Source organism: Bos grunniens, chromosome 26 (genome assembly GCF_055505025.1).
Source record: "Bos grunniens cultivar Pamir isolate PY7600 chromosome 26, Bosgru_T2T1.0, whole genome shotgun sequence".
Taxonomy (NCBI): Eukaryota; Metazoa; Chordata; class Mammalia; order Artiodactyla; family Bovidae; genus Bos; species Bos grunniens.
The window spans coordinates 11021644-11165822 of NC_141190.1; the positions used below are offsets into that span (position 1 = coordinate 11021644).

Below are 144179 nucleotides of genomic sequence, written 5' to 3' on the forward strand. Positions count from 1 at the left end.
TACTGCTTCTATGTTTTCTAAATCTCCGAATATGTGGGTATTTTAAGGCTTCTGAAGAAGACTGCTGAATTTATAAAAAGAAAAACGATAAATCGGAGACAGAGAGGACCCCCACAGGTCAGCATCTGTGCTTCAGTGAGGTACTAGCCCCGTGGGTATTTTGTGCGTGCTTAGTTGCATCCAACTCCTGTGACCCCATGGACTGCAGCCCACCAGGCTCCTCTGTCCATGGGTTCTCCAGGCAAGAGTACTGGAGTGGGTTGCTGTTTCCTATTCCAAGGGATCTTCCTGACCCAGGGATCGAACCCTCATCTCCTGTGTCTCCTGCATTGCAGGCAGATTCTTTACCCACTGAGCCATCAGGGAAGCCTAGCTCCATGGAAGGGAAACCAACTGAAAAAAAGATAAATTTGTGATTCTTTTTTAAGGAAACGAAAAACACCGTAAGTGTTTTGTTTGTTCCAGAGTAGACATAACAAAGTTTTCCTGTTGGTTCTGGCTTCCCAAAGCTCTAAGGCAAGAATCTCAGGTGGAAAGGCAAGAAGAATATGGGAAGCAGCATGGAAAGGGCAAGAACAGAGCCTTGGGGAAATAAATCTTCGGGTTCTGGGCTCGCTTAAGTGGGGCCACACGTGCTTTTCACCTGAACTGTAAACTCCAAAGGGTAGGAAATTTTCTTCAATTGTGTTCACTGCTGCATCTCCAGGACACAAACCAGTGCCTATCACATAGTGGGCTCTGAATAAGTTTTCTAGAATAAAAGCAAGGAGAGAAAGTGGAAGATACTAAAGGGTTAAGGTAGTAAAAACCTGTCTTCTCTCCTTAGACTTGGGGAATGTAGCAGTATTAGTGTACATGTATAGTGTGTATGCAGAGAAGGCAATGGCACCCCACTCCAGTACTCTTGCCTGGAAAATCCATGGACGGAGGAGCCTGGCGGGCTGCAGTCCATGGGGTCGCTAAGAGTCGGACACGACTGAGCGACTTCACTTTCACTTTTCTCTTTCATGCATTGGAGAAGGGAATGGCAAACCACTCCAGTGTTCTTGCCTGGAGAATCCCAGGGAGGGGGGAGCCTGGTGGGCTGCCGTCTATGGGGTCGCACAGAGTCGGACATGACTGAAGCGACTTAGCAGCAGCAGCAGCAGCAGAGTGTGTATGTGGGCTCCCCAGGCGGCGCTAGTAGTGAAGACCCCTCCTGCCAGTGGAGGTTAGACATGAGAGCTGTGAGTTCAATCCCTGGGTCAGGAAGATCCCTTGAAGGAGGGCATGGCAACCCACTCCAATATTCTCGTCTGGAGAATCCCATTGACATAAAAGCCTGGCAGGTGATGGTCCATAGGGTCTCAAAGAGTAGGTCATGACTGACGCAACTTAGCACACACGCACACATATAATGTATATGTAGTAGTAGTCGTGTTCACGTGTAGTACTAATACATGTGAATACTATACAATAATACAAAGTATGTAGTACAATACTATAGTGTGATGCCAGAGCACTATACAGTTGTAATTCAGTGAATTTAATTTAAAACCAGTATTTGTGACATCATTTGATTCTTCTTTAAATTCTCAAATTAATTGCTGCCAAAATCTGAGATCCTTCTCAAGCTTGATTCTTGTGTCCTTTGTAGATTAGGACGCTATTATAGATCATTGATATTGTCATGGATTATTATTATTATTAATTTTATGATGTGGCTAGATGATATACAATTGATATATTAATTAACTATATTAATATGATCACAAAAGCCAGAGTAAAGATGATAGGAAAGTATATATTCTCAAAGAGGTTGATAGTGTTGACGACAATATACTGGTTTATTTTGATAGTCATGCAAAAGACAAGTACATTGATTACTTTCAAGTAACCTTTCCATTGTACTGATCTAATTAAAGATTTTGGTTCTGAAAGTCTGTAATTTTATAGTTAAAAAACACTTCCTCTCGGTGATTTGAAAATGACTAACTGTAACAAATGCTGAATTCATTACAATTCAGTGACATTGTATTCTTATTTTAAAATGTATGCTAAGTATTCTGACTGATTGTAATTTTAAATTAATACAATTGTGTTCTCTTGACACTTTAAAATGTATATCCATATTTAAATAATTATGTTAGGAAGAAAATGTTGAATAGAATTCTTTGAAAATGTTTCATTAAATAACACAAAACACATAAATGTTCAGGCACTTGGGTAGAGTTGAGGTTTGAAAATTAAATAATTATTTATTTTATCAAACATTATTAGACCCTCTTAAAGGCTTAAATCAATACCAATGTTTGTAAAAGATGTTGACATTGTTTGAGATGCTTGACTCTGGTTTACGGAGTTTTGCCTACGCCCCCGCCCCCTCCCCGTCCCGCCAGTTTCCTTTGAATAAACAGCAAAATATTTTATTCTAAATCCCAAAGGAGAAACTTATTCCTGGCCTCTCCAGCATTGAATGAATTAATATTTTGGAGGATTGAATTATTAAAAGGCTATAAGAAGTCTCTATCTCCATTTCACAGAAATAGGTGAAGCTGAGAAAACATAACTGTCAGTACACTTGTCAGAACTCTACAAATCTGCACGAGCCTGTCTTCTGTGTACACTGAGAGAGCTTCTGCAAACCTTCTCTGACCTGTCAGCAAGTGGAAGGAGAGGGAAAAGACTGTTCTACTGGAACCAACTGCAACGGAAGGAAGAAATGAATGCCGCCAGGCTTGTGCTGACAGCTGATCTAGTCATCAGTCCTTTCACACTAAAGCTCCAGCTCACCCTACTGCCAGGGAACCTAGAAGTCTCAAGGTGTTCGGGGACCACTCCGGGAAGGGACTTCTATTCAAGTGGATCTTCTCTCCCACTAGGGCGTGCTTGGTGTCTCAGTAAAGAATCTGCCTGCAATGCAGGAGACCAGGGCTTGATCTTTGGGTTGGGAAGATCCCCTGGAGGAGGAAATGGCAACCTACTCGAGTATTCTTGCCTGGAGAATTCCATGGACAGAGGAGCCTGGTGAGCTACAGTCCATGGGGTCACAAAGAGTCGGACATGACTGAGTGACTAACATTTTCACTTTTTCTCTCCCACTAACACATGGAGAATTGGGCCATCCCTCGCAGCAGCAGCTTCTCCGTAGTCTTCTATGGCCCCTGAAGCTAGAAGCAACCTTTCCTCCATTTGGATTTCTTGCCAATTTGACTTTCTTATACAAATAATAACACTATTAGGGAATAATAGTAGGAAATATTAGGAAATAATATTAGGAAATAATAACACTCATCAGGAAATGACTGTGTGTCAGATTCTGTGTAACACGCCCTTTCCCTGAATTACCTATACCTTCATAACAAGCATAGACGGTACGTTTTGTTGTTAACATCTTTTTACAGATCAAACTAAAAGTCCAGAGAAACTAAGCAACTGCTCCATGCCCACCTACTTAATGGTTGTGGAGCCACAGTTCAACTCCCAGAATCCATGCTATGACCCCATAGATTATACTGACTGCCTAGGTTCTCTAGCGGAGAAGGCAATGGCACCCCACTCCAGTACTCTTGCCTGGAAAATCCCATGGATGGAGGAGCCTGGTAGGCTGCAGTCCATGGGGCCGCTGAGAGTCGGACACGACTGAGCGACTTCACTTTCACTTTTCACTTTCATGCATTGGAGAAGGAAATGGCAACCCACTCCAGTGTTCTTGCCTGGAGAATCCCAGGGACGGGGGAGCCTGGTGGGCTGCCGTCTATGGGGTCACACAGAGTCGGACACGACTGAAGTGACTTAGCATAGCAGGTTCTCTAGGGGACAGGACGCATATGCTATATATCTCTACATCCTAAGTCTTCCTTTTCTCCCGCTGCTGCAAAGACAGAGACTTGCCCAAATGTCAATACATAGTTTTGGAATTAAAACCCAGAAGTGAATTGGTCTTTGGTTTTACTCTGGATGGGGGAACAGGCTGGCTTGTTATAACATCCTCATTGAGGGACATGAAAGGGTCATGTAGCAATGTGAACTAATTGAGAACAGAACTGAAGGTAAAAAGGTTTCCTCCCTATGCCTTCAGAATTATAAACCAAGTGAAAGTCAAGCCATGGTGGACTGTCAGGGTAACCTAGAAAGTTCCTCTTCTCCCTCATGCTGTTTAATAAACCAAATCTATTTTCACTCGGCCACCCCACTGAATACACCCAGAATCCTACCATCTTCCCTAAGACAACAGTAGAGAAATATCTTTAATACAAGTGAGCCTTTGAAAGTAGTTAGTATGGGGAAATGTGGTTTCTATGGACAAAAGGCTCAGTCCTGAGAACGTGATGGCACCTGACAGTCTCCCAGAACAGAACTGAGGATTTTCCCTGTCCTGATATACATCTACACTAATCCAGCTGTCCTTATGTCTCCTTGCTTAATGGAGAAAAAGCAGGATGACCAGAGGCAGAGTAAAGAGAAGAATAAAATGTGCATCCAAAAAATGGGCACTGGTGAGGGGAAAAAAAACATATTATTTTATGTTTAGGAACATGGTCCACTGTCTAAAACCCTGGAAAACAGAGAAAAACAAACATAATTCAAGTGATAGATTCTTTAGCTGTTATTAAGCCAGTTCTAATGGACTGCACTGGTGTGTGTGCAGGGGGAGGGGTGCAGAGAGAGGGAGATGAGAGCTGAGAATAAAGGGAAGAAAGAAAAAAAAAATGGGGTCAGTGAGTTTCCAGGCTCTGCAGCAGGGAGGTTTGGCAGCTCTGGTTCCTAGAGAAGCCAGGCCTTGTGATTCATCACAGACCAGATTCCTGCTGACTTCAAAGAGAGATGTTTAGGAGGAGAAGATGCCAGCATCCAGGAGGGAGGCAAGTCTGGCCAAGTAATTGTCATGACCCCTGAAAACGTATGCTACTCATCTAGAGGTGATACTAAACTCTGGTTTGCGTAGCAGTCATCACCCAGCAAAGAATGGGAAAGAGAACTTAATGGTCTCAGGCTGAGGCATCTCTCTCTTCCTCTCTGTCCCTCTGCTTTTCTTTTGTGGATGATGACATTATTGTTTATCTTAACATGTCTCAAAGCCCTGAACTTTGGGGAAGGACAGCATGGATATAATTCTTTCTATCATTTTATTAAAAATCAGGGCAAAATTAAAACCTCGTTCAATCAGAAAGGATTATAGGTGTTTGGCCTTATAATTTGCTAGCCATCTAGTCCTGACTCCACAATCAAGTGACAGGTGAGTCTGTATGCTGCTGATGCTGCTGCTAAGTCGCTTCAGTTGTGTCTGACTCTGTGCGACCCCATAGACGGCAGCCCACCAGGCTCCTCTGTCCATGGGATTCTCCAGGCAAGAACACTGGAGTGGATTGCCATTTCCTCCTCCAATGCATGAAAGTGAAAAGTCAAAGTGAAGTCGCTCAGTCATGTCTGACTCCTAGCGACCTCATAGACTGCAGCCTACCAGGCTCCTCCGTCCATGGGATTTTCCAGGCAAGAGTAATGGAGTGGGGTGCCATTGCCTTCTCCAGGTGAGTCTGTATAGAAACAGCTAAAGCCATTTCCAGTGTCTGCATCTTCACCACAAACCTCCTCAAACAGTAGAAAGTGCAATATGGAATAGTAAAAGTTACACTTCCTACTTTTAAGGAGCTTCCAATCTAATTACGGAAATTAACAGACAGAAGAAGCAAAACACAGCTGCAAAGTCTGTGGGTTCTGAGCATGGCCAGATGGGCCCAAAGACTAATCGTGGGCTTGTTTCCACTTGAAATTTGACTTTTTTATTTTGTTCACTGCTTTCAATTTCCTCACCCTTGTGGTCTGGATGAAAATCAAAGAGCTCAGTTTTAGACAAATGAACAGTTTGAGGTGATAAGTGGAAAATGAGAAGGAATTAAAACAGTGCAATGGGAAGGTAAACCTAAGTGGGAGAAAGAGGGAGAGATCTGAAAGTCATCTGGAAAGAGGGGATGGTCAAAGCTTTAGGGCATCTTTGAGAAAGTGAGGGGAAGAAATGCTGAGGAGAGTAGCAGGAGGTCAAGCATAACCAGGGTGAAGATGGCAGGGAAGGAGGAGCACCAGAAGAGAGGTGTCTGGTGAACCGAAGGAGGTAAGTGTTTCTTAGGCAAGGGGAGTCAAGGTTGAGAATTACAATCATTTTGTAAAATCTGTTAAGGCAGGGACCACACCTGTTCAACTCACTGCTGTTCCCAGGACTTAGTAGAGCCCATGCCACAAAGCAGATACGTATAGATATTCATCTAATTAAGGAGATTGTTGGGATCCAGACAGACTTAAGTTCAAAGCCTCCATTCAAAGACAGTAGTAAAGGATGCCCCTCTCTCAAGTAACTTGTTTTCTGATTTAGCAATGTATCTGGTGCTAAATAAAGTCAAGTCCATTTTTAAGGCAAAGGTGAATCAGGGTGGGGTAGTTCAGTTCCACGTTGATATAGATTTACCTGAAATGTGGTTTTGTTTTGTTTTTTAAAGATGATTTTCACAGATTCCAAATATGAAAGTCAATATCATTCACTCTTCAAAAGTGGTGAGAAAGTTCTATGTTCTGAAAGGTCACAATGGGTAAAGACAGTCAGAGAAGGCTAGAGTTTTAAATTCTGCCTTCTGTGAGAAGTGGGATTTGGAGGGTCAAAGTGGAGGAAGAGGGTCCTTCCAGATAGGCAGTTTGGATGAGAGGTTGGGGACAGGGCATGGGGAGGCTGACTGCCAGGAAGTCAGTGTTAGCAAAGGGCAAAGGCAATAATACATCATCAAAGAGGGAGTGGGGTTAGTTGATGAAGGGATACCTTAGGAGACCTGAGACCTGTGTTCTAACCTAGATCTACCCTATACTGGCATGTGTAACTCAGGCAAATAACCTAAATTCACCAAGCCAAAGGTTCTTAATTTGTAAAATGAGGACAATCTTACATAATGAGATTATGTTAGGATCACATGAGGTTGTGCAAAAAGCACTTCCTAGTGGGCTTCCCTGGTGGCTCAGCTGGTAAAGAATCCACCTGCAATGCGGGAGACCTGGGTTTGATCCCTGGGTTGGGAAGATCCCCTGGAGAAAAGAACGGCTACCCACTCCAGTATTCTGGACTGGAGAATCCCATGGACTGTGTAGTCCATGGGGTCGCCAAGAGTCGGACACGACTGAGCAACTTCCACTTTTACGTACAGTTAAACTCTTGGCTAAAGGTTAGTAATGTGTCAATCATTGGGCTGAGAGAGGAAATACTTTTTCTGAAGAAATTGGCCAATGCTTTACCCTTTGTCATTGTGGTTTGTGAACTTTCGCTATATTCACAACATGAAAAGTAGATAGGAAATTCTGTTTTGAATGAGGGCTAGAATAGTATCTAAAGAAAGAAAAATGAAGAGATACAATCCTAGGGCATGGGAAAGCCCCAAGGGAGGGTGAGGGAGGGACATTTTCCAATTCCCATCTAATGTCGCAATTGTTGGTAAGACCACAAAGGAGGAGACGGATGGGGGTGGCAGACATGAGGTCACAGGAAGAAAGGAAAGGTGAGGTGGGGAAAGGACTAAGGAAAAGTTAGGCCAGGTATTTCAGACCCTTCCAGAAAGCGCTCCAGAGCCAGAGAATATACATCCTAGTCTATGCTCTGGTATATGACCAGGTTTCAGATTGGTGCTATATCAAAAGAAAGCAAGAGATAAACTCTCATTCACTAAAAAAGGTAGGAAATATCAAGATATTGGGCAAAGACAGAGCACAGACTTTAGAGTCAGACAAACCTGAGTTCAGTGGACATGAACTTGAGCAAACTCCAGGAGATAGTGGAGGACAAGGAAGCTTAGCATGCTGCAATCCAAGGGATCACAGAGAGTCAGACATGATTTAGCAATTGAACAACAGACTTGAGTTCCTTATTTACCTGAGGAACTTGATCAAGGTACTTGTTTATGTGAATAAGAAAAGTTAGTCTTTCCTCATAGATGTGGGTAGGAGAATTAAATGAGATAATATATGTAGAAGGATCTAATGCATAGTGAATGCTCAATTAACTAATCTATACTGGTTCAGGAAGAAGGCAGTACATGGTTAAATGCAAGAAATAATTGTTTGGTTCACATCCCAGCCCTACAATTTACTTGTTGTGTGACTAGAGCAAGATTTTTAACCACTTGGGGCCTCACCTTATTGCATCTATATAATGGGTATAAGAAGATCTATCTCTCAGGATTTTTATGGGCATTAAATGATATGATATTTATAACCCTTAGCATAGTACCTGGCTCATATTAAGTGCTCTAAATAAATGTGTTAAAGATAATCAAAAGCTGTACATGCACTAAATGTAACATAAAAAAAAAATTTCTACACGAGAGATCCACTGTGGGTTATTTATTTATTTATTTATTTTGGAGAAGGGGAAAGACAGACATAAAAGGCAGAGTATGTGCACGGAACTGTAAGATACATGTCCCCACGACAGAAATAAAGAAGGCAGAGATTCACTGAGGGGGGAATTCATGGACATTTATGGTCACATTATTCTGATTGGCTGAGGGGATCAGCAGGCTTCTGGCCAGTTTTCTTTCCGTTCACGGAAATAAAAGTTCAGTGTGTTTGAAAATGAACTAAGTTTATTCCCCCTTATTTTTCTTGATAGGAAGGATTTATTTATGTAGTCAGAGAAGGCTTGTTTCTGCTAAGTGAAAATTTGGCCCAGGGAGTATAATAATAAGCTAAATGGGAACTGGATAAAAATATGTTTATTATGACATTATTTAATTTGTTGATATCCCTACATTCCCTACCTAATACCATGAAAGAGGTTCTCAAATAGCAGTACAGTTGGTCAAATTGTTAAAAGTGGGGTCAGCTTGTCTGTATCTGTATGAGCTGGATCAATGGCTAGTTTCTTTGAGCTGGTTACCTTGACAACCCAAGGCTCCTCTCCAGATGTGCCATCCACAGGAGTAAGCGTATGAGAAATGCAGAATCTCATGCTTCTCTTCAGACCTACTGCATCAAACCCTGAATTTTAATAAAATCACAAGGTGATTTATCTCTATATTACGATTTGGAAAGCACTGAGAATGTGGAGTTGTGGCCACATAATCTTAATCATTACAGTCATCACTTCAATCCAATTAACATGGACAAGAGCTATGATAATTAGGAGTGAGTGGATATAAACAGCAACATTTCATACTTGATAGATTTGCTTGGTGCAGTAAAGAGTTCCCTTAGCTCATGATATCTTAGGAAATAAACCTGAAACTTAAGAAAATAAAATGATGAAAGTATGACAGTAATCATCCAGAAACCAAGTGCTCAACAGAACCACAAAACAATCAGGTTCTGTACTTCCTTAGAGTAGATTCAGCCTGGACTTTAGAACTTCACCTCAGCCACTTTATAACCAGGTGACTTTGGGTAAGTTGCTGCAACAAATTTCTTATATCTGAAACGAGATGCTAACAGAACCTATTTCATGAACCTAAGGGATCTACTTTAAGTTACGAGGCTTATATGAATTAATATGAATGCAAAGAACACATAAATGTCTGTGCCAAGATTAGTTATTATTAAGCATTAGACATTTTAATATTATTAGATATTATTATGAATAATGCCTTAGGTTTGTTGGATTTCACAATTCCCTTCTCTTTAAACAATTCTTCCCAACATATTTCCATGGTTTAAATAAAAATAAATCTGAAGAAAAATCTTAAAAGAGTATTGATAAGCCCCTTGAATGACTTGGAATTTCCAAGACTTCACAGCCAGGTGAGTAGAAGATGCCTGCTTTGGGTCTTTGCTCAGTCCCAGCCTCTCCAAACCCCAGCAGACTCATAACCACTACAACATGGGAAAGAGTCTTCTAAAGAACCATCCTTCCCAGAGGGTGGTGTGTGTATAGGAGGACAGGATGCTTAGCAATTTAAAACTATTTTAAATAGTTTATCTATGACATTCTCCCTTTTGGGGCACGTCTCATTATGGGTTTGAACAACTTGATCATAATCACTGCGGCACACACAAAGCAAGTTACTAACATCTTTGTTTTTCGTCAATACCCATTTGATAGACTTGAACCAGCAAATGAACTATGGACATGGCATGAACTGGGCACATAATTTGTATTTGGTTCTTAATGAAACCTTTGGGCCAGCCTAAGTAGTCAAGTCACATATGAAGAGATCTGAGCAGAGCCAACAACAGATGATCATGGGATCAAAAACTCTGAGACAATGATTTCTTTTTAGTTCTTTTCCAGGAAGTTTAAAATATACTTTCCTTTGTGGAGAAGCCAAGATGAGGGGCTGCAGGCCATGTTTATTCTCTCCAACCTAGTGAAGAAGGAAAAGCACTGCAGGTAAGTAAAAGTTCACTGATAGTGACAACTTTGGGACCAGCCCGTGTATGTTGTCACCCATTAAAAGGTGCTAGCAATCCAAGAGGTTTTGAGAGGACATTTGCACACCGCAAAAAAAATAAAGTTGCAAAGTACAAGACCGGCTCCCAAGCAAAGCATTATGCTGAAAGTGCTTAGGTTTACCAGGTGAGAAAACTGAGACTGAAAGAGGTTAAATATTATGCAAAGCTTCCCACAGCTAGTGAAGGAACTGACCTAGGATTTAAATTCATGGGCCTGTCCTCCTCACTCTTCTGTATTAGCTGACGAAGGCCATCGTCTGCAGAAAACCATCTACGTCCTTCTCTTCGTGTGCTCTGTGCTCTAGATTAGCCTGCTGTTCCCCATCCTCTCTTTTCTAATACCTTACTCCGCATTCTCTCTCTAGCTTTACAAGATTCTCTGTAACCCTCCTTTACCTCTTATCTGTCATGTCCCTTGAGCTGCCACTTAGCCTGTTCTAATGGGAAAGGCTTGGGCCTTGGTACAGGGTTCCCCCCAATCTCATCCCTCCAGCACTAGGTGGGGCCTAAGAGGCAATGACTGCCCCTAACTCCATGCTGCTCTGACATCTCTTGATATTGATATTACCCAGGTTTCCTGGGCCTTTTTCTGGTGGTCATTTTGGAGGCAGAGAGGAAGGCTAAAACAGAAGATTTTCATGCCTTATGTCAACCTTTTCAGTACCCTTACCACTGGTGGTTTGGGAAACATTTTTAGTGGTAGGAAGGCAACTATTTCATTTCAGTGGTTATTTTTACAGATACCTTCTATCTTTGGTAATGAATGCTGATTTTCCATTTATGGTTACAATGTAATGCTTTTTTTTTTTTCTATTTCTATAACATCTTTTTAAATTTATCTTTTAATTGGAGTATAATTGCTTTACAATGTTGTGTTAGTTTCTGCTGTACAACATGAATCAGCTATATGTACACATAAATCCCCTCCTTCTTGAACATTCCTCCCACCCCACCCCCATCCCACCCCTCTTGGAGCACCCAGCTAAGCTCCCTGTGCTATACAGCAACCTCCCAGTAGCTGTCTGTTTTACACATGGTAGTATACATATGTCAATCCCGATCTCCTAATTCATCACACACACATACACACCCTCGCTGTGTCCAGAAGTCCATTCTCTACATCGTCTTTGTACAGAGAGAAGCAAGTCAGAAAGAGAAAAATGAATACCATGCATTGACACATATATATGGAAGGTAGAAAAACTGGTACTGATGAATCTACCTGCAGGGCAGGAATACAATGTAATATGTTATTGTAAAAATAAGTTACTTATGAAACAATGCAAGTTGACTTTATATTATATATATATCAGTTATATATAACTAAGTTATATATTATATATATATATAGTTATATATAACTAAGTTATATATTATATATACATATTAGTTATATATTATATATATGTATATTAGTTAAATGAAAGTACAAGTGGACCACAGAAATAGCAAAATGTTTAAGAAATATTGCCTCAAGATAAGACTTAAATTTCATCTGCCCCAGATTAGCTCTTCTTGAAAAGTGGCCCCTATCTTTTCATGTGTGGTACGGAACACCTTGGATGGGCCCACTTCTGGTGTGTGGATTCATAGAAAATCTGTGCTTTCAGGGCGCTCAGGGAAGGAGTGTCCAACTGGATTACAAAACCAGGACCTACAGAGGAACCGTTTTCTTCAACTACTTGCTGCTCAGAGTGCACTCTGCATCTTAACCACTATAGTCTTTAGGGACTTCCCTGTTGGCTCAGTGGTTAAGAATCCATCTGCCAACGCATGAGATGAGAGTTAAATCCCTGGGTCGGGAATATCCCCTGAAGAAAGAAATGGCATCCCACTCCAGTATTCTTGCCTAGGAAATCCCATGGACAGAGGAACCTGGTGGGCTATAGTCCATGGGGTCACAAAGAGTCAGACACAACTGAGCAACTGAGCATGCACACAGGGAATTAAGATCCTACACGCTTTAGGTTTACTGAGTCTGCATGCCGCAAGTGCTAAGCACTCTCTGGAGCCGCAACTGGAGAAGCCTGCACGCTGCAATAAAGATCCTGTGGGCTGCAACTGAAGACCTGACTCTATCAAATCAGTCAATAAATATTAAACAAATAAATGCTCTTTAATCCATTGTCTTTTTCAAGTTCTTGCTCAAGAGGTAGACTGATACATCAGGTTTCAAGGCAGAAGACATTGGGAGATGGAGGAACTTGTTCCACATCCCAGTGGCCAAGCTTTCCAGCCTCTGTCTGCCAGGCTCCAAGTATTTTCCTTGAGCTGTACCTTTAGGCCACAATCACACTCATACAGGAAGTAGCACAGAAAAGCGGTTGTAAGCTACTAAATTTGTCTTTCTTTCTACCTGAACTGTGACCCCAATTAGCAACCTGTCCTGTGAACACACCTCATTTAGGAGGAGCAATGATAAAGTAGTATTTATTGTATGTGCTAGGTGCTTTGTATACATCATGTCTTTAATCCTGGAAGAATGTTCTCATACAGATGAAAATGTCTAGATAATCAGTTCACAGATTCTCTCTCTTCTTTCTTCCATTTCCCAAGAATCCAAATATATTTTTATTCACGAATCAAAACCTTGTTCAAGTTGCTTCATCGTTTGGCTGATGTGGTATCTGGCACCCTCTAGTGACAGAAAGAGTCTTTGGTAGAAGTGATGTTCTAGATCTTCAGCCATCTCTATAGGCTTGTTTAAGACCATCATCCTTATTGAAACTGTAACAGTCTATTTGTAACAACTAATTTTGATAACAGAGAATTTCTTATGCCGATTATAAGCTCCGATGACCTACTTGTTAAGGCTCTTTTTAGCTGTAAGACTGTGGCTTAAGCAAACGTTGAGACTGTACTGAGCTGGGTAACTGTGGGTAGTCTAACTTTTGATTTCAGGATTAAGTCGATTCCGGACTCAGGCGACACTATCAGGCTTGGCCCTTCGGTGTGGTTTCTTTTCATCCTGGGTTGACTCTGCCTTCAGCTCTGGCAGGAGCAACCTCATCAGTTCTGTACCGCAAATATTTCCACTTCAAATACAGTGGAAAAAAAGAAAAAGAAGAGCTTGTGTCCCACTGTTTCCTGGAAAGCTCACGACAGAATGTGATGTGCTGGTTGCATTAACCACGTGGGGTTCCTTGTCCTCCTCTCCCCCGCTTTACACACACACACAGACTCTGGGATCGGTGTCACGACCGCTGTAGTGATTAACCTTACGTGTCACCTTGACCAGGCCACAGGATCCAAAGACTTGGTACTTTTCTAGGTGTTTCTTTTAGATGGTGTATTTTTTAGATGGGTGTATTTTTTAGATGGGATTGATATTTAAATCAGGAGACTTTGAGTAAAGCAGTTGCCCTCCATAGTATGGGCGGGCCTCGTCCTACCAGTTGAAGGCCCTGAGTAAAGGACTGACCTCTCTTGAAAGACAGGGAATTTTGCCAGCAGATGGCCTTTGCAATTCTTCCTTGGGTTGCCAGCCTGCTAGCCTACCTGGCACATTTTGGACTTGTCAGCCTACAAAATCACATAAAACAATCCCTTCCAACATCTTTGTCTCTCTCCCTGTTTATATATAGGTCTATGTAAAAATAGATAGATATAGCTATATAAATCTTGGTATCTATGGCTAGTCTGTATGTATCCTATTGGCTTTGTTTTTCTAGAGAACCCTGACTAACGCAACCATGTCAATAGCTAGGAAGACGGAAGAGGAACAAAGACAACTTGGAAGATGTTACCAGGAAGAAGGGGAGAAGATGGAGGATAAACAATCATGAATGTGCACTACAGATGGGGATTACTGAAATCAATTTGCTGCTATTTAGTAGGAGAAACTTTGTTGACAAAAATTTTCAAACATTAGGGGATAAGAAATAAAAAGTCTTGATGGTAAAAGGGTATTGGGGGTTTTCTTCCTCCCAGCTTTTTAAAATAAGTAGAAATATGTTTAAATGTTATTTAGAATGAAATGTTCAATGGCAAGGATTTCTTTAGAGTAGAAGCAGCAGGCTTTAACTTACATGGTGTGGTTTGAGTAAAATCAGGATGGTTGTCCGAAGTGTCTCCCACATCTGGTAGAGTGCCTGAAACTCTATTATTAAAATTGTATTTCTTTGCCCTTGAAGGCCTGTAAAAATGTGTTGTTAAAATTAACTGTTAAAGATGTCTGAACTGTTTCTTCCAGAACACCAGCATTCCTAAGGTGTTATTCAGTAGGTGTTCTTCAAAGAACTCCATAAAGACAAAGAAGACTAGGAAACAGTATAGATCACAGTTTATCTTAGTCAGAATGCATATTAGCATATTGAGGGCTCAGAGAACTCTTAGATTAGGAGACCTGTTTAAATTAACCCAGAATTTTCTAAAATCATTTGATCATGTAACACATTTCTTCCCACAAAGTACCTATTACTATTTCATTAAACTTAAGGGTTAGGTGTGTGTGTGGAGTGGGGGAGGTTTCAGGGGAGTTAGAAAGAGCAAGAATATCTAAGTTTAATTCCTGAATCTACTATTTACTAACTAATCAAACTGTCAGTGTTGCTTAAATTTTTTTGGCTACAATTCTTTATAAAGTAAATATAATAATTAGACACCTCACTGGGCTAAAATGGCAAATATTAGGTAAGGAAGAACCATTTGTGAAAGTTGTTGACTTATGATTCATTCTCAAGAGATGCTGATTTTGTCAGCTGTCTCGCTCTCCTCCCTCCCTTCCTCTCGCCTTTCTTATGATTTTTTTTTATTTCAATAAACTTCTAATTTCAGAATAGTTTTCGACTTACAGAAAAGTTGCAAAGATAATACAGAGTCTCCATATGCCAGCCCCTTTACACCCCTCTCCCCAACCTCCCACCATTCACTTCTTTTTGTGTCTGTTTTGGGTTGGGAACTGCAGGAGCAGGATCTTCTTCAAAGCACTAACAATCTGCTGGGCAGTGAAGCAGGGGGCAGGTAAATCCACACCTGTAAGACAGGGCCACGAGTGCAGAGCAGAAAACAGGGAGAGTGAAAGCATTTAGAAGCAAAGCATTAGAAGCAAAGCAAAGCTCCTAACCTTGAATTGGGAGACAGGAAGATCTCCCAGACGAAAATGTCTTGAAAATGTCTTCAGAGAGGGATCCAGATGGATGAGGAATGAGCCAGGCAAAGGGAGGGAAAGGAGAGTGTTCCTAATGGGATACAGCCAACAGGGAAGATGGACAACCGACTGCAGATGCAGAGCTTATGGAGGAGGCGGGCCCCAGCTTACCAACTACTTGCAGAATCACGCTCACGAAGGATGTCATTATACAAACCTTCTGTAAAACTGTTGCGAACTGGCTAACCAGACGAATCAACTTTTCCAAAACAGTAATGACTTCGAGCTGTTAACCAAAGCACTAAAGTATACTTTTTTTTTTTAATAAAGAAAATTGGCCAGGAAATGAGTAATCAAGGAGGGGAAGTAATTGAACGCTTTTAATCATATAGCTGGAGGTGTGTGATTTGTCTTAGGAGTTAGCTTTGTACTCCTCGTGAGAATAAAATATAGAGGGTCCTCCCTCTTCGGAATCCTCACAGCACTGGCCACTACAGACACTAGTCCGGGGTTCCTGTGAGCCTTTAACGTCGCCACCACGGCACACGGAGCTGAGCCAAGGCTGGGTCTGCTCTGGGAATCCCAGCAGTCAGCCGAGGCTCCTGCTCCGAGCAAGACGCGTGCGCTCTGCACTTCAGTCCTCCCCAGCCTCCCCAGATGAAACTGCAGAAGAGTTTAGAAAGGACATGGGGCCCGTTCTCAGGATCCTCACCTGAACCCGAGCATGCCAGTCGACTGCGGAAACGCTCCCAAAGGGGAATGCCCGCTTGTGCAACAACGCTGGCGCTTTCCCCGCTCCCCGTTCAATACCCCTTCCCCCACCCCACCCCCAACTCCAGGCGCAGGGTTGCAGAATCAAAGGCGCCCTCCCCTACTCGGGCGTTCCCCAGCTAAGCTTCCTCCTCCAACCCCCACCCCCTGGCTCCGGGGACATTTCTTTTGGTCTTTTCAAATGAGCTACCAACAGGTGTTCAGACACGCTGCTGGAGAAAGAGGAAAGCGTCCCGAGAGTAACTGTGCGTGAGCGCCCGGGGCGGGCCCGGGAGGGGAGCACTCTCCCAGGCCGGCTGGAGCGCGGGGAGGGGCCAGTCGGGGCTCACTACTCACCGGGTGCGTAACTCGCCCTGGTGCCAGTTGTAAGGCTCCTTCACTTCGGAGATTGTTCCACAGCCATGTCCGGGATCTGGGTTCACTTGTCCCTGGTGAGTCGTCTCTGCCCCGGCGAGGGCCTCTCCCAGCTCGGCCACTGGGCTGGCGCGGGACGCGCTCTGGGGGCGGCGGGGGAGATGCGCGCGTGGGCGGCGGACTTGGCCGGCCTTTGCCCCGCTAGCTCCGCATGACTGCTAGGACTTCTCTTGAGGGCGAGGTCTCAGGAAACCAGGCTACTCGTTTTTCTTGGGGCTGGATGCGAAGCTGCGAGCCCTCGAGGCAGGCGGAACATCTCTGGGTGCCCCCTGGGAACGCGGTTTGCGGCGCCGAGTGGGTGGGCGCGGGGGGCTGGCTGGCGCCGAGGATGTTTGGGGGTCGCTGCAGGGAGACCCCCGTCTGAGGCAGGAAAGGGTCTTCTGGATAAGTCCTTGCATGTCTCGCTAAGGCTGTGCTATGAACGTGTGCGCCCCGGGGCGGTGAGAACTTGCTCTCTCGAAATTGATAACACAAGTTTTTCCAACACTTCCCAACTTTGGGAATAAATCAGCCTCGAGGCAGTGGTTACACCACAGGCTTTGGAGCGCACCGTTTCTTTCTTGAAAACGTTATCTTGGGGCTGAACGCGCCTTAAAGAGACTTGTTTACCTTTTTGCCGCTACACAGAAAAAGAAACTGTTTTGTTTCCCTTCCGGGAATCCCTCTCCTTGAGAGTGTGAGTCACTGTCTCAGGTTTGCCCCCCGCCCCTTTTTTTCCCTCTCTATCTCTCTTCCGTTTTTTTTTTTTTTTTTAAATCTTTCATTGCTTGCCGGACTCGGAGGCGGGAGGTAACCCTGGCCCCATTGCTCAGGCGGTGGTACCTGCTGCCACCGCGCATGCGCTGAGCAGCCTGTACTTGGCCTAGAAGCCTAAGCCGCATCCACCTCTTTTGGAGAGTCCCTACCTCAGACATCCCGGCTTGGTGATGGCTGATCGAAGACTTTGGCCTCAAGGGGTTCATTTGAGTTCCGAACTCTCTGAAAACCAGTGGATTCTTATTTGCTGGGCCTCATCGACGTGCCAGGCAGTGTGATAGGAATGTTTATGAGTATGATCTCAGTCAGTTCTCACAGCGGCTGCGCAATATCTCCATCTTACAGATGGCAAAATGAGGTTCAGACAGCTTATGTAAGTCGAGTCCATAACAGTAAGAGGCAGGACTGAATTTAAATCCAATTTAGATCCCATTCCAAAGCCTGGGGGGTGGGGGTGGGGGTGTCGACCGCAACTATGTCCAGATGACACCAAGAGTTTTAAGAGAAAAAAAAAGATAAAAAAAGATGTCTGGAACCGTCTTATGGTTGGAAAAAAAATTCTCCCTGGTCCTTTTGGAAGTAATGTACGATATTTGGGCTCCTTTAGAAATTTTCTTTGAGAAAATTTGAGATTCAAAGTTGGGAAACCATTTATACAACCTCAAATCACATTCTTCCTTATCATGAATCACTGCCTTATTGCAGTCTTGGTTGCTTTGACAATCTCTTCGTTCTAGGAACAACAATTCCAACTAGTATAGCAAAATTATCAAAGCCCAGAGCTACACTTTACTTTTGCTATAGTGTCTCTACCAGGGGTGCCTGTTTAAAACACCAAGGAAACTGCTTTTCTGAAAGAATGCACACGTATTCATACACACATATGTGCAAATACAGATTTATTTACATTTATTTGTATATGCAGATTATAATAGCTATGATATATATTAAACATTTATTATTGTTGTATGATATAGAACCTCCGAAGTGAATGTTTATTGAATAAAATGTGTTAATACAGATGTGTAGAAAGAAAAAAATCTGATATAACTATCACCTAGATAGTGCTGTTTACATTTTGTAGTATATCTTCTATTTCCCTTTTCTAATATGGCTCTTCAGTTTAGTTACCCAGAATCCTGCCCTGCCCCCATCACGGGCCCAGCATCACACCTCTGTTCTTAGAGAAGTTTCCACACCATTATGTCACCTTGTGTGTCTCCAGAAAATGCTTGCTTTTATGACCTCGCATTTAGTGGGGCTTAATTACTAGTCGCAAATAAATTAAACCAGTTAAACTGGGACGTGAGTGCTAACTACGTGGAACACAGAAGCACATTTGGTTCAGTCATGTCAGTGGACTGGAAGTGGATGGGAGGGAGCGACCATGCTGTCTTTTTTCCTCTTTCTTTCTCTGGTCCGTTCATCTCGAGTGTGGTCTATCATCAGCAAATATCCCATCCTTTACCTCTTTCCTTCTTTCTTCCCTGTTGAAGTTAGTTTTCTCTCTCTTGGATTCTGGGTGTTGTTTGGATACAGAAGAAAAGGCATAGTTACTTTAGAAATTTGTGTGAGAAATAGCTGTGAGTACTGATGCTGCTACTTGTAATACCACATAGTTCTGATAGCTTTTGTTTTGTACTCTTTAGGTCTATGGTTAGGCAATTACTAGATAGCCATTTTCCTGTCCTTTATTTCTTGGAGTTTTCAAAATTATGGGCAAGGGAAAGGAGAGGGCAGCTGAAAAAGTGTATTTAAAATAACCATACAGGAGAGCTTTGAGGAGAAAGTAAAGGACAGTCATTTAATTTGTAATTTAATAATTTTTCCATAAACAAGGCTAAGAAGCAAGAAATAGGTTGTGGTGTGTTTCTATTTATTGTTGTTTTTCGCAGGTTTTCCTTATCTCATGGCGGACTTGAAAATTCTTTTGAATTAAATAATATTATGAAATGTAATTTAAAACATTAACAACCAGCATGTAAAAACACACATTGATAAAAGATGGCAAGATTGGGAGGCAAAAATGTAATTGATATGTGAAGATCCTCAGGGCCTTCACCGCTAGCTTCAATTAGCTGAATGAAAACTCTTCTATTGTCTATCTCCATAATACAATTACCACCCTTAGTGGCAAAACTGGAGTTTAATTTAGCAAAGCAGTTTTTATTCTTGCACTGAGTTTATAGAAGGAGAAAAGTGAGATAGAGGCAAAGAGGACTCAAGATTTTGATGTTGTCTCTAAGTAAGTTTCTTTGGAATACTAAACAAGTAATTTACCTCTAAATAGTTCCTAAGAGTGGAAGTGTCAGCATTTCAAAGGAACCTCTCTGAAGGCTACTAGCACTACACCACAGCTGCTAAGGAGTAATCACTTTCTAAGAGATGATCAAAAACCTGAATAAGGAAATCCCCCACTTGAAAACCCCTAATGAGTTAAGTACATTTTGGTAAATTATCTTGGGTTCCAAAAGTCCCTTAAATGAGCACATGTTTTGTAATAGGTACTAAAGATTTATTGACTTACGATGAAAAGTAATAACATAAAGGTAATAACATGTATAGCTTGCTACCAAAAAATTATTTGCAGAATCATTGTAAGTACCTTAATGGACAGTAGTGTATTCTTTTTGCTATGTGTGTGTATCTATTTACAAAAGTGGGAAAACAGCATTTAACTACTTAATAAGTCCTTTCATTTCCCAGAAGACCTTTGCTTTTAAATGAAATACATAAAATGAGTAAATAAATAAACAAAAGTGAAATAAAGTAGTGTATCTTTTGCTTTGTATGTAATTGGATCCCTAACACCAATTGAGTATCTTCCATTCAGTCTTAAATAGGAACAAATAATTCAAATGTACTTGCCTACTTTTATTTTCTTTGATGTGAGAGTATGAGTAGTAAGACTCGAATTAGAAAGTTGATCATTATAAGACTGTTAACTTCACCTTCCTCAGAAGGAAATGGGCTGGTTCTCCTCTTTGATCACAGTTCCCTTCTTGATTTGGAATGAGCTTTTGCGCAACTGAGCCATCCCCATCTGTGGGCCAGTTAGAAACAGCAGCTATTGCTCTACTGGACACCTGGCTAGAGACCCACTAAGTGAGGGGTGATAGTAACTTTTGTATGAAATTATGCATTTTGATTAAGGCTAGTCTTATAAATTAGCAGTCTGACTACAAACTCATTCAGCAGATGTACTCTGCCCAGCAAAGCAAGCAAACCTACTATATGTAGGTATTGTTAAGCTGTGAACTGGGATAAACTTGGGAAATTAGAATAAACTTTTTTTTGAAGTCATTAATGTCAGGCTGTCTTATAGTCGAGTGATGCTGCATTGTAGATTTAGTCACTTCTGTGTTCTGGGACACCATAAAAATATAACCTGTGAGAAACGTCAATACTTTTGATTTCTGACATCAAAGATCTTGGAAAAAAGAGAGAGAGATAGAGAGAGAGAAAATGAACTCAGAACATGTGGTATAATGTTCCCACCCCTCGCTGAGGTTTGAGCTTTGGTTTTTAGCCATCTTCACAAAAGGATCCTTGTACCTAATGGACTGTTTTTTCATATGAATGTCTGTCTTAGGCGTGATTTCAAAAATTGGGCTTACATTGCCCCAGACTATGTTCTTGTTTTTTAATATTTATTTATTTGGCTGCACTGGGTCTTAGCTGCAGCATGCAAGATCTTTATTTGGAGCATGTGGGATCTAGTTCCCTGACCAAGGATCGAACTGAGGATCCAACCCAGGCCCCTTGCATTGGGAGCATGTAGTCTTAGCCACTGGACCACAAGGAAATCCCCGCCCCAGACTGTGTTATGTCTCTGCTGCACTGCCTTGACACATGCAGAATGTATATAGGCAGGTATGTATTTTTAATATTAGTTGCCCCATTTAAACGTTGGAGGATTTTGGTTTCTCTTGAAAAATGAAAGGTCTGGACCCACATGCCACCTGGTCCCCACCCTCCTGGATTAGAAGGCTGCCCCTTGGGTCCAAGCGCACCTCTCCATTTTCACAGCCCTGCCTGAACTTTGTTGTCTGTTCCACCTGGATGCTTTACTCTTGTGACCCTTCTGGGCATTTGAGAATTCTTGGGCTCTAGTTTAGGACTTGGTAATCTTCCCATTTCCTCCACCAAAGATGACTTCTCTTCCGTTCAGGCTTAGTTTTAGAAGGGTCGTTATTTCTCCATGAAAAGTCAAATTCTAATTGGCAAGTGCAGAGCACAGAGGCTGTTGGTCTGTAATACTCTTCTCACATGTAAATGTACTCATCTGCTAACCTCAGATTTCGCTTCCTCCAGCCCTAAAGACCTTCCCAGGTCTTCAGCTGCGAGCAGCAGCAAAATAACCAGGGTTATTAGATATTAAAAAACAAGGTTGAGCATAATCATGAGGAGGCCCCATTCTCAGAGATCCTGATTCTGTAGGTCTGTGCTGGGACCGAAGCATTTCATATTTTTAATGTATCACTGTGTATGTGTGTGCTCAGTTTTGTCCAACTCTTTGTGACCCCATGGACTGTAGCCTACCAGGCTCCTCTGTCCTTGGGATTTCCCAGGCAAGAATACTGGAGTGGGTCTCCATATCCTTCTACAGGGGATCCTCCTGACCCACGGATCGAACCTGCATCTCTGTGTCTCCTGCATTTCAGGCGGATTCTTTACCTGCTGAGCCATTGGGAAAACCATCACTACATGATTCTAATGTTTTTCAGGGTTTTGAGGACAGTTTTTCTAACTCTAGCACAAAACCCCAAATCTAATCCCAAATGGAATTCTCTAGGTTTCATTTTATTTTATTTACGACTTGATTCAGTCAGGAGTCTAACCAATCACTTACTCTACTGACCTTGCTATTTTTCTCCTGGTCTTCCCAGAAACCAGCCTTAAGAAAGAATGAAGACCTTACTGGAATAAGATTACCTTGTGTGTTTTTATTTACACACAAAAAATAAGAGCGAAAGAAATCTTCACTTATCTCTTTAATACTGAAATGTTTCTATGTTTAGAAAATTTAGAATACTTGTTTTTATTTCAGTTTTTCAATAATGTACCTACTACAAAATACCATCACTATTAATATTATCTCACTTTCTATACAAATAGAGATGCATTGAACAGTCAGAAATGGTGGACTATTAATGGTTTGTTAGAAGTTCTTTTTCCTAAAGTGTTGATCAGTAACTAAAAGTCTGAAAAGGGAATGACCAGTACTCATGTGTTGCTACAGTTGTGCCCTGGACAGGAGGGGCCAGTGAGATTTCAACTTCCTAGTGGAGGTCTGTAAGACTGGGAAGTTCAGGTTCCTCCTGGCCCCTGAGGATTCCAGTTCTGAAGACCATTTTCAGTCTCTAGTCCGTTTAGCACAGTGATGGTTGAAGATGGGAAATCCTAATGCTCAGCTGCGAGGGATTCCCAAATGTGTGTGTACCACGGACCTCCCTCAAATCTAGACTCTGAGGGAATCAGAAGATGGTGGTGTGGGCCGATAGGTACTCATTTCCTGTGGCTGCTGTAACTGGGTGGCTTAAACAACAGAAATGTATTTTCTCTCAGTTCTGGAGCCTAGACGTCTGAGATCAAGATGTCGACAAGTTTGGCTCCTGAAAACCCCGAGGTAACGATCTGTTCCATGCTTCTCTCCTTGGCTCATGAATGCCCTTCTTCCTGTGTCCTCATATCCTCTTCCCCTTGTCTCTGTGCCCAAATTTCCTCCTCTGAGAGGGACACCAGTCATATTGGATTAGGGTGCACCCAATGACCTCATTTTGATTTCCTCTTTAAAGACCCTGTCTGTAAATGTGGTGACATTCTGGGTTACTGGGGTTAAGACTTCAACAGAAGAATTTGGAGGTGAGGGAGAGACAACTCAGCCTAAAGAGACTGACTCTCTTGATCCAGACCCGACCGCCAGTTTGGGGCATAGCTGCCTCTAACAGATGAAGGGCTTGGGTTCTAAAACTCTTCCCAGTGATTACTGGAGAGCTTGTAGTCAGTCTGAAGTATGTGGTCAGTATCAAAAATTCTCACTGACCATTCTAAGCATCTGTCTTCTTACTCTTGTCATTTGAAGGACTGCCATTTTTCACCTTCAGACACCTTTTTTTTTTTTTTTCTCCTCTGCTTTTACAAATTCTTTTCCTGTTGCTTTGAACTTCACTGAGAACAGAAAAAAAGGTGATTTTTTTTTTTTAAACTTCCTTTTCAAACCCTGGCTCATCTCTAAGGGCTACTGCCACACTGATTCTTTGAAGTAACCCTAATGGGATTCTCAGTTCCTTCCAGCAGTTTGTTTAATTCAGTCACTGTGAGGCTACTCTATTTGTGATTGCCATGTTAGATCTTGAATGTTTACAATTCCTGGGAAAGCATGGTGAGCTTGTCAAAGGGGAGTGATATGCCTCAAGGGTGGTTGTCGATTTCTGGATCTGGCCCTTCCTGCTTTGTTTCTTCTATGTAGTAACCCAGTTGGCTATGAAAAGTGATCCATCATATGATACAATTAATTAATATAAAGTCAACCGTCATCTGATACAAGAGACAGACTCTCATGTCAGCCTGTTTTTGAGACTTTCAAAGGGAGCAAATGCAAAGATCAATGATAGGCTAGGAGGACTCCTGGTTCCCAGCTATTCATTGCAAATCCCCGCACCCACAAGAGACTCACAGTGCCTTTGATGGCTGTGCTCAGAAACTCAGCACCCAGATGGGAGGAAGGGAAACCCAAACTCCCCTTCTTTTCAAGATGCAGATCAGGGCTAGGAAGTTTCCCCTTCCCTGCCAGCCAGAATCCCAGCCTGGATAGCCCTGCCACAGTTTTCCCAGACTAGAGGGCTTGGGACGGACTTCTGGTTTTCAGAAAGTTCCTGCTGACTTCCTCCACCCTCAACATGCATTTGCTTTGAAGGTTCATTGTAAAATTAACACTCAGCCATCTTGCCCACAATTGTCTGAAAACAGACTGCATTGTTTGCATGCATAAATGGAGAAAGCGATTAAGAAACTGATTTATAAACCAGAACCAGAGTCCAGATTTGCGCCAGAGGTGCCGAGTCTTCCCTTAGCCTGTCCTAACGGGGATTATCCAATGAGTCATTTCACATACTCTGTTCAGCTTCCTCAGCTATAAAATAAGAAAGTAATAATTCCTCATGTCTAGGTTTATTGTGGTGACCATGAGGTGATTTTTGGAAGGAATGATGCTAAAGCTGAAACTCCAGTGCTTTGGCCACCTCATGCAAAGAATTGACTCATTAGAAAAGACTCTGATGCTGGGAGGGATTGGGGGCAGGAGGAGAAAGGCATGACATAGGATGAGATGGCTGGATGGCATCACTGACTCGATGGATGTGAGTCTGAGTGAACTCCGGGAGTTGGTGATGGACAGGGAAGCCTGGTGTGCTGCAATTCATGGGGTCGCAAAGAGTTGGACACAACTGAGCTACTGAACTGAACTGAACTGAGGTGATGTATATGAATGAACTTCATAAAACGCCAGGCAAATGTCAAGGGAGAATAGGTAAATGACTCTGGGGTTTGGTTTCCTGACAACACTTTCATGAATGATTCGGGACTCTATCCATTCGACCGAATGACATTTTGGTCATAATATTCTCCTCACTTAGGATGCTAGATATGAGTTGCCACTTCATTAACAGAACTCTCAAGATTCTGAATTTAAGAGATTGTAATATTTTTACGTGCCATTTCTCAAAATGAATTTCACCAGGTTTTAGGCTTTATGCTGTTAAAGCATCTACTGGGCATGCTAAATAACAAACCTTACCTTTCTTCATCATTTCATAAGAAATTTTCTGATTTGCAGAAAACATTAAAATCTTGTAGATAAGGAAAGACTCAAGAAGATCCACTTTTTAAATCTGTGTGGAAGTGGAGCAGATGGTTACATGGTCCCCTTCTGCTCTGATGTTTCAGGATTCTACAAGATTGCAGCGTCTGTGGTTATGATTGGCTGTGTGATCCCATGCACTAAGTCTTCAATAGTCAACATGTTAATTACCTGTGTGGTTCAGGAGACATTGATCTTTATTTCTGTTAATAGCTAACTGGTAATAATATTTTTCTGAGGACCTCAGGTATGTCCCCATTTGGGCTAAGCCAAGTTGCTCTGGGTGTGACTTGCCTGGAAAGCCCTTTTCAGCTAATCATCTACTTGCAACAAGTCAGTTTTCTTATTCAGTGGCCTTCACAGACAACTTTAGCACTGCCTCACACCTCAAATTCTCCATGCCCCCTAAGCTTGCCTTATTCCTTTAAATAGTCCTCATTCCTCCTGGTTATGTTGCCTATTTCTTTGTTTCTTCATCATTTCCCTCCGTGTGATGCCTAATATTATTTGTCTACATGACTGGACCATGGCACCCAGATATTTGTTCAAACAGTACTCTGGATATTTCTGTGAAGGTTTTGTTTGTTTGCTTTGTATGAGTTGAACATTTAAAGTGCTAAACTTTGAGTAAATTAGATACCTTCTGTAATGTGTATGGGTCTCATTCAATCAGTTGAAGGCCTCAGTAGAACGAAGACTGAGACCCCCCCCCAAGGAAGAAAGAATTCTGCCAGACTACCTTTGAAGTTCAGCTGCTACTCTCCTCTGACTCTCCAACATACTGACCTACCCCACCAGCAGAATCTGGACTTGCCAAGCCTTTACAGTTGTGTGAGCCAATTCCTGAAAATCAATCAGTCTCTCTTTCTTCATACACACACACACACACACACACACACACACACTCAGTACTGAGCCTGTTTTTCTTGAGAAGCCTGACCAATAACTTCATTTACATATAAATGCTGTAAGAGCTGAGTCTTTATCTGTATACTGCTCTGTTCCCAGAGTCTGTCTGGCGCATAGCAGGCACTCAACTGGAGAAGGAAATGGCAGCCCACTCCAGTATTCTTGCCTGGGAAATCCCATGGACAGAGGATCCATGGGATCACGAACAACTGGATATGCTGAGTGACTAAACAGCAGCAAAGGTACTCAGCAAAGTATTTGCTCATTTAAATAATTGATTAATGTATCAGCTAAGATTATTCCCAGCAGAATCTAAAACTGAGGTCCTTTCGACTTTTTAATCTTTGTTATGATGGTTAGTTTTATTCCTTTTTTCCCCATTTGGTTATCATTTTCCTTAGTTTTTCTGCTTTTCAAATCTTGAACTAATTTTCTGGCCTTTTCAGCTTTTTTGAAAAACAATTTTTTAGCATTCTGATCATTTAGTTCTTTGTGGGTTTCCTGCCTTGTCGCAATTAAAAACACCCCAGTTTCTGCCAGGAAAGTTTGGGTTAAATCTTTGCATACTGCAAACTTGAGCTAATATAAAAACTTTAAAAAATGCAAGCTGTGTGGAAACTGTTTACATCGAATCATGTAACAGAATATGCTCTTTAGACACATCTTTTTTTTTTAATACTTGACATAATTCTTTGATGCTGAAGTAAGTAGGAAATGTTTCCAGAAATTGAACTCTCTGAAGCTGGTGTGATCAGATATGAAGTGAGTTTGGTGCCGGTGTCTGCTTCATGGCCAATGATATATATGTCTTTCACTGTTCTACTCCAAGATTCACATTTCTCAAATTCTGAATGTATTTTGGACAGTGACTTTTGATTTCCAGTCAAAAACTTCAACACTAAAACGAAATGTATTAGCAAGTACATTTCTTTCAGACAGTTCCAGAAAGTTGAGTATATGCACAGTGTTTTTAGAAATAACGCTAATATAACAATTCATACATATAAAATGTGCTGCTCCTCTGAGCACTCGATCATTTAAACCAGGAATTGTGGACCTGCTTATAATATTGTCACATGATTACTGAATGAAATTAGTATACCAAGGAAGATGGGCCCTATAGCTGTAGGGTACACACACACACACACACACTCTACTGTGTATCAATTTTGAACACCTTTAAATTGTCAGTTTTAACTAGTCCAATTTTGACTCAAATCTCTTTGAGTTTGAATGTGTGGCATTTTGTTCATTTTCTGGTGAGATGAGAAACCAGAATTGAAAGAAGAGAGCAAGTAGTATCTCACTGTTAACTCCCTCTTTCCAGGCCTTGAGGTGGCTGATAACAGAAAGAATTGCTCCTACGCAGTTTGGTTGCTTAGATTCAGTTTTCCATTATCTGTTTTAGAAGGGGCTTACTGATTTCTTCTAGCTACAGAAACTTGTTAATTTGTGCAAGAATTTTCATGTGCTGGCAATGTCTGGAATGTTATATGGTTAGTATATTTAATTCCTGACTGTCACATAGAGCAAAGTTTGTGATAGAATAAAGATCCTAAAACATGGGTGATTTTCATTTGAAAGCCCTTCCCATCTTAACAGTTAAAGCTTTGGTGTGATTTCAATCACATTATTTCCTAAAGTGTTCAATTCAGTTACTGTTCATTAGCTATGATTCTATGATTTAGAAGAGGGACTAATATTAAGAGGATGATCTTCTGTAGAGAAGGTAAGAATTGGTTGAGGAATTGTCATCTTGAAAAGAGAAATTGATACTGATAAATATCTTTAGTTCAGAGCTGCTTTAGACAAAGACCATAGATTCAAATGTGTTTTAAAAAGTAAAAGTCAGGCAAATATAATGTTAAGAAATTAAAAAATTCCCAAATGATTAATATATTACAAATAACACGCCCCTGTGCAAGTCTGCTTTTGGAAACTTAAAATTCATTTTTGATTATAAACAGTGTTACACATATAATTATAATTTATATATTATATATAATATAATTATAATTTCTATTATAATCAGTGTTACGCATCTCTGTATTCACAGAGTAGGTGCTAAAGAAATGTCTGTTGGGTTGTAAAGGCAGTGGTTTGATAGTGAAGCCAGCACACTGAGGCATAATTCCTCTGATCTGTTTACCAGTTCCAGTTATTCTTTAAATAGAATTGTTGACATAGAAAAAGTAAGCTACATTTTATGGTGAGTTGGGTGTAGCAGGAAAAACACTGTAATATGAGTAAGGTGACTTAGACAAGTCCTAGCTCTCTGCTTTTTTGCTCATGAGTGACCCTGGATAAGTCAGGTATTTTCTTGATATTTTGGTGTGATTTTTTTTCTCCTGGAGTCTGGATGTTAGTAATGGATTTTTGCTTTTTAATTTATTTTTAAAATATTTTTCTTCCTGTCTTTCTTTGCCTGGGCTGGGACTTAGTTGCAACATGTGAATCTTTGCTGCTGCACACAGACTCTCTCTAGTTATAGTATGTGGGCTCCAGAGCTTGTGGGCTTCAGTAATTGTGGCACATGGGCTTAGTTTCTCCATGGCATGTGGGATCTTAGTTTCTCCAACCAGGGATCGAATCCATGTCTTCTGCATTGCAAGGTGGATTCTTAAGCACTGGACTACCAGGAAGTCCCTGGAAATGCATTTTTAAATCAGCCATCCCAGAAGGAAAAGATGGCAACCACAGCTCCTTCATCCTTCCTTCCTTGGAGGTCCCATGGTATATTGTGACTTGGCAATGCAGGCTTTGGTGACAAAGGGGGAAAGGCTAAAAGGGAAGATTTGGGGACTCCTGTGACAGTGATTTATACACAAAGAATATTTAGTTCCCTTAACCCAGAACATGCCATGAAGTAGAAAAAATAATGTATGCCATGAAAAATGTGAAAAATGACCTTGAGGGAAAAAACCCTCAGAACTAGTAGTTTAAAAAATTGTGATGCTTGGCAATGAATTTACATATTCCACACAGAAGGAAAGATTATTTAAATTTGTGTTTAGAGAGACAAACAATAAATGTTTAGAAAACCTGAGAAAGGGATCAAACAGACATTAACCCTAAATGTTTCTATACATTTTAGGAGCTCATTTTTCTGAGGAACTCAAGCCTACAACTGACTAAGATAAATTTGACACAGTGTCCCTTATGGATTTTGTCTCCCAAACAAAGGAACCAATATTAAAAGAAGTTCATTTTTCCTGAATAAAAGTGAAAAAAATCCTGTTGGATTTATTGTGAAAGCCACCAGGCTCTTATGTCCGTGATTCTCCAGGCAAGAGTGCTGGAGTGGGTTGCCATTTCCTCCTCCAGCAGATCTTCCCCACCCGGGGATTGACCTTAAGTCTTCTGCACTGTTGGCAGATTATTTACTGAGTCACCTATTAGTGCTGGTTAACCAGGAAGGAGTTCATCAGCACTGACTATTCTGTCACTATATATAAAAAAGGAAGAAATAGAACATGCTGTACGCTAAGTACCAGGTTTGGGAGAAATTACCACTTTTTATCCTCAGCGCTTCGAGACAGAAACTGCTGTTGTCACTCACAGATCAGGACCTTGAGGATCCCTGAGGTTATCTAACTTGCCTAAAGTCAATGTCGACCGCAGAGCTAGGATTCAAGCCCAGTTGTTTTGAAATTTCATGTATTTTCCCAGTCTGCTACGTTGTCCCTTGAGCTACCATCTGTGATGCTGTTTCTCAGGTGGTTTGGAGAACCCGAGGTTTGGACTGTTATGCGGTTGACCTGCTCCTTTTTTGGAGATGGGTCAGTGGAAGGATGGAGCCTATGTCGATCTGTGTGCAGCAAATAAAATACAGCCGTTTGGGGTGAGTTAACACCTTTTTTACCACGTTGCTTAGATCAGAAGTCAGTAAAATTCTCTTCATGCTTTTCTTTTACAGATATTTATCTCTGTTTCTGGGCCATTGTCTAAAGGTGAAAATGCCCACGTGGCTGGTATCAACTCTGAGGGGCTGAAATTGAATATTACTGAAGCGAACTCCTGCCAAGAAGGCCTGTATCGTGAGCACCAGTTTTGTTGTCAGCCTTGTCCTCCTGGTATGTTATACACACGCAAACAAAAAAAAATCCAGTAATCAGGGTGAAAATCGGGGTGAGGACTAGCATGTGGTAATAATGAAGAGAGTGTTTTTACAGCATTTAGTTCTCCTGCATTATGGCATGACTGAAAAGAAAAAGAACTATGACATTATTTTCCCAAGACTGGCTTAATTTTTTAATTTATTTACTTTTTAATTGAAGGATAATTGCTTTACAGAATTTTGTTGTTTTCTGCCAAACATCAACACTAATCAGCCATGGGTGTACATATGTCCCCTCCCTCTTGAATCTCCTCCCCAACCCACCCCTCTAGGTTGTCACAGAGCCCCTGTTTTAGTTCCCTGAGATACACAGCAAATTCCTGTTGGCTGTCCATTTTATATGGTAATGTAAGTTTCCATGTTACTCTCTCCATACATCTCACCTTCTCCTCTCCTCTCCCCATGTCCGTAAATCTATTCTCTATGTCTGTTTCTCCATTGCTGTCTTGCTAATAAATTCATCAGTACCATCTTTCTAGATTCCATATATATGAATTAGTATATGATATTTATCTTTCCCTTTTTGACTTACTTCACTCTGTATAATAGGTTCTAGGTTCATCCACCTCATTAGAATTGACTCAAATGTGTTCCTTTTTATGACTGAGTAATATTTATTGTGTATATATACCACAACTTCTTCATTCATTCATCTGTCGATGGACATCTACCTTGCTTCCGTGTTCTAGCTATCGTAAATAGTGCTGCAATGAACGTTGCAATTTTGGTTTCCTCAGGGTATATGCCTAGGAGTGGGACTGCTGGGTCATACGGTGGTTTTATTCCTCCAAGACTAGCTTATTTTATCTTTATCACACTGATTTGATGTGAACATGAGTAAATATAATTTGTAAATGACATGTAACTCAGAAGTGAGAGGACTTATTTGTTTAGCTCCATTTTTCAATAGCCAAAAAAGACTAAGTTGTGGATATTAAAACTTACCACATCAGAACTGGTTAGAATGTATCATAATAATTGTGGAGCTCTAAATGCAAGAAACTTCTACCCTTAAGAGATATGTCTCAACACTTCCCTTCAATCAGAAAGTCTCTAAGAATGTTTGTCCTAGCACTGAAGCCTGAAAAATACATTTGCATTTTGCAACCGAATAACTAGATGAGCTACGAAAGCAAAGAATAAAAACCAACCATTTTTTTTTAAATCAGTATTTTTGAAATGAAAACCAATTTCAGATCGGAAATCCTCTGAACACTAGCAAATTAAAAGCAAAGCAAAAAGCAATTGTGCAGACTTTTATTTTCAACACGGAGTAGAGTTGACTGTTATGTTATACAGATAAGCATTTCCCAGCTGCATCATGAAGGAAGACAGGAAGATAAAGGAAAACAGCACATGGGCATATATAATAGATTAATAGAACCATAAAGGATGGTAGTTGGAGAAGGCAATGGCACCCCACTCCAGTACTCTTGCCTGGAAAATTCCATGGGCGGAGGAGCCTGGTAGGCTGCAGTCCATGGGGTCGCTAAGAGTCAGACACGACTGAGCGACTTCAGTTTCACTTTTCACTTTCATGCATTGGAGAAGGAAATGGCAACCCACTCCAGTGTCCTTGCCTGGAGAATCCCAGGGACCGGGAAGCCTGGTGGGCTGCTGTCTATGGGGTCGCACAGAGTCAGACACGACTGAAGCGACTTAGCAGCAGCAGCAGCAGCAGCAAAGGATGGTGGTAGGTTTCATGTTTGGCTTTCTGGGCCTCCAGTACTTAAGCTGATAAACAGATGTGGGCCCTGTTTATGAAAAGATTCTAACAGTCTTACTTGGCCTTCTCTCCAGGTTTTAACAATCCTTATGGAAAATCTGTCATAATCCAACTATATTTAAGCCTGTTTATATTTAGTCTCCTCCAAATGAGAATAAAGACTGGCTTCCTGGCTTTTTGTAATCTGCTGGTAAAGAATCCGCCTGCAATGTGGGATACCTGGGTTTGACCTCTGTGTTGGAAAGATCCCCTGGAGAGGAGAAGGAAATGGCAATCCACTCCAGAAACCTTGCCTGGAAAATCCCATGGACAGAGGAGCCTGGTAGGCTACAGTCCATGGGGTCGCAAAGAGTTGGACATGACTGAGCGACTTCATGCTCACTCACAAACACCATCTATTTGTCTTATGAATTGAGATCTTTACTCATATTTTTAAATGCTAAAATGCAAATTAAAATGAAGATAATATGCTTTGCATATCAAGCTGTTAAGGACTTTTGTTTGCTTCCTGTTTTTGTTTTGCTTTGTTTTATTTTCATTTTCGAAGTGATCTCAGTGAGTTTGCTTATGAGATAAGCAGACTCTCCTACATCACTCTTGGAATGTCAATTGTTAAAACATTTTAAGAAAGAAATTTGGATATGTGGGTCAAAAATTTGAAAATCTACTTATACTATAATAGATTTGTGGAAAAATGTCTTAAAAATAGTAAAAAATAAACATATGCATAACATTTCACTGTGATATCCAATGATGTGAGATTAAGTAAATTTCAAAGTATTCAAAGATTGGAATACTATGTATCAATCAAAATCATGTTTCTGATATATTTCTGATATAAACCTCAATGTATATAAATTTTCTTAAGAGATTTCTAACTGATCTGCTGGCTGGATTAACTGATTCTCTCTGCTCCATCTCTAAAACATCCTGGATGGTGTCCAATATGTACTAAAAATCTTCCCACTTCTATTCCTTTTTGAAAAGAAATTTAAGCTTATCAGTATCCAAATTGCTTCCAAAAATTTTTGCGATAGTAATATATAATTTAACATTACATAAATCAGTAAATAAATACACAGGAAAAACATTTAATTTCTATGAAAATTATTTTTAATGCTTTGGAGAATTTCAGTAAAGTCGAGTTACTAAAAAAAATTATTAATGAATTAGGTGGAGGCAAAATACATGGGGAAAATAATGAAACTATGAAATCCTTTTATACAGATTATTGAAGTCTTTAACTTTTCTTTCTGTCAAAAACAAAGGAAGAAGGAGAAAGAAAAAAGAAATTGTGAGTGATACATTTTGGATGTGACTTAAGTGAGAAAGAAGCTGGAATTCTAATAAGTTGTTTCTATATCACAAGAGTGGCAAATAATTATACAGTTATACTTTATAAACTGAATTATTTATAGTAATTTTTCTGTGATCCCCTATTTGAATTGACTTTTTTTAATCAAAAAATATATATGCAATGTATGCAGTGTACCATAGAATCCTTCTTATGGAATATGGTGATGTGATAAGGACTTTTTTGATTAAAAAAAAGTCAATTCACATAGGGGATCACATACATACCTATGTGTGTATATATATATATACACATACATATACACATAGGTGTGTATGCATACATACACTCACATGTATATATGTGTAGGAATGCACCAAAATAATATCTCAGAGTGGTTGATATATAGGTGCTTTTTACACTTTCCTAAAATTTATACAGTGAGCATATATAGTAGTATACTCAGAAACAAATATATTTTAAAATATTATTTTCAAGAAAACAACTCCTTTTTTAATATTTTGATAAATTTAGGTTTTATCCTTTGGAAGAAAGAAAGAACTTGTGATATTATATCTCTGTCATGCCATAGGCATTCTGCAAGGTAATTCATTAAAGAGGTCAGCCCATTTAGAAAGCAGTATTATTCTACTGGCAAGCAATTAAAGTTGTACTTTGACTTGGTTTTCTTAAACAAACTGCTGCAATGATATAGAACCCCGATGCGCTGTATTTAAATTGGTTCCGAGTTTCCACCATTTGTTTATTTTTTTCTATTGACATACCATTGCCTTTGTTTACTAAAGTATTGTATATGTTTAAATTTCATGACTTGTTTATGTATTGAGTAGTATTTTGTTTTATCAAAAGAAATTATTAAGAATTTCTATGTTCCTAGATTTCCGAGGAACAATTTTTATGTTCCTAGGAAAGATAGTATACATAATTTTTGCTCTTCATGCGAATAGGGCAGATTAAACTTTAAAGTGCATTCCAGCTCTCTTCAGGAAACATCCTGTACGATATTACTGGACACTTTGCTAACATCCCATTGGCCAGAATTTAATTATATGGCCATGCAAAGGAGGCTGGGAGATGTAGTCTTGACTCAGGGCAGCCATGTCTCCTAGTAAATATTCTCTTCTTATGAGAGAAGGAAAAATGGATATTAGGTGAATCAGGGATCTCTGCAACATTGGTCTTTTACAAAGTTCTACATTAAGAAAAATGTGAAGACATTGTCATGTGTTGATCTGTGTAGTATCACCGTTTGCAGTTAGGTTTTTGGCACCCATGGTGGGCACACCCAGTAAAGAGCTCCCCAGTAAAGTGATCCCAGGAAGGCAAACTGACTTCCGAGAGACAGTTATGGGACAATGTTAGAAAGGAAAAGGAAAGCAAGTAAAGAATCATGCTCTGGTACACACATTCTCCAGTGCAGCGGATAAGCCACTGGGACTGTGAGATGAAGGCAGAGAAATAGGACAGAGCCCCTGAAAAGTTTTGTCATATTAAGAGTTTGCAATATGATAGCTGAAATCTTTACCAAGCAGGTATTGAATTGTGTTTCATAGTTTAAGTACTGGCATCAGACACTGCTTTCAGGTCCTCCCTCTGACAGTTAACAGGATGACCAGCATATTCTGGTTTGCCCGAGACTTCCCCAATTTTAGCACTAACAGTCTCACATCCTGGGCACACAGGGATGATTGATTCTCCTAGCTATTTACAAGCTTCATTGGGCAAGATACTTGATTTCTTTGAGTCTGGTTCTTTAATTGTAAAATGGAAGTAGTAATAGTTCTGACCTTTTGGGATTATTGTGAACAACAAATGGAATGTGTTTCTAGTGTGTAGCAGAGCGCTTGGCTCAATGAGTGTTACTATTATCATGTATTGTTACCATTGTAAGAATTATAACAGGTTCATATACATTTGAATGGGTTCATTTGAATAGATCTGATGCGTTCATATACACTTTACCTGCATTCTTCTGGATGGAATGACATGCTATATTGGAATAAGTGAAACTGAGAATTTGTGATGGCCTTATAACATATTTCTCATGAATGACAATGAGCTACTGTAAGTGAGGAATTTTCTTTTAAAATTTAACATAAATCTCAAATGTTCCTTCTCTCATTTTCTCTGTATACTAATCCACTAATCTTTTGTTGTTCCACCATGGAATCTGAAATGAGAATATTTTCTGAACAGTCATGTAAAGTAATTGTCTGAAATGTTACAATAAATTAGAGTAGCACTGGACATGGAACAACAGACTGGTTCCAAATAGGAAAAGGAGTTCGTCAAGGTTGTATATTGTCACCCTGCTCATTTAACTTATATGCAGAGTACATCATGAGACACGCTGGGCTGGAGGAAGCACAAGCTGGAATCAAGATTGCTGGGAGAAATATCAATAACCTCAGATATGCAAATGACACCACCCTTATGGCAGAAAGTGAAGAGGAACTAAAAAGCCCCTTGATGAAAGTGAAAGAGGAGAGTGAAAAAGTTGGCTTAAAGGTCAACATTCAGAAAATGAAGATCATGTCATCTGGTCCCATCACTTTATGGGAAATAGATGGGGAAACAGTGGAAACAGTGTCAGACTTTTATTTTTTTGGGCTCCAAAGTCACTGCAGATGGTGATTGCAGCCATGAAATTAAAAGATGCTTACTCCTTGGAAGAAAAGTTATGACCAACCTAGATAGCATATTCAAAAGCAGAGACATTAGTTTGCCAGCAAAGGTCTGTCTAGTCAGGGCTATGGTTTTTCCAGTAGTCATGTTTGGATGTGAGAGTTGGACTGTGAAGAAAGCTGAGCGCTGTGGTGTTGGAGAAGACTCTTGAGAGTCCCTTGGACTGCAAGGAGATCAGTCCTGGGTGTTCTTTGGAAGGACTGATGCTAAAGCTGAAACTCCAGTACTTTGGCCACCTCATGCGAAGAGTTGACTCATTGGAAAAGACTCTGATGCTGGGAGGGATTGGGGGCAGGAGGAGAAGGGGTCGACAGTGGATTAGATGGCTGGATGGCATCACCAACTCCATGGACATGAGTTTGAGTGAACTCCAGGAGTTGGTGATGGACAGGGAGGCCTGGTGTGCTGCAATTCATGGGGTCGAAAAGAGTTGGACATGACTGAGTGACTGAACTGAACTGAACTGTCATATGTACACCCTGTTTCTGAGCCCTAGGTTGAAAGAACTGAAATCACCTAGTGGAATTTTAAGTAGACAGACAAGCCAGCAACCGGGACAACCCCACCTTTGCTTAAAATGGCTCCCCTGTTCTCATCTAGAGCCTGTCTACTCCAAGTATGGTTTATAAGTCAGCAAAATCCACATTAGCCAGGAGTTTGTTAGAAATGCAGAGTGTCAGGCCCTGCCCCAGACCTACTCAATCAGACCAATGCCAAAACCCTCACTTAGAAATTCTGATTTAATTGCTCTGAGATGGGACCTGAGTGAGAGAGTGAGTGAAAGTTGCCCAGTGGTGTACGACTCTTTGCAACCCCATGGACTATAGCCCACCAGGCTCTTCTGTCCATGGGATTCTCCAGGCAATATTTGGAGTGGCTTGCCGTTTTCTCCTCCAGGGGATCTTCCTGAGCCAGGGATTGAACCTGTGTCTCTCACATCTCCTGCATTGGGAGGCAGATTCTTATGTATACATAAAGCTGATTTGCTTTGTTGTACAGAAGAATCTAACACAACGTTGTAAGGCAATTATATTCCAATAATAAGTTTTTTAAAAAACTAAGAAGAAGACAAAAAAGAATGCTATGAAGTTATTAAGAAAGTCATATACCTGAGAAAAACAGAATAAATTATGTTTGCTGTTCATACGAGGGGGGCAGATTAGATTTTGCCTATTCTTTTTGTTTAGTTATAACAAGTTTAGTCACTACTTAGGCTTTTCTCTTAAATGTCCCTTTATATTTTTTCTTTCATCTTTCTCTGTTCCCTTGCTATAACTTAGCTTCCCCCACAGCAATTATCACCACTTGCCATCCTGTATTTATTTGTGCATGGCCTGCTTATACCTTGAAAATGTGAAGTCTTTGGAGACCAAGGACTGGTCTTCCAAGGGTATCTCCAGCTCCCAGAAAGTGCCTGGCACACAATAGGTATTCATAAACACGTCTTAAGGAAATGAATTTTCCAGAAGACAGTGTTGTATGAAAAAAGAAAGTGAAACTCTCTCAGTCATGTCTGACTCTTTGCAACCCCATGGACTATACAGTCCATGGAATTCTCTAGGCCAGAATACTGGAGTGGATAGCCTTTCCCTTCTCCAGGGGATCTTCCCGACCCAGGAATTAAACCAGGGTCTCCTGCATTGCAGGCAGATTCTTTACCAACTAAGCTCTCAGGGAAGGCCATTGTTGTATAATACTTACTAATAGCAGTCCAGTGATTCATTTTATTTTTAAAGGAAAGCAAACATGAATATGATTTAAAGTTTTGTGTATTAAGATAGCAAACCTACACATCATAACATACTCTGCCACTTAGTGGCAAAGGAATAGAAAGAAAGAGGAGTGAAAAGGAAACTGTGAGCACTTACTGGGCAGGTCCCTTGCAGTTCTTTTAGTTGTGCAAACGAAGTGTGATTATCTCCATCACATGCATGAAGAAATTCGGCTCAGAGAGATTAAGCAGCTTGTTAAAGATGTTATTGCTGTTAAAAATATAGCCAGAGTCTTTAGAACTTCAAATGTTCTTTTTCTCAAACAGTACTATTCTTAACCAGGATTTGTGGACTTTGGAAAGTCAAATGAGAAGTCAGAGCAAGAATTGGGTCATCTCAGTGGCCAGTGGCAGTCATCTCTTACTGTGAATATATACTTAGCAACCTTCTTCCCTCCTTCCCCAAAGCTGGTAAAGGCATCTCTTCCAGTGCTTTTGGTCATTCTGACCTCTTTTTCATATGTTCCTATTGCTAATCATCCTATAGAAGTAGGCATAGGAACTTCCCTGGTGGGCCAGTGGTTAGAAATCTGCCTGCCAATGCAAGGAACGTGAGTTCGATCCCTGGTCCAGGAAGATTCCACATGCTGTTGGGCAACTAAGCCCATGTGCCACAACTACTGAAGCCTGAGTGCCCTAGAGCCTGTGCACTACCCCGAGAGAAGCCACCGCAACGAGAGGCCTGCGCTCCACAGCCTGAGAGTAGCACCTCCTCGCTGCAACTAGAGAAAGCCCCTGTGCAGCAGCGAAGATCCAGCACAGCCAAAAATCAATCAATCAATAAATAAAATTAAAAAAAAATAAAGTAGGCATCAGTTCAGTTCAGTCCCTCAGTCGTGTCCGACTCTTTGCAACCCCATGAATCACAGCATGCCAGGCCTCCCTGTCCATCACCAACTCCCAGAGTTCACCCAGACTCACATCCATTGAGTCAGTGATGCCATCCAGCAATCTCATCCTCTGTCATCCCCTTTTCCTCCTGCCCCCAATCCCTCCCAGCATCAGGGTCTTTTCCATTGAGTCAACTCTTCACATGAGGTGGCCAAAGTGTTGGAGTTTCAGCTTTAGCATCAGTCCTTCCAATGAACATCCAGGACTGATCTCCTTCAGAATGGACTGGTTGGATCTCCTTGCAGTCCAAGGGACTCTCAAGAGTCTTCTCCAACACCACAGTTCAAAGCATCAGTTCTTCGGTGCTCAGCTTTCTTCACAGTCCAACTCTCACATCCATACATGACCACTGGAAAAACCATAGCCTTGACTAGATGGACCTTTGTTGGCAAAGTAATGTCTCTGCTTTTCAATATGCTATCTAGGTTGGTCATAACTTTTCCTTCCAAGGAGTAAGCGTCTTTTAATTTCATGGCTGCAATCACCATCTGCACTGATTTTTGAAGCCCCCCAAAATAAAGTCTGACACTGTTTCCACTGTTTCCCCATCTATTTCCCATGAAGTGATGGGACCAGATGCCATGATCTTCATTTTCTGAATGTTGAGCCAACTTTTTCACTTTCCTCTTTCACTTTCATCAAGAGGCTTTTTAGTTCCTCTTCACTTTCTGTCATAAGGGTGGTGTCATCTGCATATCTGAGGTTATTGATATTTCTCCCAGCAATCTTGATTCCAGCTTGTGCTTCTTCCAGCCCAGCGTTTCTCATGATGTACTCTGCATATAAGTTAAATAAGCAGGGTGACAATATACAGCCTTGATGTACTCCTTTTCCTATTTGGAACCACTCTGTTGTCCCATGTCCAGTTCTAACTGTTGCTTCCTGACCTGCATATAGGTTTCTCAAGAGGCAGGTCAGGTGGTCTAGTATTCCCATCTCTTTCAGAATTTCCCACAGTTTATTGTGATCCACACAGTCAAAGGCTTTGGCATAGTCAATAAAGCAGAAATAGATGTTTTTCTGGAACTCTCTTGCTTTTTCCATGATCCAGCGGATGTTGGCAATTTGATCTCTGGCTCTCAGTAACTCTTTTAGCTTTTGTCTTGGGAGAAATTCTGTCTCTTGATATGATTTTTCAACAGCCTTCTCCACTACTGTATTTATATTTCATTAGCTTAGCCCTTCCACTCCTGTTTCAGGAGTGTTTTATTATCATCCCTGCAGACTTCCCTTGCTGTTGTTTAAACACTTGTGTTTAAACACTTGTTCCATTTTTTCCCCATGGGCAGGCAAACGGAAAAACGGTGATTGCAAACACGACGGAGATATACCAGAATGTGTGCTCTGCTCAGAGGGGAACGAGTACACAGACAAGAGCCATCATTCTGACAAATGCATAAGATGTAGTATCTGTGATGAAGAACATGGTAAGTGTCTTAAAAAAACATTCAAAAGGGACAAATCATGGTACTGCATGTAGCACCATGTATAATACAGTCAGAAACTGGGACCTATGCTAGGGCTATGTCAACATACAGGAGGGAGAGGGTGGGGCTGATGGGGATGAAGCAGGATCAGGTACCCAGTGAATGAGTGGTCTGGACATTTATGGGTCAACTCTAGGCAATTCTTCCAGATGTAAGAGAATGACTAAATGTAAGCATGGTGAACAGGACCCATCAGCTCTAACCAGAATTGCAGGGACTTTCTTTCCTGCCTTGATTTATGCTTGTAAAATGACTTTTGTTCTTAGCCAGAAAGAGCTCAGAAGCCTGCAGATACAAGGACACAGAAACCCAAGAGGTGGGTGGACTGCTCCCCATTTCTCTGAGGATCTGGCTTGTCCTGATAATTACTGTTGAGGACCTGAATTTTCATGGATATTCCAGTCTATCTTGAGGGTTCAGATTAAAGCAGAAGTACTCCCAGTTTTGTTAAGAAGAACATCAAGAACCCTCTGGACATAAAGCTTTTCTTGTCCCTATGCGGGCTCTAAAGCAGTGTTTCTCAACCCTAACTGTATAGTAGAATCAAACAGTAAGCTATAAAAATTGCCCACATTTAGGTCCAATTTCAAGGGCTTCCTAAGTGGCTCAGATGGTAAAGAATTTGCCTGCAATGCAGGAGACTCAGGTTTGATCCCTGGGCCGGGGAGATTCCCTGGAGAAAAGAATGGCTACCCACCACAGTATTGTTGCCTGGAGAATTCCTTGGACAGAGGAGCCTGGTGGGCTACAGTCCATGGGGTCACAAAGAGTTGGACACCACTGAGTGACTTTCACTCACTCTCTCACTCAGGTCCCATCTCAGAGCAATTAAATCAGAATCTCTAAGTGAGGGTTTTGGCATTGGTCTGATTGAGTAGGTCTGGGGCAGGGCCTGACGGAGCTCCTGGGTGATGCTGAGGTTGCTGATCTATAAGCCATACTTTGAGTAGCCAGGCTCTAGACGAGAACAGGGGAGCCATTTTAAGTACAGGTGGGATTGTCTAGGTTGCTGGATTGTCTGTGTGCTTAAAACACTGCTAGATGATTTCAGCTCTTTCAACCTGGGATTGTCTATTTGGCATTTAAACGCTAGATATGTTACTAAAGGTTTGATGGTTTGATTGCTGATGTCAGCACTGGATCTCAAAAACGCATGCTGCTCCTGCCCATCCTTTTCATTGTTCATTCATCAAATTGGTATTCTAGGGCTAGAAGTGGAACAAAACTGTACTCGGACCCGGAATACCAAGTGCAGATGCAAATCGAACTTTTTTTGTAACAGTTCTCCGTGTGAACACTGTAACCCTTGCACCACGTAAGTTTTAGTCTTTCTCTGGTTAAAACAGTAGGTGTATCTTGAGAGAAAATGATTTCCTGAAAGGGAAGCAGCACTGGCTGAGAGTGAAGAATTTGGGTTTTAATTTTGCTTTGACTCCAAGAAACTAAACAACCATTTTTTCACCCAAACATCCTGTGTCTAAACATTTATTGAACACTTCCTGAGTGCTTGATTCTGTGCTGGCTGCTCAAGCCATTGATGTATGCAGACGCATGCCTGGTCTTGAAGATCTAAGGCTAGAGGCAGAGAGTGTCAAGGAAGATGATGGTTATTATGTCCAGACCATATGGTTAGACTTGTGTTCCAGATTTTGAGTTATATAGGAAAACCTTTGAACTCTGGGGGATGGGTAAAGATATGACACATGGCTTGAGTCTTGAAAAAAGGAAGGAAAGATACTTACCTGGTGTGAACAGAAAGGACATTTCAGGCAGGGGAACAGCAACTGCAACAAGGCAAAAGGAAGCTCTGGAGAACAAAGGACCTGGCTGGAGTTTAGGAAAGACTGAGAAGGAACCAGGTCAGATCATGAAGGACCTGTCTTTCATGCTAAAGTGCTTGATTTTAACCCAAAGATAGGACACCTCATTGTAGGTTTCACTTTTCTTCCGATTAATTGGGTGATTTTGAAAAGATCACTTAACCTCTCTGCACTTTGGTTTCCTCACTCATTTTGTTGTTGTTCAGTCGCTAAGTCGTGTCCGTTTGCGACCCCATGGACTGCAGCATGCCAGGCTTCCCTGTCCTTTACTATCTCCCAGAGTTTGTTCAAACTCATGTCCATTGAATTGATGATGCCATCCAACCATCTCATCCTCTGTGGCCCTTTTCTCCTCCTGCCCTCAATCTTTCCCAGCATCAGGGTCCTTTCCAATGAGTTAGCTGTTTGTATCAAGTGGGCAAACTATTGGAGCTTTATTTTCAGTATCAGTCCTTCCAATGAATATTCAGGGTTGATTTCCTTTAGGACTGACTGGTTTGATCTCCTAGCTGTCCAAGGGACTCTCAAAAGTCTTACCCAGCACCAGGGCTAAAAAGCATCAATTCTTCGGCACTCATACTTCTTTATGGTCCAAATCTCACATCCGTACATAACTAACGGAAAAACCATAGCTTTGACTATATGGTCCTTTGTCAGCAAAGTATTGTCTCTGCTTCTTAATACGCTGTCTAGGTTTGTCATAGCTTTTCTTCCAAGGAGCAAGCGTCTTTTAATTTCATGGCTGCAGTCACCATCCGCAGTGATTCTGGGGCCCAAGGAAATAAAGTCTGTCACTTTCCATTTTTACCCCCATCTATTTGCCATGCAGTGATGGGACTGGATGCCATGATCTTATTTTTTTGAATGTGGATGCAAATAATACTCACTTGTCTTATCAACATCATTTCTGTGACAATCAGATTGGGTAGTATGTGCTGTAGAAATTTGTCCAAGCTCACCTAGGTAGGGAATGGGCAGAGCCAGGTTATAATTCAGACAATTTGTCAGTATTTGGCTGTCTGAAGAAAATCCTACAGGAACTTCTTGAGTGCCCTAATCACTAATTGATATAAAAGAGGAGGCCTTTAAGGGGCTAGCTAAGTAGACTCCATAAGCAGCAGGCTGGGCAGTGGGCTATTGTCTGACCATTTAATTGCTCTATGACTGTTTTGAAATTGCTTTTGGAAATTTATAATTTTACGTTTATTAGCTAATTAAACTTTATTTTTATGTCTATTCCATCTTTTTTCTCACATGTTGATATTTTAATGCCTTTTTTTTAACCTCAAGGTATTTGTAACCCTAAGGTATTTTTAACCCATAGTCATTCTTTAGGATATTTTTCATCCAAACACCCAAATTATGTCATGAATTCGCACCAAGTAGATGCTAAAAAACACTAAGATCGTGTCATCCGATCCCATTAGGCATGCATGCTTAGTCGCTCAGTCATGTCTGTCTCTTTGCGACCCTATGGACTGTAGCCCACCAGGCTTCTCTGTCCATGGGATTCTCCAGGCAAGAATACTGGATTGGGTTGCCATTTCCTTCTCCAATCTGGTCCTATCACTTCATGGCAAATAGATGGGGAAAAAATGGAAACAGTGACAGACTTTATTTGCTCGGACTCCAAAAATCACTGTGGATGGTAACTGCAGCCATGAAATTAAAAGACACTTGCTCCTTGGGAAAAAAGCTATGACAAACCTAGACAGTGTATTAAAAAACAGAAACATTACTTTGCTGATAAAGGACTATATAGTCAAAGCTATGGTTTTTCCATTAGTTATGTATGGATGTGAGAGTTGGACCGTAAAGAAGGCTGAGTGCCGAAGAATAGATGCTTTCGAACTGTGGTATTGGAGAAGACTCTTGAGAGCCCCTTAGACAGCAAGGAGATCAAACCAGTCAATCCTAAAGGAAATCAACCCTGAATATTCATTGGAAGGACTGATGCTGAAGCTGAAGCTCCGATACTTGGGCCACCTGATGTGAAGAGCCAACTCATTGCAAAAGACCCTGATGCTGAGAAAGATTGATTGCAGGAGGAGACAGGGATGACAGAGGATTAGATGGTTGGTTGGCATCACCGACCCAATGAGCATGAGTTTGAGCAAACTCTGGGAGATGGTGAAGGACAGGGAAGCCTAGCATGCTGCAGTCCATGGGGCTGCAAAGAGTCAGACACAACTGAGTGACTGTACAACAACAACAAAATGCTAATCTAGAAATATTTGAGGGAATATGTTTGCCAGAGATGCAAAAATGGATAAAATGTCCCTGGATTTATAGTATGTTATTGAAAATGATCAAGGAATCAGTCCATCAGAATTTTTGAATTCCCTCTGTATTTTTTTCTAGGTGTGAACATGGAATCATTGAGAAATGCACACCAACGAGCAACACCAAATGCAAAGGTTATTATTTCTTTTTATGATTATATTCTCCTTTCTTCCAAACTCACTGTAAAATATGAAGAAAAGGCAATCCATTTTGACTCTTTGAGTACTTTGTTTTCATCTTTTTTTTAATAATCTTAAGAAGTATATACTTTCATATATCATGTACAATGTTCCTATCTACAGGATCCAGATCTCACGCAAACAGTTTATGGGCCCTCCTGATCCTCCTCATCCCAATAGTTCTAATAATATACAAAGGTAAGCTCTTACTTCATTCAAATGGCAGGTTGAAGTGACTTGGGAAGTCATTGTTCACAAGAATTCCCTTCTGTCTTCTACTTGTAAGAAAGCTCCTACCAGGTAGCAACTCTAGTATAGTTAAATTCCTACTTCTAAATGCACCCCTGAGAGCTGATAAGAATAGATGATATTATCCTTCAGCTACTGTTTCTGAGCAACCATTCTGGGGCACTGATTGGGTATTCCCATCCTCCCCATGAACAAGGGTATTTTCATTTACACAGCAGCCAAGTTGGCCAAGAATTAGAAGTAGTCCTTGACTCTACATTGAGATCATCCCCTGCATAAAGAGAACTCCAAGAGCAAAGGGATTGCAGCAGACACTTGATAAATTCATCCCTCTCTGTGCCTCTTCTCCCTTGTCAAGACCCCATGTTTTTTTTATTATTTATCCACTTTAAAGACTGTGGCATACCTTTTATGCAAGAGTTACTTAGTAAAATCATCAGGTAAACCAAAATTTGGAATACTTGTAATTACCCTGGGCTTCCCAGGTGGCTCAGTGGTAAAGAATTTGTTTGCCAATGCAGAAGACACGGGTTCGATCCCTGGGTCAGGAAGATTCCCTGGAGAAGGAAATGGCAATCTGCTCCGGTATTCTTGCCTGGGAAACCCCATAGTCAGAGGAGCCTGGTGGGCTACAGTCCATGGGGTCACAAAAGAGTCGGACACAACTTAGCAACTAAAGCAACAACAATAATTATTCTAGAAAACTCCCATTAGATCATTCATACAACACATGGCAGAGCCAACTTTTGATGACACTGATACATCCAATTTTTCCTTTCTGTTGGAACAAATCACTGTTTCTCCAGGTCAGCTGAAGATAAAAAAATTGTCTTGCCTTGAGAGGTTTAGCTGAAAATATAAACTCAATGTTTAAATAATGCCACTTCCCAGCAAACTGAAGTCAACTTTCTGTAACCTATGGCTTCTGTGTCCTGCTGTAGCCATGTCACCCAGCTTCAAGCGAGCGAGACAGAGTGGCGATGGCCACACAGTAAGTCAAAAGCCAGCTTCAGGCTACTGTGTGGTAACTGGATGGCTCCATTAAGATGTGGCATATCAGGACATTCCTAACGGTCCAGTGGTTAAGATTTCACCTTCCAGTGCTGGGGGTGTAGGTTCGATCCTGGTTGGGGAGCTACGATCCTACATGCCTTATGGCCAGAAAACCAAACATAAAACAGAAGCAATACTAGAACAAATTCAGTGTGTGTGTTAGTTGCTCAGTCGTGTCTAACTCTTTGCAACCCGAATGGACTGTAGCTCACCGGGCTCTTCTGTCCATGGAATTCTCCAGGCAAGAATACTAGAGTGGGTTGCCATTCTCTTCTCCAGGGGATCTTCCTGACCCAGGGATCGAACCCAGTATCCCACAATGCAGGCAGGTTCTTTACCATCTGAGCCACCAGGGAAGACTTAACAAATTCAATAAAAGACTTTTAAAATGGTCCACATAGAAAAAAAATTTAAAAAAAGATGTGGCATATCTCTGTACCACTTGACTCAGTGGGATGGAGTTTTCAAAATCAGGACAAATAGGCTTCTTTTGGTGGTTGGTTGCTGTAAATTTTAGTGAATGAATTTCTCCTTTCTTCTCATGCTTCTCTTAGTATGAGACTTTGTTCTGTCATGCTTCCTACAAGGCTGAGACCTGAGTCTGATAGATATTTCTTGGATCTTTCAGTGGCGAAAAGTCGAGAGAGGAATAAAAAAAATGATTATTGCAACTCTGCAGCCTCAAATGATGTAAGTGTTGAAATGTGCATCAGCTATCCTAAAAAAATAGTCATTCAGCTTTTTACTTGTTACTTTTTAAAAATTAATTTATTTTAATTGGAGGCTAATTACAATATTGTGGTGGTTTTTGCCATACATTGACCTGAATCAGCCATGGGTGTACATGTGTCCCCCTACTTGTTACTTTTTAAAAAGCAAACCTTTATGGTGCTTGTGTGTGCATGGATTAGAGGGGCATCAAAAATGAATTAAGATATGGTGCCCAGTTTATAAGAAACTTCTATACAAATAACATACAAATAAATTCTTATTAATAAGTTCTCACTTACACAAAGGGAGCTGACAAAAGGATGTGGCCAAGCGTCCACGTTCCATGTTGATATTATTCATGAACAGAAATGCAGAGAGATATCCTTTCCCAGAGCATGGATTCAACATGCCCAAGCAAAGAGATTACTCTGGAAGTCCACACTAAAGGCACAACTCAGCTCTCTCCAGTCACTTGTTACCTTATCTGTCACCATATCTTTTTCCAACATGGAATCAAAGCCTGTCACATCGCTAAAAAAAGGAGTTCCCTGGTGGCCTAGTGGCTTTCAGTGCCGTAGCCTGGGTTCAGTCCCTATCAGGGAACTGAGATCCTGCAAGCCGTGCCCAAAGGAGGAAAAAAAAAAAAAAACAGCCAAAGGTACAATGGGGAGAGTGACCTGCTCACCTGGTAAATATTGATTTTCTCATTTGGGGCCAGTGGGATTTAGGGTTCTTTAAATCAATATAGTACAAAATCATTTCAACTTAAACTATGTTCTTGTGTCAAAAATTCAAATCGTTACAGTAAAGAAAATGTTAGAATGATGTTTACTATGTTGTTTTTCATGTGCCTGTGCAAAGAATAATCTCAGCACATTTCACAAACCCTTAGGTTTCTTGCCTCTGTAAAAAATGAACCATTATTCCCTTCGTTTCTGGTTAGGCTGGAACATTTCAGAATAAAAATTTGAATGGTGAAAGAATCCTCCTTAGTCATTTAGTCTAATTGTATACATCAAGTAAGTGTACTTCCTTGAGTATTAAGGAAGAATTGGAAGATTGCATTTAGAGTATTCTAAATATATTTTTATTTCCCTCTCTTCTTCCCTCTGTTTTTGTTTTTTCCCCAGGAAGGGAGGCAACTGAATTTAACAGGTAAGATTTTTATCATTTTGTTTGATAGAGATGGCTTCCTTGGGAGTAACAGGCTAATTTTGCAGTTAAAATAATGTTGTAAATTTCAGTGGCACATTGTGGGGTCTTGCTATTCCTTGAGGCTGCACTTCTTCCTGCTCACTAACAAGGGTTTCTTAGGCAGTGTGTTTAAATTTATAACTAATGCTCATTATTAAAAATAAGTCAGGTAACATAAGATGCTATATTCTTAAAGCTTTGTTTTCCTTCACAAGCAGTTGGGTATAGTATAGAAAAACTCTGCCTAAACTCCTAGGTAATCTGAATTGTAGACTCAGTTGTATACTTACTCTTGGTGTATCCTAGTTCCAGTGAGTCAGTGATAAGATGGTCAAAAACCCTTGGCCTACCTTTTATATTTGTGGATCATTGATCATCAGGTCCATGAAGGCATTAGAAATGAGCACTTCCAGCCCTCTTATTATATAGATGAGAAAAGAAGATGCAGAGATGTTATGTATCTTGCCCAGGGTACAGAGCAAATTACTGGGGACATAGAAGGAGCTGGGATAAGAACTCAAGGTTGTTTCTGTTTTTATTTTTCCCCAATTGGCTCTTTAGATCTCTAGGACTTACCCATATTCTTAAGTACAGTAAGAAGAGAAATAACTATGGTTTTTCAGAAGTGGGAATTTTGTTTAGAAAAACAAATTTTCAGAGACTGTTCTCTATTTTTTAGATGTTGACTTGGGTAAATATATCCCTAGTATTGCTGAACAAATGAGAATAACTGAAGTTAAAGAGTTTGTTCGGAAGAACGGTATGGAGGAAGCCAAAATAGATGATATCATGCATGACAATGTCCATGAAACAGCTGAACAGAAGGTCCAACTGCTCCGCAATTGGTATCAAAGTCATGGGAAGAAAAATGCATATTGCACTTTGACTAAAAGTCTCCCAAAAGCTCTTGCAGAGAAAATTTGTGACATAGTCATGAAGGACATTACTAATGAACGTGAAAATGCAAACTTGCAAAATGAAAATGAAAACTTGGTTTAAAGTGAAAAACAACTAACTCAGTTCTGAGAATATACTAAATATTCTAAATATGTTCAAATAAGTTCTGAGTAGCTATAGATATTGCTTGGCTTGGCTTTTTACTGGGTGTGTTTTCTTTTTTCATTTATTAGATTTGTAGAGCTAATATATTTGCACAAAGCTATTTGTAGGGCTAATAGCTTTTAGCATTTCATGATTCTGCTTTCAAGGATTTTTAAAGTCTAGTTGGGGAGATGAATGCTGGTGAGAGTAAATACCCATGTTCATCTTCTTGCCTGTTAAGTGTCTAAAAAAGTGTGAATTCAAAGATTGAGATCATGCTCAAGTGTGTAACATATGATCCTGTCAGTGTGAAGGTAATTAATGTATGTGAACACACATGCCTATCCACAGGTTGACCCCATTCCATGAATTAGTCGATGTGATCAACTGCCTCTAAATTACCTCCCCAGCTCCACTGATAATTCTAGAGATTTTGCCATATTTATAAATTTTGTTTACACCTTTGAGAGGAGTATATTCAGGGAAAACCTGCACATATCCTCTGAACGTAAAATTTAATAAGGATTAAGATCTTTACACAGATTATTGCACAAATAATCTTTACACAGATTATTGGCCTTTCATAGTGAAATATTTCCATTTTGGATTCACATAGAAAATGCAGACTCAGTTATAATGCTTGAATATTTTATATTTGTCACTTGGATCAAATAACCCACTTCTTTCTCAGGTGTCAAACATTTTGATCAGGAAAGAATTATTAGATCACTGTCATCTCTCTGTTTTCACCTTGATGTGCATCCTGGTAGACTGTGTATCCCCAGACTTGAAAGGACTTTCTAAGAAACACTGAATGATTCGTGAAAAACTGGGGCTGCCCTTAGAAACATCTAGCTTGGTTTGGAGAGACCAGCTGCTCTTATGGAAGGTAGCTTTGTGGCATATCATGAGCCCATGTCTATCATCCAAGCTGATAAGATAGATTCTTATTTTGTTCCATCCCCCACAAAGTACTCAGTAACTTGCCATGTGTTCTCTGTTAGTGTAAAGTCAGCTTATACACAGCAGAAGTGAAATCATACTGCTGCTGCTGCTAAGTCGCTTCAGTCATGTCCGACTCTGTGGGACCCCGTAGGCGGCAGCCCACCAGGCTCCCGCGTCCCTGGGATTCTCCAGGCAAGAACACTGGAGTGGGTTGCCATTTCCTTCTCCAAGGCATGAAAGTGAAAAGTGAAAATGAAGTCGCCCAGTCATGTCTGACTCCGAAATCCCATGGATTGCAGGGCTCCTCCATCCATGAGATTTTCCAGGCAAGAGTACTGGAGTGGGGTGCCATTGCCTTCTCCAGAAATCATACTAGGTGTTAAGAATTGCTTCTGTTGTTTTCTGTAGCTTCTTAGACAAGCCCCTCTCCCCACTATCACTTCCTTGCTTTTACATTTAAACACTTTTGAAAGTTTGTATTAACTGTGAATGTTAATAAATACTATTTATATTTGTATAGTTGTAAGTTATAAGCTGAAGCGGATGCTCCGAACTACCTAAAGAGCTCCCACTGATGGAAGGTGTTTTCTCTTTATGTCTGGAAATAGAAAATATAAGTAAAAATATTTTAGTAAAATCATGTTTTTGGTATTTCTGGTTATCTCTTTTTTGGTGGGACCTTGCTTTTTATTTTCCTTTTTTCTATTTATTACTAACTGTAACCTGTTCATTAATCTTTCATCCATTCTCTGATCTCTCAGGAGGTATTTCCTTTTTAAAGGCTTTTAGTGGTTAAGTCATTTCCTCCATAGGCTGCTACTCTAAGAATATATCTCCTAAACAACACATAATTACTTATTATGTGAGGACTTACCATGACAAGATTATATATTAGGCACTAGAAGTGTTGTATACTGACACATGTAAGTGAAATCTAGAAAAATGGTACCGATGAACGCATTTGCAGAGCAGGAATAGAGATGCAGATGTAGAGAACAGACGTGTAGACATAGGCAGGGAAAGGAGGGTGAGACAAATTGGGAGAGTAGCATTGATATATGGAGAAGGCAAAGGCACCCCACTCCAGTACTCTTGCCTGGAGAATCCCATGGATGGAGGAGCCTGGTGGGCTGCAGTCCATGGGGTCTCGAAGAGTCAGACACAACTGAGCGAATTCACTTTCAATTTTCACTTTCCTGCAGTGGAGAAGGAAATGGCAACCCACTCCAGTGTTCTTGCCTGGAGAATCCCAGGGACGGGGGAGCCTGGTGGGCTGCCGTCTATGGGGTCACACAGAGTCGGACACGACTGAAGTGACTTAGCAGCAGCAGCAGCAGCATTGATATATATATGGTGCGTGCATGCTGTGTCACTTCAGTCGCTTCCGACTCTTTGCAACCCTGTGGACTCTAGCCTTCTAGGCTCCTCTGTCCATGGATTCTTCAGGCAAGAAAACTGGAGTGGGTTGCTATTTCCTCCTGCAGGGTATCTTCCCAACCCAGGGAGCGAAGCTGCATCTCTTATGTCTCTTGCATTGACAGGTGGGTTCTTTACCACTAGCACTACCTGGGTAGTACCCTATATTACAGTACCATGTGTAAAATAGATAGCTAGTGGGAACCTGCTGTGTAGCACAGGTAGCTCAGCTGAGTGCTCTGAGATGACCTAGATGGGTGGGAGGGAGGCTTACGAGGGAGGGGATATATGTGTATGTATAACTGATTTACTTTGTTATATAGCAGAAACTATGGAGAAGGCAATGGCACCCCACTCCAGTATTCTTGCCTGGAAAATCCCATGGACGGAGGAGCCTGGTTGGCTGCAGTCCATGGGGTCGCTGGGAGTCAGACACGACTGAGCGACTTCACTTTCACTTTTCACTTTCATGCATTGGAGAAGGAAATGGCAACCCACTCCAGTGTTCTTGCCTGGAGAATCCCAGGGACGGGGGAGCCTGGTAGGCTACGGTCTATGGGGTCGCACAGAGTCGGACACGACTGAAGTGACTTAGCATAGCATAGCATAGCAGAAACTAACACAACATTGTAAAACAATTATATTTCAATAATAAAATTTCTTAAAAATATGTATAACTGGAAATATATAAGAAAAAGAAAAAAGTAAATAGTTCAAAGGATTTGTTTTATTGGTAAGAAAGCTAAATGAAGATTTTGAAATATTCCTTCCTGCATACTTTTTATTTCTGGCTCCGTAACGACCACTGGACTATCTCTCTTTTTTAAAATTTAATTTTAATGATACATTTTGTTTAGTCCATTATTTCCCAAATGTTATTGTTGGGAGCTGGGTTACACATTACTGACAAAATGGAGGCACGGCCCCAACCCCCTCTCCTCATCTCGCAGGCACAGTCCGGGGATGAAGGAGTTAGGCCTTGTGATTCTGACTTGTTCTTTCCTTTCTTCGGTTGAGTTGGCTGGAAAGAATGTTAAGGTGTTTGAGAGAAGCATGAGAAAGCACAAAGCCTTCTGCAGTTGTGCCCAGAAAATAATCTATAAAGTAACCATTGACATTTGTTCAAAGATCTTTACAAAGAATGTTCCAGGATGAGCACATAGCCTGCAGCTTGAGGCCATGAGAAGGATTGTTATCTGAGACCTGCTTGTGAGGGAAATATTTATGGCAAAAGAAGTTTGCTGAGTTTAGGGTTTAGGAATAATTAAGAATAGCTAGAAGCCTTTTTAGGAGATAGTGATCTTAAGATGCTAGGGGCAAACAGGATTTAGAAAGATAAGAAAGAAACTGAGGAATGTGGCATGAGTTAACAATGTAATCACAAGTTAAGTATAGGACACATAAGAGAAAGTAGGTAATAGATGCTGCTGCTGCTGCTGCTGCGAAGTTGCTTCAGTCGTGTCCAACTCTGTGTGACCCCATAGACGGGAGCCCACCAGGCTCCCTGTCCCTGGGATTCTCCAGGCAAGAACACTGGAGTGGGCTGCCATTTCCTTCTCCAATGCATGAAAGTGAAAAGTGAAAGTGAAGTCGCTCAGTCGTGTCTGACTCCTAGTGACCCCATGGACTGCAGCCTACCAGGCTCCTCCATCCATGGGATTTTCCAGGCAAGAGTGCTGGAGTGGGTTGCCATTGCCTTCTCCAGATAATAGATAGTAAAGCTGATTCTGAGAGAATCACTGAAGCAGGAACTCAGTTTGTAGGACAACAGTGATTTCTGGAGACAATAAATCTGGATGGGGAAAACTAAAAATGTCAAACCTCTGACCTAATGCTTTTGTCAAAGTAGAAAATAAAACCTGAAGCTTGAAATAAACATGTAGTTCCGTACTGTGAGTCAGAGGCTACATCATCGTCCGCCAACACCACTCAACCCTTCAGGCTGATTCCCTGGCTGCTGGAGCTGGACTCCAGCATGTCATCATTTCAACATGTATGCAATATAAAAACTATTAATGAGATTATTTGCATTCTTTCTTTTTTTTCCTAGTAAAGCCTTCAAAATCTGGTTTGTATTTTAGTTACAGTTTTAAACACATCTCTAGTTTGGACTGGCTGCATTTCAAAGATTCAACAGCTGGTGGCTAGTGGCTATGGTGTTGATAGTTCAGGTCTCTATCTTTATTAGGGCAGGTCTGCAAATTTAACTCTATGGCTGGTTTAGCCCTACTACTAGAGTCCAGTACTTTCACCATCTTTTCAAGGGCTTCTCTTTACTCTGGTTGGTTGGAGTGTCAACATCTCCCACCCCCATGTCATTGCTGGGAATTGTTCTGCTTACAGCACCCACAGCTGTTCTTTGCTGGCTCTCAGAGTCTTATCTCTGCACATAGTAATAGCCAAAGGTTTCAAAGAATCTCTGCACAGATTTCTGGAACTCTTTTTCTGTGTAACTTCCTTCTTTTCAGTACTCTGTTCTGAAAAGTCTGGCAGCCTCAGCCTCCTAAATACTACCCTGTGCCCCTCAACTTGATAAGAAGACTATTCTCTGCTTAGAGTTCCTCCTGTACCGGGGTCTGAAAAGAGCCTGTGGGCAGAAGATCTGAGTGATCATAAGGGTCACCTCATTAGTTTCTATCCTCTAAGGGACAATCTGTACTCTATTATCTGGTTTTCTAGTTCTAGACAACAGTGGGGCAACTAGTTCATCTTCATGGCCAAAAGCAGAAGTCCTATGGCCACATCTCAGTATGTTGTGCTTCACTTTATTGTATTTTACAGATATTGTGATTTTTCCCAACAGGTTTTGTGGCAACCCTGCATCGAGCAAGACTATTGGTGTCATATTTTTCTAACAGAATTTGCTCACTTCGTGCTCATTTTGGTAATTCTTGCAGTATCAATATCTTGGACTTTCTCATGATGATTTATTTACTATGGTAATCTGTGATTAGAATCAAATCCCATACCAACCAGAGATGCTCAGAGGGCTCAAACAAACCTTGTGTGCACCAGGACCCAGAGACCCCACACAGACTGAGACAGAACTGTTTTTGGGTGTCTCCTGAGGAGGTACAGTCAGCAGTGGACTGCTTCAGGGGCAGGGGCTCTGGGTGCAGTAGACCTGGGTATGGCATAAGCCCTCTTGGAGGAGGTCGCCATTAACCCCACCATAGAGGCAACAGAACTTACACAGGACTGGGGAGACAGACTCTGGGAGGGCACAAACAGAAACTTGTGTGCATCAGGACCCAGGAGAAAGGAGCAGTGACCCCACAAGAGACTGACCCAGACTTGCCCATGAGTGTCCATGTGTCTCTGGCGGAGGCGTGGGTCAGCAGTGGCCTACTGCAGAGTCGGGGGCACTGAGTGTAGCGGTGTGTGCATGGGATCTTTTGAAAGAGGTCACCATTATCTTCATTACCTCCACCATAGTTTGGTCTTAGGTCAAATAACAGGGAGGGAACACAGCCCCACCCTTCAACAAAAAATTGGATTAAAGATTTACTGAGCATGGCCCCGCCCATTGGAGCAAGACCCAGTTTCCCCCTCAGTCAGTCTCTCCCATCAGGAAGGTCCCATAAGCCATTTATCCTTCTCCATCAGAGGGCAGACAGACTGAAAACCACAATCCAAGAAAACTAACCAATCTGATCACATGGACCACAGCCTTGTTTAACTCAATGAAACTATGAACGATGCCATGTAGGGCCATCCAAGATGGATTGGTCATGGTGGAGACAAAACGTGGTCCACTGGAGAAGAAAATGGCAAACCACTTCAGCATTCTTGCCTTGAGAACCCCATGAACAGTATGAAAATGCAAAAAGATAGGACACTGAAAGATAATTCCCCAGGTTAGTATGTGCCCAATATGCTACTGGAAATCAGTGGAGAACTAACTACAGAAAGAATGAAGAGATGGAGCCAAAGCAAAAACAGCACGGAGTTGTGGATGTGACTGGTGATGGAAGTAAAGTCCGATGCTGTAAAGAGCAGTACTACATAGGAACCTGAAATGTTAGGTCCATGAATCAAGGCAAATTGGAAGTGGTCAAATGGGAGATGGCAAGAGTGCATGTCGACATTCTAGGAATCAGCTAACTAAAATGGACTGGAATGGGTGAATTTAACTCAGAGGACCATTATATCTACTACTGTGGGCAAGAATCCCTTGGAAGAAATGGAGTAGCCATCGTAGTCAACAAAAAAGTCCAAAATGCAGTACTTGGATGCAGTCATAAAAACAACAGAATGATCTCTGTTCATTTACAAGGCAAACCATTCAGTATCACAGTAATCCAAGACTATGCTCTGACCAGTAATGCTGAAGAAGTCAAAGTTGAATCGTTCTATGGAGACTTACAAGACCTTCTAGAACTAACACCCAAAAAAGATGTCCTTTTCATTATAGGGGAAAAAGTAGAAAGTAGGAAAAGTAGGAAGTCAAGAAACACCTGGAGTAACAGGCAAATTTGGCCTTGGAGTACGGAATGAAGCAGGGCAAAGGCTAATAGAGTTTTGCCAAGAGAACACACTGGTCATAGCAAGCACCCTCTTCCAACAACACAAGAGAAGACTCTACACATGGACATCACCAGATAGTCAACACTGAAATCAGATTGATTATATTCTTTGCAGCCAAAGATGGAGAAGCTCTATACAGTCAGCAAAAACAAGACCAGGAGCTGATTGTGGCTAAGATGATGAACTCCTTATTGCCAAATTCAGACTTAAATTGAAGAAAGTAGGGAAAACCACTAGATCATTCAGGTATGATCTAAATCAAATCCATTACAACTATACAGTGGAAGTGAGAAATAGATTCAAGGGATTAGATCTGATAGAGTGATCAAGAGGCAGTGATCAAGACTATCCCCAAGAAAAAGAAATGCAAAAAGGCAAATGGTTGTCAGAGGAGGCCTTACAAACAGCTACGAAAAGAAGAGAAGAGAAAGACAAAGACAAAGGAGAAAAGGAAAGATATACCCATTTGAATGCAGAGTTCCAAAGAAAAGCAAGGAGAGATAAGAAAGCCTTCCTTGGTGATAAATGCAAAGAAATAGAGGAAAACAATAGAATGGGAAAGACTAGAGATCTCTTCAAGAAAATTAGAGATACCAAGGAAATATTTCATGCAAAGATGAGCACAATAAAGGACAAAATGGTATGGACCTAACAGAGGCAGAAGATATTAAGAAGAGGTGGCAGGAATACATAGAAGAACTGTACAAAAAAGATCTTCACAACCCAGATAATCACGATGGTGTGATCACTGACCTAGAGCCAGACATCCTGGAATGCAAAGTCAAGTGGGCCTCAGGAAGCATCACTATGAACAAAGCTAGTGGAGGTGATGGAATTCCAGTGGAGCTCTTTCAAATGCTAAAAGATGGTGCTGTGAAAGTGCTGCACTCAATATGCCAGCAAATTTGGAAAACTCATCAGAGGCCACAGGACTGGAAAAGGACAGTTTTCATTCCAATCCCAAAGAAAGGCAATGCTAAAGAATGCTTAAACTACCACACAGTTGCACTTATCTCACATGCTAGCAAAATAATGCTCAAAATTCTCCAAACCATGCTTCAACAGTGCATGAACTGTGAACCTCCTGATGTTCAAGCTGGTTTTAGAAAAGGCAGAGGAACCAGAGATCAAATTGCCAACATCTGCTGGATCATCGAAAAAGCAAGAGAGTTCCAGAAAAACATCTATTTCTACTTTATTGACTATGCCACAGCCTTTGACTGTGTGGATCACAATAAACACAATGGAACACAATGGAAAATTCTGAAAGAGATGGGAATACTAGACCACCTGACCTTCCTCTTGAGAAATCTGTGTGCCGGTCAGGAAGCAACAGTTAGAACTGAACATGTAACAACGACTGGTTCCAAATAGGGAAAGGGATACGTCAAGGCTGTATATTGTCACCCTGTTTATTTAACACATATGCAGAGTACATCATGAGAAAGGGTGGACAACCTGGAATCAAGATTGCCAGGAGAATATCAATAACCTCACTTATGCAGATGACACCTTATGGCAGAAAGTGAAGAAGAACCAAAGAGCCTCTTGATGAAAGTGAAAGAGGAGAGTGAAAAATTTGGCTTAAAACTCAACATTCAGAAAACTAAGATCATGACATCTGGTCCCATCACTTCATGGCAAATAGATGGGAAAACAGTGATCGACTTTATTCTTCTGGGCTCCAAAATCACTACAGATGGTGACAGCCATGAAATTAAAACACGCTTGCACCTTGGAATAAAAGTTATGACCAACCTAGACAGCTTATTAAAAAGCAGAGGCATTACTTTGCCAACAAAGGTCTGTCTAGTCAAAGCTATGGTTTTCCCATAGTCATGTATGGTTGTGAGAGTTGGACTGTGAAGAAAGCTGAGCACCGAAGAATTGATGCTTTTGAACTGTGGTGTTGGAGAAGACTCTTGAGAGTCCCTTGGACAGCAAGGAGATCCAACCAGTCCATCCTAAAGGAAATCAGTTCTGAAAATTCATTGGAAGGACTGATGCTGAAGCTGAAACTCGAATTCTTTGGCCACCTCATGTGAAAAACTGACTCATTTGAAAAGAACCTGATGCTGGGAAAGATTGAAGGTGGGAGAAGAAGGGGACGACGGAGGATGAGATGGTTGGATGGCATCACTGACTCTATAGACATGAGTTTGAGTAAACTCCAGGAGTTGGTGATGGACAGGGAGGCCTGGTGTGCTGCAGTCCATGGGTCACAAAGAGTCGGACACGATTGAGCGTGTGAACTGAGCTGAACTGTGATCAGTGATCTCTGATGTTGTGAAAAGTGAAAGTGAAAGTGTTAGTTGCTCAGTCATGTCCAACTCTTTGCGACCCCATGGACTATAAAGCCTGCCAGGCTTCTCTGTCCATGCAATTTTCCAGGCAAGAATACTACAGAATATGTTGCCATTCCCTTTTCCAGGGGATCTTCCTGACTCAGGCATTGAACTTGGGTCTCCTGCATTGCTGGTCTTCCCTGATAGCTCAGTCAGTAAAGAATCTGCCTGAAACGCAGGAGACCTGGGTTCGATTCCTGGGTCGGGAAGATCCTCTGGAGAAGGAAATTGCAACCCACTCCAGCACTCTTGCCTGGAGGATCCCATGGACAAAGGAGCCTAGCAGGCTACAGTTCATGGGTTCACAAAAGTCGGACATGACTTAGCAACTAAACCACTACCACTCTTGCATTGCAAGCAGATTCTTTACAACATCTGAGCCATCTGCTGCCAATATATATACATATATATATATATATATGTATATATATATAAAACTTGCTGGAGGTTCAGATGATGGTTAGCATTTTTTAGCAATAAAACGTTTAAAAATTAGTGTTTATAAATTTTTTTAGACATAATGCTAATGCACACTAAATAGACTAAAGTATAGTATAAACATAACTTTTACGTGCACTGGGTGACCCCATAATTTGTGCGACTTGCCTTTTTTTGCAATATTTGCTTTATTGCAGTAATCTAAAGCAGAGTCCACGATATCTCTGAGGTATGCCTTGTACTTTGCAAGGTGAACTTGAGTCATAGAACACCCTGTACCCTCTCTGGTGAGCTCCAATCCAAGAATTTCAGGTTCCTTTGGGAGGACGAGGGAAGTTGAGAAGGTCTTTGGGCTTGGTGGCATGGCTCTTGCCCTCATAATTTCACTTGAGTGTGACTGTTCCGAATAGTTACAACCATGTTCCAGAGTCTGAGATGGCCCTTGGTTCAAGATCACCCTTACTGTGGTGAACATGATCTGGTCTTTTTGGTGGCAGACATCATGGGGAAGAGTATCACCTGTGAGCTGGAAGGAAAAGTTCATTTGCAGAAGGAGGTCATAGATCACACAGTGAGACTTGCTTACACAAACAGCTTGGTCTTCCCCATTGGCTTGCACATGGAGCTCTCCTAACTCTGATTTGATCAGAAATTTTTAGCTATTGAATCAGTTTCTGCACAGCTGTCTAGATAAGTTATAGAATCAATAAAATTTAAAAAATTTTCCACACGCACTCCTGAAAGGTATTTTATCTGAGTACAGAATTTTATGTTAGGATACTTGCAAGTTTCCCTCATCTCTTTGAAAATGTTAATCTATTGTCTTCTTACATTTATTGCTGCCAAAGGAATGTCTACTGTTGGTCTAAATATCATTCCCTCAAAGATAATATTTATTTTTTAAGTCTGATAAGTTTTAAAGTTTCCCCTACCTTGTCCTTGGTATTCTGCTGTTTCACTATAATGAGCTTCAGTGAAGATTTATTTTTATAATGAGCTTCAGTGAAGATTTATTTTTACTTAGCCTATGTAATAAGTGTAGAATTTTTATCAGAAAGATAGGGCTGTGGTTTTTGTTCTGTCTGGAAAATTCTCAGCTATTTTCTCTTTCATAAGAGTTTCTTTTGAAACTCTTAGTATTATCTGGTGAAGTTTCTTGAGTATCTAATTTTTACCTTTTTATTTTTAATATATTTGTCTCTAAATGTTGCATTTGGGGGAAATTCCTCATTATTCTTTTTAAATTAACTATTTTTTCTTACTAATCAGGTTGGAGTATTCTATCCACTTAGGTATATATTTTATTCTCTACCTTTTTCGTTCGTAACATTTCTAAGTGCTTCTTTCACATTTTCTCTTGTACTTATCTCATTTATGCTTGTTTTTCATTGGCAATGTATTAGAGTTTAATAGATTTTATTCCACCATCTATCTCCTTATAGAGAAGAGGATCTTATAGTTATTTTAAAGTCTTTTTTAGAATTGCTTTGTTAACTTTAACTGAAGCAATTTCATACTGATTTTGAAGTGTGGCTCTTCTGGAAGGATTTTCTTCTTGTATTTTTGAGCTCTGTAATAACAGATCCTCACCTCCCCCCCAACCCCTTTTCTCTGCAGTCTCATCTGTCTAGTAGTTTCATGGCCTCTTTTACCAGGGCTTCCAGAATCCTCAGTTCTGAGACTGGATTTGTAGATGTGTTATGCAACTCACAGTTCTTGGTGACATTAGAGCTGTCGCATATTCAGACGGAGGAGCCTGGTGTGCAGCAGTCCATGGGGTCACAAAGAGTAAGACACAGCTTAGCGACTGAACAACAACAATATTCAGTCAGGCATCTAGGGTCAGCTTGGCTCAGCTCCATGTCATGTGGCTGTTGTACCTAGGACTTACTAGCTCTCAAACTCCACAACTCCATATAAGCCATAGTCCCGGGCCATGTCTGGCAGTTCTGTTTAGCTTTCTTCCACCAGTCAGAAAGCTCTGCCTCATTCCCCGATTGTAAGAAGGGAGGCTGGCTCTTGTCCTCAGCCTCAAATGGGACGTATTTATTGTTGACTAAACCCATGAACAAGCCCTGCTTTCCTTCCGGGCATTGATCTCACAGGGCTTTGGCTTGTGTCAGGTCATTAATTATCTTGCAGTTGTTTTCCATTCTTCTAGCAAGGAAGAGTTTCTTATTCTTTAGCCTGGCTGTGCCTTTTCATTTTCCTTTTAAAGTGTGTTGTGGATCATTGCTATTTGTTCAGATTGGGAGGGGCTGGCCCTCCAGAAGTGCACTTACAATTCTAGTCTAACCCTAAGGCCCCAATTTTGTCATTAGGTGATCAGAAACAATGCTTTGTTTTACATTTTTAAGCTACAACTAACACTCAAGTTGTTTTCAGTTACACAGAGTCCTTTGATAAGAATAGAAGAATAGGGACTGTAGGATTTCCCAAGTGGACCTGAGTTTTATTATTGTGATACATCTAGAGACCTACAGATCTGGGATTAAATGTTTATTTTCTCCATTGCCGGGATCCAACCCCGGCTGATCCAGGGAGTTCGAAGCAGGGACGGCGTCGGCAAGGATCAGGATACAATAGCTTCAATTAGATATTAATTAAAGATGTAAAGAGTAATAGAATGAGGATAGCTCAGTAGGAAAATTCAGTGGAGAAAAGAGGCTGAGTAGCTTGGTTTACGCGGGAGACCAATAAAATTTCAAGACAAGAAGCTTGCACCACTTACATAGGCCGCAGGCGTCCTTCCGTTCTCCCAAAGGAGAGGAGACACTGAGGCCTCCCTGGTCGGATCTTAGAAGCCCACGCAAAATTAGTAAGCTTGGTGGGTTCCGCGCTCCAGATGGAGACTCAGCCAGAGTGAGAGAGAGAGCGACATGGGGAGACCAGTATTTCGAGAAACTGATCCCAATTCTTTATTTTCCATGGTCTACTTTTATACACTGAGATGTTATGCAAAAGTCACGTGGGGTCAGCAGTCCTGACTTTTATCAAAGTCAGGTGCTTCATACAAATGTATACAGAGGTCTTAGGGGTGTTACATCATCTTCTGGCCAGGGGACCTGCTGACAATTTATGACTCTCTCCTTGTGACAGCGGTCAGTCAACCAGGACACTTATTTCTCCAGGGGTGATTATTCTTAAAACAGATGCCACCCAAATAAAGTTACATTCCTATAGGGTGTAGTGGGTTTTAGTTAAGGAAAGAATTTACTTAGCCTAAGGTCTAACATGATTTATATCAAAGGTTAATACTTATGTCTTCTATATATTCATTAATGTGTGTAAGGGCAGGGGATGTGGAGACTTAGCAGTAAACATTGGCTCAACAAATGAAAAACCATTCACCAATACAATTTCTAATCAGCCTATTATACTTATACTAATGGTTTTCTAACTTTTCTAAGGAACCTGTTTTTAGAAGGTTTAAAGCATCTCATGCCTCTCACAGTTGGGAGGCTGTGAGCAATCACATGTGGCTGGACAAGCCTGTCAGGCAGGCTAGAGAACCTTCAGAGGAGTTTGTAGGTTAAAACACTCTTGTCATGCCCAGGAGTTTTTATTAACTGGAGCTCTAAGTTAACTCCTTCTCCGAAAGAGGTGATGGGGGACAGCCCCCCATAAAGTCAGAGGTGTAGGTGAGAGCACAAAGTAGTAAAGTAGGCAGGCTCTGGTTATGGGGGTAGATGCTCGAGAATTTCCAGGGGGACTCCTGAGGCTCGATCCCACCTTTGAGTATGTCGAGCCTCCTTCCTCATGACCTTTGCCATGGGCCGAGTGCCTCACTCTGGCCCACAACACTCCATAAGGGTAGACATGCATATTTTAATGTCTTTGAGACTTAGTTTCCCCATCTATAGAATGGGGAAATTGTTTCAGCATTTTGGAGTTTTATGATGGATAAATTGAACGTGTATGAAGTATATGCCAATGGTGCCTGACTCCATACCTTGGCAGATAGTAATAAAAAAAATCCAACTGAGATGCATAAGCAAAATGTAAATTGACGCATATTTTACTAGCAGTTCAGAGATAGGGTGGGTTTAAGCACTAACCTATTCCAGTGCCTCCAGTCATGATTTCCTATGATTCTCTTGGATTTACCATCTTCATATGGATCTACTTGTCAGGCTGATGGCGACAAGCTACTTGGACCTATCTGTGTATCACAACATCCAGGAAGGACAACAGTTATGTAAGGGGGCAAGACGTTCTGGTTGGCTTAATCCATGTGGCTCAATCTTGAGCCTCGGGTAGGATCAGGTTTCCCTGAGTTGCCAAAGATGTAGTTGGGAGGAGGACCCTTGCTAAGAGGGTAAAAGGGGGAGGGGGGTTCTCAGTAGGAGTGCTAGGATGTTTTGGGTACCCAACTCAAACTGACAATAGAAAAATACAGTATCAGGTTGGCCAAAAAGTTCATTTGGGTTTTCCATAAAATGCTATGAACTTTTTGGCCAACCCAATACATTACAGGACGGGCAGTCCAAAGGCAGGGCTCAGCAATACCATGAAGACTGCTTGGACTAGCTCACAAGCATTAATTGTTCAATACTCAGGAATTTTGTAAGCCAACTGTTAAATTGTTGGCAGCTTACTGACCTGGGTTCGATCCCTGGGTCGGGAAGATTCCCTGGAGAAGGAAATGGCAACCCACTCCGGTACTCTTGCCTAGAAAATCCCATGGATGGAGGAGCTTGGTACAGGCTACTGTCCATGGGGTCGCAAAGAGCCGGGCATGAATGAGCGACTTCGCTTCACTTTATAGTACTGTGGTGGGAATAATTACTTTGCTTTTTAGGTAGAAGAGATCAGTCTACTATGAAACCCAGTGAATGTCAGGAAACTTCCAAGTTTTGCTTAAAAGTCCTACATTTAATTTCTAGCCACCATTCCAAGCATCTGTCTGGTAACACTTACACTGATAAAGATAGGATCAAGCTAAAGAGTGGGACATGTCGGAGAGACTAAGCAGAGCAGAGAGAAGCTCTGTCTTCTTCTCTTCCATGAGCATGTTTGAAGGGGACTTTCCTGGTGGTCCGGTGGTTGAGAGTCTGTGCTCCCAATGCAGGGAGCCCAGGTTCAACCCCTGGTCAGGGAATTAGATCCCACATGCCACAATTAAGAGTTTGCATGCTGCAATGCAGATTGAAGATCCCACATGCCACAACTCAAGACCTGGCACAATCAAATAAATAACTAGTGTTTAAAAAATGTTTGAAGAGAGGGGTTAGCTTTCTGACACCAACAGTAATATTTTTTTTAGTTTTTTAATGAGAGGGGACTAATCTAGTGGCAACATTAATCACCTTGTGAGACATCTGCAGTCATCAACCATCAGCTCCTATTGGAGAGACAAACCCAGAACACGGAGACTGGGTGCCACCAGTGGCCACCGAACCAGGAAGGGAGAGCCTTTCCTTTCCTTCCTGCTCGCCTCATTTTCTCAGCTTTCTCCTCTTCCCCTTCTTCTCTAGCAACCACTTGAAATCACCTCTCTCTTGCCCCTCGCTCTTCCCCATCCTTCTTCTTTCCCTCCATCTCACGCATTTGCTATATTCTTTCCCTTTACTTCTCTAACTTGCACATTGGATTCATCAGGAAAGTTGTATAACCATAGCAAAAAATATTTTTAAATTAAAAAAAAAGACTAAGAGTCTAGAGATTCAGGATATGTTGGTCCCAGAAAACATTTTCATCAATGTACCTTGGATCTACTGTGTGTATGGCACTAATAATCTTGTGGTATCTGCCCTCCTAGACGAGTAAGCTAACTTCAGCTACGAGGGAAAAAAATCGCAACTACAAAATTAAAGACCAAAGGACTGGTCCACTGGTCCTTCAAATGCATCTGTGGTGAGTGAGGATGGCTCAGAACATATCCATCATTGAAAGGCGCATCAAGGTCAGCAAGAGAAAATGATCAGTAAAATAACAAGGTTACACTTTGCTTTCAGATGGCCAGAAGATGGCAGTGTTTCTCCTAGTACTAACTGCCCTGCTTGTATAAAAGACATGCCTACAGAAACAAAGTGGTCATTTTGTGCTTTTAATTCTTTTTTTTTTTTTTAATTTTTCCTAGTACAGGCACAGCACAGATTGGAGTAGTAGGTCAAGGACTCAATCTGAAATCAGATAAATCCAAGTTCAGATTCTAGTTCTGCCACTAACTTACAATCTTGAATTTAACATCTCCAAGTTTCCGTTTCCTCACCTATAAAAGACACATCTGGCTTGCCCTTATGATGGAGAAGAACAAGAAGAAAATACATTGGCAAGTGTAATAAATTATAATGTACTATGGAACAGGTTCTTAACCATTAATGTGCATAGAATCACCTGAGAAAATTCTTTAAATGCATATTCTCCAGGTCTTTCTCCCAGAGATGTTCAGTAAGTACAGGGCTGTGCCTGGAAAGGTGTATATTACCAAGCATCTTTGATAAATAATCATGATGCTGAAGGCTCTTGGACCACAATTTAAGAAACTGCGTTATGCAAATATATACCAATTGAAAGAGAGATTAAGGCACAGAAGTTATTAACTTCCTTTGTAATAACACTAATTATTTTCTATTTTGAATAAAAGTTTTATGAAGTCCCCTTTACTCATAGATTAATTAAATCAGAGAATTGTATTTTGTTCATCCTTTGGTGTTCACAGCAAATATTTATAAATATTTACTGTGTGGTAATCAGATCTGGGGGAGGGGGGAAGATCGCCTGGAGGAGGGCATGACAACCCACTCCAGTATTCTTGCCTGGAGAATTCCATGGACAAAGGAGCCTGGCAGGCTATGGTTCATAGGGTCACAAAGAGTTAGACATGACTGAAGTGACTTAGCACACATGCAATCAGATCTAGGACAGTCTGTAAAGCATCCTTGAAGGTTTTACCTCATTTACAGATATATTTGGGTAACAGGACTTGGCAGACTCAACAGAATCATCTTGAGCTCTGCCTCTGGACTCCCATGGGCTGCTCTTTGCTTACAAATAAGTGAACCAGTGCCTTCTGATAATGGCTTCACCCTGCAGAAAGAGGTAGATGTGCAGGAAGTTTAGCAACGAAGTTTCAGGAACTCATTAAGTTCTCCGTCACTGTGTCTATCACAGACCTCCAGGTCTTTCCGACCAGTACTGGCAAGATTTTCACAATATCAAAGCAAAGATTCGGCACCCCCTACTCTTCAGAGTGTGCTCATCCACTGTGTTGTTGCCCCAGCAGAGACGGTCCAGTTCAAAGCATGCACAAGCGTTATGCAGTCTGGCCCCTGGCGAGTGGGGCTGGAGTAGAATAGCTTGATGTGACAACCCCAGCACCTGGACATTAGTATTTCTACTCTCATCTTAGGCAACAGGAGACAGCAAAGCTTCCCAAAGGGGCTGCAGAAACTTGCTTTGCTGGGGCTATGTTCAGACTTCACACTAATATGGCAAGGAAGGTGCTTAAATGGAATCACAGAATTTTTAGTCTTTGAGAAAATCCCTGTTGAACTATTCTTTTTGAGCCAGGCACCATTTTAAACCTTTCACTAAAATGTTAATAAAATATCCAAAGACTCCAGTACTCTTGCCTAGAAAATTCCATGGACTGAGGAGCCTGGTAGGCTACAGTCCATGGGGTTGCAAAGAGTCGGACACTGACTTTACATACTTACTTACTCTTTGTGGAGCTAAGATTCTAGCAGCAGGAGACACACTACATAATAAATGGACTTGATTGCAGTTGATCTTTATAAAGACCATTTGTTGAATTGGTGGAAACCTGAATCAGTAAATGAGAGGTGATCTCAATGCAGCACTTCCTTTTTTTATTTCGGTGGTTTTATTCGTCCAGCTCTTGCTCTCAGCAGTTGCTTAGGAAAAAAGATTGAATACAGAAATGTGAGGAGCATGGAAGAACTAAATCTGATTTAAATGTAGTATAGCAAATAAAGGAATGTGATACTGTTTTTGCTTGACCTAAAATGTGACTCATTAATGCAACACTTTTTGCACCCCATCCTGCCAAGTCCTTGTGCAAAGCACACTCTGCCCTTGGGCATTTTCCTGACTCCACTACTTTTTTCTAGGGATGACCTATGCCTCACACCTTAGTCATCTCTTCACTGAGAAAGGACTTTCTTAAGAACATCGAATTTGGAAAGTCCCTTTCTGCACCTCTCTTTTTTTGTTTTCAACTGAGATGAAATTCACATAAGATTATCCACTTGAAAGTGTACAGTTCAGCGGCATTTAGTATACTCACAAAATTGTGCAATCACCATCTCTCTCTAGTTCCAAAACATTTCTATCATTCCTAAAGAAAACCCTGTATCCATGTAGGGGTCATTTCTCCCCATCCCCAACTCCAGCCCCTGGAAACCACCAATTTGCTTTCTGTCTCTAAGGGTTTAACTCTTCTGGACATTTCATATAAATGAAATCACATAATATGTGGTCTTTTGTGTTTGCTTTCTCTCAATGAACTGTATGTCTAAGAATATTCAAGTGAAGCAGCAGATTTTAATTCTGCAGTGAAAAAAAGGAAATGCAATAAGAACCTGCTAGTTCTTATCTGATAGTTATAATCAAAGATTTTTCTGATTTCTTCAGCTTCAGGTGACACATACAATGCTTGTCAGATTTATATTTCCTAGGGCAAGTTTTCTTTGGATAAAGATATATAATAACACCTGAAACTAACACAACATTGTAAATCAACTATATGCCAATAAAAATTTAAAAAAATATTCAGAATACATGTGGCAACAATAATAGCTTTGATAGGTCCTTGCATAGTCTTTCCTCAGTTTCTGCCCTTATTGTCAATAAAAGCAAGCATTTCAATAGAGGTTTCAGTTCACTTCAGTCGCTCAATCGTGTCCGACTCTTTGTGACCCCATGAATCGCAGCACGCCAGGCCTCCCTGTCCATCACCAACTCCCGGAGTTCACTCAAACTCGCGTCCATTGAGTCAGTGATGCCATCCAGTCATCTCATCCTCTGTCGTCCCCTTCTCCTCCTGCCCCCAATCCCTCCCAGCATCAGAATCTTTTCCAATGAGTCAACTCTTCGCATGAGGTGGCCAAAGTACTGGAGTTTCAGCTTTAGCATCATTCCTTCCAAAGAAATCCCAGGGCTGATCTCCTTCAGAATGGACTGGTTGGATCTCCTTGCAGTCCAAGGGACTCTAAAGAGTCTTCTCCAACACCACAGTTCAAAAGCATCAATTCTTTGGTGGTGAGATTGTTTCCTGTAAGATGTGAAGCTAGAGGGTCTCACATGTGGAGAGATTTGAGGTAGTCTTACTTTTTTCATTTATGGAGAAATATTTCTGGTCCTGAGTGTTCATTGGAAGGACTAATGCCGAAGCTCAAGCTCCAGTACTTTGACCACCTGACGCAAAGAACTGACTCATTGGAAAAGACCCTGATGCTAGGAAAGATTGAAGTCAGGAGGAGAAGGGGACGACAGAAGACAGATGGTTGGATGGCATCACTGACTTGATGGCCATGAGTATGAGCAAGCTCCAGGGGTTAGCAATGGACAGGAAGGCCTGGCGTGCTGCAGTCCATGGGGTTGCAAAGAGTCAGACATGACTGAGTGACTGAACTGACTGACTGACTTACTGATTACTGGTTCACTCAAGAATCCTTTTAAATTTTAATTCCATCAATGCATTTTATTCCCAGACTTTGAGGTAGGTATTATTATCCCCATTTTAAGGATGAAGAAACCAAGGCTTTAAGAAGATAAAGCTTCATGCATATTTATACATCTTTCAGCTGACAACGCAGACTGAGTTTTTACATTCTAGAGAAAGTTCTAAAATAATGAGCAGTGTCATTTGCAGGAACTCTTAGTCATTCCTACATCTCACTGGAAGCCTAATGAGCTTTCATTGAAAACCAACATAGGTCTGACATGAGATTTAGAATTAGATGAAGAGGTGCCTGCTCTCACCTAGAGAAGACTCTCTCAGTTGAGACTCAATAAAGATGACCAGACCAGGCTCAAACTTTGCCAGTGTCCTCTATGCCTCATACTGCTCCTCACAAACTCTGTGTACGTGTATGTGAGTTCCCTGTTCTGTTTTTTTTTTTTAATTTGAGGATAGTTGCTTTACAGTGTTATGTTGGCATCTGCCACAAACAAGGTGAATCAGCCATAAATAAACAAATATATGTATATCCATCCCTCCTTCTTGAGCATCCCTGCCCCCTCTCATACCTTACTTCTCTTGGTCATCAACTCTATTCTGTTTCAACTCCACAAAATGTATCAGTTCCTAATGAGAGCTTTAGTAGCATTCTTGTTTCTATAGGATGTTTTCAAGACTGCACCAGACAAAAATGTTTGAAATGGTAGCTAACTGACTTTACAACACACACATAGACTTTTAACGTTAACCTTTGTTAATTCAAGAAACATATGCTATATACTTAGCACTCAGTTTAATGCTGGGGATATAGCAATGAATGAGATAGACATTGTTCTTACCTCACTATGCTATGTTAAGTCACTTCAGTCGTGTCTGACTCTGTGCGACCCCATAGATGGCAGCCCACCAGGCTCCCCCGTCCATGGGATTTTCCAAGCAAGAGTACTGGAGTAGGGTGCCATTGCCTTCTCCGTCTTACCTCACTAGTAAGAACTTATTTCATAGTGGAAATATACAGCAGGAAACATCTCCAGTAATTAACTAAATAATTTCTTCTCTAATAAGGAACATCAAGAAAAAGTACAGGTGATAAGAACTGGTTTAACAGGGGAAACTATTCTAGACTGGGATGAGGGTAGAAGACTAAGGAAGAGCTTCTCAAGGACATGATATCAAACTGTATTCTTCTATATCTAAATGTATCTCTAATGGATATGAACAGATATTCATGAAAAATTAAAATGTAATTATCTCCAAACAGTGAGCATTGGAATTATGTAGAATTATTCTTTCAACACACACACACAAACACACACACACACATATGAAATGAATTATTTTTAAGGCATTTCCTATGTAAACTACATACACATTTATTGAAAGTTAGATTTAAATACAATCAAATGAAAAACAGATGATCTCTGCTGATTTTTGATCCTTGACTCTGCAATTTTTACTAAATAAGGAGCTATTTGATATCCATAGAGGCACTTAGGAACTGTCAGATGTTTTGTTTTTCCAAGAATTGGATTGCAAAATACCTATTACAAACTCAAATAATGACAGTGTCTGCTGGAGAAGGAAATGGCAACCCATTCCAGTGTTCTTGCCTGGAGAATCCCAGGGATGGGGTAACCTGGTGGGCTGCCGTCTATGGGGTCGCACAGAGTCAGACACGACTGAAGCGACTTAGCAGCAGCAGCAGCTGGACCCTAATGGAAGCCATCGCAAGAGGCTAGTCTTTCTGCAACACCAGGCAGAGAACTTCCTTTGTGATGCACTCGCTCAGGTCAGAGCGCCTTTGCTGGATGAGTATGTCAAGGAGGCTCCTGGACAGAGTTTCCTTGCTGTCCTGAGGGAAAGGCAAGCCGAGCATGTAAAAGCACATTCTGAGTGTGCTTAGGCTGCATCGTCTTACTCCTGCGAATAACCCAGAATGGCAGGCAGGACATGACTGGAGTCATTTAACCTCTGTGGTAGTGAGTGCACATGAATCACCTTGTGGGGTAGGTTTAAAACGTAGAGGATGTTCTCATGCAGATTCCAGTGCACAGTGGTAATAGCTGAATTCCTAACATGGTTCTCCATGAGTGAATTCCAGTGATGATCCCCTGAGAAATACAGACCTAGGAACCTGCAGATGTGCTTCCAGGAGCCTTGAGTCCTCTAGAATTATGTATTACATTGAGCTTGCGTGTAAATTTTTCTAGGAAACAGCCCATCCTTTTCATCAGCTTTTCTAAAATCCAGGTTGGAAATGAATTACAAATCACCTCCTTGAAGAGTATTGATTGACGTGTGCTTCTTAAGGGCTAGGTGCTCATTGAACACTTCATTTCAACAAAAGCCGGTGAACTAAGTAATTTACAAATGATAAAACTGAAGCTCAGAGAAGTTAAATAGTCCCTCCACCTGCCGCTTCAACAGCCCTGAATGAATTCATCTGTTTAAAGTGTACAGTTCAGGAGACTTCCCTGGTGGCTCAGTGGTAAAGAATCTGCCTGCCAATGCAGGGCACACAGGTTCCATCCCTGAGCCAGGAAGATCCCACGTGCCCCAGAGCAACCAAGCTCATGCACCACAGCTACTAAGCCTGTGCTCTAGAGCCTGGGAACAATTACTGAAGCCATGCACCCTAGAGCCCATGCTCTGCAATAAGAGAAGCCACAGAAATGAGAAGCCTGCATGCCTAAACTAGAGAGTAGTCCCCCACTCCACAACTAGAGAAAAGCCCATGCAGCAATGAAGAACCAGCATAGCCAAAAAGTAATTAATTAAAAAAATTAAGTGTACAGTTCAATGGGTTTTGGTATATTCAAGGGATTGTGCAGCCATCATTATAATCTAAATTTATAACATTTTTATCACCTCACCAAAAAACTCATACTCATTAGCAATGAGTCCCCATGTCCGACCCTAGGTAGGCACTAATTTACTTTCTATCCCTGTATCCTGGACATTGGATATCAATGCAGTCATGCAATATGTTGCCTTTTGTGACTGCTTTTTTCCACTTAGCATAATATTTTCAAGTTTCATCCATGTTATACCATGTACAGTACTTCATTCCTTTCTGTGGATAAATACTGTATACAATTACGTTGTATAGATATATCACATTTTATGTATCAGTTGGTGGATATGTGGGTGGCTTACACTTCTTTGCTATTACGGATAATGTTGTTTGGCACATTCTTGTACCAGTTCTTGTGTGGACATGTTTTCATTGCTCTTGGGTATATACCTAGAAATAGGTAGACTTGCTGGATCCTATGTCAACTCTAGGGTTTACATTTTGATGAACTGTCCAACTTTTCTGGGAAGTGACTACACCACTTTACATTTCCGGTAGCAAGCAACGTGGGTTCCAGTTTCTCCACGTTCTCCTAATACTTGCTACTGTCTGTCTTTTTGATGATATTCATCTTATGGGATGTGAAATGATATTGCACTGTAGCTCTGATTTTCAACTCCATAATGACTATGACATCTATCAAAATTTAGAGTCTATTGGTTATTCGCACAACTATGGAGATATGACTATTCATGTCGATTACCCACTTTTGACTTGTCTTTTTATTATTGAATTATTAATGTTCTTTATAAATTCTAGACTTCAGTCACTTATCAGATACATGATTTGCAATATTTCTCCTATTCTTTGGGTTTTCCTTTCACTTGCTTAATATCATTTGCAGTCCAAAAATTTTAAATTTTAATACAGTCTACTTTATCTATTTTCTTATCTTGTCACTTGCGCTTTTGGTATTGTATCTAAGAATCCATGGTTTAACCCAAGGTTACCAAGATTTATTCTTATGTTTTCCACTAATGATTTCATAGTTTTGTACCTTTAGGTTTATGTCTATTTTGAGATAATTTTGTTATATGGTGTGTGATAGGAGCCCAGCTTGATTTACCGGTATGTGGATATGCCCAGGCATCCCAGAACCATTTGCTGTTCTTTCCCCATTGAGGCATCTTGGCACCCTTGTCAAAAGCCAATTTACAATAAATGTAAGGGTTTGTTTACTAACTCTTAATTCTATTCTATCAATCTATATATCTATCCTTATGGAAGTACCACACTGTCTTGATTACAGTCTGTTTTGAAACAGGAAAATATGAGTGCTCTTGCTTTATTCTTTTTGCCAAAGCAAAGATTGCTTTGGCTTTCGAGGTCTCTTACATTTCCATATAAATTTTAGGATCAGTTTTGTACATTTGTGAAAAAAAAAAATCCATGTAACTGCAAGCCACATTTTATACTTTATCTTCCTCTTCTTTCTTGATATATATTAAATTCAGAATGTATATGTTATTGGCAGGCATGTATGCTATTCAATGTGCTGTGTTATTGGATAATGTTTCCATATTCATTTTTAACCACACTGTCATCAAACATAAATCTAATTATGGCTGTCAAAGAAGGAAAAACAAAATATCTGTATTATGGTCTTTCAAAGCTATGGGAGCTTAATAATTTACCAAGTGTTGTGCTTCAAAGGCTTTCATATTGTTGATGACTCGTTATTGTATACAAGCAGTTAATCTTATGTGCTTAAAGTCTAACATTTGAGATAAAAACTCAGCGGATTTATTGTTAAATTTTAATGATTTATTGCTGAATGATGAGATGGGGATTGCATTCTGCTCTCAGGGAGCACTTTTTCATAAATAATATATCATAGTGAGAAAAGTATGTCTACCAATGAGAATTCATATTGTACATAATTGAGACTCTTTTTTTTCTTCTAAACTATATTTTTCAGCATTCCAAAGGGACCCAGAGTCCTATGGTTTTGAAAAATTACACAATAGGTAAGTTAAGGAGAAAGAATGCAAATAAAATATTTTTTTCGAGTAATGGAGTGTTTTGTTTGTTAAATTTATTCAAGCAGTGCTAATGGAATGCATATCTTCTGTGGCAATAAGACAGCCAGGGTCTCAACTTCATGATGTCGATAATCAAGTGCAGGAGACTTTCCTCCGAGTCTGCCAATTTAGTACTGTGGCCAAGAAATTCCTTCCAAATTGTTCTGCATTTCTAGCAGTGTGGACTTAGCCAACACATTAACCTCTGTCACACATTTTCCTCACATGTAAAATGTCTACAAGGTTATAATGATTAGATGATCTGAACAGAGTATCTGGTGTGCAGCAGTGACATAGTAAAGAAAATAGGTTATGTATGGGGCACACATCTTATACACCCTTTCAGCTTCCTTCAACTCCACAGGTCTCCCAGGACTCCAGCTACTACTCCACTTGTCAAGTACAGTCCCCTAAACTCTGCTTGTCCCTGTCGCTCTGCTATCTAAGGCTACCCAGTAATTGGCGCTGAGTGTGTTGACTCAACCTTGACTACCAGCCCTGTTGGTGTTTCCAGTTCTGGTCATCATTTCTAGATTTAGACAGAACACCATGTATCAGCGTTTGGGGATGAAAAGACTGGATGACACAACCCAGGCACATTTTCTCCTTGTGGGAAAAAAATGTTGAATATGGCAAAACATCCATTGGGAGGAATCTGGGCAGATAAATCTTCTCCCCCTCCTCTTTCCCCAAAGATAGTCTCTCTTGCCATTCAGTTGGAGAACTTCCAAGTAGATAGATACTGCTCTGCTGAGCAACCCTCTGTGTCTTTTTATGACTTGTCATGGAGCAGCGGGCAGCGTCATTTCTGATGGTTTCACATCCTTCCTTGCCCAGAATTTCCAGACACACATTTCAGCAGAGTTCAAGTTTAAATTTTATTGCCATTATTTTTTTCTTGGTCTAAGAATAATTTTCATGTAGATTTTGGGTAAGAAGTATCTAAGACCTATGACACAAACATTGATAAACTAGTAGAACACTCCTGTCTTAAACAAAAGTCCTGTGTTCCTGGAAGTCTTTTTTTTTTCTTTTGCAAATTAGGCTCTCTTCTCTGGAAAGTTAGAAATGATAACATAAGAAAGGAAACATGCCAGTTGTTCTATCTTAATGAGAAATTATTTAAACTGGAAAACTCAAGCATCCCCATCTCTTTCTCTCTCACTTCCCATATCCTATTTATCACTCATGCTAGTCAATGAAATTTATTAACAATTTTAACCCATGTCCTTGGCCTTTGTCCCATTATGAACTTATTCAGACCCTAGTCACTACACTTCTAGACAAAATGCTGAGTTGCTGGTTAACTGGTCTCCAGTTTCATCCTATCTGAACCCATCTTCCAAACGCCTACCAGATCAGTCTTTCTAAAATATAAGGTAGATTGCTTTGCCCTTCTACTCACAAATCCTCAATAACTCATTGTCTTTTAGAGATAGCATTCAGGTTAAATTCATTTGCCTACTAGTATGATGTATTACAAGAGTATGATAAATATTGAGGAGGGAAATGCTAAGTACTATGAGAACAGGGAACAGGGAGAGTGGGCAATGTTTTATGAGAGGTATTGATGTTTGAGCAATTTTTTTTTCAGGAACTAGATTTAGAAAGGGTCCAAACCATTGACTGTTTCCTGTGCTTTCTCCTACATAAGGATGTCCCCTCCGGCAGATCACAACACTGTCCAGCAAGTTCCCCACTCCTCCCCGTGAGAGGGTGATGAGTGCATGTCCCAGTATGGCTGCTCATGTGGCTTCTGCTCCTTCATTTTATTTACAGCTGTGCTGGGTCTCTGCTGCTTTGTGTGGGCTTTCTCTAGTTCGGTGAGTGAGGATGTGCAGGCTTCCCATTGTGGTGGCTTCTCTTGTTGCAGAACAGTCTCTAGGCTCATGAGCTTTAGCAGTTGCAGCTCGTGGGCTCTAGAGCACGAGCTCAGTACTTGTGGCACACAGGCTTTCGTTGTTCCATGGCATGTGGAATCTTCCTGGACCAGGGATTGAACTCCTGTCCTCTGCATTGGCAGGCAGATTCTTATCCACTGAACCACCAGGGAAGTCCAGCTTCTGCTGTTTCTTGCAGGAGGCCATCCTTTCCTGCCCCATTTGAAATGTAATCATCTTGGCCATATGATTTGTCTAATGAAGCCTGAGTGGAAATGTATGAATCTTCCAAGTAGAAGCTTTAAGGGCCAAAGTGTAGTTACCTCATTTCCTTTTGACCCTTTGCTATGACATCACTAAGCTGCAGACTGAAGCTGCCCTCTCATTTTGGGTCCAGAGCAAAGATTATTTGGAGTAGAACTGCAGCTGACTCACAGTCGGCAAGTGATAGGAGCAAGAAATAAACTTTTGATGTTATTAAGTCTCTGAGATTTGGCGAGTTGATAGCTATTGTAATTAAACCTAGTCTAAGCTGATCCATATGTTTACTTACAAGGTATTTCAGTTATCAATTGTTGTTTACAATCCACCCAAAAACTAGTGGCTTAAAACGGCAATTATCATTTTGTTTGCTTACAAACCTGCAACTTAGGCAGAGCTGGCGTTGGGGAGAGTTGAAGCTAGCATCTTTCTGTTCCCTGAAGAATAAATTAGTGCAGCTCAGTGGCTGAGGGCTGGACCACAAGATCCCTCCCTCCCTCCCTCCTTTCCTCCTTCATGTGTCTGGTGGTTAAGGTTGGCTGCCATGTGGGATCTGAGCTGGACTGTAGTCAGAACACCAACATGCAGTTTTTTCATTCATCTTCCAGAGTAATCGCTGGCTCTCACCAGCAAGCAACCCAAAAGAAGTAAGCAGAAGCCCCATCATTTTTGAAACCTGGCCTTAGCAATCACAGAATCACTTCTACATCTATACTACACACCCCACATCTTAAACAAAACAAAACAAAACAAAAAGCAAAAAAAATTGTATTAGAGTTCTCCAGAGAAACAGAGCCTATACGGTGATCTATATGGTGAGAGAGAGAGAGTTTTAAGGGATTGGCTCACGCAGACGTGGGGCTGACAAGTTTGCAATCTGCGGTGCAGGGAGGCAGGAATCTACATTGCGGTTTTGAGTCTAAAGGTGGTCCAGAGAAGAATTCTTTCAGATTTAAATCACAAGTTGCAAATCCCCCAGGAGAAACATAGCTCTAACCATATGAGAGAGATTATGAGTTCTTTTTGTGATACAATGGTAACACTATCCATTCATGGACACTAGTGAAAAGTGGCTATTTCACCAAAAAACCTTCATAAGGCAAATGGGACAGAGGAGGTATACAAACTACATTCAATTTAAGATACTCCGATTACCCAATAAAAAAAAAAATCAAATCAATTTAATAGGAAAGGAAAAATTTTCTCAGAATGTAGAGGCAAAAATGTGATTTGAGAGTTAAAAGGAGAAGATGGCAAACATTTATCATTAAAATGACTTTAGAGTTGTGGTTAATACACTCAAACATTAAATAGATTTATAGATTTAATCTAATTAATTAATAAAACAACCTAGGAAAGGATTACAGAATGCCATCTAAGCATGTCATGAGACAAAGGTGAAAGAACTCAGAGGTCAAGATTTTAAATCTAATCTCATAAAATGAGTATTAATTTGGAATCTCCCACTGCCATCATAAAAACTCAAAAAGAACGTGTGTGTAGGGGATATGGGGGAGGGTATTAGTGCTTCTATCTAGGGCTCAAGAAGATTCAGCTTAGAATTATGTAGCTTCCGGTTCTTTATACTGGTACACAATTGCATTAAAGTTATCAGTTGTCAACCCAGAAACTGAAACTTGTTGCAAATTTTGATGTATTTAATAAGAAAATTGAATATAAAAATAATAAATGCAGTTAAATATTTATATAACTACATAATTTAAGCTTGTAAATAATTTGATATGTTTGAAATGAGGTCATCAAACATTAATCTAAGCCTCTCCTGGAAATAATAGTTCTTGTTTTATATAACATGTACTCAATTGGTAAATATACAAGATTGACAAAAGATATACAGACAAAGAAAATTAGATTTCTAAATTTTTGCTTTATAAATTAACTATTACAAATGGATTCAAGGTAACATCACACATTACTCAATTAAACTTTCTCAAGTTGGATAAATAGCTAAAGTGTAAGACTAGTAGTGTTAAGAAGATTCTCTTCTATTTCTACTTTATTCTCAATACTGAAAATGTGTTGCTGGCACCAAATTCTTCATTCCATTAATTGGTTGGAACTCCTTACCATTTTTTGAGTAAAATTTACAACAGTCCTAGAGGGTGGAAAGTGCTGATTCTCAAATAACGATATACCTTGTTTATTGTGCTTTGCTTATTTGTGTGTGGGTGTTTTTTTGTTTTGTTTTTTGTTTTTGTAAATTGAAGGTTTGTGGTAACCCTGCATTGTCAAATGATGGTTAGCATTTTTTAGAAATAAAGTTTTTTTAAAAATAAGGTATGTGAAAATGGTTTTTAGACATAATGCTATTACAAGCTTAACATAACTGAAGTTATGTTTATACTATATAAAGTATAGTATAAACGTAAGTTCTGTATGTACTGGGAAGCCAAAAAGTTCATGTGACTTGCTTTATTGCAACATCTGTTTTATCGTGGTGGTCTAGCACCGTATCTGCTATATCTCAGATGAGCTTGATAAAGGACTGAAATGGTATGGACCTAACAGAAGCAGAAGATATTAAGAAGAGATGGCAAGAATACACAGAAGAACTGTACAAAAAAGATCTTGACGACCCAGATAATCACGATGGTGTGATCACTGACCTAGAGCCAGACATCCCAGAATGTGAAGTCAAGTGGGCCTTAGAAAGCATCACTACGAACAAAGCTAGTGGAGGTGATGGAATTCCAGTTGAGCTATTCCAAATCCTGAAAGATGATGCTGTGAAAGTGCTGCACTCAATAGTCCAGCAAATTTGGAAAACTCAGCAGTGGCCACAGGACTGGAAAAGGCCAGTTTTCATTCCAATCCCAAAGAAAGGCAATGCCAAAGAATGCTCAAACTACCGCACAATTGCACTCATCTCACATGCTAGTAAAGTAATGCTCAAAATTCTCCAAGCCAGGCTTCAGCAATACATGAACCGTGAACTTCCTGATGTTCAAGCTGGTTTTAGAAAAGGCAGAGGAACCAGAGATCAAATTGCCAACATCCGCTGGATCATGGAAAAAGCAAGAGAGTTCCAGAAAAACATCTATTTCTGCTTTATTGACTATGCCAAAGCCTTTGACTGTGTGGATCACAATAAACTGTGGAAAATTCTGAAAGAGATGGGAATACCAGACCACCTGATCTGCCTCTTAAGAAATCTGTATGCAGGTCAGGAAGCAACAGTTAGAACTGGACATGGAACAACAGACTGGTTCCAAATAGGAAAAGGAGTACGTCAAGGCTGTATATTGTCACCCTGCTGTCACGTGTCACCCTGTCACGTGAGTCTGAGTGAACTCCGGGAGTTGGTGATGGACAGGGAGGCCTGGTGTGCTGCGATTCACGGGGTCACAAAGAGTCGGACACGACTGAGCGACTGATCTGATCTGAACTGATGCCTGTATCTCAGAGGTAGCTCAGGTAAGAGAAACAGAAACCTGTGATCTAGTGCCAGCTACTGAAAAACAAAAGAAAGGTCTCTAATTACTAAACTTGAATCTTTAGAATCAAGTTAAATAAGAGCTCTACCTAAAGATGAAAGGTGTTTGCTACTTCATATTCACCAGCAGAGGAACAATTCATCAAGTATCATGTAAAATCATGGAATACAGTATCACAAAAAGAAAATAATAATTCTCCAGAAGCCACACTTAAAGTTATGGAATATTGTGATATAACTGATAGAGAATTCAAAATGGCCACTATGAAGAAACTAATGAGCTACAAGAAAATTTACAGGCAGTTCAATGAACTCAGAAATAAAATTAATAAACAGATGGAATACTTTACCAAAGAGATTGAAACTCTAAAATACAACCAAATAGAAATTATGGAGCTAAAGTATTTAATAAATGAGACAAAGAAACATTGGAAAGTATTGGAAATAGAGCAGACCATAAGGAAGAAAGAATTAGTGAGCTGGAAGATAAAAATTTAGAAATGATACAAGTAGAAACAGCTAAAATCTAAACCAATGGGACTTTCCTGACAGTCCAATGGTTAAGACTTTGCCTTCTAATGCAGGGAGTGTAGGTTTGATTCCTGGTCAGGGAGTTAAGATCCCACATGCCTCATGGCCCAAAAAATCAGAACATAAACAACAGGATCAATATTGTAACAAAGTCAATCAGATCAGATCAGATCAGTCGCTCAGTCATGTCCGACTCTTTGCGACCCCATGAATCGCAGCACGCCAGGCCTCCCTGTCCATCACCATCTCCCGGAGTTCACTGAGACTCACGTCCATCGAGTCAGTGATGCCATCCAGCCATCTCATCCTCTGTCATCCCCTTCTCCTCCTGCCCCCAATCCCTCCCAGCATCAGAGTCTTTTCCAATGAGTCAACTCTTCGCATGAGGTGGCCAAAGTACTGGAGTTTCAGCTTTAGCATCATTCCTTCCAAAGAAATCCCAGTAAAGACTTTTAAAAAATGATCCACATTCAAAAAATCTAAAAAATTAGAAGCTAAAATATGAAGAAATTCTGTGAGGACTATCTGACTCTATAAGGAAGGGAAACATAAGGATAATGGGTATCCCAGAATGAAAAGAGGGGGAGAAGGAAGCAGAGAGTTTATTTAAAGAAACAGTAACTGAGAACTTTCCAAATTTGGGGGAGAAACATATACAAGTCTATGAAGCTAAGAGAACGTCCAATTACCTCAACACAAAAAAACTGTCTCCAAAACATTATAGTAAAATTATCAAAAGTTGATGACAAAGAAAGAATTTTGAAGGCAGACAGGGAAAAAAAACAGTAACCTACAAAGGAAACCACAATAGACAATCAGCAGATTTTCAGCAGAAACTCTACAAGGCCAGGAGACAATGGAACGACATACTTAAAATACTGAAAGACAATACTGAAAATTATCTTACATACTTAAAATATTTGACATACTTAGAATACTGAAACTGTCTGCCAAGAATACTCTATCCAGCAAAGTTATCATTCAGATATAAAGGAGAAATATCCTTTTTTTTTTTTTTTTGGCATCTGTCTTCTCATGCAAGGGAAACAAAAGCAAAAATAAGCAAATGGAATTACATCAAACTAAAAAGTTTCTGCATAGCTAAGGAAACTATCAATAAAGTTGAAGAGACAATCTACTGAATGGGAGAAGATATTTGCAGATTGTATATCCATTAGGGGATTAATATTCAAATATGGAAAGAATTCAAACAACTTAACAACAACAAACCCCCCCTAAACAACCCGACTAAAAAGGGACAGAAGATCAGAATAGACATTTCTGTAAAGAAGAAACACTGATGGGAAACAGGTACATGAAAAGATGGCTAAACATTGCTGTACTAGGGAACTGCAAATCAGAACTATAATTGGAATTATAAAGGCTATTATTAAAAAGGATAGAAATAACAAATGTTGGAGAGAATGTAGAGAAAAAGAACACTTATATACTGTTGCTGGGGTTGTAAGTTGGTGAAGTCACTGTGGAAAACAGTATGAAGATTCCTCAAAAAATTAAGAATAGAACTATCTTGTGATCCAGCCAATTAATATCCACCTCTGGGCATTTATCTGAAATGAACAAAAACACTAGTTCAAAACAATATAGGCACCTCTATGTTCATTGCAGCACTATTAACAATAACCAAGAGATGGAGACAGCCTAAGAGTCCAAGGAAAAAGAAGACAGAAGATGTGGTTGGTATACACACACACACACACACAATGGAATACTACTCATTCAAAGATATCATGAAAAAGATAAAATCTTGCCATTGGCAAAAACACGAATGGACCTTGAGAATATTATGCAAACTGAAATAAATCAGAGGGAGAAAGACAAAAAGCATGTGACTTCATTCACATGTGAACTATAAAACAAATAAATAATTTAACAAACAAAAACAAACACATAGAGAACAGAGCAGTGGTTGCCAGGGTGGAAGGGGAAAGGCAAAATTAGTAAAGGGAGTTGACTGTAAGGGGAGGAGTGGAAAATGTGTACAGAAGTTGAAATATCATGTTGTATACATGAAATTTACATTATGTTATAAACCAATGTAACCTCAATAAAAAGTAGGGGAAACCAAGTGTATTATCATCTTAATTTTTTGTAAATCTCTAAATCTGTTCTGGAAAACAAGGTTCAGTTAAAAAAATTCATTGTCTTTCAAATACAAAAGTTGCAAAAATGGAGACACTTCCATCAACTATTCTGATGGAAGTCCAGGTCCAACTAGACAGCGTGTGTGCTGCGGTTTGAGAGTGACTGGCAGGCTACAGTCCGTGGGGTCTCAAGAGCCAGACACGACTTAGCGACTAAACAAAACCCCAGGAAGGCTATGCCCCTAAACTATTAGGAAATGAGCCAGTCATTTCATTTCTTGAATTCATAAAGACTTTTCTGAGCTAGAGATGTTAAATGCATTATGTGTTTGGAAGCCTTGGAAGGATGTGTAGAGAAGAGGAATAGTAAAAAATATGGAATTATACCATTTCTTCTTTTTGTTTTCTGGGTGGTACATTTGACTTCTATCGCAATTTGATTCTGTTAAACTTAAGTTAGAGATTTGCCTTCCTTTTTATATTAAAACAGTTTTGTAACTGTCATCCCAAGCTAATCTTTCTCACTTTCCTCCTACTTGCTGTGTTGGATATAAGTTATCCTGGGGTTTGCCTCATTTGTTGATGATGGATGTTAGATTGTAGCTGTGAGCTATATTCCTAATGCCAAGAATTTGGGAATATTATAATTGGGTAAAAAGTTTGTTTCTATTTTGAAAAATTTAAATATAATCTAATAGGATATATATGGTACATGATACAATAGAGACATTCATGTACTCACAACCAAAGTGTAACAAATATCAGCAGTTGTCATAAATGTTTCAAATATTTTAATAAAAGAAAAAAAGCTTTAAAATATATGCCCTGGAAAAAAACTAAATATACACACAATTTCCATTCTAAGAATTCATTATTGTACTTTGAATCCAGTAGAAAGTTAAGAAGGACGGCCTTGGCAAAAGAACAATAAAAAGTATAGCACAAAGCTTTGAGAAATAGGAAATTAATAGAAATCTGTACTCTTAGGAGGAAGCAGAAAACATCACATGTGTTTCCTCCTATAGTGTCAGTAAGTACTTTACTTCAAAAAGGATACAGAAGAGGGAAAAAAAGGATACAGAAAGACTAAAACACAACCTTGAGTCTATCTTTCCTGGAAAAATGCAATCTTATACACATACACACACACAAACATGCTAATTTGCCTCCAGGTTTTTCTTTCTGGAATTTCCAAAGTCATTTAGAGGTCAAATTTACTTAGGTTCTAATTTTTTTGCCTCTTACTGTCTAAATAGCCGTCACCGTATCATTTATTGTTATAGCCCTTGACTTAGAGAGTTGAGTGATCCATTACATAACCTAGTACATTAGTTTACATTACATAACCTAATACATTACATTACATAGTGCTGTTAGTTCTTATCACTAATTGTTTTATAACTTTATATCTTGTCTCCCCAGCTGGGCTGTAAATTCTTTCATAAAAGATTGGTGCTGATTTTGAAGTCCCAGAGCTTAGTGACTGAAAGAGTTGTGCATCTTGTAAGTCTTCAATAAACACAGGTTGAACTAGCATTTTTATTGCATTTAATTAGTGTTTTTTTGCATTTTTGTAAGTGTCCTCTATTCTTGATACCATCACTAAATCCCGTTAACATTTAAAAGCCCAGCTCAAGTCCATATTTCTCCAAGAAGCCTTTTCAGGTGTTCCAAATGACATTTTTAATCCACATAGTTCTTATAGGCTTATAACTCTTATGTTTTAGTTTGTATGGTACATTGTACTTACATTTAAGTTATGCTGTAACTTACATTTACATATTTGGTAACCATGCTATGGGCAATTTGACCAGAGATCACAGCAAGTGTGCATCCTGAAGTCAGAGGCCATCCACTGACTGGTTATAGGACTTAATCAAAGAGGTTATATGATGCCATGCATGGAGGATGCTCCATAAACATTTGTGGAATAACTTTAATAATTCAAACCCTCCAACTCTCAGTTTTTTCATCTATTAAACACGTGCAACTGGATCTAACCTGGAGAAATTATTGTAAGAATTAAATGAGATAATGTGCTAAATGTAACCATATATTAAATAGAAAATATTTATTTCAGGACATATCATTGGCATTTGCCTGTCTTTTAGTTTTCCATAGACTTAGTGAGTTTTCTTTACATTTTTTCTTTTCCTTTGAAGGATAATGAACCCACTTCACCTTTCATGCCTTCACTCACTGTACACCACTTATTTCATTCACAGCACTTATTGCGATGTATATTTTTTAGCGTGCCCATCACCTTATGGTCAGTATATTTCTCTAGACATCCACACTTCTGATAAACCCTGTGTATTGTTCACCTCCATGATCTATCGCTTTACACCGAGCCTGACAACCCATGTGAATCTTTTTCTGTGGGTTATGGAGTCTGAGCTACATAGCACAGGCGACACCTTGTCACTTGCGTGGGTCACCTTCAGGACAAAAAGAAACAATCTCCCTCCCACTCAGCCCCTAATAATGAGATAAGAAGGATAAATTATCCTTTCCTCTGAGGGGTGTTGGAGACACACTGGCAGAAATAGGTGGGAAATTCCTCCCCCGTGCTGGGAAGCTCATTGGCCCCTGAGCAATGTCTATTAACTCCTTCAGGACAAAAAGACTCATTTCCTAAGGACCTTCTTAAGCAGGGATTTCTAATATTTGAGTGCATAAAAATATTTGAGTGCATAAAAAATCACCAAAGGAGTTTGTTAAAAATGCTGCTGGTAAACTAATTTGTTAGGGGGTAGTGCTCAGGAATCTGCATGTATTCGTCACAACTCTCCTCCCCGTTATACTGATGCAGGTGGTTCTCTGCCCCCAATTCAGGAAGGATTGTTAGGCTACCAAAAATTCTCTTCTCCAGATTGGTCAGAATCTTCCTTGGCAGGGCCAGGTTAGTCCAAAAGCCTTATATAATACTTATTGGGTTGGTAGGATGATACCTTTATGGCTCAGTTGGTTGCTGTGCAACAAAGCAATCATTGGAGTTAGTCACTTAGATCCTCAGTAGTTTAAAAGATGAACTCAAGACCCAGAAATTCTGCCCAGTTCCAGATGATGCACTTTTATTAGGGTTATGTCTGGAAAAGGATAAAGTTGGGGAAGCATTTAAAAACCATGACATATGCTAAGTGGCTAAAAGACCCAAGGACTCTGAAGGCATTGGGATAGGAGCTATCTTCAGATAGCTGTAGCACGGCCATCATAATCGGGGGTGAGAAGCAATTACTGTGTGTGGCCCCAGAAGGCAAAACATATTTCTCCCTGCAGATTGTATCCTGATCTACATCCCATCCTTCAGTGCATTCAATGCCATGGTTTGTCTCACATGTATCCCTGGGATCATGATGACATCAATGTACAGCAACAATTAAATTTCAGTAATGATCAAAATTTGATTAAATCGTTGAAGCTGAGAACAATACTTTAGTCTGTAGTCACTGGAAATAGTCCTAGTACTTTCCTCATCCTATATCCATGTCTTTGCTCGCTCAATTTCCACTCTCTAGGGTGTTTTACTTCTCTGCCTGGTGACCTCATATTTATTATTAAAGTTAGACAATGCCTCTAAGAATTCCTCCTTGATTTCCAGGCAGAGCAAATTCTCCATGGGGCTCCTGTGATTTCGCATGTCTTATGAGTGAGGTATGAAGTGTCCATTTGTTTCTGGCTGTCTTTTTAAGGGTGTTTATACAGCCAGCAGTCTTAGAAGATAGATGGTGTCTCTCTCTCTGAAGAGGAAAGAGTAGTACTTTCATACTGTATAGAATCAAAGATTCAGGTTCCCTAAACTCAAGGCAACCTCAGCTATGACACAAACATCCAGACGGATCTCTCCTTTGTGGGAATTGCTGGGCAAGAGAAGTGACGCAAACATGAAGTCCATGTTTGTGTCATGAGTAACAGAATTCTTTGTCTTCGATCCAGAAGTATGATTGATGTCTTCTCTCAGATTCCATGAAATTGTGTTAGGCTAATGTGTTAGCTTGCAAGGAGGGTAAAAGCTCTGCTCCATCACAGTTCTCCATAAGTGGCCTTCCTGTTAACTGCTTTTATCATAGTATTATTCATATCCAGTGTTAAAATAATCAGTTTATATGAGGAAGGTTTCACTGGAAGAAAGTGACTGTTTTTGTGTTTCTGCTTGTATGTGTACCTCACATGATTCAGTGAAGGTTTACAAATAAGACAATTACCATTAGAAGAATTTTGTTGCCTCAACTGAACTGAAGATTCAGTACATTGAATTGAATTCAGTTATTATTATTTGCCATCCATCCCACTAAACACACTTGTTGAAAGTAAGAAAGATTTCTGAGAATAGAGAAGAACAGTAGAGGTGAAAGTAAAGGAAAAACTATGAAAAAACTAGGAGCAATTTAAGGACACGTATTTACAGATGGGAGAAAGATCCTGCAGGGGATGAGAAATGGGTGGGCTCAAGGGAACATTATTTAAGCCCACCCATCCAAGGTGCCAACCAGGAACTCTCTGGTAATTTTTTCAACTGATTTTACCTCCACCTGTTTCCTAATGGTCATTCCTAATGCCTTCCCTAATCTAGCATCCTAAGCACTGAGAATATAGACTCAGAATCAGAAATATACTTTTCCCAACACACACATTCCTAATTAGTATTGATAAACTATTCTAGCATCTTTTCTTCTAAACCATGAATCTGTTTCTCCACCTAGTTCTCCAGTTATCCATTACCAGTCAAGAGGAGTTGATACATGTGATACAGTTCATATATGCCACTGCAGACAAATCCCCCAGGAATTATTTTTTAAAATAGGATACAGATAAAAGATAAATCCCTCCCAAAAGAGTAACCCTGAATAAATGACAAGGCTCGTCATTCTAGCCCTGAAGAAGGACAATCAGAAAAGTAGCTTTTAGGATCAAGAAGCAATCTCCTGCAGAGATGAGCACCAGACTCTACACAGAACCAGACCCAGTTGACCACAGCAGGCCTACAGCCCTGTGGCTCTCCCACCTCCTTTGCCCTTCCTACTGCAAAGTAAGTAGGGAGAAAAGTGCCTATAATATGAGAAACACACCAGAGGAATGTCTTCTAAATTCCATCTGGGGCACTGTCTTCTCCACATCTGGAGCTTCTGAGGCATTGCGAAAATGTGTTGGATATCTCTGAGGAAATTTACCAAATGTGGTTTACCATGTGATTTAGTGAAGACAGGAGATGGGGGGGAGTTGGGCTGTCTGCCAGATGTCCTCCGTGGCCTCGCATGTCACGTGTTCTTGCCCATCAGCACCACGGCCTTCCCATGGAGGAGTATGTGGTTTGGCTCCATCTGCTTAGAGCCCACATTTTCTGCTCCCACAATGAAGTATTTTGGATAATCATCCAATAATGAGATGATCAAAAGGAAGCAGTTGAATTCCTAGGTCATGCTGTCTTCCCTGGATGACTTGGTGGTGCAGCCAAAGATTGTCATGTAGTGTTTAAAGATGACTTCATTCTCATGAGGACACCTGGCAAGAAGGGCCCCCCAAATTTCACAGAATCCTGATAGTCAAGCATAAAACCAAATATTTATTTACAAGAATTTTTGTTCCAGTATGATTCAGAATAGAAAAAGAATCTAAAGAAACTTGAAATTAACAATGATAAGCGTTCTGTTAAATAGTTTATTTGATGCCAATATGTTGGAACAGTAATACTTAAGTATTTTTAAAATCATGTTTAAATAGAAACTTATACAAGTGAGAAAATATCTTTGAAATACTTTAGGAGATAAGTGAAAAAGTGAAAGTGAAAGTCACTCCGTTGTGTCTGACTCTTTGCGACCCCATGGACTATACAGTCCATGGACTTCTCCAGGCCAGAATACAGGAGTGGATAGCCCTTCCCTTCTCCAGGGCATCTTCCCAACCCAGGGATTGAACCCGAGTCTTTCACATTGCAGGCAGATTCTTTACCAGCTGAGTCACAAAGGAAGCCGCAAGGAGATAAAGGAAGACAAAAAAGACTGTATATAGTACAATCCTCATTTTATGGCATATATGGAAGATACTTACGCAAAGATATTCATGGTGATTTTCCCAGAAGGTAGAAATAGCGATGGCACCCCACTCCAGGACTCTTGCCTGGAAAATCCCATGGACGGAGGAGCCTGGTGGGCTTCAGTCCATGGGGTCGCTGGGAGTCAGATGCGACTGGGTGACTTCACTTTCACTTTTCACTTTCATGCATTGGAGAAGGAAATGGCAACCCACTCCAGTGGTCTTGCCTGGAGAATCCCAGGGACAGGGGAGCCTGGTGAGCTGCCGTCTATGGGGTCTCATAGAGTCAGACACGACTGAAGCGACTTAGCAGTAGCAGCAGAAGCAGAAATAGTGAATGAATTATTTATTTTCTCTTTTTTTTGTAGTTGAATTATTTTTGTACTTTGACTAATCATTATGCATGTAATCAGAAAAGATACATATTAATAACAAAATGATAAATAAAAAGCAAAATCTCTGAGAAGGATGGTGTGCTCTTTTTGAGAAATGTTAAATAAGTTTGAGAGAAAGCTGAAAGCCTAATAAAATAGGTATTGAAATCATGTTAATGGATAAAACAACTTAATATTGTAAAAACATCACTTCTTCCCAAGGTGATCTATAAATTTAGACAAATTCAATCAAATTCCAAACAAGTTTGTGTGTACATATGTATTGTTGTTCAGTCGCTAAGTCATGTCCAACTCTTTGCAACCCCATAGACTGCAGCATGCCAGGCTTCCATGTCCTTCACTAGCTCCCAGAGTTTGCTCAACCATGTAGAAATTAAGTGAAAGTGAAAGTCGCTCAGTCATGTTTTACTCTTTGAGACACCATGGACTATACAGTCCATGTAATTCTCCAGGCCAGAATACTAGAGTATGTAGCCATTCCCTTCTCTAGGGGATCTTCCCAACCCAGGCATCAAACCCAGGTCTCCCACACTGCAGGCAGATTCTTTACCTGCTGAGCCACCAAGGAAGCTGCCTATTATTTATATGAGAAATGAAAAGATCCAAGAATAACAAAGTCAATGCTGCAGAAGAAACATAAATCTGAAAGTCTTAAAGTATTAGATACAAAGGCTTGTTATAGAGTAGTTAATCAGTTTCAGTGGGGGAATGGTGCAAGAACAGACAAATAGACCAATGGAACAGAAAGAAGAGTCCAGAAACAAACCACATACAGTCACTTGATTACTCAGTGCAGTGGGGAAAAATTGGTCTTAATAAATGACGCTATGTCAAATGGATATCCATATGAAAAAATTTTTTTCACCTCTACTTCTCAGTATAAACAAAATTAATTCCAGATGGACAGATTTTATGACAGATGAAATAATAAAGTTTCAAGCCTGAAGTACAGAAGAATGTCTTTATGACTTGGCAAAGATTTCCTAAATAAAATACATTAGAAAGCACTAACCATAAGAAACAAATACATTGGATTATATTATAGTTTAATATATCAATTCATCAAAAGACATCACTAGTGAAAAGATGAGCTTCAGAATGGGAGAAGATATCTGCAAAACTGGTATCACAATAAGGTTCATATACAGAATACATGTATTTTTAAAACTTATAGGAAGGAAAAACATCAAGTCGTACAATAGGAAAAAACAGACAAAAGACATGAAAAAGACTCATCAAGAAACAAAGGGAGAAAAATCAAATCAATAAAATTAGAAATGAAAATGGAGAGATCACAACAGACAACACAGAAATACAAAGGATCATAAGAGACTACTATCAACAATTATATGCCAATAAAATGGACAACGTGGAAGAAATGGAAAAATTCTTAGAAAAGTACAACTTTCCAAAACTGGACCAGGAAGAAATAGAAAATCTTAACAGACCCATCACAAGCACGGAAATTGAAACTGTAATCAAAAATCTTCCAGCAAACAAAAGCCCAGGTCCAGACGGCTTCACAGCTGAATCCTACCAAAAATTTAGAGAAGAACTAACACCTATCCTGCTCAAACTCTTCCAGAAAATTGCAGAGGAAGGTAAACTTCCAAACTCATTCTATGAGGCCACCATCACCCCAATACCAAAACCTGACAAAGATCCCACAAAAAAAAGAAAACTATAGGCCAATATCACTGATGAACATAGATGCAAAAATCCTTAACAAAATTCTAGCAATCAGAATCCAACAACACATTAAAAAGATCATACACCATGACCAAGTGGGCTTTATCCCAGGGATGCAAGGATTCTTCAATATCCACAAATCAATCAATGTAATACACCACATTAACAAATTGAAAAATAAAAACCATATGATTATCTCAATAGATGCAGAGAAAGCCTTTGACAAAATTCAACAGCCATTTATGATAAAAACTCTCCAGAAAGCAGGAATAGAAGGAACATACCTCAACATAATAAAAGCTATATATGACAAACCCACAGCAAACATTATCCTCAATGGTGAAAAATTGAAAGCATTTCCTCTAAAGTCAGGAACAAGACAAGGGTGCCCACTTTCACCATTACTATTCAACATAGTTTTGAAAGTTTTGGCCACAGCAATCAGAGCAGAAAAAGAAATAAAAGGAATCCAAATGGGAAAAGAAGAAGTAAAACTCTCACTATTTGCAGATGACATGATCCTCTACATAGAAAACCCTAAAGACTCCACCAGAAAATTACTAGAACTAATCAATGATTATAGTAAAGTTGCAGGATATAAAATCAACACACAGAAATCCCTTGCATTCCTATACACTAATAATGAGAAAACAGAAAGAGAAATTAAGGAAACAATTCCATTCACCATTGCAACAGAGAGAATAAAATACTTAGGAATATATCTACCTAAAGAAACTAAAGACCTATATATAGAAAACTATAAAACACTGGTGAAAGAAATCAAAGAGGACACTAATAGATGGAGAAATATACCATGTTCATGGATTGGAAGAATCAATATAGTGAAAATGAGTATACTACCCAAAGCAATTTATAGATTCAATGCAATCCCTATCAAGCTTCCAACGGTATTCTTCACAGAGCTAGAACAAATAATTTCACAATTTGTATGGAAATACAAAAAACCTCGAATAGCCAAAGCTATCTTGAGAAAGAAGAATGGAACTGGAGGAATCAACCTACCTGACTTCAGGCTCTACTACAAAGCCACAGATATCAAGACAGTATGGTACTGGCACAAAGACAGAAATATTGATCAATGGAACAAAATAGAAAGCCCAGAGATAAATCCACGCACATATGGACACCTTATCTTTGACAAAGGAGGCAAGAATATACAATGGATTAAAGGCAATCTCTTTAACAAGTGGTGCTGGGAAATCTGGTCAACCACTTGTAAAAGAATGAAACTAGAACACTTTCTAACACCATACACAAAAATAAACTCAAAATGGATTAAAGATCTAAACATAAGATCAGAAACTATAAAATTCCTAGAGGAGAACATAGGCAAAACACTCTCTGACATACATCACAGCAGGATCCTCTATGACCCACCTCCCAGAATATTGGAAATAAAAGCAAAAATAAACAAATGGGACCTAATTAACCTTAAAAGCTTCTGCACATCAAAGGAAACTATTAGCAAGGTGAAAAGGCAGCTTTCAGAATGGGAGAAAATAATAGCAAATTAAGCAACTGACAAACAACTAATCTCAAAAATATACAAGCAACTCCTAGAGCTCAACTCCAGAAAAATAAATGACCCAATCAAAAACTGGGCCAAAGAACTAAATAGACATTTCTCCAAAGAAGACATACAGATGGCTAACAAACACATGAAAAGATGCTCAACATCACTCATTATCAGAGAAATGCAAATCAAAACCACTATGAGGTACCATTTCATGCCAGTCAGAATGACTGCGATCCAAAAGTCTATATAAGCAATAAATGCTGGAGAGGGTGTGGAGAAAAGGGAACCCTCTTACACTGTTGGTGGGAATGCAAACTAGTACAGCCACTATGGAGAACAGTGTGGAGATTCCTTAAAAAACTGGAAATAGAACTGCCTTATGATCTAGCAATCCCACTGCTGGGCATACACACTGAGGAAACCAGAAGGGAAAGAACCACGTGTACCCCAATGTTCATCGCAGCACTGTTTACAATAGCCAGGACATGGAAGCAACCTAGGTGTCCATCAGCAGATGAATGGATATGAAAGCTGTGGTACATATACACAATGGAGTATTACTCAGCCATTAAAAAGAATACATTTGAATCAGTTCTAATGAGGTGGATGAAACTGGAGCCTATTATACAGAGTGAAGTAAGCCAGAAAGAAAAACACCAATACAGTATACTAACACATATATATGGAATTTAGAAAGATGGTAACAATAACCCTGTGTACGAGACAGCAAAAGAGACACTGATGTATAGAACAGTCTTATGGACTCTGTTGCAGAGGGAGAGGGTGGGAAGATTTGGGAGAAAGGCATTGAAACATGTATAATATCATGTATGAAACGAGTTGCCAGTCCAGGTTCAATGTACGATACTGGATGCTTGGAGCTAGTGCACTGGGACGACCCAGAGGGATGGTATGAGGAGGGAGGAGGGAGGAGAGTTCAGGATGGGGAACACATGTATACCTGTGACGGATTCATTTTGATATTTGGCAAAACTAACACAATTTGTAAAGTTTAAAAATAAAATAAAATTTAAAATAAAAAAAAAGAAAATACAAAAAAAAAAAAAAGACATGAAAAAATGCTTCTCAAAAAGAAATATTCAAATGGCCAATCAACATAAGAAAAGGTGCTCACCTTTACAGATTATTCACAATTACATGAATAGCTAAAATGAAAAAGACAAGGAGAACAATAGCTCAAATATACATTGAGTAGAATGAATATATAAATTATGGTGTTTTCATACAATATCAGTAAAACAAAACATTATTGCTACATGCAACAATGTGTGATTTTCACAAATATAATACTGAATCAAAAAAGCCAGTAAATACTGCATGATTCCATATATATATAATTAGAAAACAAGAAAAATCACCTATGTATTATATAAGGATAGTGGTCAGCCTTAGAAGGATAATGCCTAGAAAGGCCGTGAAGATGTTGGCAATGTTTTATTTTTTAACTTGGATGCTGATTACCTGGTTTGTTCACTTATTTAAAAAATCCTTAAGCTGCATACTTGTATATGTTATACTTTCATGTATACTGTTAGAAAAATTGCTGAAGAAACCATTTTTATGTTGTAATTAAGTTATATAGTGGAAGATATTAGAATATGATTTTTAAGAAAAAAGATTAAAAATAACCGACCTGGCCTCAAGTTTCTATGTGTGCTGAAGTGTTAAAACCTAGGCGGGACACAAGTTCCAAACATGTTTTCCTCTTTGAGTTTCCTGAGCTCTGACTTGGTTCTTCCAGTAAATTCTTGACTTGGTTGCTATCTGATCTTTGTGATACAGTTCTCAGCTTCCTGCCTGCCTCCAGCTTGGCTCAGCCCCATATGTGACCCCAGGTCCTCACGCCATGGACTGGATTTATTTATGTCCTATCTATAACTCCATCTCCTTGATTTTTACCACTCTGTCAGCAGTCTCTGATAAGCTTTTAATCTAAATTTATCACTATTCAGAAGAACACTGATAGGAAAAATAAAAATAATAAAGATTTATTTTACAGAAAACAGTAGTTCTCTCTCTGGGTTCTAGCTTTTGTAAAGCTATGAGAAATGAAAAGCATAGAATCTTTATCACAGAAAAAAGACACTAGGGCAAGAGTTGTAAAATCAAATACTCAAATGGGCCAGGCAAATTAAAAATGATACATTTCTGTAAATGAATTTATTTTCCTATTAAAAGAAAAACACATACTTATTTCCATTTTTTCTAAAATTATACAGCTCTTAGTCTAAACTTGTGGTACAGGGAAATACATATTTACCATATATTTGAAGAGTTGCTGCTGCTGCTAAGTCGCTTCAGTTGTGTCCGACTCTGTGCAACCCCATAGATGGCAGCCCACTAGGCTCCCCCGTCCCTGGGATTCTTCAGGCAAGAACACTGGAGTGGGTTACCATTTCCTTCTCCAATGCATGAAAGTGAAAAGTGAAAGTGAAGTCGCTCAGTCGTGACCGACTCCTAGCGACCCCAGGGACTGCAGCCTACCAGGCTCCTCCATCCATGGGATTTTCCAGGCAAGAGTACTGGAGTGGGGTGCCGTTGCCTTCTCCGATTTGAAGAATAACAGCAAATAAAATCATTAACGGCATCTCCTCTTAGGGCAGACATGAATAGGGGTAAAGTGTAGGGCTCATGACTTGCTGAAACAGGTAGCTGGTATTCTGATCCACCATATGATGCTGTGGGAAAAATATAGATCTACTGCAAGCAGTTAGAATCTATATTTTTGGGTAAAATCCCCAACTCCTAAATTTTAATTAAAAACCTTAAAAGACTCTGAAAGTCAAATAAAAAATGTTTGGGTGTGGATTTGGCCAATGAACTGTTAGTTTATAACCCCTGTTATGGGCTAGTTGCATATTCATTAAATTCATCCTTTTATTAAAGAAATTTCAGAGGAATATCCAAGATGACAATAACCAGACATGCTGGTGCAGCATACAAGTTTTGGAACAAACGTGGAAGGGTCAATTCAAGCACTAGTTCTCAGATCCAAAGATGGAAACAAAGTTTAGGTAAGTAAGCCAATTCATTCATTCACTCCATGAGCAGTTATTGGGTAGCTGCTCCCCAGATGTGCTTCAGTTTGGCTCAATTAGAATTATGTAATTATTCTGAAGTAAACAACCAAATATAAGCAAGTGCACAAACCAGGAAAACTTTTGGTCAAATGACAGGCCAGGATTTAAAATTCAGAAACCTTGACCCCTCTTTGGGAAAGCTTTTTGGGATCAGCTTTTATGGTAGTTACTTAGGGGTTAGTCCTGGAGGCTAGAGGGAAATTAAAAGCCTCTTGAAGGCTGACCTTTCAAACCAAAGTCTAGCCATTGCTCAATTCACATTCAAGATAGAGAAACAGAAGATAGAGAAAAAGTTCACCAGACACACACAGTGAAATAAATTCATGCAGAATAATATTTCGAAGTGGACATGCAGTTAGAGCTAAGATTGCAAGAGCTAAGGAGAGATACAAGGACAAAGTGACAAATAACTAACTCATTCCATGTCCTGCTGCTATTCCATGTCCCAGTTTTTGTTTTCAAGAAAAGGCACAAAGAATAAAATGTCTGTCATCCCAGTAGCTTTTTTTCCTCCTTTCTGTAATAGGAAGAGAGTTGAGGTCATTATTCTTTTTTATCTTTCTTTTTTTTTTAATGTTACTGTCTCCAGGGTCTAGTTTTTCCTTACATATACAGGCCAGTCTAATAAATATTTTGCTTCTCACAATACCACCCAGGGACTCAAACATTAATTATTTCAAATGACAGCAATTACTCTTTTATGTAGCATCAGTTCTCCAAGCTACTTAGGGACTTCCCAAAGATGTTGCAGCTGCCAATTCAAACCAGATTGAATGCAGAGCCGAAGTAAATTCTTTCCTGGAACCAAAGGGCGTCTTTCTGAACTTTGTTTACAGAATTTAATTTCTTCTCTCTTCAGTTCCAACAGAACTTGTGACAAAGAAATATGAAAACATTCTTTAGCAATTCCGAGGTCAAGACCATAGGACAAAAAGGGGCCCTGTGGTTTGTTCCTTTTTATCAACACTTGGTGCAGAAGAAAAAGGATTGTTAAATTCCCCCGTATTGAGGTAGTCAAAATCATGTCTGATTCAGAAAAAAAACAAACAAAAAAAACTTGGATAGGATTTTGTTTACCTAGACCTCGCCCTCAATAGAAAGGAATGGAAATGCTTGGCAAGCTCTGTCCACCCATGTTCCATCTCTGTACCCACTTCTTCTAGCCTGCTACTACTGCTAAGTCACTTCAGTCGTGTCTGACTCTGTGCAACCCCATAGACAGCAGCCCACCAGGCTCCCCCGTCCCTGGGATTCTCCAGGCAAGAACACTGGAGTGGGTTGCCATTTCCTTCTCCAATGCATGAAAGTGAAAAGTGAAAGTGAAGTCACTCAGTCTTGTCCGACTCTTAGTGACCACGTGGACTGCAACCTACTAGGTTCCTCCGTCCATGGGATTTTCCCAGCAAGAGTACTGGAGTGGGGTGCCATTGCCTTCTCCATCTTCTAGCCTAACATCTGTTTATTCATCGGCATAGGATGGCGCCTTTGTCAGCATAGCAAAAGACTTCCTGTCTCCTGGATCTCTCAGCAGTGACAGTCTCTAAAATATCATCTCTGAGGATCACTAGTATGACAGAAAAGGCTTAGATTTGGAGTCGGAATTCTTGCTGAACAAGACAATTTCAATAGCCTCAGTTTTCTTATCTGTATCATGAGAATAAAGACCCAAAACCATTATCTATAGCTACAATCAAAATTAGATGAAGAATATGAAATATCCAAAATGGTACCTTAGGCAAAGCAAGTTGAATCTGAATTCCTAAGAGAAATGCATCTTGAACATTAATCACAGTGTTATATGTTATTCACAAAATTGTAGAATAGTCAACTTGAATTATTTCTCAATATGTGTCTCTTTTATTGGTTTGAAAAAGCCTGAATACTCTAGAATTTTAATAAATTCAGCACATATTATTTTTTCAGAAGAGACTCAGGCTGCAAGTTATGCTGCTAGGAACACTAGCATGCCTGCATGCATACTACATTGCTTCTGTCGTGTCCGACTCTTTGAGAACTTGCGGACCCTGAGCCCCACCAGGTTCCTCTGTCCATGGGATTCTCCAGTCAAGAATACTGGAATGGATTGCCATGCCCTCCTCCAGGGGATTTTCCTGACCCAGGGATCAAACCCACATCTTTTACATCTCTTGCACTGTGTTCTTTACCACTAGAACCATCTGGGAAGCCTGAATACTAGTATACAACAACTCAAACACATTCCCTCACGCCCCCATGGACACATAAAAGTTTAATTCCAAGTTAAACTATCTAGAAAATTAATATGAAGGTCAAAATGGGACAGTTTTTCTAGTTGAAAACCCTGTTTATTTATTCTTTAATCCAAACATTTTTACAAATCTGAAAAAGAGGTTGATTACATTTTAAATATTCACTTCTGCCTATTTGGTTCTGTTTGGTTAAAGGGTGATGGGATTTGGCCAGGCTTTCTTCCCAAAATCAAGAGTCATTCTCTGAGGAAGAGTAGACTCACTCACTGTCTTGAAACACTGATGGTATGTACTATTCACTAGACTATGCGGGGAAACTGCATGCCTATAACTTTTTTAAAAAAATCTTTTACTAACATATAACATACCTACAGAAAAGTGTGCACATCATAAGAGTATGAAAGTGAAAGTGAAGTTGCTCAGTCGTGTCCTACTCTTTGCAACCCCGTGGACTGTAGCTTACCAGGCTCCTCTGTCCATGGGATTTTCCAGGCAATAGTCCTGGAGTGGATTGCCATTTCCTTCTCCAGGGGAATCTTCCCAACCCAGGGATGGCCCGGGTCTCCTGCATTGTAGACAGACGCTTTACCGTCTGAGCCACCAGGGAAGTCTTTTAAGAGTAAGGCTCAACAGAATTTTAATAAACTGATTACATCCATGTAACTAGCACCCCCCCTAAAAAAAAAAAACAAAAAAAACAGAACACCACCAGGAACTCAGAAATCTCCTGACGCCCCTCCCCATCTCTGCCCATCCAGGGGATAAGCTTAAAGCACTCAGAGGTTTTACCAGTTTGCATACATTACATAAAGTGACTCATACAGTATGTATGGCTTTTTGGTCTGGCTTCTTTTACTCAACAGTATATTTGTGAGACTGATTCATATTTTTGCACCTATCTGTATATCAGTGTAGCATCCCATTGTGTGACTGTATCACAGTTGGTTTGCCTACTGTGCTGATGCATATTTATCTTTTTTATCCTTCCAGCTTTGGGCTTTTACAATTAGTGCTGTAAAAAGTATTCTGGTGCTGGCCTTTTGATAAGCATGTGTATGCATTTCTGTTGGTTACATACCTAGAAGTGGTATTTGAAAATTTAAAAATAAGCCTATCTTTATCTTTGGTAGATAATGCCAAACAGCCATCTAAAAATGGCTGTGCCAAAATCTATTCTTGTGAACAATATATGAGAATTCTGATTGACCCACATCCTTGTCAACACTTGCTATTGTCAGCCTTTTTGGTAGTAGGCATTCTTCTGAGTGTATAGTTATTATATGGAAATCATGTGTGCATGTGTATGTATATACTCAGTCATGTCCAACTCTTTGTGACCCCATGGACTGTAGCCTGCCAGGCTCCTCTGTCCATGGGATTTCCCAGGCAAGAACACTGAAGTGTTTTGCCATGACCTCTTCCAAGAAGAAGTCTAGTTGTAGAAGTAATTTCTAGGATCAAGAATCACACACCCACAGAGAAGAGCTGCCTACATAATCTTCACAAAGTAAAGACGCATTTGACCACAGTACAGCTGTGAGCTATTGGTCATAGCTTTCAGTTTTTGAAACCAAGTCTCAGATGTATTGAAGCCACAAATAAGCTGGTTATCTTTCCATAGAGTAGTACTCTTCCTGTCCAGAAGTGGCATACCTAATGATTGCTAACAACTTTGTAAATAGACGCTGGCCATTCTCAAAGGCAATGAAAAAGAGTGAGTGGATGGATCACCACAAAGCCTTCAGGGAGATCAGAAAAAAACTTTATGGGCTTTTGCAATGGTACCTCTATAAATTTATCATTACTTGATATAAGAATTCCTTTTATTTTATTGAGGTACTTGTTAAGCATAGAGTCTGGAACCAAGCTGCCAGGATCTGACTCCTGATTCTCCTATTTACTAGCTGTCTTACCTTGCCCAAGTTTTTTAGTCTCCCCAGTTTCCTCATATGTAAAGTGTGGAAAATAATAGTATATGGTAAGAGTTGTCACGAAGGTTACATGTGAGTTCAATGAGCTATATGAAGTGCTAGAATACTGCTTAGCACATGGTAGGCATTATACAAATATTTGCCTCTATTTCATAATGTTATGTCATGAAACTATACTCCATCACCTAAGAGAACCCTCCAGTAGTCCTCAAAACCTAATATTATATGTGGACAGACTATGGCCAAAGGAGACATTATCAGCCTTAGACTAACTTAGGAGTCATGAATTACCAAGTTAACCATGCTGATCAGTGTGACTTCTGGGATCTCTTGCATCTGTAAGATTCTCTAATTCTAGTGAGGATTGAAATAAGAAATGTGGCTTAATATTTATGCTTGCCAGCTTTTTAAAAACTTCTTGCTTATTTCAAGGATGAAAGAGACCAGATAAAGAAGACCAATACCCTGAGTACCTTGGGATACTTATCCAGAAGTCAATCAAGAAATAAAGGTTAGTCTAGCTAAGAAGTTTTATGTGTTGAGTGCATTGTAGATAAAAAAAAAAAAAAAAACTGCCCAGTGATAAAGGGAAATTCAGTGTGTGGATAGTCAGGTTTCAGGCACATTGTTTCAGGAAAAGTCAAGAGTCTGGGTAGATTGTCTGTTAGACATGCATAGAAATAATGTCCTAAGGTCAGCTTTAATCCAAGCCTCAGAAAAGGCAAATAATTTGCACAAGGAAAAACTCTTTGAAATGGTCAGAGAATGTAGCTTCAACAGCAGCTTGGAAATTTGAAATGCTCAACTTTAGAAAGGTTGGCCCCCACATGACAGAAAGCTGCCGAATTAGCACGAACCCATTCCTAGTCTAACAAAGACTGATTTGATTCTCATCAGATATTGTTGTTCAACTGAGAGAGACTATTTCTGAATATTTGATAATAATTCTATAACCTCACAAAGATTTTCTACTTTTGCAAATAAAACCTCTAAATAATTCTGGAACCCTGCCCCTTCTTTAAGTCTGTATCTGGTCAATTGTTTTTGTTGGCACACATACACACATACAAATACGTCAATTTCTGTCACAAATGATTCTAAAAAGTATCTGTTCAGACCTTTTTACTCTTAATTTTCTGGTACACTACATGAAAGAAGCTTGATAAGTCTGATTAGCAGATAATCCTAAAAGTGTGACATAGGTGCCTCTCATGCATTATTTAAGGAAAATCTTCCTGTTACTTATTGAAAGAGATCCCTTCAAACATGTCTGAATTTTTAGAATGCACAAGCAATGAGACTTCCCTGTGGGAAACTCAATAATTCACTTGTAGTTTGTAAGTTCACTGAAGGTAAATTTGCTGAATGAAACTGAAAGCACCACCATTTCAATAGGAGGCTGTTTGTGGCAGTGATTAAACAGATCAACTTATTAAATATAACACTGAGTGATTTAACCAATGTATTTATTGCAACAGTTAAAAGACCAGTTGTACACTCCATGCAGCATAGCTGCTTAAACAGCTATAGTTCCTCAACGGTTATTTTCAGACCAGATTGCTTACATTTTAGTCTCCTTTATAAACCATTTCAAGGTCTCGATTTGTATTAAAGACAACCCTCATTCTATTTAGTACTTTAGCCAATAGAATGTACTGCAAGGATGGACTCAATTTCAGTTAAAAGGGCTTTAATTCTGACATAAGGAATGACCATGTTGAGTGTACAAATTAGGTTTGAATTTTATAGCCAAAGTGCCATGAAAATCATGGGCAATATTAAAGCTGCAAGTAAATGCCAACTTTTCTTTATTGAGCCAATATGCAAAGTTTGTTTTGAAGGCATCCATGTTTTGTTTTAAGCACCACTTCATCTGTCTTTGCAGCTGCTAATACAAAATCTAATTCATGGCAAGATCACCTTGGACCACTGCTCTCTCCATCTTTTCTCTTCTTTCCCATATCCCTTGGATTACTGCCCTTTCCATCTTTTCTCTTCTTTCCCATATTTTTCTCCTACTGTCTCCTCACCAACCCTCATATCTTTTCTCATCTTCTATACATGGGATAGGTCCTACTTATTTGCATTTTCAAATCAATTAAAATAAAAACCATCTGTATTTCAAACCCAGTATGTTATAAACTGTCCACTCTAAAAGACTATGTTCAGGAAATGGAATGTTAGCTAAAATATATTTTCATTAATATACTATTCTTCATAGTTAAGATGAGGGCTTGGACTCTGGCCAGAATGTAAGCTCCCATGAGAACAAGGAGTTATTTCTTATTATTTAATGGATATTTGAATTTTTTTCTTATAATTCGGATACTATTACTCTGGACTTTAATGACTTTACAGCAAACATCTTTACATTTATCAACATTAACAAGTCATTCTAGAATATTCTATGTGCCAGGCAACACATATGACAGCTGCAAAATTGCAATTATAATCCCTCTATGAGCAGAGGGACAAATCCCAATATAAAGTTGGGGGTTGGCACAGGTATAAAGAAAACAAAAGTTTGAGGGGATATGGTGGTGAATTTAAATTGGGTAAGTATTTTCAAATTTACAAAGGAGAATATGGAACAACCTTAAAGGGCTGATACAAATGTGAACAATTCGAATTCATCAATGATGAACATAATGTAACTCCAAGCAGTAAGCAAATCCAAGGTGAGTTGGGTAAGGTTCCAAGGTTGGAGGCTGTGGTATTAAGAACCAGTAAAGATCTGCCTGCAACGCAGGAGAAACAGGAGACAAGGTTTGATCCCTGGGTTGGGAAGATCCCCTGGAGGAGGGCATGGCAACCCACCCATTTTCTAGTGTTCCTGCCTAGAAAATCCCATGGACAGAGGAGCCTGATGGGCTAGAGTCCACAGGGTTGCAAAGAGTCAGACATGACTGTAGCGACTGAGCAAAGATATTGTAGAAAACCAAGGAGTAGGAAATTAAGGAGCGAGAGGCCCATTTTCTTAGATGGCTCTTTCTGAAAGGCTTCCCAAAGCTAACTCAGTCTCCTGTTTCAGTCTTCGGCCTTCGACCAACTCTGCAGTCTGAGTGACTCTCTCACCCCTGCCCCTGTTGATCTTCATCCTGTCACACTGTTTACATCAGCCACAGCACTTACTATGATGTGAATTTATCATAATATGTCTTTTACTTCTCCTCACTGATGGGAGCTCCATGAGGTCAGCACTGTGTCAATCTTTTTCATCACTGTAATCCTCAGAGCAGTGCCCAGCACATAACGGTTGAATGATTGATAAATTGACTGAAGGAATGAAAAACTGAAAGAATTAATTTGCTTCGGGGGAGAAGCAATAAACCTAATGAATGAGATAGCAGACGGAAAGATTAGTATTCAAATTTGGGCTAGGAACAAGTACTGGCTATATGTAATCAAGCGACTCAAGGGCTCTGCCTCTCCATTGCCTCATTTGTAATCTGGGTAGTGTTTCTTACCCTTCTCTGTGTTTGTGAAGACAAAGGAGCTATTTTATGAGACAAGATTTAGCATAGTATTTGTATTAGTCATCTACTGTGTTGTTGTTGTTTAGTCACTCGGTTGTGTTAGACTCTTTGTGATGCCGTGGATTGTGGCCTGCCAGGCTCCTCTGGCCATGTGGTTTCCCAGGCAAGAATACTGGAGTGAGTTGCCATTTCCTTCTCCAAGGTGTCTATTGTTATGTAACAAATTGTAGTTGACCCTTGAATAACATGAGCTTGAACTGAATGAGTCCACTTACACATGGATTTTTTCCCATTAAGTATGTACTTCAGCACCACATGATCCGAGGATAGGGAGGAACCATGTATAAGAAGGGCCAACTGTAAGTTATAATCAGATTTTCCAGTGACCAGAAGATAGGTACCACTAAACCCTAGTGATGTTCAGGGTCAACTGTACCCAAAAACATGCAAACTGGAAACAAAGAACATTTATTATCTCACCAGTTCCATGGGTCAGGAATCTAGGGGGTGCTATGCCAGGTCTCTCACAAGGCTGCAATTGAGATGTTAGCTGAGGCTGAAGCCACCTCAAGGCCCATCTTGGAGGATCTGCTTCTAAGTTCACCCATGAGCCTCTCTGAGGACTGTCTCATAACATAGCAGCTGGCGTTCCCCACTGTGAGCACTCTAAGAGAAAGCTGAGAGAGCTCAGGACAAATCCGTCATTATAATCTAATCTCAGAAGTGATATCCCACCACTTAGTCATGTGAATTACTGGGTCTGCCTCACACTCAAGAGGAGGAGTTTCATCAGGGCAGGGGAGGTAGGTATCAATGCAGCCATCTTAGAGGCTGCCTACCACAATGCCTGAACAGTAATAATAATAAGCTAACATTAAACAGCTACTGTAGGGCTCCCAGACAGCCATTTTGCTTCTTTGCATTTCTTTTCCATGGGGATGGTCTTGATCCCTGTCTCCTGTACAATGTCACGAACCTCCATCCATAGTTCATCAGGAATTCTATCAGATCTAGTCCCTTAAATCTATTTCTCACTTCCACTGTATAATCATAAGGGATTTGATTTAGGTCATACCTGAATGGTCTAGTGGTTTTCCCTATTTTCTTCAATTTAAGTCTGAATTTGGCAATAAGGAGTTCATGATCTGAGCCACAGTCAGCTCCTGGTCTTGTTTGTGCTGACTGTATAGAGCTTCTCCATCTTTGGCTGCAAAGAATGTAATGAATCTGATTTCAGTGTTGACCATCTGGTAATGTCCATGTGTAGAGTCTTCTCTTGTGTGTTGTTGTTTGCTATGACCAGTGCATTTTCTTGGCAAAACTCTATTAGCCTTTGCCCTGCTTCATTCCGTATTCCAAACCAAATTTGCCTGTTACTCCAGGTGTTTCTTGACTTCCTACATTCGCATTCCAGTCCCCTATAATGAAAAGGATATCTCTTTTGGGTATTAGTTCTAAAAGGTCTTGTAGGTCTTCATAGAACCATTCAACTTCAGCTTCTTCAGCATTCCTGGTTGGGGCATAGACTTGGATTACTGTGATACTGAATGGTTTGCCTTGGAAACAAACAGAGATCATTCTGTCGTTTTTGAGATTGCATCCAAGTACTGCATTTCGAACTCTTTTGTTGACCATGATGGCTACTCCATTTCTTCTGAGGAATTCCTGCCTGCAATAGTAGATATAATGGTCATCTGAGTTAAATTCACCCATTCCAGTCCATTTTAGTTCGCTGATTCCTAAAAGCAAAGGAGAAAAGGAAAGATATAAGCATCTGAATGCAGAGTTCCAAAGAATAACAAGAAGAGATAAGAAAGCCTTCCTTAGGGATCAATGCAAAGAAATAGAGGAAAACAACAGAATGGGAAAGACTAGAGATCTCGTCAAGAAAATCAGAGATACCAAGGGCACATTTCATGCAAAGATGGGCTCGATAAAGGGCAGAAATGGTACGGACCTAATAGAAGCAGAAGATATTAAGAAGAGATGGCAAGAATACACAGAAGAACTGTACAAAAAAGATCTTCACACCCAAGATAATCACAATGGTGTGATCACTCACCTAGAGCCAGACATCCTGGAATGTGAAGTCAAGTGAGCCTTAGAAAGCATCACTACAAACAAGGCTAGTGGAGGTGACGAAATTCCAGTTGAGCTCTTTCAAATCCTGAAAGATGATGCTGTGAAAGTGCTGCACTCAATATTCCAGCAAATTTGGAAAACTCAGCAGTGGCCACAGGACTGGAAAAGGTCAGTTTTCATTCCAATCCCAATGAAAGGCAATGCCAAAGAATGCTCACTACCGCACAATTGCACTCATCTCACATGCTAGTAAAGTAATGCTCAAAATTCTCCAAGCCAGGCTTCAGCAATACATGAACCGTGAACTTCCAGATGTTCAAACTGGTTTTAGAAAAGGCAGAGGAAGATTCCTGGAGGTGAAGACTAGGGAGTCAAAGCCCATATAGTCTTATCATGATGGAGGGCACACAGGTAGATAAGGTGAAGTAGGTACAGCAGGGCCAGATAATGGAAGGCTCTGGATGCTGCACTGAGGGATTTGGGCTTGATTCAATTTAAAAAAAAAAAGAAAGAAAAAAGAAAAGGCAGAGGAACCAGAGATCAAATTGCCAACATCCACTGGATCTCGAAAAAGCAAGAGAATTCCAGAAAAACATCTATTTCTGCTTTATTGACTATGCCAAAGCATTTGACTGTGTGGATCACAATAAACTGTGGAAAATTCTGAAAGAGATAGGAATACCAGACCACCTGAACTACCTATTGAGAAATGTGTATGCAGGTCAGGAAGCAACAGTTAGAATTGGACATGAAACAACAGACTGGTTCCAAATAGGAAAAGGAGTATGTCAAGGCTGTATATTGTCACCCTGTTTATTTAACTTCTATGCAGAGCACATCATGAAAAATGCTGGATTGGAAGAAGCACAAGCTGGAATTAAGATTGCCGGGAGAAATATCAATAACTTCAGATATGCAGATGACACCACCGTTATGGCAGAGAGTGAACAGAAACTAAAAAGCTTCTTGATGAAGGTGAAAGAGGAGAGTGAAAAAGTGGGCTTAAAGCTCAACATTCAGAAAACTAAGATCATGGGATCTGGTCTCATCACTTCATGGGAAATAGATGGGGAAACGGTGGAAACAGTGTCAGACTTTATTTTTTGGGGCTCCAAAATCACTGCAGATGGTGACTGCAGCCATGAAATTAAAAGACGCTTACTCCTTGGAAGGAAAGTTATGACCAACCTAGATAGCATATTGAAAAACAGAGATATTACTTTGCCAACAAAGGTCTGTCTAGTCAAGGCTATGGTTTTTCCTGTGGTCATGTATGGATGTGAGAGTTGGACTGTGAAGAAAGCTGAGCACCGAAGAACTGATGCTTTTTAACTGTGGTGTTGGAGAAGACTCTTGAGAGTCCCTTGGACTGCAAGACGATCCAACCAGTCCATTGTGAAGGAGATCAGCCCTGGGATTTCTTTGGAAGGAGTGATGCTAAAGCTGAAACTCCAGTACTTTGGCCACCTCATGCGAAGAGTTGACTCATTGGAAAAGACTCTGATGCTGGGAGGGATTGGGGGCAGGAGGAGAAGGGGACGACAGAGGATGAGATGACTGGATGGCATCACTGACTCGATGGACGTGAGTTTGAGTGAACTCCGGGAGTTGGTAATGGACAGAGAGGCCTAGCGTTCTGCGATTCATGGGGTCGCAAAGAGTCAGACACGACTGAGCAACTGAACTGAACTGAACATTAAACATGGTTTACTGCCTGCCAGCAAAGGTACTTTATGTGTATTATCTATTTAATTCTCATACAGTGCTGTGAAGGAGGTAGAATTGTTAGCCTCACTTAATGGACGAGGAAACTGTGGTAAGCCCCAGTGTTACTAGTAGCATCCTCAGGCTTTAAAACACAATAATCTGACCCCAGGATCATGGTCTTAACCTCATTGCTAAACTTCCTCCCAGAGAAGAGTTTAATAAAAGGCAGCTGTTGCCATTAAATTCAAGGATCATGAGTGAAAAGATGATTCAAGGAGCAGAGGCCAGGAAAGACCCAGAAGACAGGTAGCTGGATTCAAGCAACTGAAAGAAGGAGATGAAATGTCACATCCGGGAGAAAACACAATGTCTTGTGGGTTAAGACAGGGATTAGGGCTACCATGAGAGAATCTTGGTGGTTAAATGATACATGACTAACTCAAATGTAAAAGAGCCTTGGTGAAGACAGATTCATAGCTTTACGATACAGAACAGCATCGTAGGCGTGGATCCCTGGGCAAGATTTTTAGAACCTTAATTTGCCACAATATAATAATAAAATATTATCATTTTTTTTCTAGTCTAGGGGCATTCAGGATAAAAGTTTTGGGACTCCCAGACTAAGTTATTGTTTGTGGTTAGAGGTGGCGGGGGGAGAGTATTTACTGAAATGACATGTACTCTTTCATCTGTTTCCCTAAACATACAAATATGTTTCAAAAAACATCCATGATTCAAGAGCCAAGTTTGCATCACATTCCTGGACAGGAAATAAGGACTCTGCACATGACACCTGGCAAACCATCTCGCTATTCAGGACCTTCGGAACACTTGCTATGATCCTGGCAAAAGTGAATTACTGAAGAGAGAAACAGCAGCCTCTCCCTTCTAAGTTAAACAAATGGTCAAAACATTTGGTTAGAGGACAGGAAACAGCAGATAAATGTAATTTCGTCTGAACTCATGCTTGCTAGCCATATCCAAAAAGTTTCAAAGGAAGCCACAGCTGGTGTTCAGATAATTACCCAGTAGTTGTAGCAAAGCCATAGAAGAAACTGACATGGACCACGAATTTTTTAAGGAAACAGAAAAAAAAAAAAAAAATGATTCCTTGACCACTCTCTAACTCAGCGCCAGAATGTGAAGCAGAGAAGTATGAATAACATGTAACAATTTCTTTTTTGCAAAATATGACTCACTTTAAGAAATGTAGTGTGAAATTTTTAAGTTGGAGAATAAATTATTTTGAGGGTGACTACTGCATTTATAAGTATTGTTTAATTTAGGCAAGGATTCTGGTAAGACTTCAGAGTTTCTATTTTTCAGAAGTTTTCTTGGAATTGTGACATTGCAAATTTTTGGAGCTGGAGAGAACGTTGGAGGTCAGGGTATATCTGAAAAGTGTTGTTTGAGGAAGAAGGAGATCAAAATGCTGCTAGTAAAATAAAGTTTTACCTTATATTTCTGACTGGTCAGAAATTAGATTAGGACAAGGATAGGCTGGATGTATCATGGAATTTGCTTCTTTCCCTAATAAATTTTTACACATGACTAAGGCATCTGGTCCCATCACTTCATGGCAAATAGATGGGGTAACAGTGGAAACAGTGTCAGACTTTATTTTTCTGGGCTCCAAAATCATGGCAGATGGTGATTACGGCCATGAAATTAAAAGACACTTACTCCCGGGAAGGAAAGTTATGACCAACCTAGATAGCATGTTAAAAAGCAGAGATATTACTTTGCCAACAAAGGTCCATCTAGTCAAGGCTATGGTTTTTCCAGTGGTCATGTATGGATGTGAGAGTTGGACTGTGAAGAAAGCTGAGCGCCAAAGAATTGATACTTTTGAACTGTGGTGTTGGAGAAGACTCTTGAGAGTCCCTTGGACTGCAAGGAGATCCAACCAGTCCATCCTAAAGGAGATCAGTCCTGGGTGTTCATTGAAAGGACTGATGCTGAGGCTGAAACTCCATTACTTTGGCCACTTCACGCAAAGAGTTGAGTCATTGGAAAAGACCTTCTTGCTGGGAGAGATTGGGGGCAGGAGGAGAAGGGGATGACAGAGAATGAGATGGCTGGATGGCATCACCGACTCGATGCACATGATTTTGGGTGTACTCCGGGAATTGGTGATGGACAGGGAGGCCTGGCGGGCTGCGGTTCATGGGGTCGCAGAGTCAGACACGACTGAGAGACTGAACTGAACTGAACTGAACAAGCTGGGGCTGTTCTTCAGGACATTATCCAAGGAGTTTACCAGTAGCCAGCGCTTCAGGTTCTTGCCCCATTAGCCCAGTTAAAATGAACTGTCTTTTTTTTTCCCCCTTAATTTATCGGCTGCACTGGGTCTTTGTTGCTGCATGAGTTTTTTCTAGTTGTGGCGAGCAGGGCCTATCTAGATGTGGTTCTTATTTAGGTGGCTTCTTATTTAGGTGGCTTCTCTTGTTGCAGAGCACAGGCTCTATAGTGAGGGCTTGGTGGCTCAGACAGTAAAACATCTGCCTGCAATGAGGAAGACCTGGGTTCCATCCCTGGGTTGGGAAGATCCCCTGGAGAAGGAAATGAGAATCCACTCCAACACTCTTGCCTGGAAAATCCCATGGATGTGGGAGCCTGGTAGGCTACAGTCCCTGGCGTCACAAAGAGTCAGACACGACTGAGCGACTTCACTTTCCTAATAAGTAATTGTGGCTTAGAATAAAGATGCACAGGAAAAACCTCTTTCAGAATCTTCATGTTGTATTTATTGCATTTACCTTGTCCCAAAGCAGTTATACATGAAGAGAATTTCATGTTGAAATTCTCGGAAAGGAGTGGGATCTCAGAGCTGTTGAAAACCATGGAACTCTATGATATTCTTTGAGTACTCCTATGGCACTAGTTTATACTTCCCCATCAAAGTCAATATAAAATATTTAAATAGAAACCCTTTGAAGGCAGAGTCCAGTCTACCTCATCTTTGTATTCCGTGCTCCACACAAGGTGCCCAGTGAATTTCCATGAACATTGAACGGTGATTGATAACACGACTTAGTGTAGCAGCAGTGAAGGCTCCGATTGGCATGTCCATCTCCAGATACCTACACCCTCTACATCTGACAACCTGAGCAAATCACACCCACATTCAGAGGTCGCAAGTTTCTTTGGGAGTCCTGGGTGATTCATGAAAGCACATGTCTATTATTTAGTTAATCTGTTTATTGAGTATTTTCATGTTGGGCAGTATCCCAGGTGCTGAGGATCAAAAGATAAACAAGACACAAAGCTGTTTTGTGTCTTGCAAAAAAAGGGGCATATTTCTTTTACACTAAAAACATGACTCATTTCATAACATTTATGTGTACATTCAACTTGCCAGAAATACATCTATTACTTACAGATCTGGACATCTAGAGTCAAACAAACAAAAAAGTACTCAAAATCTATCACTTACCTATATAGAAAGTACATCTCATCTTTGCAAATGAATTGAGCACACATAAATAGGCAGCTGTAGCAAAGCTGAAATGATAAATACAGCTACTTTTCCAAAAATGATTGAAGTTCCAGATCTATTTTATCACTTGCCAGGCACATAAACTTGTACAAGTTATCTGTAAAAGGGGTGAATGAAATTTGTCCCACGTTACTATAGTCCCAGCATTCAGCCTATAGTAAATACACAATAAATATTTCTTAAGTAAATCACTGAATAAACATGTATCTTATCTATGTTATAAAACGTCTTCTTATTTTCTTAGAATATAAAAAACCCTGGGAGATCATCCTTTGGAACGGAAGGATGAAAGTGTGAAATCACTTTCATTCAACAAATAGTTTTTGAGCACTTAATCAGTTCAGTCACTCAGTCATGTCCGACTCTTTGCGACCCCATGAACTGCAGCATGCCAGGCCTCCCTGTCCATCACCAACTCCCGGAGTCCACCCAAACCCATGTCCATCGAGTCAGTGATGCCATCCAGCCATCTCATCCTCTGTCGTCCTCTTCTCCTCCTGCCCTCAACCTTTCCCAGCAAGAGGGTCTTTTCCAATGAGTCAGCTCTTTGCAGCAGGTGGCCAAAGTATTGGAATTTCAGCTTCAACATCAATCCTTCCAATGAACACCCAGGACTGATCTTTAGGATGCACTGGTTGGATCTCCTTGCAGTCCAAGGGACTCTCAAGAGTCTTCTCCAACACCACAGTTCAAAAGCATCAATTCTTCGGCACTCAGCCTTCTTCACAGTCCAACTCTCACATCCATACATGACCACTGGAAAAACCATAGCCTTGACTAGATGGACCTTTGTTGACAAAGTAATGTCTCTACTTTTGAATATGCTGTCTAGGTTGGTCATAACTTTCTTTCCAAGGAGTAAGCGTCTTTTAATTTCATGGCTGCAGTCACCATCTGCAGTGATTTTGGAGCCCCCCAAAAATAAAGTCAGCCACTGTTTCCACTGTTTCTCCATCTATTTGCCATGAAGTGATGGGACCAGATGCCATGATCTTCGTTTTCTGAATGTTGAGCTTTAAGCCAACTTTTTCACTCTCCACTTTCACTTTCATCAAGAGGCTCTTTAGTTCCTCTTCACTTTCTGCCATAAGGGTGGTGTCATCTGCATATCTGAGGTTATTGATATTTCTCCCGGCAATCTTGATTCCAGCTTGTGCTTTATCCAGCCCAGCGTTTCTCATGATGTACTCTGCATATAAGTTAAATAAGTAGGGTAACAATATACAGCCTTGATGTACTCCTTTTCCTATTTGGAACCAGTCTGTTGTTTCATGTCCAGTTCTAACTGTTGCTTCCTGACCTACACTTAATATAACACATATAGTACATGCCAGATTCTGTGCTGAGCTCCATGGATCAAGTCTCCTGGTGGAGGAAGGCAAATTATGAGATTATTTCAGAAATGCAAGTAATATCTAGAGTATTGTCGTTGTCAAAAAGAATACAAATGATATGCAGTCTGGCTCTGAAATTGCATCATTTTTCCTCATGAGTAGCAACTGGTAAGAGTGCCAACTTTGAAAATGATCCTGTTTTCATCTATAGTAATTTTGCTTTTCTCTTTCTTCTAATCCTCTTTGTATTTTCTCTCTATATATATTTTTGGTCAAGCCACATGCATTGAAATAATCCTTTTCAAGGATAACTTTCAAATATGTTTTACAACCCGCAGTTCAGGCAACAACGTCACACAGGTCATGGTGCTGAAGCCCAGGTCTGGGTGTCCCTTGATGTTCTGCATGTTACCTCTTTAGACACAAAGAGATTACGAAGAGATTCTGAGAAAGGTCCTGAGGAGGGGTGGGGCTGCAGTGGCAGATGATGGAAGGATTTGGGCTCAGGATAGTATCTACCTACCCAAGCTATAAGGTAGTATTTCAACACCATAAATGGCACTGTCATGCCAGATGCAAAATAAAGCTTCTGCATAGTTAGTGTCTGGCTACAGCAGAGCTTCATGTAATGCGAAGCTTTAAGAATGTTTGCTCTGCTTCCATATACTCTGCAAAATGAAAACAATCACCATTAGGACCCATATTTCAAAGGAGCCATGCATGGACTTGCATATAAACTCTTGGCTTTTTATTAAAATGACAGCTTCTAGTTTGTGTTATACATAAAGTTGGGTAGAAATCACAGAGTCTTTGCTGTTTCCTATTCTCCCTGGAAATAGTGTTTTAAACTTTCTATGCCAACTTTCCTACTGTTTACACCCATGGACCTAGTCCCGTGGATTTCCCAAAACAGCAAGTAGTGCACTCAAAGTACTAAGAAGCTAACATTTCAGTTACGATTATATCCTGTTTATGTGAATTGTTACTTATTTAAAAAGTAGTCTGGGTTGCTTCTGGTTGTTTGGAGTAGGAGGAAGAATGAAGGAAAACAGGAATAACCTTGTTTGCCTTTAGTTCCAAAGGGGAGGCTCGTTTCACTATAAAGAATTGGGTAATACTGGAGGAATCAAGGGGAGGCCCCCTTGGAAGGTGGTGTTCCTGAGACAGAGAAATGAGAACAGCAAGGGCAATGAGGCCTCTCCATGAAGACAGGCAGCCTGGTGGGCAGTGGAGGAAAAGTCCACTGAGCACTCATCCATGAGTGGCCAGGAGGACAAGAAATAATTCTGAGGAAAAATAAGGCAGAAAATGATCTTGACTCACTTGGACTTCTGGTTTTGTTCCATATTAATGGTCATTGTAATCTTGAGTCATTAAGTGCAATGAAAAGATTTTTGAGGTGCTGACAAAATGAAGAAAATGGGAATTGGACCTATTGAAATAAAGTGATTGTTCCTTTCTTTCTCCCTTCTCCCTTCCCTGTTGTTTTCTTCCCTTTCTTCCCACTTCCTCCCATTCTTCTTCCTTTCCTTTTTCCCTCTTCGTCTCCCTTCTCTCTCTTTCCTCTGAGGGAAGGAAAGGGCTGTGTTCAGTTGACTCTCATGAGGCTTAACTCAAAAGTCCATCTGGTTTCTCTAGAAATTAAATCTCATTAGGAGCCAATGTGTCTCTACCACAGATAACTAATCCCTTGAACAGATCCCTTTCCAAAATTGCAAAATTTAGAAAGACTTTCCCATTTGTCAGCCCTATTCATGCCTCTCTCCCCAACCCCTACCCAAACACACATGTGAAGATGCTGCTGTTGCTGCTGCTAAGTCGCTTCAGTCGTGTCCGACTCTGTGCGACCCCATAGATGGCAGCCCACCAGGCTCCCCCGTCCCTGGGATTCTCCAGGCAAGAACACTGGAGTGGGTTGCCATTTCCTTCTCCAATGCATGAAAGTGAAAAGTGAAAGTGAAGTTGCTCAGTCGTGTCCAACTCTTAGTGATCCCACGGGCTGCGGCCCACCAGGCTCCTCTGTCCATGGGATTTTCCAGGCAAGAGTGCTGGAGTGGGGTGCCATTGCCTTCTCCGATGTGAAGATGACCTTCAGGTATAAAACTAAGCTAAGAAGAAATCCATGACCTGCTCATTTTTAGAATAGAACAGATCATCAATGCTCTCACCACTGTTTTCATATTTTCTAGTGTAATACCTATCATAAAAGAGGCATTCAGAGGAAAAAAAATTCTTGAATAAATTATGACAAACGCATAAATATAGTCTACATACAGAGAGTCTAAATATGGACTTTCTTCAGTGTCATATTTCCATGGAACAGCGTCAGTTTCCTGGTTAGTTTCACAATAAAATTAATTGCCTTTATCAAGTTTTATCATTTTTACAACAGACATCTATTCGATAAGTAGTGAGCAGAGAGTCAGATTCATTCATTTTCTTTTCAGCAAGCATTAATCATGTCAAGTACTGTGTGCCAAATACAACTGTAAACAAGATAGAGTCTGCTGGTGTCCTGGAAGAGCTTACCTTCTATTGGATTACTTAAGCAGCTCAGATTGGGAACGGGCCAGACTCTCCAGAGCTAAGTGATTCTCTCCAATGTATTATTCAAAATTTTCATTACTACACATTGTGGATAGTCACTGTCTCTAGCTGAAAACTGCAGAAGTGAAAGTCATGAACACTCAACTTAGACTGCAAGTACATCGAAGCAACTAGCACCTCTAAAGCAGCTAGGAAGCTGGTTTTACCTTCCAGAATCAGTGTCACTTCCTTATACCGGGGAAGTGATATTGCTTTAATGTGCATCTTTTTAGCCCCTAAAAAAATAATTTGTAGCTTAAAATTTACTCTTCCCCACCACCCCCCCCAATAGCAATAATTAAAGAAAACCCTAAAGCTTGGACAACTGGCAAATATTCAGTAATATGCATGCTATGACTTATTTTTCCCAGGAGTGAGCATAAATTTGCACTGTTTTTACCACATTCGTAGGTCCAGTTTTCTCTGTTAAACAATGGCTAACATGAGAAAATCCGTTCATGGGTGTGGTTCATGGCCTGGAACATGGTCAAGGAGCTACCCCCATGGGACTGGCAATTACTTGTGGTGAGTCTGGAATCACAGTGCAATCTGTTCCTGGGCCCACACTCGGACAGGCCTTGCCCAAGGAATTGTCTGTGTGTACAACACACAGGAAGGAATTAAGACAGGCTGGAACCTGGGACCTGGAACCCTTTGCTGTAAAGCTTGCACCTGGAAAGCTTGCACATCTACTCAAACTACAAAATACAAAGAAACTACAAGAGACTAAAAATACTTGTGCCTGTGCAGCTGGGGCAGTTTCTGGACAAAAGATACAAAAAGACCCAAAACTCCAACTTCATTTCAGTCACTCAGTCGTGTCCAACTCTTTGGGACTCCATGAATTGCAGCACCCCTGGCCTCCCTGTCCATCACCATCTCCCGGAGTTCACTCGAATTCACGTCCACCGAGTCAGTGATGCCATCCAGCCATCTCATCCTCTGTCATCCCCTTCTCCTACTGCTCCAAATCCCTCCCAACATCAGAGTCTTTTCCAATGAGTCAACTCTTTGCATGAGGTGGCCAAAGTATTGGAGTTTCAGCTTTAGCATCATTCCTTCCAAAGAATACTCAGGACTGATCTCCTTCAGAGTGGACTGGTTGGATCTCCTTGCAGTCCAAGGGACTCTCAAGAGTCTTCTCCAACACCACAGTTCAAAAGCATTGATTCTTCGGCGCTCAGCTTTCTTCACAGTCCAACTCTCACATCCATACATGACTACTGGAAAAACCATAGCCCTGACTAGATGGACCTTTGTTGGCAAAGTAATGTCTCTGCTTTTTAATATGCTATCTAGGTTGGTCATAATTTTCCTTCCAAGGAGTAGGCGTCTTTTAATTTCATGGCTGCAGTCACCATCTGTAGTGATTTTGGAGCCCAGAAAAATAAAGTCTGACACTGTTTCCACTGTTTCCCCATCTATTTCCCATGAAGTGATGGGACCGGATGCCAGGATTTTCGTTGTCTGAATGTTGAGCTTTAAGCCAACTTTTTCACTCTCCACTTTCACTTTCATCAAGAGGCTTTTTAGTTCCTCTTCACTTTCTGCCATAAGGGTGGTGTCATCTGCATATCTGAGGTTTTCGATATTTCTCCCAGCAATCTTGATTCCAGCTTGTGCTTCTTCCAACCCAGCGTTTCTCCTGATGTACTCTGTACAGAAGTTAAATAAACAGGGTGACAATATACAGCCTTGACGAACTCCTTTTCCTATTTGGAACCAGTCTGTTGTTCCATGTCCAGTTCTAACTGTTGCTTCCTGACCTGCATACAGGTTTCTCGAGAGGCAGGTCAGGTGGTCTGGTATTCCCATCTCTTTCAGAATTTTCCACAGTTTACTGTGATCCACACAGTCAAAGGCTTTGGCATAGTCAATAAAGCAGAAATAGATGTTTTTCTGGAATTCTCTTGCTTCTTCGATGATCCAGCAGATGTTGGCAATTTGGTCTCTGGTTCCTCTGCCTTTTCTAAAACCAGCTTGAACATCTGGAAGTTCACAGTTCACGTATTGCTGAAGCCTGGCTTGGAGAATTTTGAGCATTACTTTACTAGCATGTGAGATGAGTGCAATTGTGAGGTAGTTTGGGCATTCTTTGGCATTGCCTTTCTTTGGGATTGGAATGAAGACTGACCTTTTCCAGTCCTGTGGCCACTGCTGAGTTTTCCAAATTTGCTGGCATATTGAGTGCAGCACTTTCACAGCATCATCTTTCAGGATTTGAAAGAGCTCAACTGGAATTTAATCACCTCCACTAGCTTTGTTTGTAGTGATGCTTTCTAAGGCCCACTTGACTTCACATTCCAGGATGTCTGGCTCTAGGTGAGTGATCACACCATTGTGATTATCTTGGGTGTGAAGATCTTTTTTGTACAGTTCTTCTGTGTATTCTTGCCATCTCTTCTTAATATCTTCTGCTTCTATTAGGTCCATACCATTTCTGTCCTTTATCGAGCCCATCTTTGCATGAAATGTGCCCTTGGTATCTCTGATTTTCTTGACGAGATCTCTAGTCTTTCCCATTCTGTTGTTTTCCTCTATTTCTTTGCATTGATCGCTGAAGACGGCTTTCTTATCTCTTCTTGCTATTCTTTGGAACTCTGCATTCAGATGCTTATATCTTTCCTTTTCTCCTTTGCATTTTGCTTCTCTTCTTTTCACAGCTATTTGAAAGGCCTCCCCAACAGCCATTTTGCTTTTTTGCATTTCTTTTCCATGGGGAGGGTCTTGATCCCTCTCTCCTGTACAATACCACTCAAGGGGTAGACAAAAGACCTAAGCTACCCACTCCCACCCAACTCCTGGACATACCTCTACCCTCACCCTGTAAAGGAACCAGCTTGCCCCTCCCTCAGAGAGTGAGCAAGGGAATCTGTTGTATTTTTTGCTCTCTGGGAGAGAGATTGCCTTGGTTCCTTTACAGGGTGAGGGTAAGGGTGTGTCCAGCTGCAGGGCCTTGCCTGAGTTTCTTGTCTGGCTTCTGGTCAATGTCTATTGATTGTGGAAGGTCAAGAATCCTGGTTGGTATCAGAATGGCTTCAGACCAGATCAAAACAAACAAACGATTAAAAACCATTATGGTTAGAGTTTTTTATGAAATTATTGAACCAAAAAAGAACATCCAAGATCAAGAAGCTGGGACTGTTGAGGCAAAAAATTTTTAATAAATAAACAATAAGGGGATGAGGGTACAAGGGAAAGTCAGTAATCCAATATCAGAGCTAGGTACCAATCCTGCCAACCAAAAGTGTCCAGGTGTACTGATGCACAGTTAAATGTGCAAATGTCTAAGGATGGGTTTGTGAACATTGAGCATGTTCTAAACTTCTTGTGCCCTGACACAAAATGGCATCACAGATGTATGTAGAAAGAATGGAACCAAAACAGTGTAGCCAGTTTGGATGGATTATTTGACTTTTCTGGGGGGAAATTTGCACTCAGTATCCCATTCTTAATTGCTGAACTTCCAAGTTCCTATCTTCTCCTTTTCCTAGAGTAAGTTATAACCATTGTAATCATGAAGAAGGCTCTTAATCCATTTTTGTCCCTTTTTTTGAGCTCTGAATATCGTTTGAAATGGTGGTAAAAGGACAGAATAATCTAAATAAGTGTGACTATCTGAAGGTAAATAGTGCTCTCAATCACTCAGATGCTTAAATAAATCTAGATTTTATTTTCCAGGCCAAGAACATATCAAGATGATTTAGTGTATTTTCCGTCTGTGTGTGTGGAATCATGTGTGTGTCAAATCAAACATTGAGCACATTAATCAAATTTTTTTTAAAGAAATGGAAAATAATATATCCCTCTTCATCAAGATTCCCAAGACATCTAACCCCTAGGAATAATTTTAAATTTAACTTAATATACAAATTCCCAAGGAAAAATCTCCTCCAAATGAATTTGTTCAAAACATGTCTTCTGACATTTCATCCATTTAGAGAGGCTTATGAGGAAGCGGGAGTTGGTGATGGACAGGGAGGCCTGGCGTGCTGCGATTCATGGGGTCGCAAAGAGTTGGACACGACTGAGCGACTGAACTGAACTGAACTGAACTGATGAGGAAGCTTGATTGAGCAAGCTTTAGATAGATAAGGCATCTTCATTCTCTGATAAAGACCCAAATCAACAAGCCACCAAATAAATAAAAAGGAAGATAAAGCTGTGTTAGATGAATCAGCAGCCCCTAGTCTTACACTTGAATGTGCCTTAAGACTTCAGTTGAAAACATCATTGTAAATGTTTCCTGGCTGCTTCAGTTACAATCCAATTGGGTTTCTCCCATGACTTTGTTACAGCACATGTCACTTTGTTATATAGCTATTTGCACATGTGGCAGAAATTTATTCCAAAGTACTAATAGCTGTATTCTCCACTTCCTACAGCTCCTCTCCCTCAAAGTCTAAGGTTGGCCTGGCCCTTTTCTTGTTCAAGAAACCACTGGAGGGTCATCCGATGCCTGAGGGGAAGATTTCAGGGCAAAACCACAAAAGAACCATCTCTGGGTTATGAATTTAAAAACTGAGAGGATGGGCTAAAACGGAAAGATTTGGAAGATAGATGAATTACTTTCTCCTTCTCCTATTATCTACCAGGCCAAGAAAATACTCTGTGGACCTGGGAAAGAGGAGAAGAAAGATATGCCAGGAAATGAGAATAAAGGAATAAGCAGAGAAGAGTGAAGTCAACATGAAGATATGATCCACCTTCATATGGGGAGAAAAAACACTGGCAGAGGGACTAGAAATCACGAGTAAAGTGGTGTTGTGTGAGTCAAGGAGTGGAAGGAAAAGGAGACTGTGATCAGAGAATGGTTCACTCATTTTTCTGCCGTAGAACATTCCCAATAGGTGTAAAGAGCAGGTATGGCCACAGGTGCATAGAGGAAAATGAAAACAAAGGCCACTGCATAGAGAATATCAAGGAATACTGACATGAGGGGACGACCTGAGTAATTGCACTACCATCTTATTTACACAGCAAAAGGGTCTCCATCCTGCCTGTGAGTGGGATGCCAGCTCTCCACTGACGGCACAGCAGGGCAGAAAGGATTTGCCTCATTGAAACAGACACTGTCCTCCCCATAAAACAATACAGTGATGCAATGTAAAGAAAGTAGAGTGGGACGCGACAGTGAGTGAATCTTCTAGCCTCATGAGGAAAGTTAATGATGCAATCAGGGAGGGGTAGAGCAGCTGTGCTGGAAGACAGCTGAGGGCGGAGAAGTGAGTCATGGTAACTCTTCATGAAAGGCCACCAGGCTCTCACCACCTGCCCTCAGCCAGGGCTGGCCGAAGTTCTAAAAGTGTCCAAGGAGGCGACCCAGTTCCAAAGACCATATCACTTGTGGCAAACTGCAGCCTCTCTCCCTAAGTGTTTCTGGAAGCGTGGGAACAAACATCATCTCTGGCCTCCGGAAGAACGTGCTACGGCTGAATTGCTTTCAGTCTTGGAAGTTGCTGGCGTCAGAGACTCTTATTTTCTCCAGTCATTAGAGTGCATTCAAATCAAGGCACGCCTTTTCCCTCAGCTTTTCGTTTCCTCAAACGTAGGCGATCAAACCTCTCCCACACATCTGTCTCCGCTCAACTGAGCCAGGCCGCCTCGGGAGGTGGATGCTGGCAGCTCCCGTTTGTTAGCATCAATGCTCATCAGCAAAATTCCTTTTGTCGCACACTGTAATTTATTCACATGTCCCAGGGATTGGGGCATGACATCTTGGGGTGGGGCAGGCATTATTTTGTCTAGCACACTCAGCTTCCTTTATCTGTAAAGTGAGAGTAATAATACTACCTACCTTGCAGAATTAATACACACACATTGCTTTGGACAGTGTTTGACACTCATAAGTTACAGCTTATTGTTGGCAGAGTCGTACCCAGGTGAGATCCAGGAGGAGGGAGAAGATGGGGGAAAGGACTGTGTTTTACAGCTCTGGGCAAAGAAAATGCTGCGAAGCTCAGAGCTAGGTCAATCTGAATTTGAATCCTTGTTTCATCCCTGATAGCTTCATCACCTTAGAAAATGAACATTTTTTGAGCCTCAATTTCTTCATCTGGAAAAAGGAGACAGTAATATTCAGCTTGCTACTGCTAAGTCACCTCAGTCGTGTCCGACTCTGTGTGACCCCATAGATGGCAGCCACCAGGCTCCCCATCCCTGGCATTCTCCAGGCAAGAACACTGGAGTGTATAACTTCCCTGGTAGCTTAGATGGTAAAGAATTTGCCTGTAATACAGGAGATGCATGTTCGATCCCTGGGTCAGGAAGATACCCTGGAGAAGGGAATGGCTGCCCACTCCAGAATTCTTGCCTGGAGAATTTCATGCACACAGGAGTCTAGTGAGCTACAGTCCATGGGGTTGCAAAGAGTCAGACACGACTGAGAGACTAACACTGGACACAGTCTATGGCAAGACTGCATGTATAAAATGCCTGGTAAATGACAGTACATGATCAGGTAATGAGTCCACTTGTCCCCCCCGCCCCTTATTTTTTTTCTTATACTTACATAAGTGCCATGTCCTGGGGTCTGTGACAGTGCGGAACATAACCTGTCATCTTATATTCTACTATGAAGTCACTAAGATTATAATAGAGTCATGATTTTTTTTCCTGCAAGTTGACTTTTAATCTTTCATTCTTTCCCAATGAGTTCTACTTCCTTGTATTATTTTGGTTTCCGTCTCCATTCATTAGATAATATTTACCATGGAAAGACAAATTCTTGGGAATACTAGATTCTGGAACCCCTAATAAGAATGCTAGATATTAGCATGGTCAAACTCATACAGTGTGCACCCCAGGGTTTTTGAATCATTCACTGTTTTTGAAATTACCCTTCACATGTGTAAAGTAACTCAATACAAATGCAGATAGACATAAGACTGGTTCCTGGAAAGATCATGTAATCTTGGTCCTTGAGAAATCCAAGCATGATATACCCAAAGATATTTAATTATGATTGATTATCTTCCACATATTCCTCATGTATGTATTAACAATCTAGTAGGACAGTAATTCTCAAATTTTGCTACCCATTGGAATCACTTAGAAGTCTTTAAAAAATACAGGTTTTTCTTTGCCACTTTCAAAGAGTGCAACTTAATTAATACAGGATTTGACCTGAGCACAGTGTTTTTCCCAGATGATTTTAATGTTCAGCAAAGTTTGGAAACTGCTGTCTGAAGCTAGTACCTACCCAGGAGTCATTACACAAAAGACATGTGTTTATGTGTTATTCAGCTTGAGTTTCACCAATTCATTCAATAAATATTTGTATACAGAGAGATACTGCATTGTTAAAATGTATTATTTTTAGTAGTACTAATTCATCGGACGTGACCGAAGCGACTTAGCATGCAATTCATCTGTATTTTCTTTCATAATTAGGAAGAGCGCCCCCACTCAAGGTGGAGCATAGAATTTGTTAAGTCAAATGAACAAATTTTTTGGTAAAAGGTAAATATTACAAACTATACAACAGAATAGCCTGTATCTCTTTTGTTTTTCTCTCTTAGGACACTCTGCTTTTAGCCACATACCAAAGTACAAAAGCAAGCCAAGTGGAGGGCTATCTGCATGTGTGTGTGTGTTCACACATGTATATGTGTATATATTTCTGTCCAGGGACAGCCAGGCTTACCTGGGGCTTGTAAAAGACACAATGACACAATTCTGTGTCACATTCACCTCATCTGCTACTAACCTCAATCCCCTTTTTCCTTTCATGTCTCTCTCCTCATCCCTACTCTTTGTGGAAATAGCAGAGCATCCATCACACTGCGGGTTATGGAATAAGTGCCCACATTTTTAAGATTTATTTATTTGACTGGGCGTGGTGGCAGAATACAGTTGGAAGACATTTAATACAGAGCCAAAAGGACCCACTAATATAAATATTTGCCTTTAGCATTAGCTAACCTGGCTACTTAGGGGAATCATTGGAAGAACTTAAAAAAACAAAACACTAATGCCAATGCCAGGGTCCCATCTAAACAAATAGATTCTGTTTCCATTGTTTCGAGTGGAGTCCAAATTTAGGGCATTCATATTTTGCCGTATTCTTCTTCTCCTTTCCTCCCTTCCTCCTCCTCCTCTTTCTCCTCTCCTCACTTCTTCCTCAAAGCTCCTTAGGTAACAGTAATATAGAACTTGATATCAGAGCTGGAAGGAAAAAGTAATGACAATGACGGTCAAGGAAGGAAACATTAACACCAATATGTGAATGCAATAACCTGCACAGATACAGCATAAAACAAATGCAAGCGCATTCATTAGATTAATCATATGAGGTCATTTCTTCTGTGTATGATCTGTTTAAATTAAGGGTTATTGGGTCAGCATCTACTATGCACCTGGGTGACGCAACAAAGGTCCGTCTAGTCAAGGTGATGGTTTTTCCAGTGGTCATGGATGGATGTGAGAGTTGGACTATGAAGAGGGCTGAGGGCTGAAGAATTGGTGCTTTTGAACTGTGGTGTTGGAGAAGACGCTTGAGAGTCCCTTGGAGATGGGACTCTCCATCTGGATATGCAACCAGTCCATCCTAAGGGAAATCAGTCCTGGGTGTTCATTGGAAGGACTGATGTTAAAGCTGAAACTCCAGTATTTTGGCCACCTGATGCAAAGAGCTGACTCATTTGAAAAGACCCTGATGTTGGTAAAGATTGAAGGCAGGAGGAGAAGGGGACGACAGAGGATGAGATGGTTAGATGGCATCACTGACTCAATGGACATGAGCTTGGGTAAACTCCAGGAGTTGGTGATGGACAGGGAGGCCTGGTGTGCTGTGGTTCATGGGGTCGCAAAAAGTCAGACTTGACTGAGCGATTGAACTGAACTGAACTGAACTGATGCTACATGGGTCTTTCTAATGTCTCCAATCTAGCAGTCTACTCAGTCAATTGTAATTCTTTCCCAACACATCTGCTATTCCCATGATGGGGAATTTTTGATCCATACATCCCCAGCTCTTTTTGTGTGCTCTCAGGGGTTGACCAATAGAGTCTCACATGTAGTTGGTGCTCATTGACTCTTTATGGGTTGACTGTAGAAGTGAGCAATTAAATTAAATGCTGAGAGTCATGAAATATGCAGGAAAAGACACAGTCTAACTCCCACATTCATGGAATTCATAATATCATGTGAGAGTCACATGAAAAATATATTCATGGCTTCCCAGGTGGTCTCCAATGTGGGAGACTTAAGAATCATGGGTCCAATCCCTGGACTGGGAAGATTCCCTAGAGGAGGGCTTGGAAACTCATTCCAGTACTCTTGCTGGAGAATCCCATGGATAGAGGAGCCTGACAGGTTACAGTCAACAGGGTCACAAAGTGTTGGACAGGATTGAAGTGATTTTCTTGTTGTGACTGAACAGTCATGTCCAACTCTTTGCGACCCCATGGACTGTAGCATGCCAGGCTTCCTTGTCCTTCACCGTCTCCCAGAGTTTGCTCAAACTCATGTTCATTGAGTCGGTGATACCATCCAACCATCTTGTCCTCTGTCATCCCCTTTTCCTCCTACTTTCAATCTTTCCCATCATCAGGGTTTTTTCCAATGAGTCAGCTCTTCTTACCAGGTGGCAAAAGTATTGTAGCTTCAACTTCAGCATCAGTCCTTCCAATGAATATTCACAATTGGTTTCCTTTAGGATGGACTGGTTTGATCTCCTTTCTTTCCAAGGGACTTGCAAGAGTCTTCTCCAAGACTCTGAGCCAGAGAACGCTCAGAAGGTGCAAACAAAACTCTGTGTGCTCCAAGACCCAGGAAAAGAAGCAGTGATCTCCACAAGAGACTGAGGCAGACCTACCTTTGAGTGTTTGAGTGTCTCCTGGGGAAAGACAGGTCAGCAGTGGCCTGCCACAGGGACTGGGGCTCTGGCAACAGTAGTCCTGGGAGGCACAGCAGAAGTCCTCTTAGAGCAGGTCACCATTAACCCCACCTTAGAGCCGTCAAGCAGGTGACCCACAAACTGGATAATAATTATACCAAAGAAGTTCTAGCACTGTTGTGAAGGTTCTAGTGCCCACAACAGATTTCCCAACCTGCGGATCCAGCAACAGGACTAAGAACCCCCAGGGAATTTGACTTTGAAGGTCAACAGGGTTTGATTACAGAACTTACACAAGACTGAGGAAACAGAGACTGTTGGCGGGCACAAACAAAATCTTTTTTGCACCAGGACCCAGGAGAAAGGAGCAGTGACCCCACAAGAGACTGAGCCAGACTTGCCTGTGAGCATTCGGGAGTCTCCAATAGAGGCGAGGGTTGACAGTGGCCTGCCACAGGGTCAGGGACACGGAGTGCAGCAGTCCTGGGAGGTGTGGCATGCTGGCATAAGTCCTTTTGCAGGTCGCCATTACCACCATTACCCCTACCATAGTTTGGCATCAGGTCAAACTACAGGGAGGGAACAAAGCCCCACTCATCAGCAGAAAATTAAAGATTTACTAAGCATGGCCTTACCCACCAGGGCAAGATCCAGTTTCCCCCACAGCCATCCCTCCCGTTAGGAAGCTTCCACAAGTCTCTTATCCTCATCCATCAGAGGGCAGACAGAATGAAAACCACAATCAAAAAAAAAAACCTAACCAAACTGATTACATGGATCACAGCCTTGTCTAACTCAATGAAAACATGAGCCAAGCCACGTAGGGCCACCCAAGATGGACGGGGGTCATGGTGGAGAGTTCTGATAAAATGTGGTCCACTGGAGAAGGGAATGACAAACCACTTCCTCATTCTTGCTTTGAGAACCCTGTGAATAGTATGAAGCAATTTAGCATGCAAAATTAGAAAGTAACATGGGACATCCTCCCCGCCAAAAATTTGTTAAAGCAATTGAAGGGCAAGGTCTCTGGTCAAGAAGGGGAAAAATAATATGTATCATCATGGCTGATTTTCATTGTTATAGAGCAGAATCCATCACAACATTATAAAGCAATTTTCCTCCAATTAAAAAAATAAATGTAAAAAAAAAAAAGAAGGGGAAAAATAATCATGGGACTAAGGAGTTAAGGAGGAAGGCTTTGAGAAGGAAATGAAACTTGAACTCAGTATGGAAGCTGTGGCAGAATTTGAAGGATTAGAATAGTAGCAGGCGTTGTGTAAAGTGAGAATTACAATGTGGAAATGATAGCAATGGATGCGCAGCGTAACATCTGAGTAAGGATCTTGTTGTCTATCCAACTGATAAGAGCAACATAGATTAAAAAAAAAATAAACCATGTGACAATAAACTTTGATGAGTGGGATTTGTTCACCACTGCATTCTTAGTTCCTAGAAATGTGTGGTCTATAGTAGGCTCCTAATAAATATTTGTTGAATAAATGACTGTTTAAACAACTAAATGAAAAATGAAGGAAGGCATGAAGAATCAGTATTCATCAGGCATTTATTTATTGCTCAAATTTATTAAGTACCTACTGCATGCCTGGTTATATCCTAGAAATTAGAGACACAAAGATAAATATAATTGTATTCTCTATTGTCACATTCAGTGATTTACGTAAGAATCACCTAAGGAGTTTAGTAAAAATGAGGATTCTTGGGATTTACTCCCTAGATACCTCAGAGATTCTGACTGAAAATGCTGCGGGTGGGGTTTAGGAATATACATTTTCATAATTTTTCTTCCCCTGGATACTGAGTACTCTGAGGATTATACTTGGAGAAATTCTTGCATAGGAGAAAAGATCTAACATGCACCTCACCAAAGAAATCTCCCAATAATTGTGAATATCAGGTAAAGGGTGCTATAATAGAGACTCTCTCAGGGAATGACAGTGATAGTATTACTGAACTGAGTTCTGAGTATTGAGTCGGCTTCTAGAGAGTCAGCATGAAAAGAAAGAAGCAACAGCAGGGAGGTGTGAAAAAAACAGAACATTCAGGAAACAGCAATTGGCTTGGTACAAAGATTTGATGTATCTTGGGATGCACCAATTTCTCTCAATAATGTATTTTTGGCTGCTTGGCCTAGCATTGTTAGGAGAGAAAGAACAAGCAGTGCTTAAATCAGATGAACCAGTTAAAAACCTGGGAGGATTATGAAACAGAGAGACCACCACATGACTGTGATCATGCTTCTACAGGTTTAGCTCTAGCCCACAGCTTGATGTAAGTTCACAGATTAGTACGATTCATGGAATGCTTACTTCTCTAATTATAGGACCTTTGGTTCTCCAGTGTTGGAAAAATTGAGCTCGAAAAAGCAGAACAAAACACTTTCTTGGTACTGACTTCCTCTGTACCAAGAATGTTCTGTTTAATCAAGAAAATGTGACCTTTCACTTTACTTATCAAGAAAGGAACACATTTCCAACTAAGTACAGATCATTCAGACACACTTCTTAAAAGAGGAGTTTGGGCTGTTTATAAAAGACAGTTGAACACATCCTTTGGTCTATCCATGTAAATCTGTAGGCTAATCTATAATTATACTCTCTGGAAAGAATATAGAACATGATTTCAACATCTAGTTGTTTTTTCTCATATTGATGCTCCTGATTCTCTTTTTGACATCAAACCTGTGGGAAGAGAATTTTGAGTTATCCCAGAAGAGAGAAGCAAGCTGACAGAAAACTGCAATTCAGCTTGAGTCTATTGCGTATTAGTGTAATACAAGACTCATCCTCCTGTGCAATTTAGATGCTTCAGCTCAGGCAGGCTTTGTGATTCCTCAAACATGAGACATGCTTGAGAAAAAGACTGTCAATCATAAATTGGGGAGATGCTAGGGACAAAGCTCCCAGGCTACTTATCTCTGAAAATAATTAATTTAAAACACAGTCATCATCTTATGGGACTTCTACAACTGCAGAACGTTGGGAGGGGCTGTTTTCTTAGTCCAGTGGCTTGGATGTGGGGACAGTGTCTCCTCGGCTTCCTGGAGCGGATCATCGCCTTTCTAACCTAGCCACGCACATGCTGCCAGCATCAGTGCATGTTAGTAAGGGCCTTCAGAGGCTGGGGGATGGGAAGTTGTTATTTCATCAATCACAGTAGAAGAGGTTCCCAAGTGACCAAAAGGTAGGTTTTTTTCTTTTTTCTTTTTTCAAGTTGAATTTCTTCTGCCACATTTAACCAAGGCTCCACCCCAGGTCACTGACCTCCTATCTGAAAGAAGCATCATTTAGGGGTTGCCCTCCCTACCTCAGCTGCTCCCTCCAAGCTTTATCTCTCATGGGGGTACAGTTACTCCAGTCCCCTGCAGCATCTCATGGCTATTTTTTGAGTGACAAAATGGTTTCTTTCACATATACAACCTGCCACAAGATGCTATTCCTTTTAACAATCAGAACAGTTGAGTGTTTCTACCTCATTGAATGCTCTTTTTTTTTTTTTTCCTTTTGAACTGTCTTCTGTTTCCACACCAAACATACTGGGTTTCATTGTGCTAGACAGTGGAAGCGAGAAGTGTTAGTCACTCAGTCATGTCCAATACTTTGTGAACCCATGGACTGGACTCAAGCCCGCCAGGCGCCTCTGTCCATGGGCTTCTCCAGGCAAGAATACTGGAGTGGGTTGCCATATCCTTCTTCAGGGGGTTTTCCCAACCCTGGGATTGAATGGGTCTCCCTGACTGCAGGCAGATTCTTTACTGTCTGAGCCACAGGTGCACTTTTCCTTCTTATCCCTTTGAATTTAGAAGCAAATTAAAAAGCTTAAGTTCTGACTTATTTTGGTGCCTGTGACCAAAAATAGGGGATTCACCTCCCATCACTAGGACCCTATTTGTGGATGCTCGAACTTGAAGACCTGAGTCACACTTAAGAAGCTTCAGTCCATTGGATTGATATAGGCATCTCTGAACGTGACTTCTTTCTTGGGTCTTGTTCTCTAGCATTGCTTCATTTACCCTCTTCTCTTCCTCCTGAATTATTTTATGTATAATCAAATCAATGGGAACTTGAAAGGAGAAGACATTTGATCCTTTCAACCCCAGTTGGGTCTGATTTCCTAAATCGCACCTCATAGCATTTTGTGGTATGTTTCTTGGCAAAAGTCTAAGCAATTATATAAGGCTTTCCCATTCCTATATGTGTGTGGTCACCATACAAATCCAGTAACTATGTATATCACCAGTCACCAACAACCTTTGCAGTACTACCAGGGTTTGTCCCCAAATGGCAGTTATTTAAACTTTCCTGATGACATAATTCTTAAGGCTGGCCCTGAAAAGTCATGAAGTAATTGACAGCCTTTGTTTCTTGATCTACAAGGCCAGGTACCCTATGGCAGATGTTCTTTGTACATTGATCCCCATGAAGGATCCCTGCAGACAGTTTCCATTCAGGGCAATGGTTTCCTGCAGCTTTTTACCTAAGAGCATCTGTTCACCTTATATTTAGCCTATGCATAGAACAGCAAGAAATGTCAAATAGTAAGGTGTCAGGAAGGAACCTTGCCTGTTGAGGACGACAAGATTTCTTGTCCCTCTTGGGACAATTCTGAAGCGTGTTCTGCACAGTTTTTCAGAGACTGCCCAGTGGGATCGAATCCCAGTGAAGCTCAGCCACCATCGGATGATGAACTTACCCTTCATTGGCTCTGGCCTGTCTCCTTTCCTCCTGCTGTTGGCATGCTTTCTGGGATCACCTTCAAAATAAATTTACAGTGAAAACCTTGTCTCTGGGTTTTCTCTAAACAGTACCCAAATGAATACAGATCCCAGGCAAGTATGGGACCTGTTCTAACCACAACCCAACTCATTCTCCTTAGAATCAGGAAGTATAATGCACAATGAGCTATGGTTTCTTGCAGCATATTGTCTTGACTAGGGTTTCCAATGAAGAATTGATAGCACCTCCCATACTAATGTTTCACGCTATCACCAGGGATTCCTATGTTGGCAGGTAAAACAAAAAGACCATGAACCAAACGACTGCATCTGCCTTCCCCCAAGAAAGGCTCCAGGTCTTTAATAAAAGGTTTGTACACAAAGGCAGGATGAACGCCAACTTCTGGCCTTTTCTTGCAAGAGTTTCTTAGACATTTTTATTACACCCATACAAGGTTATTTATTCCTTATTCTTCATCAGGAGCATCAGCTCTTGAATGATCTTTCTCCCAGGGGTTGTACAGAATATTTTGCACAACTTCTGCCCAGCACTAATGTAGTGTTTGGGCAAAACACCCAGGGAAGAAAATCCCACCTGTGATCCTTCAGGTCCTTAATCACAGATGCTTATGAGCTTTGGATAGCAGACCTCCTGGAGGTAGTTGCCCTTCCCACCCGACGTGAGGTGCTCAGCCAACGCTGAGTTTTCTAAAGAGAGCAGCAGTAAAGCTCAGGCCTCACCCCTCAAAACCAAGCCAACCATGCTTATACTCACACCTGCATCCCTAACCCAGATACCTCCTTCTGGTGTCTCAGCTGAGGTACTTCCTAGGTGTCTTCTTTATCCAGAGTCTTGGCTAAGTCACTTTTCTCCACTCTGATTCAGTGCTTTCCCTACTCCTAGCCTGTTCCCCTTCTCCTACCCCTGACCACCAGATTCATAAAGAGAAGGACCCCTTATTTATTTATGGGGTCTCCTTCTACAGTGAGACCACTCTTCCCATCTGTACTGCATGTCACGTCTGATCCTGGCTGGGTGCTGTTCCATGGGAAAAGTTGGAACACTGGGAAGCCAGTGCTTCTTTTTCAGGGCCTCTTGCTTGTGCAGTCACAGTAAGTGATTAAAGGCTTGATTGTCACTTTCAGTTTGGCTCATTGCCCTAGGTGACCACTTTATCAGCTAGAAGCTCAACAACAATCTGCTGACCATCATGGCCCATGTTGGACACTCGGTTCACAGTGACCCGAGTTGAACACTTCGTTGTCACAATAAAGGCATACACTTGGCTGGATTCTGGGGCAGGAAATGTCACCACAGACATGGCAAGGAAAGGCCCCTCTGTTTAAGTCTCAGAGTCATGATTCCAAAAGATAACCCCTAGGTCTTCTGAGACCTCCTTAGCCTTTGGTGTTTGGTTTGTTTTTTTTTTCAAACTTGACTCCAATCCCCAATGTCTTAGTCTGGGTTTTTCCAGCACCCTCCTAATGTTGTCTATAAATTCTTGATCTTACTTCCTCGTGGCCCTTTTTCTCCTATGCTGACATGAGGCAAATGCACTTTTGATCTAGACGCAAATTTCTTTTTGCCAAAATCTGCCAGAAATGCAGTCTCACCAAGCATACTGTGACTTTCGGCTTCATTAATATTTTGCAGGGTCACATTTCTCTAGGGTAAAAATTCCACTATGCACAACCCAGGGCTTCCCTGGTAGCTCAGCTGGTAATGAATCCGTCTGCAATGCAGGAGACCCCAGTTCCATTCCTGGGTCAAGAAGATCCCCTGGAGAAGGGACAGGCTAAGCACTCCGGTATTCTTGTGTTTCTCTTATGGTTCAGATGGTAAAGAGTCCACCTGCAACGTGGGAGACCTGGGTTCAATCCCTGGGTTGGGAAGATCCCCTGGAGGAGGACATGGCAACCCACTCTAGTAGTCTTGCCTGGAGAATCCCCATGGACAGAGGAGCCTGGTGGGCTACAGTCCATTGGGTCGCAAAGAGTCAGGCATGACTGAGTGACTAAGCACAAGCACAACCGTGGGATGTTTTCCAGCTGCCCACTCCAGGGAGTTGTCTCCTGGGAGCAGCTGTGACTGGGCAACGTGTAGTTTCCAGCTCTCCTAGGAATTCTGTGGGGGTAAAAATGACTTTTTCAAATACCATGAGGGTGATTCTCACTTCCTTCCACCTCCAGTTTCCCCTCATACCACAGATTGTTCTATTTCTCTTCCTTTAAACTCCTTGAACTATTGCTCCCATATCAGAGTCAGCATGAACTTCTCCCTCTTCACATTTCCCGGATCTGAGAGGAAGGAACTAAAGAGGCAAACACTGAAGTGGGTAAGTTAGACAAGGCTATGGCAGAATCTTGGAATGCTTGCAAGCGAAGGATCTGTGTCCTCGTACAACTATAAATGTAGCAAATGAGTCCACACTCCTTATCTATAAAGTAAGTATAAAGAAGGCATGATTTTCTCATTTTACAGACAAAAGCATGGGTTTAGAGAGAGGTGATACAAATTTCCCATTATCAAATACATTGGAAGTTGTGGAGTTGAGATTTAAACTCCTGTTGTGGTCTTCACACCAATGCAACTTTTCCAGTTAATTGATTTATTTGCTCATCATTTTGATGAAGAGTTGTATTGGTGTCGAGACCAATACAGGAGTTTAAATCTCAACTCCACAACTTCCAAGGGGTTTGATAATGGGAAATTTAAATCACCTCTACTTACTTTATAGATCAGTTCAGTTCAGTTGCTCACTGGTGTCCAACCCTTTGTGACCCCACGGACTGCAGCATGCCAGGCTTCCCTGTCCATCACCAACTCCTGGAGCCTACCCAAACTCATGTCCATTGAATTGGTGATGCCATCCAACCAACTCATCCTCTGTCGTCCCCTTCTCCTCCTGCCTTCAATCTTTCCCATCATCAGGGTCTTTTCCAAGGAGTCAGTTCTTCACATCAGGTGGCCAAAGTATTAGAGTTTCAGCTTCAACATCAGCCCTTCCAATGAATATTCAGGACTGATCTCCTTTAGGATGAACTGGTTGGATCTCTTTGCAGTCCAAGGCACTCTCAAGAGTCTTCTCCAACACCACAGTTCAAAAGCATCAGTTTTTCAGCTCTCAGCTTTCTTTATAGACCAATCGTCACATCCATACATGACTACTGGAAAAACCATAGCTTTGACTAGATGGACCTTTGCTGGCAAAGTAATGTCTCTGCTTTTTAATACTCTGTCTAGGTTGGTCATGGCTGCAGTCACCATTTGCAGTGATTTTGGAACCCAAGAAAATAAAGTCTCTCACTGTTTCCATTGTTTCCCCATCTATTTGTCATGAAGTGGTGGGACTGGATGCCATGATCTTCATTTTTTGAATGCTGAGTTTTAAGCCAACTTTATCACTCTCCTCTCACTTTCATCAGGAGTCTCTTTAGTTCTTCTTTGCTTTCTGCCATAAAGGTGGTGTTATCTGCATATCTGAGGTTATTGATATAACTTTACTTTACAGATAAGGTGAGTAAAATGTTTAGCATCTGTGCCTAGGACACAGTGAACACTTTATTGTATTTTTCCTTATCCCTAGAAAAATGTTAAATTTTTAGCTGGAAATGCTTATTTCATGTTCCTGGCTCCCTGTCATATAGTCCATAAGAAACATTTCCTTGTAGGTTCCTAACAGATCAAGTGAACCCATCCTGCTTTTCTGCTCAACTGTGTGGAACACAAAATCACATGCAGCTCCTTCTTTTACACCTGAAAATGTTTCTGAAGAGATAGTCCATTGTGGAGTGTGAGCAGATAGTTGAAGATGAAGTTTGCATTGATTTTAAAACCGCTATGCCTGCAGGTGATTGATTTTTTTATTGAGCTCTTTTTGTTTGTGTGAGCTCTTTTTGTTTGTTTGTTATTTTATTTTAAAGCTTCAGGACGCTCTGACTTGTTTTAGCTAATTACAGATATGTAGGGTCATTAACTTGAAAAGCTATAGCTTTTCAGCATCAGATATCCTTGAAATTCACTTTTATTCAAAAGATTCAAAAACAAGAAATCACAAAAGACCATGTTTCCTTCATCTCAAAAAAAAATACAAAAGAAACTTAAGAACACATGTTGATAGTTCTCATAAAAACAAAGTGTGCAAAATCATACATCAAGCATTTCATGCTCAGTCTCCATTTTAGAGAAAATACTTATAAAGAAAAAAAAATACTTGTAAAGAGGCATAAATGTACTATGCACAAAAAATTGATTATACTATTATGCATATTTTATTATGGGAAATTTCAAATATTTAAGTGGACAGAATAGGATAATGAATCCCCCATACCTCAGCTATTATCAACTAATGGCCAATCTTAATTTCTCTCTAGTCCCACCTATTTTATTGAACTCTTTTTAAAATGTGGTTTTGTGGAAGAACCAAAGCAGATTACAGTTTCAACAGAGAGTGAGTAAATGAAATAGTTCCTGGCTTCTTATTTGGTACTGAAGTTGAAGGCAATTCATTGCCACTGAATCATAAGGCAAATGGTCCTCTTGAGTGGGGTCTCATTTTTTTATAGTCAGTTTCCACAATCTGGGGCTTCCCTTGTGGCTCAGCTGGTAAAGAATCCTCCTGCAATGCAGGAGACTTGGGTTCAATCCCTGGGTTGGGAATATCCCCTAGAGAAAGGAAAGGCTTCCACTCCAGTATTCTGGCCTGGAGAATTCCATGGACTATACAGTCCATGGAGTTACAAAGAGTCAGACATGACTGAGCAACTCTCACACTTCCACATTCTGAGCAAAATGAAGGGGAAATTAAAACTGCAAACAACTCTTGCTATAATTTTTAATGCATTTGATCAGAACTTTAATTTTCTTCCTACCTTTACTAAATCATTTCCTCAATGTACTTCTCTAGGTTGCATTTGTTGACTTAATGAAAAAGAGGATTTCAGGAGTAGTGAAGTGATCACTTAGGAAAAGCAGACCTAGTGAATTTAACAAGGAGAAGGCAATAGCAACCCACTCCAGTACTCTTGCCTGGAAAATCCCATGGACAGAGGAGCCTGGTAGGCTGCAGTCCATGGGGTCGCAAAGGTCGGACACGACTGAGCGACTTCACTTTCACTTTTCACTTTCACGCATTGGAGAAGAAAATGGCAACCCACTTCAGTGTTCTTGCCTGGAGAATCCCAGGGATGGGGAAGCCTGCTGGGCTGCCGTCTATGGGGTCACACAGAGTCGGACACGACTGAAGCAACTTAGCAGCAGCAGCAGCAGCAGCAGCAGTGAATTTAACAATTGCAGGACATCCTGAAATTTTCATAAAACATTGTATTAATATACATCTTCAAAAATATTATACAAATGGCAATACTCTGACATAACAGAGAAACAAATGGAGATAGATAGCTTATACACTGATACTGTATAAAATATATCATTATTTAGAAATTTTTCTCCACTATAACAACAACAGCCTCAGACATGAATATAGAATTTGCTAATTTATCTCTTAAAACTACTCAATGTTTGTAGTCCTGAAAACTATACAGTGTTATACTAAGAGTAATGAATACAGGTTAAGAAAGGAGAACTGGCCAGAAGAACTCAGACAGTGAAAGTCAAGATTGAAACATGGAAATAAAAATATCATTACAGAACAAAGCAAGACTTGAAATTCCAGACAGATTTTTAACTAGAGTCTAAGCTGAGTAAATCTAAAGATTTTCTCAATTTATGCTATGAAAATAACAGCACCCAAAGATGTTCTACCTTTTCATCATAAGCATTATCAATTCATTGTTAACTCACCATTTGGAAAATATTGCACAAAGCCTCTTAGGCACATTATTTTAAATGAAGGAACGGTACATTCCTTTTCCGTCCAAAGTGTGAATTCCCATACTGGAAAGAATTAGTAACCAAGGTCATTAAAATATTGAAAAAAGAAATGAGACATGCCTCAGAAATTATGCATGCCAACTTCCTTGGCAGCTAGCCTGGGTATAACTCATAGTCACTTTCATAGGCCCTGGAACAACTAACCTGGTCTTTTGTTTTGATGACATCTTATTATGTGGAATATCCTTCTGTTCTCCAAAGAGAAATCTTACTTGCCAGAGTTTTAGTCTCTTCCTTCTCCCATTATCAGGACACTGGATTCTGTCATCTTTGCCTGATGTCCTTTCTCTGATTACAACATATACACAGAGGGAGCACCTGGGTACTGGCTGAGAGAAAGCTCTCAGACCCCTTCTCTGAGCAGCCTTCATCTCTCACACACCAATACCTCAAATGATGCCACTAGAATCACTTCTGAGAGTTAACTGTCACCTGTCTTCACCTGACCTCAAAGGGTCAACTCAAGAAGTCTTACTTATTCCACTCGAATGCAATGGGGAATTCAGAAAGAGTGAGATTCTGACTTGACAGGAACCAGTTCTCATCCATTTCCATATACTCAGTATGTGCCTGTCCTGTGATAGGTGCTCAGTAAAAGGGCAGTGAAATGAAAATAAACAAAATAAAATATTCAGTGAGGAAATGCTAAAATAAGGGAGAAAAGGTCTAGAGAGTGAAGACCAGAAATCCACCATCTTTACCTCTTTGCTACAGGTGGACCTTGAAGTTCAAACTCATTTGTCAGATGCCACCAACTGCTTTCTGTTAACATGTTTCTAAGAGCAGACTGTCCTGCTTCCTGGGTACCAGGCTTCCAATCTCTCTAGTTTAGATGTCCCTGATAATTTAGATGTCTCTGCAGGAACCTGGATCTGCAGACTACTGCATAAGCAGAAAGTACTTTCTACCTGTCCGAGGAGTGAGAAGAAAATGGATTAGTCTACAGGGCATTGGAAAGGGAGAAGGAAAGGAATTAGAAGTATGAGTGGCAGAACTACTGCATACCTCTCTGAGGAAAACTTCGTGGAAAGTAAGCAGAAATGGATAGTTTTAAGGAAAACAATTTTGAGATCTCTGCTTGTTTCCACTGACTTTAAAACTCCCAAAATCATAATAAACCCCCATATGCACTTTAGATTCAGCAACTTATTAGCATTTTTGATATTTCCTTTTTTTTTTCTCTCTCTCTCCTCCTCTTACCCTCATTCAAGTGGAATCCCGTAGCAAAGCGACCTTGATCCCAAAGTTTCACAGAACTTGGTGAGAGAGCCCTTTTAATTCGTATTTGCATACATCCATTTTTCCCCCAAGTCATACTCCTGTTTTCAAAGTGAGTCCAGTCCTGGCTCTATACAATGGATGGAATCTAAAGCCCTATCCCTTTTCAGGCCTTGAAGAGCCCAGACCCCTGATTATTTTGTGGCTCTTTTGAATGAAAATTGGAGAATATAAATAAGAAGGAAGAGGTGAGGGAATTCTCTGGTGGTCCAGTGGTAAAGAATTCACCTGTCAATGCAGGGGACAGAGTTCAATCTCTGGTGCAGGAACACTCCATATGCCGTGTAGCAACCAAGCCCATGCACCACAACTAATCAAGCCCACTCTAGAGCCGGGGCCCCACAACAAGTGAAGCCATCACAACGAGGAACCTGTGCACTGCCACTGGAGGGTCACTCTCACTTGCTGCAACTAGAAGAAGCGTGTGTGCTGCATCAAAAACCCAGTGTCCAAAAAGAAAGAAAGAAAAAGAGGGAAGAGGAGAGGGCGTGGAAAACCAACACCTGTTGCTCCACATGCACATGGCTTTGTAGAAAGAAGGATGTTTTTCCACATCCTCTTATGATCTTAAACTCAGAGAAGACACCAAAGACCAGCTAATATAAAAGTGTACACAGAACTAAAATCTGTGGACTTACCAGTTGTTCTTCCCTACTGTGGAAGTTACCATTTGTCAGATTTTATCCTCCACTTAGAAATATGGCACAATCATGCAGAATCATTTAGGTCAACCACCAGTCTTACAGATACAGAAAGTAAGGTCCAGAGAAAGGAAGTGACTTGCTAATGTTGGCGTGGCTTGTAAATATCAGAGTCAGTACTTGGACAAGTGGTTTCCTGGGCTCAGTTTGGTGTTCTTTCTTCCATACCATTCCTTCTTTTCATAAAACTTCCCTGGGGAAGTTTAATTTGATATTATGTCAAGTGAGGTGCCTAAACTAACTTACCAAATTCACAGTTCATGAGTCAGCAATTACATGAGTGGAAGAAAAATAAACCAGAGGGAGAAATCTAATGACAAGTATTTTGGATAAATGACTCAGAGGAGTGAGGACACAATGCAGTTTATAAATTAATTTAAAATTTCTCCTTAAATAAGTCCGACATGACTGAACACACACATCATCATCATAATCTCCTTAAACAAACACTTTGGTTGAAATATATTGAGATGCTGTCCTCATGCTCCAGGCTGTGACTCAAGGCCACTTTCATTTTGGGAGGATCTAGCAAATGTGGTCCAAGAATTCTATACCTTCCAAACTGTTGTACCTGAGTGAAGGGAAATGAGAAGCATTGTTAAAGACTGAGTTTATCCTCACTCACCCTTGCTAAAAAGGTGGTGAACATTGTGAATCAACTATATTTCCATTAAAACAAAGAACAAATGGAATGTAAACAACAAGGTCCTATTGTATAGCACAGAGAACTATATTCAATATCTTATGATAAGCCATAATGGAAAAGAATACCTATGTTTTTTTAAATTTATATACATACCCTGATGCTGAGAAAGATCGAGGGCAGGAGGAGAAGGAGTTGACAGTGGATGAGATGATTAGATGGCATCACCAACTCAATGGACGTGAGTTTGACCAAACTCAAGGAGATAGTGAAGGGCAGGGAAGCCTGGTGTACTGCATTCCATAGGGTTGCAAAGGGTCAGACATGATTTAGTGACTAAACAACAATACATACATATAAATGAATCACTTTGCTGTACATCAAGTAACACATTGTAAATCAACTACTTCAATTTAAAAATTAAAATTAAAAAAAAAACAATGAATGAATATAGTTCGGGAAGAAGGATTTGAATTCAGAAAGATGGCGTATTTTATATTTTCTGTTTATAGTCAAATATTTCAAAGTTGAAAATAAGAAATAAAAAATCAAGTGATACTGAAACTTAAAACAAAGTTAAACTGAAGATAGTCAAAAGGAACAATTTTCTAGTCATAGAGTAAATTAATCCTGAGACTATCACATTCAGTATGGTGGCTATAATTAATAATACTGCATTGTATATTTGAAAGTTGCTAGAGAGTACAACTTAAAAGTTCCCATCACTCAAAATATTTTGTAACTATGTGTGGTGATGGATGTTAACAAGATTTATTATTTTTCAATACATACAAATATCAAATTATTATATTGCACCCCTGAAACTAATATAATGCTAGACATCAGTTTTATCTCAATGAAAATGGAACTCTAATATACTCAATAATCTGGTGAGTATTTTTGTTAGAGGGCATATGACACATAGAGTTGAGAGAACTGGGGCTCCTGAGGAAAATAAATGCTGACAAGCTAATATAGTACATGAAACAGCTAATGGCAGTAAATCAGGCATCTTCCATCTAAGAGCAATTATGTTTTGCTCTTTTATTTATTCAGAAAACATGTCAATGTGTTAGAAATTAAGGATACAGATGAATTAAGCCTGGCTTTCATTCTCAGGGTCTTCCCTGGTGGCTCAGACTGTAAAGAATCTGCCTGTAATGCAGGAGACCCATGTTTGATCCCTGGAGAAGGGAATGGCTACCCATCCTAGTATTCTTGCTTAGAGAATTCCATGGACAGTGGAGCCTGGTGTGCTAGAGTCCATGGGGTCGCAAAGAGTTGGACATGACTGAGTAACACTTGCTTTACTTTGCTTCATTCTCAAGCTGATTAGTGAAATAGGACATGACCGTCGGAATTTCAATACAGACTATAAGAAGGTTTTAATAGACTGTGGACTTCTAGATGTTAAACCCTGGTGACCAGGAAGGAGAATAAAAGTATAACTCTCCACAGCAGGATGTATTCAGCCTGGGGCAACTAGAAGGTTGATTCTAATATTAGGTTTGTAAGGTTTCAGCGGTAGCTGGAATCAGGAAGGAGATTAAATTTGTAGGAATGGGGTGTGATGGAAAATCTGCTTTTAGTAATCATGTCATTTCCTTCTCTGGAGCTCATATTTCTATTCTATAAAAGGGAGATTAAAAAATGTATTCACAGAATTACTGAGATGATGCCAAGGATTAATATTGTAGCCCTTTTACTCAATTTAGTCATCAAGTGTCCCACAAGGGAGAATGCTAACTGAAAAGATTCATCCAAATCACGTTAATCTTAATCTCTAACTCCTAAATCTCTAACTATCCATTCTTCATTGCCAATGCTCACTTCAATTCAATCATCATTTTTGAAGGCTTTCTTTATGTCTGGTCTTAGCATATGAAGATCAATAACACACCCATTCTGTCACTGAGGAACTTCAAATTCTTTCCCTAAAAGTCTTCCCTGTATTCATATAGCATCTTGTTTTTATCTTTAGGATATAAATCTTTATTAATATCTTGTTGCTGCTAAGTCACTTCAGTCGTGTCCGACTCTGTGCGACCCCATAGACAGCAGCCCACCAGGCTCCCCCGTCCCTGGGATTCTCCAGGCAAGAACACTGGAGTGGGTTGCCATTTCCTTCTCCAATGCATGAAAGTGAAAAGTGAAAGTGAAGTCGCTTAGTCGTGTCTGACTCTTGGTGACCCCATGGACTGCAGCCTACCAGGCTCCTCCATCCATGGGATTCTCCAGGCAAGAGTACTGGAGTGGGATGCCATTGCCTTCTCCATCTTATGAAAATAATTATCCCACTGAACTTGGGGGGAGAGGTACCCTCATACCACCAAATTACAAGCTTTCTTTGAGTGATGTCAACCTAATTCTTATTCAGTTTTGTACCCTCAAACTTGTATTAAAAAATGCCTGCCATAAAACCATGCCCAATAATTGCTTTTGTTGTTATTTGTCTTTCTTGAATTGAAAATGATCATAAAAATAATATTGAATGCAAAATCACTGTATTTATGTCACTGTAGTTCCAATATTCCTAGAAGATTTTTTTTTGTTTTATTCCCAACATACACAAATTGGTTTATGTATGATAGTTATCATCATTACAGGATTCCATGCAATGGCTTGTGTTTGTTTAAGTGATGTGGATTGTTCATTAGATTAGGGTATCTCTTCTATTTCTCTTCTGCCTTTCCACACCTAATTCCCTAGATCTAGTAGCCTCACAACAAACTGCCCTTTCTTTCCTATATGGAAGAGTCATGGTTTATTTCTACCACTTCCTTTTCCTGACATAAACCCATTCCTAGTATAGTAGGTTTGGGGGACTTCCCTGGTGGTCCAGGGGTTAAGACTACCCCTTCCAAAGCAGGAGATGCAACTTCAATCCCTGGTTGGGTAGGTAAGATCCCACATGCCTCATAGTTATAAAACCAAAATATAAAAACAGAAGTAACGGTGTAACAATTTCAATAAAGACTTTAAACATGGTCTATGCTGTCTGGGGAGGCCTTACAAATAGCTGTGAAAAGAAGAGAAGCGAAAAGCAAAGGAGAAAAGGACAGATATAAACATCTGAATGCAGAGTTCCAAAGAATAGCAAGAAGAGATAAGAAAGCCTTCTTCAGCGATCAATGCAAAGAAATAGAGGAAAACAACAGAATGGGAAAGACTAGAGATCTCTTCAAGAAAATCAGAGATACCAAAGGAACATTTCATGCAGAAGATGGGCTTGATAAAGGACAGAAATGGTATGGACCTAACAGAAGCAGAAGATATTAAGAAGAGATGGCAAGAATACACAGAAGAATGGTACAAAAAAGATCTTCACGACCCAGATAATCACGATGGTGTGATCACTCACCTAGAGCCAGACATCGTGGAATGTGAAGTCAAGTGGGTGTTAGAAAGCATCACTACAAACAAGGCTAGTGGAGGTGATAGAATTCCAGTTGAGCTATTCCAAATCCTGAAAGATGATGCTGTGAAAGTGCTGCACTCAATATGCCAGCAAATTTGGAAAACTCAGCAGTGGCCACAGGACTGGAAAAGGTCAGTTTTCATTCCAATCCCAAAGAAAGGCAATGCCAAAGAATGCTCAAACTACCACACAATTGCACTCATCTCACACGCTAGTAAAGTAATGCTCAAAATTCTCCAAGCCAGGCTTCAGCAATATGTGAACCCTGAACTTCCTGATGTTCAAGCTGGTTTTAGAAAAGGCAGAGGAACCAGAGATCAAATTGCCAATATCCGCTGGATCATGGAAAAAGCAAGAGAGTTCCAGAAAAACATCTATTTCTGTTTTATTGACTATGCCAAAGCCTTTGACTGTGTGGATCACAAATTGCCAATATCCGCTGGATCATGGAAAAAGCAAGAGAGTTCTAGAAAAACATCTATATCTGCTTTATTGACTATGCCAAAGCCTTTGACTGTGTGGATCACAAATAAACTTTGACTGTGGGAAATTCTGAAAGAGATGGGAATACCAGACCAGCTGACCTGCCTCTTGAGAAATCTGTATGCAGGTCAGAAAGCAACAGTTAGAACTGGACATGGAACAACAGACGGGTTCCAAATAGGAAAAGGAGTACATCAAGGTTGTATATCGTCACCCTGTTTATTTAACTTATATGCAGAGCACATCATGAGAAATGCTGGACTGGAAGAAACACAAGCTGGAATCAAGATTGCCGGGAGAAATATCGATAACCTCAGATATGCAGATGACACCACCCTTATGGCAGAAAGTGAAGAGGAACTCAAAAGCCTCTTGATGAAGGTGAAAGTGGAGAGTGAAAAAGTTGGCTCAACATTCAGAAAACGAAGATCATGGCATCTGGTCCCATCACTTCATGGGAAATAGATGGGGAAACAGTGGAAACAGTGTCAGACTTTATTTTTCTGGGCTCCAAAATCACTGCAGATGGTGACTGCAGCCATGAAATTAAAAGACGCCTACTCCTTGGAAGGAAAGTTATGACCAACCTAGATAGCATATTGAAAAGCAGAGACATTACTTTGCCAACAAAGATTCGTCTAGTCAAGGCTATGGTTTTTCCTGTGGTTATGTATGGATGTGAGAGTTGGACTGTAAAGAAGGCTGAGCGCCGAAGAATTAATGTTTTTGAACTGTGGTGTTGGAGAAGACTCTTGAGAGTCCCTTGGACTGCAAGGAGATCCAACCAGTCCATTCTGAAGGAGATCAGCCCTGGGATTTCTTTGGAAGGAGTGATGCTAAAGCTGAAACTCCAGTACTTTGGCCACCTCATGCGAAGAGTTGACTCATTGGAAAAGACTCTGATGCTGGGAGGGATTGGGGGCATGAGGAGAAGGGGACGACAGAGGATGAGATGGCTGGATGGCATCACTGACTCGATGGACATGAGTCTGAGTGAACTCCGGGAGTTGGTGATGGACAGGGAGGCCTGGCGTGCTGGGATTCATGGGGTGGCAAAGAGTCGGACATGACTGAGCGACTGATCTGATCTGATCTGATGGTCCACATAGATCTGTAGAATCTCATGGACAGAGGAGCCTGGTGGGCTTCAGTCCATGAGATCGCAGAGTCTGACATGACTGAAGCGACTGAGCACATGGTCCACATCAAAAAAAAAAGATTCTGCAGGCCTCCCTGGTGGCTCAGTGGTGAAGAGTCCACCTGCCAATGCAGGAGAAATGCATTCAACCTCTGATCCAGGAGGATTCCACATGCCTTGAGGCAACTAGGCCCACGTGCCACAGCTACTGAGCCCATACGCTGCAACTACTGAAGCCCTCACACCCTAGAGCCTGCACTCAGCAACAAGAAAGCCCATCACAAGGAGAAGCTTGTGTACCTTACTAGAGAGTAGCCTCTATTCACTGCAACTAGAGAAAGCCAGGGCTGACAATGCAGGAGACATAAGAGATGTGGGTTCAATCCCTGGGTCAGGAAGATTCCCTGGAGAGGGAAATGGCAACCCACTCCAGTATTCTTGTCTGGAGAATCCCATGGACAGAGGAACCTGGTGGGCTACAGTGCATGTGGTCACAATGGTCGGACACGACTGCACTGACTTAGCACATAGCAGAGAAAACCCACGCAGCAATGAAGACCCAGCACAGCCATAAATAAATAAATAAATAAAAATAAACATTTTAAAAAATCTTGAAGGAAAGAAACTCAGTCTTTAGTTATAATGTCAAGCATTAGATAGACATTGCCTAAAGTTCTAAACTGGAGTATAAAACTTTGACTAATGGATCTCCAGCTAACCCTGACAGAAGTTGTACCTGAGAAAATAAAATGGACTTTTCAAGGGATAAAGAATCCTATATAACATACTTATTAGCTTCAGAAAATGAAAGGGTAAGAGTAAACTTAAGCCCTCCTCAAATGTAACACTGTTTTTCTTCCAGAAGCTATATTATATGTGCAACTGCGTAGGGTTCAGTTGGGTAACAGAAAAAAATCTAACTTGATGTTTTTTCAGCAAATATCTACTCATCTCTAGCCCAGATCAAAGCTCTATGTCTGCAGAGAGACAGGCTACAAAGGTAAATTAAATAGAGCTATGTTCTCCACAGGAAGTTTACAGTCTTCAGTTTATACTAAAGTGAATTCACCCATGGCAGGAACCCAGGGCACTATGGTAGGTTAATTGATTTGTGGGTAATTATCACAAAAGGAATACAGTGCACAAGGAGTTCAAAGAAGGGAGAGAGTGATAGTTTACGGTGATCAATGTCGGATTCATGACCTCCAAAGATGATTTAGCTTCAGGACCAGGGACCAGGCTTGATCACTCAAGAGCTTTTGTGTAGCAGAGTTTTATTAAAGTATGAAAAGGGACAGTGAAAGCTTTTGACATAGACATCAGAAGGGGGATGGAGTGCCCCACTTACTAGTCTTATCAAGGCCTTATATACTTTTACCAGACCCACTCCCACAACATACTTAAGATAACAAGATTAGTCAGTAGGTCCTTGTTAAGGAAATACATGTCCTTGAGCAAGATACATTGTTATATTGACTAAGACAAAGCAATATAGAAAAAAAGTTTGTCCTTTTCTCCTCGAGAGCCCCAGACCCCTTTCTCCTTCTTGAGGGCTCTGGACCCCTTTCTCCTCCTTGGGGACCACAGACTTCTTATCAACGTGCCTAGGAATTGACTCTCTCAAGAGACCATCTATATTTGGAGTGATCAAGGAAGAATCTGGAGAAGGCAATGGCACCCCACTCCAGTACTCCTGCCTGGAAAATCCCATGGACGGAGGAACCTGGAAGGCTGCAGTCCGTGGGGTCGCTGAGGGTCGGACACAACTGAGCGACTTCACTTTCACTTTTCACTTTCATGCATTGGAGAAGGAAATGGCAACCCACTCCAGTGTTCTTGCCTGGAGAATCCCAGGGACGGGGGAGCCTGGTGGGCTGCCGTCTGTGGGGTCACACAGAGTCGGACACAACTGAAGTGACTTAGCAGCAGCAGGAAGAATCTAGGTGCATTTGAGTTGAACACTGACGATATGGATACTATTGATATTTGGAGAGGAGTTATCAGAATGAAACCCTGTCTGGAAGGACTGATGCTGAAGCTGAAGCTCCATTACTGTGGTCACCTGATTCAAAGAGCTAACTCAATGCAAAAGACCCTGATGCAGGAAAGATGAAGGCAAAAGGAGAAGAGGGCGGCAGAGGATGAGATAATTAGATAATATCACTGGTTCAGTGGACATGAATTTGAACAAACTTAGGGAGATAGTGAAGGACAAGGGAGCCTGGTGTGTTGCAGTCCATGGGTAGCAAAGATTCGTACATGGCAGTGACTAAACAACAACAATCAGAATGAAAATCCAGGCTTTAAGGGATAATGCAAACAAAGGCATTCTAGTAAATAAGTACCAAGGCTTAACTGAATCCTAATTTCCCCATATTAAAACTTCACTAATTTTTCATCCATCTATATCACCCATTTTTCAAACAAATGTAACAGGTAGATCTCTTTGGAATGTGTCTGCTTATGAAATTTATTCATTCAGTTAACTCCTCTTATTCTGTGTTCAGAATTGTGCCAATTAATAGAGTTAGAGAGATGGAAGCCACTGCCGGTTCTCAAGGTAACTGGTTTAGTCAGTGAGGAAGACAGATAAGTAAACATGTTGCAAATCACACACATAACACCGCAGTTTGAAATTCTCTGGACTTGGGAATAAAAAGTCATGTCAAGTGTGATTTTTAATGACCCTCCCCAAAGAATCTATTAATCTTCAAAATTAAAAGAAATTTTAAAAAAATCCAGAATAGAGAACAATGGGGGTGAAGGGCAACGGAACTCAAATGTCTAGAGTAAGAGGAAAAGGATAATGAGTCAGAAAAAAGTATTAAAAGAATCTGGGGTGAGTCTTGTTGTGAGAAGAGTAGGACTTAAAAAGAAAAGAGAATTCCTGGGATTCAGACAAAGAAAACATTAGTGTCCAGAAAGATGGGAAGAGTGAAATCAAATGAAATAAGTATGTATTCCAAGACTATGTATACCAGGAGTTGGCATGCATGTATACCATGCAATTTGGGGGTTTGAACATTAAACCTAAACATATGGACTCAATATGATTATATGATCCAATTAAAAGAATGGGCAGAGGAACTGAATAGACATTTTCCCAAAGAAGGCACACAGATGGCCAAAAGGCACACGAAAAGGTGCTCAGGATCACTAATCATTTGGGAAACGCAGATCACAGTCATAGTAAGATATCACCTCACACCTGTTAGAATGGCTATTATCAAGAAGACAAGAAATAACAAGAGTTGGTGAGGATGTGGAGAAAAAGGGAACCTTTGTGCACTGCTGGAGAGCATGTAAGTTGGTGT

The 144179-nt window shown here is 40.6% G+C and overlaps 1 protein-coding gene and 2 long non-coding RNA genes across 13 annotated transcripts; 2 read left to right on the top strand and 1 right to left on the bottom strand.

Moving 5' to 3' along the window:
• Nucleotides 1-8345: 8345 nt before the first annotated feature.
• On the bottom strand, nt 8346-17240 carry LOC147344001 (uncharacterized). The gene is made up of 2 exons (XR_015155576.1): nt 16595-17240; nt 8346-10310 (listed from the first exon to the last, which is right to left on the bottom strand). It is a non-coding gene; the product is annotated as an uncharacterized LOC147344001 (long non-coding RNA).
• On the top strand, nt 10044-14301 carry LOC147344002 (uncharacterized). Its single transcript, XR_015155577.1, has 2 exons — nt 10044-10336; nt 14070-14301. It is a non-coding gene; the product is annotated as an uncharacterized LOC147344002 (long non-coding RNA).
• FAS (Fas cell surface death receptor) lies at nt 16552-118596 on the top strand. Of its 11 annotated transcripts, XR_015155573.1 has the most exons (13): nt 16552-16689; nt 30115-30271; nt 39993-40130; nt 41397-41505; nt 44372-44427; nt 44596-44670; nt 46403-46464; nt 47616-47640; nt 72810-72858; nt 93705-93832; nt 96322-96411; nt 98490-98568; nt 117337-118596. XR_015155573.1 is itself a non-coding variant. In XM_086378461.1 (10 exons), exons 1-10 carry the CDS (start codon nt 16660-16662, stop codon nt 82600-82602), a joined length of 738 nt encoding a protein of 245 aa, XP_086234587.1. In that variant the 5' UTR covers nt 16552-16659; the 3' UTR covers nt 82603-82679. The 11 variants fall into 11 exon arrangements, 8 of the variants coding, with proteins under 8 accessions (XP_086234587.1, XP_086234586.1, XP_086234592.1 ...); XR_015155574.1 differs by lacking the exon at nt 117337-118596 and having other exon boundaries at nt 98490-99062; XR_015155575.1 differs by lacking the exons at nt 93705-93832; nt 96322-96411; nt 98490-98568; nt 117337-118596 and adding an exon at nt 82566-82679 and having other exon boundaries at nt 47620-47640.
• Nucleotides 118597-144179: the final 25583 nt, after the last annotated feature.

Excerpts from the sequence above, each read along its gene's own strand:
- FAS (XM_086378458.1), top strand. The coding sequence starts at position 16,660 with ATGTCCGGGATCTGGGTTCACTTGTCCCTG. Across the intron at positions 30,272-39,992 it reads TTGTCAGCCTTGTCCTCCTG|GCAAACGGAAAAACGGTGAT; the intron begins GTATGTTATACA and ends CCCCATGGGCAG. Across the intron at positions 40,131-41,396 it reads TATCTGTGATGAAGAACATG|GGCTAGAAGTGGAACAAAAC; the intron begins GTAAGTGTCTTA and ends TTGGTATTCTAG.